The sequence below is a fragment of the Amaranthus tricolor genome, chromosome 6 (genome assembly GCF_026212465.1).
Source record: "Amaranthus tricolor cultivar Red isolate AtriRed21 chromosome 6, ASM2621246v1, whole genome shotgun sequence".
Classification (NCBI taxonomy): Eukaryota; Viridiplantae; Streptophyta; class Magnoliopsida; order Caryophyllales; family Amaranthaceae; genus Amaranthus; species Amaranthus tricolor.
This window is the reverse complement of record NC_080052.1, coordinates 26,823,604-26,951,904: the sequence shown is the minus strand read 5'-3', so window position 1 is coordinate 26,951,904 and position 128,301 is coordinate 26,823,604. Positions and strand designations below refer to the sequence as shown.

Below are 128,301 nucleotides of genomic sequence, written 5' to 3'. Positions count from 1 at the left end.
CAAGTGAACAGGAAACAAGTAATATTAAAATAGGTCTTGCAAATTTGGAAGATGAAGATGAAGGAATCAAAGTGCAAGATCAAGGAACAGCAAGTGAACAGTCGATACAAGAAGAGGCAGAAGAAACTGATCAATTCCAGGAACTGCCAGTACAACAGCATCAGCAGACTGTTCCCAATCCAGCTGTTCCCACAGATGAGCAAAATGATCCAGTAGCTGAACAGAATGTCAATCAAGTTGCTGAACAAGAACATGCTACTGTTCCTTCAAGAGAATTTGTGCCTAAACCTTGGAAGTATCAAAGATATCATCCTCTTGATTCAATTGTAAGTGATATAAATAAGGGGACACAAACTAGATCTCAATTGAGAAACTTTTGTGCACACTTTGCGTTCCTATCATCACTTGAACCTAAAAATCACGAGGAAGCTTTAAAGGATTCCGATTGGATAGTTGCCATGCAAGATGAATTAAATGAGTTTGAAAGAAATAAAGTGTGGCACTTGGAACCCAAACCGAAAAACAAGAAAGTTATTGGTTTGAAATGGGTATTTCGGAACAAGCTTGATGAGCATGGAATAATTGTTAGAAATAAAGCTAGACTCGTGGTTAAAGGTTACAATCAACAAGAAGGTATTGATTATACCGAGACATTTGCTCCGGTAGCAAGGTTAGAGGCCATTAGAATTTTAATTTCTTTTGCTGCATTTATGAATTTTAAACTATATCAAATGGATGTGAAATGTGCTTTTTTGAATGGTTATCTTGATGAAGAAGTTTTTGTGGAACAACCCCCAGGTTTTGAAAATACCTCTTGTCCTAATCATGTCTACAAGCTTGACAAAGCCCTATATGGCTTGAAGCAAGCTCCTAGACAATGGTACGAAAGACTTTCAAAGTTTTTGATTCAAAATAACTTTGTAAGAGGAAAAATCGACAAAACCTTGTTCTTTAAGAGTAAAGGTTCTAATATCTTGGTTGTTCAAATTTATGTTGATGATATTATTTTTGGTGCTACTAATGACTTGTTATGTAAAGAATTTGCTAACCTTATGGGTACAGAATTTGAAATGAGCATGATGGGAGAATTAAATTTCTTTCTTGGTTTGCAAATTAAACAAACTGAAAATGGTATTTTTATTCATCAACAAAAATATATCAAAGAACTTCTTAAGAAATATGGACTAAATAATGCTAAAACCAACCATACACCTATGGCTACCAATGTTAGACTAGATGAAGATCTAAATGGGACCAACGTAGATCAAACCATGTATAGAGGCATGATAGGTTCTTTATTGTATCTAACTGCAAGTAGACCTGATATTTCTTTTAGTGTTGGTTTATGTGCTAGATTTCAATCAAGTCCTAAAGAATCACATCTCACGGCAGTAAAGAGAATTTTGAGATATTTGAAGGGAACAGACGACTTGTCCCTATTTTATCCTAAAAGTGATGTTTATGATTTAAAAGGTTTAGTGATGCAGATTATGCAGGTGATCTTGTTAATAGAAAAAGTACATCAGGTATGGTACAATATCTTGGCTCATGTTTAGTTTCATGGAGTTCCAAGAAACAAAACACAGTTGCATTATCCACTGCAGAAGCTGAATACGTAGCAGCAGCAGCCTGCTGTTCCCAAATGCTTTGGATAAAACAGCAACTTAGAGATTTTGGTATTAAAGTTGAATGCATCCCTATTTATTGTGATAATACTAGTGCCATATGTATATCTAAAGATCCAGTGCATCATTCACGTGCTAAACATATACACATTAGACATCATTTTCTAAAGGATAACGTAGAACACAAAAATATTGTATTGAAGTATGTTAACACAAATGAACAAGTTGCTGATATTCTGACCAAACCACTTCCTAGGGAACAATATGAAAAGATGAGATTGGAACTTGGTATGATCAAGCTCCACTAAAGTTAGTTGCATATATTTCCCATTGAAGCATCATGAAAATGAAGAGGTCAGGAATCAATCTCAAAATCTTGATTGAAAATCAATTATTGCATGGATCAGATAAACACGTAATAAAGTTTGTACTATGAATGTTTTTACGTTTGCATGTTGTTAATTCAAACAGATCAAAGCAATATGTTCATTATTTTCTTCATAATATTTTATAATATCATAATTTTTTTTTTTTTATATTTTATTAAATTTGATATTTCATAATTTATTCATATTTCACATTTTTATACGGCCAACTTAAATTGAGAGTTTTTGGGAAAACGGTTCTTCTTCACTCAAGTAATGCTAAGGCAATAAAGAGATGGGACTTGGAGGAGTAACCGTCACTTCAATCATTTAAAAACCCTGCTTCACGTCATTACCCATTACCTGCCCAAACCTTCTCTCAATCCCTCAAGAAACCGTCCTTCCTTCTTCCTCAATCCTTCAAAACGCAAAAATGAAAACTCCAAAATCAAGATCAGGAAAGAAAGCACCCACATCCCACCAAACCATCCAGCCTACACCCTTAAACATTGTTCATCCATCCCCATTGCTAAAAGATGCACCATTACCATCACCACCACAAGAAACCTCTGACAACATTCGACCAAAACGCAAATCATTCACACGAAAAAGTGAATCATCATCCCAAACTGCCAAACGTTTGAAGCAAGTTGACCCTAACTGTGCCGAGGAGGTTGCTAAGGAGATGTCTGTTGGATTTGGGGTCGACAAATTCTGGTATGACTCTACTTACTTTCCACAACTTCATAACATTTTGAAATTTCAAGAATGGGAGGTTTTAATGACTGAATATAGTTGTAATTCCATCTTCCCAAACATCATGAGAGAGTTTATTTCAAACTTTTCAAATGACTGTGGTATGTGTTCCAGTGTGGTTAGGAACATTAAAATAGAGTTTAACAGCGCTTTGTTGGCAGAATGGTTTAAAATTTCGAATGTAGGGTTTGATACATACAGTATTGGTGCTAAGATAGTTTTCTCTGGGATAAATGAAAAAACAATCTTTAAGTTTTTAGGGGTTGAACAGAAAAGGGGTAAAATCAGTCACAATGTGTTGTCCCCATTGCATAAATTACTTTATAATGTAGCACGAAGATTCATCTTGCCCCGAAACTCCAAGAGGAGTGAGGTGAGTCTGCGTGATGCAACTCTGATTTACTGCATGGACAATCAAATCAAAATCAATTTTCCATCTTTAATGATATCACATTTATCCGACTGTATAGAGAAAAAGAATGTTGTGGGGTATGGGGGGCTGTTAACTTGGATTTTTCGAAAATTTGAGGTTCCATTGGATGGGCTTGAGTTCCCAATGGGACCAAATATGAAGATTGGTGCACGTTGTTTGAAAAATTTGCATTTGAAAGTAACTGATGAGGGGGTATTAATAAACGAATTAGAAGAAGTAGTTTTTGTTGGTTCTGATGATGAGGAAGTAGAAGAAGAAGAAGTGGTAGAAGAAGAGATTGAAAAAGAAGTAAAAATAAAGAAAGAAAAAGGAATTGAAAAAGAGAAAGAAAAAGAAAAGGAAGAAGAAGAAAAAGAAGAAGAAAAACAAGGGCATGTTCCCAATAAAACAGAAAATAAGGGGGAACAGGAAGAGGAGACAAAAATTGAGGGGGAACAAGGAGAAGCTTTAGGAGATTCTAGTGATGAGGAGATCGTAATTGCAAAGCTGAGGAAGGGTAAAGTCACTCAGAGGAAGAGTAGGAGGCTTGCTTCAAAAGGTAAGGCAGTAAAGGTTGATGATGTTACTTCAGAAACCATTCCTGAGCCTACATCATATGAACCTCCCTCTCCCAAGCCAACCACTTCACCACCAACTCAAACCTTATCACCACCTCCATCACCTATTCATTTCACACCAACACCATTTCCATCCTCTCCTGGTATTGGTTGTGCTGACCCTACTCCTGCAGCATCTTCAGACTCCATTCTTTCCAAGCTCCTTGATCTACAGTCTCAATTCATTGCATTTCAGGATGAAACTCGTGTCTCGCTTGCTTCTATTGTGGATCAGCTAAACCAAATGGAACAACGCCTTGGTGCCAAGCTGGACACAGTGGAGGTGCAGACTGAGTACATTGATGAAGAGACTGACCCTTGATCCCCCTGCTCAAAAATTTAATGATTTGTTGGCTGTATTACTTAACAAACAATTTCTCTTTTTGCCTTGTATCATCTGGGGTACATGGTTGTTGTAACTTTGAACAATTGCTACTTTTCTTTGTTTTTATTTTCATGGTCTGAAACAATTAACTCTATGCAGGTTTAATCATTGTTCATAGCACTTGCTTTTATTATTGTTGTTTGTTGTTTTCATCACTAACAAATCTATATGGTTTGTGCTGAGATTTGATAACTTCCAATTCTTTTTGATTGATGACAAAAGGGGGAAGATTATGCACAAACTTAAGAGGAGAAATGAATACACAGTTACATATCTTGGTTGATTTATATTGATTCTTATGAATGATATTATGCTGTTGTGTTTATGCTAGTTTAGTTAGTGATCATCTGTGTTGCTAAGCTTTTTGATATTTGTATGCTTTTTGATATTTGTATTTGTCTTTGTGAATTTGTTCATGGAGTAAATTGTTTTATTGTGAATGCTTGGTAAATTATATTTTAACAAGTTGATTTGCTAAGTTATTTAGAGTTGCTTTAATCTCTAGTATGCTCTAAGAATTTTGTTTTACTCTATTTTACTTAAGTTTGTTTATAAAGTTTGCCATCATCAAAAAGGGGGAATTTGTTGGCCTCTTAAGGTTTTGATGATGACTTTACTGTTAAATAAACAAACATATTTTAGAGATTGTTTTGTAGGTATATATCCGATTTAATGTGAATCGTTGATGAAGCCTATGACTTGATTCGTGAAAGAAGTACATGTCTCAAATATCCAAGAAGTTGGGAAATTGCTCTTGAAGACAGTTTACTGTTCCTAGAGTTAAAGTTCTGACGAATGTTGTAGATGGAGACAGTACGCTGTTCCTCACGATGCAGGTCTGGAGAATAACATCGACTGGAAAATTGCGAATACTTTATTTTCTGTTTTTAAGTTGATGTAATGGTTTAAAATTAATTTAATTGCTTAAATTAATTAGTAAGTTAATTGGCAAATCTATTTTTAGGTTTTCTAAAAATAGCCCAAGACTTTTTCTTAATTAGATTTAGATCTCCTATTTTTTAGGATCTTATGTTTTAAACTCCTATGCTATTTTTAGCATTAAGGAAACTGATTTTTCCTTGAGCAAATAACAGCCGTACACTTTCATAATTCCACCACCTTTTGTTTTGAGAACGTGGGGGTAGTGGAGGTATGTGTGAGATAGTGGACGTTATGCTTATGGTAACTGCTGGCTGTTCCCTCTATAAATAGAAGGGACTTTGCTCGAATCAAAAATCAATCCTTTTAGGATTCAAGAGTGTTCATTAAAGGGAGATCATCTTAAGAAAAATATTTTCAGTTTTCCAATGCCAATTAATTTATTATATTTTTCTTAAGTAATTATTTTAATTCTTATCCTCTTGAGAAATGGCCTTGTAAAGGGTAATTGAGTGTTTTGTTGTAATTAGACTTATGGGAAGTCTAAGGGAATAGAGAATAGAAACGTGAGAAGAGAAGAGAAGAGAAGAGAAGAGAAGTAGGCCTAAGTAGAGAAGCTTTGAGTAAAGCGTTTAGAGAATTGAGAAGCTTCAAGTGAAGCAAAACATTGTTATGTATAATTGTAATTGATTGCCTTAACATAGTGAGAATTTTGAAATCCCGGGGGGTCATGGTTTTTTCCTTCTTATTAGGCCGAGAAGGTTTCCACGTAAAAATCCTTGTCTTCTTTTATTATTCTTTTCGTTTTTAAGTTTAAGTTTTGTCCTTTACTTAATATAATTCCGCAAAAATTAGAGGCAAAAATCTTAAACCTACTACACAACAATTCACCCCCCCCCCCCCCCCCCCCTCTTGTTGCATTCGATCATCCATTAGTATTTCTACAGGTGTAGGAGCAATGATTGTTGGAATGTTGCCTAAGGTCATGTCATTGGCTAGAGCCTCCTCATCAACACCCACATCGTCCTCAGAAGGAGCTTCAACAAATTCATTACTCTCACTATTAACATCATCCCAAGGCTCATTTGTATCTTCTAAGTTAAAAGTATCATCATTTGAGACATGAATTTAAAGTTGATTGGGTTCATTAGAAAGAGAAGAGGAAGATGGCATAATGGAATTTCAGATTTCTTGGGTAGGGAAGGGCGTAGGAGAAGGAGCAGAAGAAGCTACATTCAGGAATGCATTTGTTTCTACAACGTTGACATCTTGATTCCCTAGGGGTACCTCTTCTACATATAAATCTAAAGAAGGAACAGAGTTAGACTTGGAATACTCCCACATTGCATCTATAGCCTCCTCATCCTCAACCGGAAGAGCTAACAATTCTCCACTCATATTGTATTTAAAACTTACATTAACAGTACTTTTTGTAGTGTCAATGCCAATCTTAGAGCATATAAGATGTTTAAATTCATTCAAGTCCATGTTTGAGTTGCATGCAAACAGTTTACGTCTTCCCCCAACATACTTAATATTGCTACTACTTGATCGAATTGAACCATTCCAAAAACATACGACAGTCACACGAAATGAAGCCATTTCTACAACAATACGTACAAAATCAACATCACCATCAAGTTCATAAGAAAGCAAGTACATTGTTCAAAATTAGGGTTTGCATTCAAACATTCTCTACATTAAATTCAAACATTCTCTACATTAAATTCAAACATTTTCCACATTAAATTCATGAACAAACAACCACGTTATGAAAATCATGGAAAATAACAAGTACATTTGACATATTTATAGAGTTTAAGTATAAATGACCACTTTAAATGACTTACTTTTTAAAAACAAAAAGAACTAAAAAAAATTTATAATAAAAAGGTACCTTAATAAGCTGTAGATCACCAAGGAGTAGTAATTTGTAAGTTTATGAACCTGCATTTAATTGAAACTTCATGAAGAAATATAAATCCTAAATTTTCGAAAAAAAAACAAAAAAATTATTACCTGAAGTGAATGTAGTAAGATGACAGAACTAATTAGTAGTACAAACTTGGAATTTGATGAGACTAATTGAAGGATTGAAGTTGATTTTAATGGTGGAAAGAAGAGGGAGATTTTCGTGGGTTATTAGGGCTCTCAAACAAAGTAAAGTGAAATGAGGAAGAAGGAGAAGTGCAGAAATTTAGCACGCATAAAGTCGCTGTTACTAACAGCGACATTATGGTTTGACCAATCAACCATTAAGTCGCCATTAGTAACAGCGACTTCACCCTTGACTAGTTTTTTGACCATTTGTTTTAAGTCGCTGTTAGTAAGAACGAGTATACACCAAGCCTAGCTTTGGAGCCAAAGACGCTTATTTTGGGAAAAAAGTTTGAACAAAGCTTGTTTTTTGAATAAAGTTATTAAACCGTCTTATTTTTTTCAAAAGTTATGTAGATTGTAAATGGTCTATTTTCAAAACCTTTGAACAGAAACATTATTATTCTATCTATACCTCATCACACTTACCACTCGTTTGGTTATTAGTATTGATTAGTTAATAGTAATAAGAATAAATTTTAATTTAATTAGCTAGATAAATTATTTGACAAAAATGAAAGGTTTATAGTTATGCTTGTTTTATTATACTCTTTCTTTTATTCCAAAATTTATTCTTATTTACTATTACTTATTAAACTAGTATTTTGTGGTAATAAAAAATTATAAAGAATCATAATTATTTGAGGATAAAACCTTTATTACTAATTACTATGAGAGCGACAAAACATTTTATATAAATATTACACTCAAAATTCATTTCAATTACCACAAATTTAATATCAATAACCAAAGACATTATCACCTATTTTCTAAATACCATTTATCTCAACATTATCTCTCAGCTATGCCCTTGGACTCTGACTTTGAACGGGACATTGCGCTGATGAGTGATGACCATGCTCAGCTATACAACTACTTCAAGTGGGTTTGCCTGTATTACACCTATGTCATTAAACCTTTCCTCAAACCCTCGCTATGCAAGAACGCTAGATTGCCCACTTTGTGCACTGAGTTGCCCTTTACGACGAGCTTGAGGTGGAGGATTCAAAAAACGAAACCCTTCGTCTCTTATTTGCGTACATAATCGTGGGAAAATACTCCTCAGCAGCAGAAATCTTGTCCATTGCAGAGTACAAAGCTTTTTGAATCATTTCAACACCAATTATGTCTTCATGACTGCAGGTAGTGAGAATAAGAGTATTCTTCATCCTACCTTGTAAAGTACAAATTTCTGCATTTGTTATGGTAAGTTTTAGACCCTTCAAAGTATGTCTGATTTCTGACATTAATTCAGGCTTGTAAACACAACAAATAGATGCTTTGAATGCAATACAGTTATTTAATATGTTGTTATTGTATGGTTCAACTGTTATTTCATCAGCATCTGTTGGGATGAGTAGTCCTTTTGTAGCTTCTGTTGCTTCCTTCTTTAGCAATTTTAGATGGGCTATTGCTTCTGCTAATAAGGTTGCTTTGTCCATCTACAAGGGTATAAAATTATACTGTTAAAAAACTAATTCAACCGAAAGTTTAAAATTGATCGTTGGGATTCTAGCATATGTTATATACTTTACAAGAACCCTTCGAAATAGTAAGTGAGAATGTAGCCCAAGTCTTATTCAAACTTGACGTTAATATATCATGCGACTTCAAAAGAGGAGTTGATAAAAAAGTAGATAGAGTACATACTACCTTCGTTCCATAATACTTGCACCATTTCGACTTGACACAAGTATTAAGAAAATGATTGGTAGATAGCAAAATTTTATATGTTAAACAGTGAAAAAAATATGTGGATGAAATAAAAAAGCAAATTAGAAATCATCAACATTAATTTTTTACCCAGGGTATGATGCTCTTAGAAAACTATACAGGGTTTGGGGAAGGAAGGAAAGCAGCAACTTATATCATAAAAGAGAATGCGGTTAAAGAGTCTATCGACTCGAAAAAGATCCACAAATAAATCCTCCGAAATATCTTCAGTATCAAATTAACTATAGAGATAAAAATTATTGAACAAATATAGATCGTAACCAAAATAAAAATAAAAAACATTTTGTTATTAGTACCTACTTAAAAAAGTGAGATACATTTAATATAATTATTTTTAAGAGAATCATAGCAGTCAGCAACACTAAAACTTGCGTCTTCAAGTTTCTACAAATTACATCATGCCTGACATCATGCAGCAAGTATAATAATAATATTAACACCCAATCGAAAGTCCAACTGAATACACAAATAAAATTAAATTACCATAATGATGCTTACATAAAGATCTAATATAAACATATAGGATTAAATAATATTAGTTGACATTATATAAGATCTGTTTCATTTGCTATGTCTTACATCATCAATAATTATTCAAACCCCACATCTATAATGCACAATTTCAAATTAAGTCTTGATCGATTATGATAACAATTGTAGAATCTGCTAGAAAACATAGCCGATAAACCAACAATTTAAATTTTTGGTTAAATTAATTTTTTAAGATAATATCAGAAGTCAACATAACGGATAAAGTTAATTAAACTAATGGGTAAAGGCTTATATATACTCTATATATAAGAATAAGAATAAGAAAAAGAATCCTCTTTTATGATTAATGTGAATACTTTTATACTATCTTGACGCTTTCATTAAACTCTTAGGGTTGATCTAGAATTAGAGATTTCAATTTTGATAGTTCAATCTCTAAGTGTTATACTAATGGGTAAATTTGTAATTAATAAAAACTAACAATATTTGTTATCCTATAAATTTGCGATTCATACTGACATACTATTGTTTTTCACTTTTTTTTTTAATAATTGTTACACTTTTGTTTTTCACGTTATTCAATGCACGATTTTAATCTTTAATATTTTTAATTTAATTTGATAAAAAAGTTCTAAAAAGTTACTATTATAAAAATACGCATTAAAACGAATCAAATAAGATTCCACTCGACTATGTTTTACATTATACATGGAGAAATACACACCAAATAAAATTTATTGATGAACAGTAGTTACTATAGAAACTGTAACTAACTAATAAAATTCATATATTACATTTGGTTTGAAGTGGGGACCACAAAAAACGTCAAGAAACGAAGCCGCCCATAGACAATTTAAAAGTAGGAGTATTTGTTAATCTATTTGGATACTGGTACAGTGGTACAGCACACATAACCAACTGCGTTACACTTCTAAAATGGAAGGATTACATAACTTGTATTATTGTAATACGATTTAGAAGTATTTGGAGCGTTGCAGGGAAGCATCATAGAATCTTCCTACAAAGTGGAGGCAGCTCTATAAAATTTTGGACCGGGATTGATAAAGAGTCAAATTCTCAAACTCTAAATCAAAAACTTTTAGTTCAATAACTTTTGAAAAATATTAATCGGAATTTTAATTTTATAAACCTTTGAAAAATACATCTCTATATGACACAAACATACTCGTGAAGAACCAGGAAGCATCTTTTAATTGTACCAATTTATTATGTATTTATTTTGTTTCATTATATTAACTGTATTTGATTTTTTTTCGTAATTCAATGTTTTATTTTAATTACTCCTATTTATATTCTGAGTTACACATAACTAAAAATTATAAAGAAATTAATATCATAAAAGCATGCGATTAGACGAATCAAATAAATTTCACTTGATTATATTTTTCATACACATTAGTCATAATACATAAAATAAGCTTAAAAATAAATAGTTTTTATAAATGTAACGTAACGAGCACATCATAACGGAGATAGTACCTAAAACATTTTGATTGAGTATACTAAAAAAAAACTTTTTAAAAGTGAATCAATGCTCAATGTTCTTTAGTTCTGCTTATTTCTAAAGATAAAAACATCTTAGGTAATTATGTGAACATTAATTCAGAGTATTTTCTAAAATATTATATTGATCTATTTTAAAGATATTTTCTATTAAATTCAAAATGATTACTAGATTTATTGTATGAATTCATGCACTAGCCAGATAAATTAAAAAAACTGTTAAAAAATTGAAAAAAGATGAAATATAATTACATTATTAAGATTTTTAGGAACTAGTCCCCTCTATAGGAATTTCCAGCACAATAATAGGCAAAGATTGAAGCAAATAATTTGAAACTTTTTTATTTCAAGAAGAATCACAAGTTAATTTTATCTTAAACAGAAACATAATAAAAATAAAAAACAATAAAAAGGTATGATTACCTTAACATTATGAGAGGAAGGCAGAAAAGTACGAAGATGAGCAAGATGTCCATTGATTCTCTCTCGTCGGCGGCGTTCCGCCTCGCAATGGCTTCTCAGAGCAGCAGAATTCTTGGTCTGTGCCTTATGCTTTTCTTTCTTTTGCTTGTCTTCTTCCATTTCCCAGTACGATTCAACATTATCATTCGCCATAAACGAATCAAAACCAATAATTCCCTCATTTTCGACTTGGATTAATCTTGATTCCATTAAACCCTAAAATGGAAGTTGATGTTGAAATTTTGTTTAATTTGTTGGGAAGGTAAATAAATTAAGATTCAAGGAATATTCAGCTGGAAAAAAATAAAGATTCTGAATAGTGATGTTTCAGAGGGGTGAGATTAGTGGATTCTAGACCTTGTTCAAATGTTGAAAATTGATGTTTTTTTAGTGTTAATTTGTTGAGATTCAATGGTTTAAGCTTGAAAGAAAGAAAGCTAACCTTTAGATAACTAAAATATAAGCTCAATTTGTACTTAAAATAATTAAAGTTTGTTTATTATTGTTAGAACTTAGAAGCAGTCTTTAGCAAAACTGTAGGGTAAGTATTTTCATTCTTATGGTGGGACCTTTTTCTGGCCAACAATTTACTCCCTAATGATGAGACTTTTTTTTCTCGGACAAGCGAGTAAAATATAATGGTTTTTTTTTATAATTATTGTAGTTGGAGTTGGTATGGATATAGTTTTTATGGTAGTAGATGGTATGAGTATGAAAAGTTCTATTTGTCATGGGCAGTGGATATGAGGTGTTATCCGTTCCATATCCATCTATCCCACTTCATAGTAGTCCACCATATATTTACAATGTAGTAATTTATATCAATTATATACTCCTATTATTATAAAAAGAACTATTGACAAAAATTAAGGAATATTACTTTTATTTATTACAATGAATGATTAAAACAAATTAGATTTACAATTAAATTTGTATAGATTTATGAAGTATATAACGTGAAATTAAAGTGGATGTGAAGCGGATATAAGATGAATATCATGAGTATACCTAGTTAGCCATAGTAGGTATCTGAGTGGAGATGTATTTGTACACATACCCATGTGGATAGGCATGAGTATGAAAATTTTACCCATTATGGATGATGAATGGTGAGTATAAATATGAGAAAAGATAGACCGTATACCGCATCCACCTGCTAATTTTGTCTTCCTTACCTATTGCTATGCTAAAATGCCTTATACACCAGCTGTATTTTTTACGGCTTATTATTTCAGGTAAATAAGCGAGGCTTAGTAAAAGAAGTATGGAGTACTAAAAAGAAATGATAAGAGAAATAAATTTTTAGGTTTTGTCTGCTGTAAACCAGAAATTAATAAAGTAAAAACAGAGGACGACGTTATTTTACATTGTTGATTTTGACTCAGTACCAACTACATGTATCTGACTTCATGGGTCTCCAATAGATATTCAACAAATAACAATTACTGTTGTTACCATAAGCAAGTATGTCATAGCCCTTAAGACGAGACTAGTCCCTGCAATATTGTGGGAGAGAGCTCGACATAATTGTACGCTAAAACACCCAAAATGATTAATTTGAAAACTAATTACAAATGAAATTCAATATGACCCGAGTTAAAAGTGTCTGTAAATTTTTTACTTTATACTTAGAAATTTATTTTCCTAATTCTTATTCGTTGCCACCCTTTTTATTTTTTCGCCACCCCCTTCGAATGAAATTACGAATTTACCCCTGGAATTTAAAAAATTACAACTTTGCCATTGGACTTAAAATTTCTTATTTTTATACTAATAATAATAATAATAATAATAATAATAACATTTAAAAATATAAATTAAATATAATAATTAAAACAAAAATAATAATTTAATAATAATAATAATAACAACCACAATAATAATAATAATAATAATAATAATAATAATAATAATAATAATAATAATGATAACAATAATAATAATAATAACAAAAAAAAATTTTAAAAAAAAAATACCAGTCGCACAAAACGTGCGACTGGTATTTTTTTTTTTTTTGAATTTCGACTTATATACTAATAATAATAATAATAATAATAATAATAACCGTAAAAATAATAATAATAAATAAAATTAATAATAATAACCGTAATAATAATAACCGTAATAATAATAATAATAATAATAATAATAATATTAATAATATTAATAATAATAATAATAATAATAATAACAATAATAATAATAATAATAATAATAACAAAAATAAATAAATAAATATCAGTCGCACAAAACATGCGACTGTCAGTCGCACGTTTTGTGCGACTGGTTTTTTTTTTTTTTTTTTGAATTTCGACTTATAAAATTTCTTTTGTTTAATTAATTTATTTTTTAAGTTACTTTTATTTAAATAATAATAATAATAATATTTAAAAATATAAATTAAATATAATAATTAAAACAAAAATAAAAATAATAATAAAAATAATAATAACTCCAGTGCCAAATTTGTAAATTTTTAAAGTTTAGGGACAAATTCGTAATTTCATTAGGAGTGGGGTGGTGAAAAAATAAAAAGCGTGGCGACAAATAGTAATGCCCATTTATTTTTGTTTTTAAAAAAAGGATCAAGTCACATGCAAGAAGATACTTGAGGCAACAAGGCATTCATTTAACTACTAGTCTCTTAATAGACCGTTTCTTTAAGAGAATGTATCTCAAGTTTAACCCATTAAAAATTAATACCTACTTACCGTATTTTTTATGTCTACTTATATTATCCTTAATGCTTACTTACCATATCCTTAATGCCTATTTTCAATATCTTAAATATTTTATTTAAATCATTCTTAATGCCTACTTATAATATTTTAAAAAATATATTATGAGTCGACTTATTTAGAGATGGTCTCTTAAAGAGACCGTCTTTCGCGAGAATTTGTGTTCATTTAAAGATTGTAAATGTGGTTGGCTATGCATTTACTAGAATTTCTTATTAGCATAGTGATTGAAGATTTTTCTATTTACCTCTACCATCTTCAAGAAGGATAATTTCTTCTGATATTAGATGTAGAAATTCTCCAATCTACCCTAAATAAAAAAAACAAAGTGAATGTACTTTTTGTAACAAAAAACCTGGCCAATGACACTGAATTCAACATAAAGGGCATAAGGGCCTAAAGTATAGCCCAATAAATTTGATAGTACATGTAGGCCAATTACATTGCTAAATAGTACATATAAATACCAGAGCATTATACAAAGCTGCATTTTCCTGGATGGATCTTCTCAAACTCAGAGAACAACTATGATTTTACTGGGATGCAATAAGACCAAGAAAATCCATCATTCAACCAACCTACCGGTAATGGCCTGATAATTGGTAATCAATCTGAAGGTTTTCTCTTCTTCCCAAGAACAGAAGGAACTTCAAATCGAGAGCCTCCGATTCTCCATTTCTTGAAGGCTGCCATTGAGGACTGTGCTGCCTCACACACTGCACAAGCATAAAGAAACAACTAAGTAAACATTTAGGGAGAGCAACTAGTATTCTGGGATGACGAATAGAAGCTCACAGTGAGTTTCTTCTTTGGTTAACAAAGTCAGGGGCTTCGTAGCAGTGATGAAAGTTGCTGTATGGGCCTTGCTGAGCACTTCCTTATACCTGTTCTTAAGTGCATACAAGAGGAAGGACCCTATTGTTTTATCACCAACCCTATTCATGGAAGATAACATATAGTGAGAGTTCACCCAAGACATGCATCTGAACTGAAGAAAGCTATATGAACAGCAAACTTGAATTGTGACAACATAATGGACATACAAATAACATGGGTTAAGCTAATAAAGGAAATCCACTCCATATGGGTAATGGGCTAATGGCAAGAAAAATGTAAAATACATCTATCATAAGTATTGGCAAAGAATTTGCCCTGTTGAGTTTAAAATAAGGGAGCAGGTCAGGAAAATGGTGATCTTAGATATAAACACAGCTGCAATAAACGGTCTCAATACAGATTGACACAGAACCACTCACTCCAAGAGAAGGCTCTAAATATGCCTTAGATACCGCTCATTATGTCTAAACTAGGGCTAACAGATTAGCATGAATAAGCTACATGCTCTCGAAAATGAGGAAACACTAGGATGATTAGGCATTCATTCTTTGGGATACCTCCCTAAACATAGCTGTACAGCATTCCCATTTGCAATAATTGTTGACCAAAGATGACTTCCAAATGAGGGCATGCAGATGGATATATATTGTGAGCTTTGTCATCAGACTAATGAGACCTGCAGACATCTGTTCTTTTTCAGTCCTATTTCTATAATGTCAAGTGACTTAAAGGAAGTTTCTCCTCTGTATGCAGATTAGCATGCTAGGAACTAGGGAGAGGGGCTTGTAGGTAAGTTGTGTTAAACAAGCTTCTTGTGCTTCAATATACCTGATTTGGAGAGAAGAAAAGACAACCAAAGGATAGCAGGCTCTACAGCAAGGCAGATTCAGTTTGGTCATGTAATGAAATAATCCCTCTGTCCCCATGAGATTGATACAATAGGAAATAGCACAAAGATAAAAAAAAAAAAAAAAAAAAAAAAAAAAAGAGGAGAAGTGGGAACATTAAAATTGTGTGGGTAGAATTAAAAGGGAAAAAAGTTCAGAGATGTTTAGTAAGAGTTAAAAAAAAGTGGTGGAGATATTACCCCAAACAAATTTTGCAATGTAAAAGGGAAGGCCCAAAATAGAAATTTTGGCAAACTCATGGGGACAGTGAGAGTATTATGTTTCCCATTTTGCAAGTCAGCAGGTTACATATTTTTTTTACTTTCCTAATAATTAGCCTAGTACAGTAAATATTTGGAGGTATTTTACTATGGCTCTTTTGATTGTTGTGCAACTTCATCCCCCTCCATAACCTCCAGCAGTATTGTGCCAGCTCAAATAAGCCTGGTTTCAGTAGCTTTATTTTCTAAGAGTTTTTACTAAGCAAAACCAATGGAACTAATTTCATTTCCTCCCCCCCCCCCTTCCGAGAAATCATTGATCCTCTAATAACTGTGCTGCTACTCATTCATTAAATACACAAAACACAAAAACAATAGCAGATCTACAAAGGTAGCTGTATGGAAAAAGTTGAACTAAATATGACGTCGTGAATTTATTATCCTGCAACACATTATGTCAATTCTTGATACATATGCTTCATTGTGACTTGTGTGCTTCTCTAATGATCATGATATTTGGCAAGAGGACATCTAACTGATACTCATGCGGAACCTATTGGAACAATCCTGATTCACTATTATAGGCAAACAAAGCAGCTCCATGTTCCTTTACATACGTTCATATTCTATCAAAATTTTGATAAGAAACAAGCGAGGCAATCCTCAGAGCTTTGAAGTATACTGAGGCAGTTTAGAATAAATATGATATTTTGGATATCTCCTTAAAAGAGGCGTGCCAAGGAAATTTCATGTCTTTTGTTTAGAGAGCAGTTGACATTACATAGTACATGCTGACAAATGTATACGCTTTTACTAAGGCAGAAGGTAGAAAAATGGCATCCTTTAAAGCAAGAAACAATGATCAACAAAATTGCAAGCACTACTGAAAAATAAACAAAAAATACAATGTGGAGAAAGAAAACTAGAAAGACAAGGGATGCAAACCCAAAGATGGAAAACTTACAAAGGTGTTATCTTGCATCCTAATTCATAAAAGTATTGACATCGGCCACGAAGATCGACAGATGCAGGATCAGCCAGGATTTCCTTTCTTGTCCTGGGTAAGAAAGAAAAAAGTTAGGAAGATTTCAAAAGGCATTGAATCACATGAACGAGAAGTCCACATGTATCCATGCCAGATTTTAACAACAAAGCACTATTTTACTCGATGATATAATTTCATAAACTGTATATTACCAAGAAACAATGCACCTCTTATCAGGTCAAAAATGCAATGTAAAAAAAAAAAAACATTTACATTTGATTAAAACAGGGTGGAATATTCATAACCACTGCTTGTCTTGTATGCAGCTCATGTGCAAGCCAGAAAGGCAACTCCACTTTTGCTCCCTGCTCAATCTGAAGGAACATCCACAGAAATCAGTCAGAGAGGATGTCAAATCTTCTGTAGAAATTTCATTCCTTGACAAAGCTTACATTGTTAGTTTCAGAACTGGGGTCAAGAAGTCCTACTCCAGTTGCTGCCTTCTGAAACACCACAGGAATGAGCTTCAAGAAATCAAAAGAAAAGAAAATTAGTTTTGTGTACTTGCACAACTGGGAAAATCCAAGCAATTATAGGGTTCATATTTACCTCCTCCTCAGCAAGAATATCATCAATGCCATAGTAATTTGCCATCAATAAGTTCTTCTCAGGTTTAGCTACTTTGTAAAAATGTGTAACTGACAATGCAGTGTATTTGATCACAATTTCAATATCCCGGCAGAATTCTGTAAGAGCATGTTATGCAAACCATTGAATGGAGGGAAAGGATAATCAATTTAACGTATGAGAACCAAACAACATTGCAATGTGCACTTTGTTAATGAGTATTCTAAACATAAATCAGCGACTTGGCTATTTTCATTAAATTGGTGATCAATGCAACAAAGCAATCATTCTTGACATGAACTGCCAGATATGTTGACTGTTGCAGGTCATACAAACCAAGACAGATGTGTGTACTGTGTACAAAATTCCTTTATTTCACCTTTGTATACAGGCATAAGCTAAAATTCATTTATGTAACTTATTACTCTATCTGCACAGTTTCAGTTCAATAATTAGGAATGTTTTATCAACAAGTTCGTTAACTTCTTTAATACTGGAAAATCATTACGACTAAGTGTAGAAGTAATCATGAAAATAGAATAGGAAAAGACAACTGTAGAATTTACATATATGTAGCATCCATTTTTCACAAAAAGCATCATTACTACTGGAGTCAGAAAACAAATATCATGTAAAGTAAATCAACACAAATTGTTTAGCAGATTATGATAAAAGAACTTGTGCTGATATAAAAAACAACAATGCCAAAGTCTAATTCCCAACTATATGGGGTCAGTTGCACAAACCAAAACAAATCGATGTGAGAGATTGTTACTAACAAAGAGTATTCGGCTCTAATCTTAAATATATTCCCCCCGTTCCTCAAAAATTGTTCTCATTTGACATTTTGGGTTATTTCATTTGTTGTTCCCATAAAATACTTTTCTACTTATATCCCATAAAGGATCTTTTTATTATTGAAGATCGATTATACTCGTATCTCCTTATTTAGATGTTGATCAATAAAAATCAATCCTCAACCCCCACTCTCTCATTATTAGGTAATTCTATCTTTTTAGTTTAAGGAGTTTATTTCAAGATGGGTTTGTCTTAAGATAGAAGTTTTCTATTAGGTTGTATGAGATAGGTTTCTTCATACATGGTAGTTTATAAATTTTAAAGATAGCTTGTTCAGTTCTCTGTTTGAGAGCCTCAAGATTGACATGAAGTATTTGGTTATTATTGGTTTTATTTTTTATATTAAACTACTTTGTCTTAATCATGAGAATTGAGAAGAGGTTATTAAAATAATCTTAAATTAAATAACCAAACCCTCATGCCCCAACGTTTTCAAAATAATTTTGTAAGGATAAATACAATGTAGATGTTTTCATGATTTTGAACTTTGGATTATTTCGGTGACCAGAAAGATCAAAATGTTCAATGGTAATTGGCTGTCACATTAAAGACTTGGGTTTTTCGAATTAGTATTCTGATATTGGTGTCTTTATAAACCTATTTGTGGTTTGGTATTTTGATTATCTTCCGATAGTTCTTGCTTCTTTGGTACTTTCCTCCTTGGTAATGGTGTATAGAAAATTACAAATACTTAAAAGTGATTCAATAAGGCCTTGCATATCCTCTACTACTCCCCCAATGTTGCATACTTGCACTCTAAAAAATGGCTTGATGGTTTTGAAACTGATTGGAATAGTTGTTCCCATCCTTGACTTCTTTTCTTTTTTTATAAAAAATTGTTTTTTAGTTTTAACCTGGGTTTTTCTGTCTCTTTCCCTTACATGACAGGTTTTAAGAATATGTACCTAATAAAAACGATAGAAACTAGCTGCTCTGACAGCCGCTCTAAGGTAAAGCGTGTAGAGAAACAGCTGATACATCAATGCAAGAAATGTCAAATTGTTGCCTCACAAGAGAACATGAGCAAGGAATGGATGGATAAAGTCGGGGGCTGATTCTAATCCAGCACCAGAATGCACAGCCATACTTGTCAAGCCTATGAAGTGGATGGGTTAGAGAGTCAGAGAGTATTTACTATTTACACTATGTCTGGATAAGAATTTAGGAAGGAAAGGAAAAGAAGGGTAAGTAATGGTAGGGAAGGGAATGATAGTGAACGTTTCTCTTGTTTGTTTAAGAGGGAAAGGAATGGAGAGGAAGAAGGAAATCATTTTCCTTCTAAATTTTTTCAGTTTTGGAGATACTAGCAGCAGTACTCATCGACAGGCTACAGCGGTGCAGCATTACTCAGTCGACAAACCGCAACGGCACAGCCCCTAACCTCCACCAGCAGTACTCCACCGAAGCAAATAAATCATCTATTTCAATATGTTTATCGTTAATCTTCATGTGTATGAGTTTATCTATTTGTTTAAAATTTAGGGCTTTTATTTGTTTATCTATTTAGATAAATTAGGGCTTTTTAGTTTTCTTATTGGTTCTTGGGTAAATTAAAGCTTAAATAAAATATAACACAAAAACAATATAAACCAATAACTTAAATCAAATTGGAACATCATAACTGTTGAAACTTGATTCTCCAGCACAATTAATCTAAATCTAGAAGAATAAGCAATAAGTTTAATTGTTAATCAAACTGAAATCAATACAAACCAAACTACTTACCTTGTAATTCTAAGCTTTCTCCTTGTCAGCATTATGGAAGAAAAATTGGTTGAATCAAAAAACCTGACCACTGCAAAAATGTGTACCCATTTTCCCATTAAGCTCAGCAAAAAGTCACAAACATACACAACAATTACAAAACCCTCAATTCAAACAATAATCCATCAATTAACATACAAAACACCCCAAAATTCTAACTCCAAACACTAAGCACATCATCAATCAAAACCAAAACCGAAATTGACACGAATCAGGTCAGCAAAAGTCAGAACCGCCAAATCAAATCTAAAAACAAACAACCAAACAAATTTACCTGATTTTGTTGAATTAATTGGCAAAACCTGAGCGAGAGATGGCGTGAAATTAGAAAGGCAGAAGGTGGTCAATATCTCTAAAAATAGAACCAGAAATTCAAACCCAAATCCCGAATTTAGGGTTGTTCCGAGAAATGCCGTGAAATCAGCAAGCGAGTGAGAACAGAGAGGAGTAGTGAAATGGCGAGAAGCAAAGGCAGCAAAGGAAGAAACAAGGGGCAGCAAAATCAGAAAGGGAGAATCGAGAAGCAAGGAAGATATGGAGAGATGGAAAATCAAGAAATGGGGAGCTGATATAACAATCTCAACAGAACAATTTATTCGAACCTACAAGATAATGAGAGAGAAAATGAGAAAGTGGCGAAACTAAGAAAGAAACAGGTGGAAGAACGAAGAGAATTTTTCAGATGGAAAACGAAAAAATAACGGAGATTCTAGTAAAACTATGATTCTGATTCTTGAAGCAAGAGGAACAATGATAATGAGAATTTTGAATCTTAAAGCTTGAAAATGGCGGATAAAACTCAAAAGTTTGAAAAAAGGAGAAAGTATTGAAGAAGGAGAGGGAAGATGAACTGAATTAAGGGCAGGGGAAAATTCAAGCGGAAAGATTTTTGTTTTTGTTTTCTGATTTTTTTTTTTTCTTTAGGAAAATTATCGATGAATTTTCTGAATTTTGTCAATTTATCAAAGTTACTCCTAAGTTTTTTTTATTATTAATGTACCTTTATATTATTGAAAAGTTAAAAAAAGGTTATAGTTGTAAGACGTTTAATAATACGAGAGAATTATAGATAATAAAAAAATTTAGGCATATCATTGGTAAAGTCTCAAAACTCAGGGATAACATGGATAATTTTTCTATATTTTATTTTTGTTCCATTGTTTTAACCAGAAAGAATAAAATAAAAATGTGAGTTTTACTTAATATTCGTTTTCATTACAATTTTTATAAACATCAAAAAATGTAAGAAAATTACTGATATTTTAAAAGACCTAGTTATTGATATGTAAATTTTGTGTAAAAAATAACAATGAAGACCATAGAAAAGAAAATTACTTTCAAAGTGTGTTGGCTGTTCGGTATGTGGGAAAGAAAATTTAGATGAAAAGGTGTAATTAGGATTATAAAATAATTGTTGAAAATTAACAAAATATATGAAAAATTATTATAAACTACCTAGAAAAAGTTTACTATTGTCAAAAACTACCTAAAATATTTTTTTGTCAAAAACAACCTAAAAAATTTGTTTACCTTTTGTCAAATACTACATATTAAGATTAACGAAACTGTTAGTGAATCAAGTTATAAACATAAAAAAAAAATAAAAAAAAACTAACAATATTTTACCTTTCTAAAATTCACGTGCAATTTCTTATTTTCCTAAACTCAATATTTCTTATTTCCCCTTCCATTCAAATTAGGTTTTTGAAAAATTCTATCATTCCAATCCACTCTACATCTACAAATGGTTTCTCTTCGTGATTCTGTAATTCCTTCATTAGGTATGTAGATGAACAATTTTCAAGCATAGTTAGAGGACATTGCTTGAGCACATGATTTTAATAGGGAAGAAGGAAGAAAATAAAGAAGAATTATTTTTTTTTAAATTAGGGTTTTATTTGCTTTCCAATTGAAAACTGAAATGGGATTACAAAAAGTCAAGTGATTTTCTCATGGGATAAGAAAACATAAATTGTATGAAAAATATTAATAGGTAGTCTTGGACAAAAAAAAATTATAAGTAATTTTTGACAAAAAATACTATAGATAGTTTTTAATAAAAATAAGTTTTTTCTTAGTAGTTCCAACAAGTCATAATTTTCTATGTCAATCCAATGTTTGGAATAATAGTGGGAATGATTAAAAAAATATTACATCTCATGTTTAGAAGGAGCCTTCAAAATTAAGAATAAATATGATAATTTTACTATTTTGACCTACTCATATACAATGAATACAAATACTCATTAATTAAATATTTTATAGATATAAAGAGGTAAAATTATAATTTTCTTTAAAATGTCTAATTCTCTATTTCATTTACCACCCTCTTAGAATAATTTCATGTAAATTAATCGTGATTTTATCTTATTGTCAAGCTTTAGTTTTAATTACAAATTCACGAATCAATATGAAATATCCACATTTAAAATTTTTTAATCCCATTCCCATCTTGTAATCTCTTTTACCAAAAACACACTTAATGGCCTGTTCATGTGAAACCTAGGCTTAGCACTTAGCAGACCCCCTTGTTGCCATCAAACAGCCACACCCAACCAAACCCACCTCGCCTGGCCGCCGCCGGCCACCCCTGCAAAGCCCAGCAGCTGTTTCTAGTCCCCTGCTGCCACCCATGTCTCACTAGCCCAGCACGTAAGTCGCCGCAATTCAAGTCACCCATCATCTTCTTCTCCTCTTCCAGTTTAAAGGTATACAACCCATTAAAATGCTGTTTAAGTTCTTGAATTTATCAAGCTCAAAAAAAAGTCTTGAATTTATGGAAAATTCATATGAATATTCTTGGCAATTTATGGATAATTTCTTAGTTTTTGAATGAATTTGATTTTGATATATGTTTTGTGTATTGAAATTGAAATTGGTTGAATGGAATGTTATTGTATTTGTAATTCTTTGAGATTGAAATGAATTATGGGGTAGTTTTCATTGAAATATTTAGGTGAAATTAGTTAGTGGTGTGGTGGTTGTTTAGTAATGGTTGAAGGAGGTGTTAGATGAAGCCCGGTGGTGCTGGTGGTGGATTATTGATGGTGGTTCTTGTGGGGAGGGAAATGCGTTTGTGCTGGCTAGCTGTAGACTTCTAGGCTTGCAGTGGTGATTTGGGTGGCCACAAGAAGTGATGTTAATTGATATGTGGTGTGTTACTGCTTTAATATTTAAGTCTTGAAAATTATGAGTATACATTACTTTAAAGCTACTCATGTATGAGACCGTCTGAGACAGTTCCATATAGGAATCCATATTCAAAAGATCAAGCGTTTTAATATCCAAAATGTCAATTTTAACATCAAATAATTGTTGAATATTAAACAATTAAAAGTGAATATATTAAGCACAAAAGTGTATGTTATAATTAATTTCGTTGGACTATTTAGCTCAATTTAAAACTATCAATCAGACCATCTAAATGAGAATTTGTGTTTCTTTACTTATTATGGAATTGTGGGTTGACATTTAAAGTAAAGAAGGTTGATTGATATTGTGAATTTATAGGCTTTGAGCTAGTTTTATTCCAAATCGAAGATTGATTGAAAGAACATTTTGGCAAACTAGTGAATATGAGAAATTAAGATTGATTGTGTTCATAGAGGTGAACAAATATGAATTGTTGTAGTTTTGATATGGTTGAGCTTTTAAATTATATATGAGTATTATTAGGAAATAATAAATTCATGGACTAATATTATGAGATGTGAAGTTGTAAGTGAATGTTTATTGTTTTGGGATATATGAATTGGTTGGTAGCCAAAAGGAAAATTGAATATTATGGAGATTCTTTAAAAAAGAAGGCCAAGCTTTTAATCCAAATAGGTGCATTATGTATATGGAGGAGGTAGAGGATGTTGATCACCTTTTCATGCACTGCGATTTCCCACGAGACTTATGAGCTAGGCCTTTTAAATTTAGATGGGAATCATGGATCGCTCCGAAAAAAATAAATGACTTTCTTAATACCTTCAATTGTGATCTAGGGTATAAGGGAGACCTTAAATCTTTATAAAGATGAGGAAGTTTTGCGATCTTATGGTCGATTTGGCTTGAAAGAAATAGAAGAACTTTTTGCGATTAATTTCTACCTTTGGATATCATTTGGAACAAGGTGAAATTCCTAGCCACTTTATGGGTTAAGGCTAATGGCCTTTTTGAACTTTATTCTTATAATGATTTATGCATAAGTGATTGGCATGTCTTGTAGTAGCTTGTGTTTGGTTTTTCTTTGGGATCTCTCATCCTTATTGTTGTACATTTTTTGCTCCTTTAGCATAATTTTTCTTATCCCAAAAAATGAATTGGATTTCATTTGGTTCGAAAATTTGAAGATTAATACAGTACATTTGAAATATTGAATTTTGTTTTGCTTAATGATTGTGAGTTGATTATGTGAAAGTTTTATTTTCTTTGACATTTACACCAATAATTTGGATATTCTGAGGGAAATTTTGAGCTTCAAATTGTTTGACATCAAAAAAAATTGAATTTCTACTATATCTATATTTATTTTTGGGCATATTGTCTTCAAATTGTCCAGCATTATCATAAGTTAATTTGCCCAACATTGTTATTATCCTAAGTCAATGTTTGAGTTTATTTCAAAGAAGAAATTGTTTGCTTCTCAAAGTGAAGAGCTACTTTCTTGGTATATATTGCTATGTCTTTATGCTTTTTTTCAGTAGCCTTTTGTTCTAGAATGCATATTATCCCGTTGAAAAGTGTATGTTTTTGTATGATTTTCTATATATTTAGGAACCAACATAATTATATCTTTTTTATTTTGAGGAAAGCAAATTAATGAGGATTCTGTCATGAACTATGTAAACAGTATTACTTACCTCTTTATTAGGAGTCTGATATTCATTTTTTCTCATTCATACATAGTGTTCATGCATTGTTAGTCTAATTTGTGCTAATTGCTTTACAGGTTAAAGAGTTTCCCTTTTTAGTTGCTGATGGTCTAAGGGGAATTCTACATATGCTGCAATAATTCTCTCTTTCGTGCATGCCATATCCCTTTTCACCATTTTGTTCAAAAGGGAAGTTTAAATTGCAGATAGATGCTTGCATCCCTAGAAAATGGAAACAAGATATCACGCATATTCATGTGCAGCAAAATCAGGTCTTGAAAGATGATATTCTAGGAAGTGCACCAAAAACATTTGAAACTGGGGGAAAATTGATGTTTCATCTATTACTTACATCCCTGAAGGAATATATTATCCAAGGTGATCTTAGAAAAGCGTTCAGAGCCTTCATTTCAATCCAGCTACATGTCTCTTCTTTTGGTTCTTATGATCAATACCTGAAGCCAGTATATTCATTGCTAATAGCTTGTTCCAAACACAAGTTGATTCGACCAGGTAAACAGATCCATAGTCAGATCTTAATATTGGGTTTAGATCGACATAGTTTGTTAGTTCCAAAGCTTGTCACTTTATATTCAACTTTTGATCTGCTCCCTGAAGCACATTTGATAGCTGAAAAATCTGGTATTCTACATCCCTTGCAATGGAATGTGCTTATATCTGCTTATATAAGAAACGGGCTTTCAAATGAAGCTTTGTTTTCTTACAAACAAATGTTGAAGTTTGGGATCAGACCAGATGAATATACATACCCATCTGTGCTGAAGGCATGTGGTGAACAGTTGAATCTCTGTTTCGGTAGAGAAGTGCACAACTCAATTTTGGTCAGCGAATACGGAGGGTGTCAGTATGTTCAAAATGCATTGATATCCATGTATGGGAAATGTGGAGAAATTGAGGCTGCTCGTCTCCTGTTTGACAAGTTGTCAAATAAGGATGCATTTTCATGGAACTCTATGATCTCTGGATATGCCTCCAAGGGAATGTGGGAAGAAGCATTTGTATTGTTTGATCAAATGAGGCATGAGGGTGTTGAAATGAATATGATAACATGGAACACTATAATTGGTGGGTGTTTACGACTTGGACATTATAGTAGAGCACTTAGTTTGCTTTCTCAATTGAGAGCATGTGGTTTTCATTTGGATGATGTTTCGGTGGCCAGTGGTTTAAGTGCCTGCTCTCATATTGGAGCTATTAAATTAGGCAAAGAGATACATGCTTCTACTTTCCGTGGGGGTTATGCTAAATTTAAGAATGTTCAGAATGCATTGATTACCATGTATGCTTGCTCTGAAGACCATAGACATGCACATATTGTTTTTCAACTTATGGAAGAAAAGGATATAATTTCTTGGAATTCAATAATCTCAGGTTTTGCACATTTTGGTAAATTTGAAGAAGCTTCCTTCCTCTTTAATGAGATGTTGCTTTGTGGCTTTAAACCTAATCATGTTACTATAGCAAGCATTCTTCCCCTATGTGCTAGAATAGGTAATCTACGACTAGGCAAAGAATTCCATTGCTACATCCTCAAACATCAAAGGTTAAGGGAGCATTTAGTACTGTGGAACTCACTGGTGGAGATGTATGCAAGAGCAGCAAAACTTTCAGAGGCAAAGACTATTTTTAAGTCATTGACTTCGAAGGATGTCGTCACATATACTTCTTTAATTAATAGTTATGGAGTTTTAGGAGAAGGAGAAATTGCATTAAAACTATTTGAGGAGATGCAGAGCTCTGGTATCAAGCCTGATCATATAACTTTCGTTGCAGTTCTAACAGCTTGTAGCCACTCTGGTCTTGTGATCAAGGGTCAATTCTTTTTCGAAAAAATGTGGAGTGTGTATGGTATACACCCTCATTTGGAGCATTACGCATGCATGGTAGACCTTTATGGTAGGGCCGGGTTACTCAAGAAAGCCATAGAGATTATAAGAAGGATGCCTTATGATCCAAGTGCTGATATGTGGGCTACTCTAATTGGGGCATGCCAAATCCATCGAAATACAGATATAGGAGAGTGGGCAGCTGAGAAATTGTTAGCATTGAGGCCCAGAAATCCCGGCTATTATGTATTGATTGCTAATATGTATGCTGCAGCTGGTTGTTGGGAGAGGTTAGCAAGAGTTCGTACATTAATGAGGGACTTAGGATTGGTTAAGCCCCCAGGTTGTGCTTGGGTTGATATAGGAAGTGGTTTTGAACCTTTTTTGGTGGGGGATTCATCCATTGAAGTATCAAGTGAGATATATCTTTTACTTGAAGGATTGATTGAACATTTGAAAAATGCTGGACACATTGCTGAATTGGTTACAGATCTCGACGGTTTTGAGGAGTGAATAGAAGTGTAGCTAGCATCAAGGATATGGTCATATGGCCAATTGTGTATACTGGAGCTGTTTGCTGCTCATGCTTATAAAATTATATGTGATCGATCATCTATTTGTGCTAATTGCTCTTGATGATTTCTCCAGGTTAGACATAGTTGTCACTATACATCTCATCCACTTTTTTCTTTGATTTTTTGATAGATACCGAAGGAGTGTAACTTGAGTTTGACTATTTTGATCATGGTGTTACATGACACGTGTTTTTAGAATTTAGAACCCTCAAAAGTTGGTGAAACAATTTTTAAGCCAAACCTTAGGCAGGTGTTTTGATTGGTAAAGAATCACCCATGACTTGGGTTGTACATCTAGCAGCAAACGTTTTGATGTATATCTGTGCATAGCTCTACGAAAGCTCATCACCCAACTATGCCTATAAATAATTAATTGCATTCCCTTGTTGTATTCTGAGCCAAGCCAAGAGGTTGAGATCCCATATCCCTTTCACAATATTATGTAATTTTCTACTTTCCATTACGTAGTACTTCACACACTTAAATAGCTCCAAGATGTAATTCATTCATGTTTTTTTATTGAGCTTTCAAGCTCTTCCATTCTTTAAACACATTAATGAAATATACTAGCCTAGAATGGAGGTTGTAGCCAAGATGTAATCCATTCGTGTTTGTTCTATAGATGTGTTAACCATATGCGTCGTTGACTTAGAGGCTTCATTTGATGACTTGATATCATATGCTATACGCCAATGAAAAGAATGAGAAATGTAGCACTTACTGATGGGGTGACTGGTGAGCGTGATCTGGAGTCCCAAAATGTCCCTGCCTGCTTTATAAAAGCCAATTCAACTCTGACAACTTGATATGAATCTGGGATTTCGGATCCACTGGTATTTTCTTCCACATCAAACAGAATGTGATTTGCCTTATAATTTGGCACAGGAAAGACATGTCTGTTGCTGGAGTCTGGATGAGCTCTGTTCTATGTGATGTTCTTATTATTGCAGTGTCATGTCATCAACATTCTTTTGTGTTGTTCACCGAGTGGTTGCTAAATTGCTAGGCACTGTGCTGAAAATAGTTGCTAAATTGCAGTAGCCTTTCTTTTATTACTTGTCATTGTGCTTTGTTCAGATTATTGTCATTTTGTTATTCACCAAAAGCTCCTTTTTATAATTTGCCTTTTGCGCTTAGCATTTACTAAACTCCACGATCCAACGATTGTACCGACTACATTTCTTTTGGTTTGTCTGGACATGAACTTCTCTAATTTATGGATGATGAGGGTTATATATTGAGAAAATTATTTTATTAGCTGCTGGCTGAATGTTTTATATCTTTTCTTTCCTCCATTTCAACCATATTGATTGATCTGTATTTCCTTTGCCAGCCTCCTCAACAATCTTTGGAAGGTTACAAGCATGTTATAGATGTTGAGTATTGTCCTCCAGTGTTGTCTAAGGGTACTCACTTTGCTCCGGAAGTTGGCAAAGCTAAGGAGGCTGTGCAGACTAAACCGATGAACAAGGGGGAGACAAAGATGATCAGAGAACGGAAATGAGTTAGAAGATGACTGTTGCAAACATGGAAGAGGGAGGAAGGCTTATTAGGCCTCGATCAAAATGGAGTTTGTGCTTATCCCCAGAAAAGTACATTGAGAGAGTTATAAAGCGATTTCAAATGACTAATGCAAAGTCCGTCTCAAATCATTTGGCATTACAAATGAAGTTATTTAGGATGGATGCCCTAGCTCTAAGGAGGATAATGATTACATGTCATCGGTTCCATATACTAATGCAGTGGGGAGCATCATGTATGCAATGGTGTGTACTTAACCCGATATTGCTCAAGCGGTCTGTAATGTGAGTACATATATGCCAAATCCGAGCTTGCGGTCATGTGGAACCTTAGGTGTTTTAGGTGTACATCAAGTATATGTATAAAGTAGGGAAGGAACAATGATAGGCTTCTATGGTTTTGTAGATTCCAATTATGGTGGAGATCTTGATGAAAGGAAGTCAACTTCGGAATATGTGTTTTGTTTTGAAAGGTCCGCTATAAGCCTATAAGTTAGAAGTCTACATTGCAAGGGGTTATGGCTGAATCTACAACAGAAGTCAAGTACATGGAAATAATGGAGGGCTTTAAAGAAGCTCAATGGCTAAGTGGTTTTGTGGGTAAAAAAAGGTCGAAAAGATGTGTGCCTATTGTTTTTTCGTGATAGCCAAACAACCAATAATTTGGCTATGAATCAAAATTCTTACTATATGAGGACAAAGCACATTAAGATGAAGTTTCATTACATAAGAGACACAATTGCTAATGGTAATGAAATCTTGAAGAAGGTTCATACCTAGGATAATCCGATAGATATGTTAAGTAAACCTTTGGCCACTTTGAAGTTTGAGCATTGCTCAAACATAATCAATTGTTATTGATTCATGTGAGCTTATCTCTCTTGAAGGAGATGCACCTCTTTGAGGTAGTTTTCTTCTTAATTGGATGAGTATTTATGGGATGTATCCTATTGGATGTATATCTTTTCTTGTGAAGTTGATTGGTTGTGTTTTTGGTTATGTTATATGGTGAGATGTATATCCCCTTCCCTCTCCCTCATCTTGTTGTTCTTTCCATGGTTCTTGCTATCAAGAACATTAACAGTAGGTAACACAAACCACTGTTACATCTTCCCATCATTTGTATTTGTAATCAAACCCTTACACATTAATAACATTCACTTTCGACTGTAATCAAACCCTTAAACATTGATAATCTCTCAATTGCTAATTTGATCCAGCATGGCTAAATTTTGATGTTTTATACTACATATGTATAACATAAAAGATTCAAAAGTGTATCTAAGTAACCTACAATGAAACTCTAAATTGTCAAATTCCAAAGAATCAATCAAGATTTATATGTTATAGATTCTAATGACCCCTTCTTTGATGATCCTTCATTTGAAGATTTCTTGAATGATTTTTTCTTCGGTTTAAAGTTGTTCGAGTTGGAGGATCCCTTTCTAGCTTGCTGTTTTGCTGCTTTTTCTCCTTCTGCACATAAATATTTCTAACAGCCTGATCATTTATCAAAAAATAAGAGTGACTGTAAAATGTTCAGAACAGTGGCCAATTCAACCAAATTAGCATTAATCACATCATCATTCTCGTAATATACCTTGTCGACATCAAGTGTCTCGAGAGAATGCTTGGACATGAGCTTGTTTAGAACCTTTTCTGTTTGTTCTCGCTCTTGTGAACCCATACGTTTACCTTGTATAACAGGTAAGAGGTACAAAAAACCATTAACTTTAAGGGCAATGAACAAAATGACTGAAATAATTCTTATCTGCAATTTAATTGTTACTGAAGCACATTGACAGCCACTGAGAAAAATAATAATTAACAAGACATAAATCTAAGACACTTAGGATTGCAATATTTTTACCATCAGTTGGCTTAGCATCGATGATGGGCACATCATCTTCATCATTTGCACGATCATAACCATAGGTGCACTTCCAAGTACCACTCTTTTCATCGTATGCAACTTTGTCTTTCTTGCGTTTATTTATGCCTGAAAAATCGTTCCAAATCAGGGTAAATAAACCGGTGAATTCTCATAATAGAATCCCAAAGGTTTTCAATATAAGATGAATGGGTTTGCCCTTCTTCTGTGCAAATAATTCCCATTTTGTAGGAGGCTTTGGTTTTGGCAGCTGTACATGATGGTATATGAATTGATCAGACAATCTTACTCAGACTTCAGTAGATGCTAATCATGGAAAAACATGTTCAAAAAAAGGTAGTATTTACATGTTTCTGTCTAGTAAGTCTAGTAGTAGTTGCAGACAAAGTTACAATGGGACCATCTACATCTTCAGTTGCAGACAAATTGAAGAGTATATTAGTTATTGCTTGTGCCAATTCTGTTACCTTCTCCAAGCATTCCTTAAACAAATTTAGTTGAAGAGTATTTTTCCTTTTACTCATAAATTCACCTATACCAAATTTAACTTATGAAGTGCAATAACACTTTTCAAGAAGACCCACAACTAATTTTACAAAAACTCATGAAAATAAACTGATTTCAACAATAACCCACAATGGGAAATTTGATAACATTTGAATATGAACACACCAAAGAATTAAAAATTGCTAAAAGAAGAAAAATTTTATACTAACCTTACTAACTTTTTTACAAAGCTTTGGAGCATAAACAGCTGCAAATATGAAAGTAAACTGATTATAATATTAACCCACAATGGCAATTCTTATAAATTTTGAATATGGCCTTAGAAAAAACTTTTAAACAAAAAAAAAAAAACAAACTTTTACCTGGAAGATGGAATAGAGGGGAAATGGTGATTAGGGTTGTAACCCAATAGATTTCCCAAATCAATTTCAAAACCCTTTTGAGTATCCATCTCTCCCATCTCCTTCTCTTCCCAAATTCAAAAATGGTGATTAGCGTTGTAACCCATAAGATTTCCCAAATCAATTTCAAAACCCTTATGAGTATCCACCTCTCCCATCTCCTTCTCTCCCCAAATTCAAAAATGGTTATTTCAGTTGGTTGTTTTTCCGAAGTACAGACTTGAAGTTGCAAGTAGAAAGTAAAAACCCTAAAAACGAAAAGGGATAAATAATTAAGACGGTAGCGTTTTTCTAATGTTTGAGCTTAAAACGCGTCGTATTTACGACCAAAGTAAAACATTCCCATAAATACAAACTAGATCCTTTTTCTTAAACCCTTTTCAGCTCGATTGGGAAAAACCCTAGCCCCTTTTTGTTTCTCTCTCCACTTTCATTCGTCATTCTCCAGCAGCCATGGTACTTTGTCTTTCCTCCCCTCCTTTTTATTCCATGAAAGAAAAAGATTTGAACTTTTAGGTTTTCATTGTTTGGACTGTTATTTATTTTTAGTATATTTAAAAGGTGATTTATGAATTAAATGTTTTTTTTTTTGGAATATTGGGGATGCAGACAGGGGAAGCAGTGAACCCTAAAGCATACCCATTGGCGGACGCCCAGTTAACAATAACAATTATGGACCTTGTTCAGCAAGCTGCCAACTACAAACAGCTAAAAAAGGGTGCTAATGAAGGTTTTACCTTTTCATTTGCTTTTCGGATTTAAATTTAGGGTTTTTAAGACAACTTTGCTGTTGGGTTTTTGTGTCTTTTTTTTTTCCGATTTTTGGGTTTAAATTTTTGGGTTTTTGAGATTGTATTGTTGTTGGGTTTTTGAGGTTGTTAAATTTCTGGGAATTGCAGCTACAAAAACGTTGAATAGAGGTATTGCTGAGTTTGTGGTGATGGCTGCTGATACTGAGCCCTTGGAGATTCTCCTTCACCTTCCTTTGTTGGCTGAAGACAAGGTATACTTGAACTACTAAATATTATTGACAAGACATAAAACATACTGCATTTCAATAGTTTTTGTGTGTTTTCCTTCAGTTTATGAAATGGTTTTGTTGGGGGTTATCAAATCAGAGTTACTGTCATCCTTTTTGATTCTTTGAATTAGGTTTATTTTCTGTTGTAATTTAAATATTGTTATTTGAGTGAGCTTTAGGGTTATGCTTAAGATCCTGTTAGAGGCTTATTTTGAAGGTTGAAATGCTAGCTTATTTAAATTGGGTGAAACCATGAAACTGATCGGTTAGTTGTTTTGTTTGGTTGATAATAATTAAAAGCTCAATGAGTTAGCAGTGATATTGTGGCGGATGTTGGAAAGTCATGTCATCTGTCTTATATATATATATATATATATATATAAACTCTTCCTTCCGGAGTTTTTTTGCGACTTTCTTGTGAATTGTCTCAGTTTTACCGTCTTTCTAGTATAGATTGGATGTTGGGCATAATTTGCTAGTTAATTCGCTGTTTGAATTCGTAATTCGCTCAAAATGACCCTAAAATAGCCCAAAAATGACCATAATTCACTTATTTTGATTCGTGATTTGCAAGGAAATTAGTGAATCATGTCAATGTTTAGGACTGATGAGATTGTATAACCAAGTATGTTGTTTTGTTTAAGAGGATTATATCCTCATGAAGATTTGCTCTTAGATCAAAAGGTTTAGATAAAAGCTTTGTGTTAAATGAGTTTGATATGCTTTTATTATGCACATTTATGTTCTCTTCAAGTCATTTCCATTTGTCATGTATAATCTCTAATAACGAAGTTATTAAAATTCTTATGCTAATACTAACCCCTAGGATTGTGGTGTGTATGTTTGATGATCTTTGCCAATGTTCTTACCTTAGTTACTACATAATGTAACTTGCATCTTCAATACTAAATCAACAATTTTAGGGTGAGACTTTTCTCTTTCGAGCATAGTCTTTTTCTTATTGCCCTCCAGTAGCATGTCCATGTTAAATATAAACAATCTATATGAGTTATGAAACTGCTATTCTGAAGTACCCCTGATGACGGCCAAGTTACGATGGCAATTTTGTAATGGCCATAGCCATATTATTGTGGTCTCAATCAGAGGATCTTTCTCAAGTCGAGGATCTTTGGGTATGGGTTATCACCTTTCTTCCCTCCCCAGACCCTGATCATAGTTCCTGTGAGCGGGATACACTGGGCATGATGATGATGATGTTGCTGACTGCTATTGGCTTCTTTACTTAGTTGGATTATCCTCTTTATGTGAGGCTAGCATTGTCCATTTCCACTTTGCATCATGATGTATTTTCCTTTTCCAATAATTCAATAATCTTTGTTGTCAGAATGTTCCTTACGTATTCGTGCCCTCTAAACAAGCCCTTGGTCGAGCATGTGGAGTTACAAGACCAGTAATTGCCTGTTCAGTGACCTCCAATGAAGGAAGCCAATTGAAATCACAAATTCAACAGCTCAAGGTGACTTAATCAATTAATATCTGACATCCATTTGTTATTTTGTCCTTGATTGCTTCACCAAATTCGAGTCTACGACCTGATTTCTATTTTGTGCATTACGAAATGCAGGATGCAATCGAGAAGCTGTTGATTTGAGGAAGAGTCGTTGGATGCCTGTTCGGAGTGATAGGCCTCTTGGATTGTAAAAGTCCTACTCCTTGGAGGCTTTGACTGATGAAGTTGTTGTGCCACTAGGGACGAGGATGTCTCGACTTTTCTTTTCTTTTTTTTTTTTCTCCCCTTTTTTCGATATTGGTAATGGTCATGGATCTGTGTTTTTTGAAATGGAGACTCTTGAAAAATTTAAACTATGATGTGAGATTAATTTAGTTTAGTTCATTGTTGGTGGTATCTGGATATCTATAGAAACCTGGTGATTTGTTTTTGGTTTCCCGTTTGTTTGCATCCCATTTTTGTTAATTTGTTCTTTAGTCTATAATCTTAAGCTCCATCCAGACTAGAGATATGCTTTAGCCGAATTTCAATAAAAACAAGAGTATATTATTTGTTTTTTTTTTTAATAGCTACACTTGTATCTTACTATCTTTAATGTTAAAGCCTTTTGGGAGACGTTCAACTATCAAAAAGAAGCGGAAGGAAATTCATACATTTCTTTTTAGTTTCAACTCTAAAATTGGTTTTAAAAGTCTCAACCGCAAGCAGCTCATCCACGTCTTGAGCCTTAAATATGAAGTAGTTTCTCAGAATTATACAACATCATCTCACCTCAAAAAAACTTCATAAAACATTATATAACCTAAGAAATTCATAAAATTATACAAGCAAAGAACCCAACAACGGCAAAAGCTTTGCAAACATTAAACTCAGTTTTTAATCCTTGCACATATGCGAACGCACGAATACCTCTTATGAGTTCATCAACTAGCTTGACAACAAAAAGACTCTGATGTGGGAAAACTTGCTTGCTGCATACGCCCGGATTTACTCATCAAGGTAGAGGCGAAAGGACTGCAAACTTGTTCATTCTATGGGAAAATTCGATGACAATTTCTTCTGGGGCAAGGCAAATGAAGGATGGCTAAAAATGCAGTAGCCGCATGGGTGGCAGAGAAGCCATGGTACAATTACAGCAACTCTTGCAGACAGCGACGATGAAAAGCAGTGTGGACAATATTTTACCCAGGTTGTTTGGAAGAATACCAAGTTGGTTGGCTATAGAGAGAAGTGCCATACTAGAAGTTCAGTATCCCCTCTTCATGCTAGTAACGTTTATGTCTTCATCAGTATTTAGTAGGAGTATTCAGCATTCTCTTTCAGCATGTACTATTTTCAATAAGGATTATAATTATATATTTTTTTTGAAATAAAATAAATACATAGAAAATATACTAAACTCACACATAATAAGCATATTTATATTCACTCCCACTGCAGCGTCTTGTGACATCCAGTTCAAGAAGAATGCAGAAAGAAGCATGTATCCTTTGTTTGCATCAAAATTGTCACTGTACCAATACACATAATAAGCACCATCCATCTTTGAAAATTGAAATTAAAAGCAGAAATAATGCAAGTCGATATTTGGAAAACATGCATTAATTCATTCCGGTCGACTACACAACCACATACAAAAGGAGACTAATCCTTTCTTTTATTACAAGTCAGGCAGAGGAAAGTGGATGGCTAAGTGAGAATTGAACCCAAGACTTTTCTTAGAAAAAGTGATAACTGCTCCGACTGAGACAAGACCTGATTATCAAAAAATACTAACCCTTAACATTGATTTTGCTAACTTTTTAGGCTCTACATTTCCGATGAATAGGTAATGAGCAAGACCTCAAAATATTTTGCCCATTTATTGTTCCCTAAGTCATTCTAGGAACTAGATAGATGGTAGGAATATCTTCAAGTTGCAATAGAGTCGTCACAATACAAATCATACGCTAATAGATGGTAGGAATATTACTAACCAACTTTTAGAAGCTACTCAATTTTCGGTATTAAAAATAGAAGAGATTAGCAATTTATGTTTCAGATTCATTGGTTCAAGTAAATTCCAACATAAAGCTTGAAATTGATTACAAGTACAACATACACCACCTAGTGTAATACTGACCTTGGAAAGGCAAAACACATTAATAGAATTCAACATTTTCTGAATTCCAGAAATTACTGAGGTCAAAATGGATAGAAACAACCATAATCAAACTAAATGAATAATCTTAAGGCTACAATTATAAATTACGATATCCTTCAGCCGGTTAAGAATGAAAAAGGGATACTCACCAGCTATCAGGGTTTTGTTTGGGTTTTTCTTTGAGATCAAACAGCAATAGAATGTTTCCATCTCTATGATTTGCAAGTATAATGGGTATTGCATGCTTTCCTACAATATTCATCTGCTTTAACAAAATCTCCTCAAACCTGTTTACAATACAAAGATCGGTATCACAACAAAGCTTATGATTTTGCACACTTGTCCTAAAAAAATGTAATCAAAATTCTAGAGACTTTTTTAGTAGGATCGCACAGTTACCTTACAAACAAGGCAAGAGCCACTTAAGGATGATAATAAAGTTGATGTTGCGATGAGTGATGTGAACAAAGAAACCAACAAAATCAGATTCAGACATCTCTTTAGTTCTGACTCTTGGTGAAGAAAATATGAATATCTTGTTCTACCCTGTTAAGTGGTAAACTAGCGGTTTCAGTGACTCCCCCCTCCCTCCAACAACCCACACTATCTGTAATTCAAACAAATGTACAAAAACTGCAAGTTGACCAAAGGAACATCTGACTGATATGAGCAGTGTAACATAATTCATTAGCTAATTTGTTTTTTAAATTCATGATTCGCCCAAGTTTGCCCAAAACTGACCTTAATTAGCTTATTCTGATTCGCGATTCATGAGGAGATTAGCGAATTATGTGACATTGGATATGAACAAGGCATAACACAAAATTCAGTAAACTACGGTAAAACAATGTTATTTTGATGATGAAAAAGTACAAAAATTGAATGAAACAGTAAGTTTCCAGAAAGCAAACCTGGAATAACAAACATGAATGTAAAACACTGAAATATAGTTTCTTATATAAATACAGTAATACAGCCGAAAGTTCACCTTGGACCATAGAAAATTTTCAGGTTGCTAAACACTTTTTCTCAAAAATAGTATCCCCCAAGCATGACTAAGTGCCTCAATGAATCTATATACAATCCTTTCAGATGAGATCAGATTTAAAGACATACAAGCCTAATAGAGCCTTGTAATAGCCCTTCTCAATTTCCTCCCCTTCTACCCCATGCAATAAGAGTGTCTCAATAATAAAATCTTCCCAGTCAATACCATTATGGTTTTTCTTCCTCTTTTTACAACTATTAATATCATGATTTTTCTTCCTCTTCTTACACCTACCAACATTCTCAGTAATGCTTATATTGTCATTGTTACATGCTTGAGCATTCAAAGCATTATGCACAATAGCATCACTGTGAATGTGAGTTGGGGGATTCATAATGTTATTGATGCGTATCTTAGCTGCTCGTATCTTTTCTCGCCTCCTTTCAACAGCAACACAACCACGAATGTAGGATGGTGGAAGTGCATTCAATCCAACATCTTTCTCCAACAACTGCTCCATGAAAAGTTTTTCGCATAATTCTGATCGGCCAATCCACCACTCATCAAAAACTAGAGCATCTAACCCATCAAGGCCAACACCATAGTCAACTGATCCATTACATTCTAGTAGTCTACGATTTGAAAACTCGGCCTTAAACTTTGAGTAAATTTCAGCTAATTCTACATGAGAAATCTGAAGATTCTCCATCTCTTGTGTTCCATCAATGCACCTCAAACTATTTTCAGCTACACTATCACCACTATCAATACCTTCACTTCCAACTTCCTTACTCAAACACTCCTGAACAATCCCATCAAAATCGTACCCACCACTCTTATCAACAAAATTCTTTTTCTCAAAATTCCAATCCTCCATTGACTTCATTTCCATATACTTGAACACAAAATGAGCATTCTTCACAACATTCTTAACATTAACATCATTCCCCCATGGTAGTCGTCTAGCCACCTCCACCATAGCCTCCAAAAGCTCCTTATACCTAATTTTACATGTCCTAACTGCCACATTCATCTCTTTAGCAACATCCTCAATACAAACCCTAATCTCATTCACCAACCCGATAAAAGCTAACACCGCCACAACAATTGGCCCTGGCCTCCGCCCAGTCGTCAAAAACCACTTAATAGCACATTGTATAACAAAATTCCCTTGCTTTACCATTAAATCAATCTTATCCTTATCAATCTCTTTGAACCCAGAAAACCCTCGAATCGTTCTCTCCAAAAGACTAACCAAATCAAATTCCTTCAACTCCAACCCTAAATGCCCAACAACCCTACTCAACATTTTCCCCATCTCATACAATTCACATCCCACAACGGCAACAACCTCAGATAATGGCAATGGTTTATTAATTTGACGCATTACAATATAACAACAAGCACCAACAAGAACAGAAAACCAATCACCTAACCCAAACTCGCCATCAGTGACTTTATCAATCATTGTTCTGACTTCCCGAATTCGAATATCACTGAAGCTTAAACGAAAAGTGATATCCTCAATTATTTGATTGGATTCGTAAAGTTTTCGTTCTTTGTAAGAGTAATTGGTACCTGCACCGGTAGTACCCATCCGAACAAATGTGCCTTCAGGGCCTGAAACGCCACCAAAAGTGTGCTGGTAATTGTTAAAATCTTGGACGACTCCACAAGATGAGCAGACAGTATCACCAGTAACATCATCGGTGACTAATGCTGGGGATTTACAGCTTTTGCAGACTGCCATGGTGAATAATTTGCTGGTGGATCCAGGAAAAACAAGTGTGTCAATAATTTATATTAAAAAAATGAATTTAACAACATTTGAATTAAAAGTGCCACATGATGTCATATTTGATAAATGTTGAAACATATTACTTCTAAGTTAACACATTCAAATAAGTTACAACTCAAAATAAGTATACTTTAATCTACTAATAAATCATCAAACATTCAAAATTAATCTAAATTAACTATTATTCCACAAATACCTATTCATTTTTCTAGTTTAATCAAATCAAAAATGAAAAAAACATACCCAGTGTTTTAAATTGATGGTGCAATTTTTAATTTACCCAGGGTTTTAAATTAATTCAATCAAAAACAAATCAAATCAATGTTCTCTTATTTTCTTTCAAAAACCATGACTCACTAAAAATACTACTCCATGTTTTCTAATTAAGTGAAGACTGGAGAGTAATCATACCCATTGTTTCAAATTGCAAGTCAAGAGTACTTATATACCCATATAATTCATTTACAGTTGAATCAAAATAAAAGAATATAAGAAATGATATACATATATACAATACCCAATTGAATGAAAAAATTTTGAAACAAATTTAATCAAAAAGAAATTTGCCATCAAGAAAACAAATTGAAACAAATTCAATCAAACAAATTACCTAAATCAATTGTAGAATTAAATTACTAATCAATTGAAACTCTAATAAATTCCAACAAATGAAATATGAAAACCCTAAATTTTGTAAATTTAGCACTAAAACCAAAATCCCTAAATTGATAAACAAATGTAGTTTGGGGTATCGTATTATCATCAATTTTGAATGAACAAACAATGTTTAACAATTAACATTCAAAGAAATGAAAAATCGATAACAACTGCACAAATTTAAAACTTATATGGAAAGAAAGAAAAAGAAAAAAAAAAGTATAACCTTTGGTGGCTGGCGGTGGCAGCGTCTAGGCGGTAGGTTAGGAGGGCTCTGGGGCGTGGGCTTCAGGCCGTCGATGACCGGGCTCAGTGGCTGGCGTCTGAGCTTGGCGTCTGCAGCAAGACGTACGAGTTTCGAAAGATGAAGGTTTAGGTTAGAAAAATGGAGAGAAGTATGAGGATGAAGGATCAAGGCCGTGAGTTACAACGCCAGTAAAATAACGCCATTGAAGCTGCGACCGCTAATAAAGTACTCCCTCCGGCTTCCGTTCTGAAATACTAATTGTTACCTTAGTTTATTAGCATTTTTTATTACTTTTATTTAATTCATATATTGCGGTTAATATGTGAGAAAAAATATAATTAAGTGTATTTTTATTTGTATTATTTAATTGAATACTTTTATAATATTATTTTTTTAATTTTAATTATGCAAAATTTAATATATATATATATATATATATATATATATATATATATATATATATATATATATATATACACACACACACACACGATCTAAAAAAATTAATAAATTGCAAATTAAGACAAATATAACGAGTACAATGAAAGGGGAGTTAGTATATACTATTATCTCTATAGTCTATACTTCCTCCGTTCTAAAATACTTGCTACATTTCGATTTTTGGCACTATTTATCGTTTAAGCTTATTTTATATATTGCGACTAATGTAAGTAAAAGTATAGTCAAATGAAATCTAAAACAATTTTGATTGAGTCTTCAGAAAACGACAAACTCATTTCATTTTCAAGCTGTTACCATTTTAGTTTTAGCCAAAATACATTATACCAAATTCTAGACTTTGATGATTTTGAAGTATGAATCTTAATGTCAAAGTTAACTACAAATAAGGTTCCACGACATTAATTGATCTATCAATCTTGATGTCAAGGTTAGCATAAATGAACCACCTTCAAATTGGAATTAACCACAAGATTTGTCACAAAATTGGCATGCTTACATAGCTTTTGTTTTGGACATCTCATATTCACATATTTAGTATTATGCTCATACTCTCATACTCATACAAAATATCTTTATATCATGCTATCCATAATTTATTCAATACTTTGTGCATTCCATCAAAATAACTAATATTATGAACATTGTTTCGTAATATTTATCTACCTCGTCTTTACTAATCTAACACACGAACTCACGTTTTTATTATTTTATTTAGTCATAAATTTTTCACCCACTTATTTTCTCCTTTTATTTTTACATTTACTCTAACAAAATTATTTAAAATACTAGTACTACACAATTAAAATATTTGGCAAACAAATGATAGCTGATTGTTGGACTCGCTGCTATGAGCATTTTGTTCAAAAATAATATATTCATAACAATAAGTTGTTTCAACCAACTCATTTACGAAATATTAACATAAGCTGGTTTGACCACACAACCCTCTAGAAGTCCAATTGTATCAAAATAAGCTAAAGTTGTCCAATAAGCTATTCTGACAACAGCTAGTCTCTTGAAAGATCGTCTTTTTAAGAGATGTATCTCAAGCCCAACCATTAAACATTAATATCTACTTACCATATTCTTAATGTCTACTTAAATTATTCTTAATGCTTACTTACCGTATCCTTAATGCCTAAGTTCAATATCTTAAATGTCTACTTAAACCATTCTTGATGCCTACTTATAATATTTAAAAAAATATATAATAGGTCAACCCGATTAGAGATGGTCTTTCAAAGAGACCGTATCTAACAAGAATTTGTGTTTAGCCAAATACCAAAATGGGATGTTTGTTTCTTAGCTTTTTGATTGACTTTTGGCTTTTAGCTTGATGGTTGATCAAATAGTAAAAAAAAGTATTTGGTAAATGACTTTCAAAGCAGCTGAAAAGCTGACTTTTGAGCTAAAATGAAAAGAATGTTTCAGCTAGCTTTTTTGGTTGACTATTGGCTTGCTGACCCACATTTTCTCTAATAAACATCCAACAACCAATACTTAAATTTACCAAATATCTTCACAAACAGTTAGTTTTTTCAGCTAACTTTCCAACAAAAACAACTAACATTTTTAGTTGATCAAACAAGTCAACTAAAAAAACCAACAGCCAACGATCAATAACCAGTTAACAACACTCTAATATTTATTGCAAAAACTCAGGATAATAGTACTTCTATTGATCATTTAATAACAATATATAGTTGAATCAAAGGCCATTAAAAAATTTAAGTGGATTCCCCTGACCCATGAAATATGGCAAAATGACCCAGCTCATAATTGCAGAAAAAAGATGAAGTTCAATTGAGTAATACTTTTCAGCATTGTCTGTACTGTAAATGACCCCACTTCACATTAGTAATAGCCAAAATGTCAGTTGCTGTAAATTGTGAACAGTAATGGAGCCTCCAAAAACACAAAAAACACAACAAAAAAAGAAAAATTAACTATCAAGGAATACCTTGTAGAGTTGGCAATAACAACCATTAATACTCTCAATTCACAGCTCTTTATCCTTTTTCATTTTCTATAATTCCTAAATCCAACAAACCCATCTTTCAATTTCAGTTCAACTGCTCCTTTCTCACTACCTAATCTCAGTACTTTCTTCTCTTTCCTCATCCAATTTAATGTCTACTTACACTATTTATGTTAACACTAACTTACCATTTTGTACAGTAATAATCATTTCTTTCTGTTTTTTAAATCATTTAATTTTTGCCCATTAATTTATAGAAGTACATGCTATCTGGGTACTTCTTAATTCTTCTCCAAACATCTTAAAGTTTCAATCTTGTTATTTTTCTGGGGATTTGTGGGAGAAAAGGAAGATGCCTTTGGTGAGATTTACAGTGAAAAATGAGTATGGATTGGGAGTTGAAGAGTTGTATAAAGATGGGGTTCAATCTGAAGATCCTAAAGCTGTTCTTGATGGTGTTGCTGTTGCTGGTCTTGTTGGTGTTCTTCGTCAGTTAGGTGATCTTGCCCAGTATGTTTTCTTCCTCATTTCTTCCAATAATTTGCTCCTTTTTTTCCTGTTTTTCTTCCCTATTTTGGGGGTTTTTTCCTGGATTTTAGAGCTAGTCAATGGACCCAGTTAATATTTATTTGTACTTTGTAGTTGTAGATTTGTTTTTACTGGAGTAAATATGGAATTTGTCATGTTGTAGAATGCAATACTTGATTTTCATTGTAATTGTTGGTTTCTGATTGAAATTGCCTATAAATGAGGTAGTTTTGACCGTTGAAGACTAGATTTTGTTGCTAGTGTAGACCTTTAAAAAATTCAAATCCTGAGTTTGGTTTTTAAAGTGGAAATATTGATTCCACTGAGTAAGATTTAAAGCTTCTAATGGAGAAATAAAAAAGGTGTCATCTCTACAGCTTCTAATTTGCTTGGGGTTTTAGTTGTAGTTTTTATGGTTATATATATTTGAGTTTTTTTTTCTTCTTAACATTGATTGAAGTTATGAACAATGGTTTTTCCCAATTGCATGCAGTTGTTAGAGGATGGTGGTCCTGTAAATTATTGTTGTTTTTATGGAAAATCTTATCTTTTTGATTCACAGAAGTTATGGGAAGGAGGGTTTTTAACAAGCAATACTGAAGAGTATCCAGTCATGGGCAATTGTCTAGATTTTAGAAAATTTTTGTTGCTCAAGGCAGTATTTGTTTTAGATGTTGAATTGACTGTTCAACCTTGCAAAATATTATCTTTTTGTTGTGTGTAAGAAATCCTATTTATGTGTCTCCTGTTTTAAAATCTCGCAACATAACGACAATATAATTTTCTTTTTGCCAAATTTTGACTATAGTGCAAAGGAAAGTCTTAGCACACCGGTTAAGGTGCACTGGGTGATTGAAAGGTCACGGGTTTGAGTCTTGGAAAGCTTATTGCATAAATGCAGAGAACTGTTTGCCTCTATTACACCTCTATGATGTGGCCCTTTTCAGGACCCTCGTGTTGTGGAAACGATTTGTGCACCTGGTTGCCCCCTTTAATAGCAATAGTGCCTTTACCTTGATAGAGTGAGCATTTGAATAGAACCTCTTCAAAAAGAACGGAGACCAAGCTAGAGAAAGGGTCTCTAATGTCAAATTGCAACAACTTAAATCTAGCATAACTTTCATGGTCTTCCCCCCTAATTGAGATCTTGGGAAGAAGATGTTCAAAAGTTTGCAATATTACCAAAAGCTCAATTCTTTCTTTCTTGGAAGTCAAAATTGTTTATAGTTATTCCTTTAGTCAAGTTTCTTTCGTGCATCTATTCTTCAAATGGCTGATTCTTATTGGCATTTTGACTCTTTGCTTCTTTTCAAGTGCCCATTTCGGATCCTTGTTGCTCCAACTTGGTTATGGACACTCAGCAGTGCATTTTGGTACCAAGACATGGAACAATTTCATAGATAACTGACTTTGATGTCAGGACACATGTCGCATGCCTGTGTTTGAAATTAGATATTAAGCATGAGAACCATTGGTTAAGCTTATTACTTGACCATTTAAAACTTCATTAGCTTTCTCTTATCTCAATTGAAATGCGGACGAGGGAAAGCTTAAATGAATTTTACAGCTTTTTCTAAGAGGTAGAAATATCATGCATTTAGCAAGTTTTCCCAAAAGAGAGATGTATTCCTTGTTCACAATATGCAAAACAACATTTCTTTACCCCACTCCTGCTAGGCGAGGTTTGAGTGGGTTGCATGTACACAACCTTGCCCTAGTAAACACAGAGGTTGTTTCCAAATTGACTCGATGTAAAATATTGAATGTTCACCTGATTTTCTGCTTAAAGTGTACTAAGTAATGACTTTTGTCACTCCATTTGTTGTGGATATACAGATTTGCAGCTGAGATTTTCCATGGTCTACAAGAGCAGGTTGCTTCTACCTCGTCTAGAAGTCGTAAACTGGTTAATCGTGTTCAACGGATTGAAGCTTCACTGCCTTCTCTTGAGAAGGCTATACTATCACAAACGGACCACTTACGTTTTGCCTATACACCTGGTACGTTTCACTTCTGCAATTGTTCTGCTTTGAGGCAAATCACATGTCTTTGTGTATATAATTTGTTCCCAACTATCATTTTTGTCCTTCAGCTACCGAGGAATAGACTATCCAACTTTTTTGACGTAAAATATTTGGACTTTTACATCAAATGTTATCTAAATCTCTTTCTGTGAAACTTTATACAGTTACTTTGCTTACGTTGATGTTTTTGCATTCGCAAATTGTTGTATGAGACAGTCTTACTGAGAGACGCGCCTCATACTTGGGTTAAATAACCCATCTAATATATATTATGAGAATATGAGCTTCTTGTTTGAGGTCGTCTCACCAAGAGACAGTCTCTCACAAGAATAGCTCTTTTGAATTTGATGTCTATGTTTGAAGTAGGATTGTCAAAGCCCAAAACATGCTTCTCAAAGGAAAATTCCTTTTATTTGTTTTGGGTGGGTAGGGGAAATTTATTATCGCTAGCTGTCTATTGGCTTGTTTGGAAATACTAGTTGATAATCTTCCTTATGAGTGTCCAACAAGATATGTACTTATGTAAGAGGGCTTTCCCTTGAACTTATTTGCACTCTCTTATGCTCTATTTTTCTACCTCAATGTTTCTTATGTTTTTTACTTGTAAAACCAACCCACAAGGGCCTAAAGTTTCAAACTTTATTCCTAGAAAACACCCAAGACAAATGGCAAGGGTGTTCAATGCAAGTAAACAACAATCTTCAATAATAAACAATGAGAAACAATAAGAAAGAAAGCAAAACAAAAGACACAAGATTTATGAGGTTCACCCCAATGTGGGCTACGTCCTCGGTGGTGGTTAGCTTGCTTGATTATGTGAATAACAATGGAGTTCTCAAGAACTCTTACAATGGAGTATTACACTTGGAGAAGATAAAGGAGATGTGTTTGTGTTTGGCTAGGGTTAAGAATCTCCTTAGAAATGAGTGTATGAGGCTCCTATTTATAGTAGTAGCCATGTACCAATAATTGGGTAAAGACCCACACTAAAACATTCCCGTAAAACTTATAGCGCAAGAAAACAGAGTGCTTTCTGGACTCCCGCTCGACTGGTCGAGCGAGATACGGCTTGTTTTTCAGTCAAGCGACAGATCAAAATAGCTACCGACTTGGTCGAGTCAACTGGCTTGGGTCGAGCATGCTTCAGGTGGGTTGAGCGGCTCATCAGAAACCCCAAAATGACTCCCATATCATCATACACACACATACACACATCCACACAACGCCAAACTCATCATACACCATTGGTCTACTCAAAGTCACACCAAAACTCCAACAATCTCCACCTTGACTTGAGTTCACCAAGATCACACACTTCCTCCAAGACACTCCAACACCACACTACAAACAATCAAACAAGTAACACACCACATAAATGCCCCATAGGGGCTTCACATCAAGCAAGCTTCTAAACCAATCAAGTTCACACATAGAGTGAACTTGTCGGTCGGCAACGGCTTCGTCATCATGTCGGCCGGATTATCATTGGTGCTTATTTTTGCTAAGCGTACTCTCTTGTGCTCAACTTCATCTCGGATGAAGTTATATTTGATGTCGATGTGCTTGGTTCTTCGATGAAAAGTGTTTTGATTCCTTGCCAAATGAATGGCACTTGCACTATCACAATGAACACGCACCAAGCTCATCTCAGGGCACATCTCACCAACCAACCCTTTAAGCCATTTTGCCTCTTTGAATGACTCGGCAATAGCTATATATTCCGCTTCGGTGGTGGACATGGTGACAACACTTTGGAGCGACGATTGCCAATTCACCGCCATTCCACCTAATGTAAAAACATTTCCCGAGGTAGACTTTCTAGTATCCAAGTCACCCGCATAGTCCGAATCACAATAACCAACTAACCCACTTGAACTTTTCCCAAACTTGAGACAAACATTTGAGTTTCCCTTCAAGTACCTCAACAACCACTTTAGCGCTTCCCAATGACCCTTACCCGGATTTGACATATATCGGTTCACCATGCTAACTGCTTGAGCAATATCGGGTCTAGAGAAAACCATTGCGTACATAACGCTACCAACTGCGCAAGTGTAAGGAATTTCATCCATTCGTTTTTCTTCCTTTGTTTGAGGACATAGCTTCTTGGATAGCTTGAAATGAGAAGCTAGAGATGAGACACACTCTTTGCATCGCCCATGGAGAATCTTCTTAATACCTTCTCAATGTACCTCCTTTGACTAAGATACAAGTTGCCTTTTGCCTTATCCCTCAATATCTCCATTCCAAGTATCTTCTTGGCTTCGCCAAGATCTTTCATGTCGAATTCACTTGAAATTAACACCTTCAAGTTCTCCACCTCAAACAAATCTCTACATGCTACAAGCATGTCATCAACATAAAGAATCAAATATATAGTAGACCCACTATCAAGCTTCTTAAGATAGACGCAACTATCATAAGAGCTCCTTGTAAAATCATGTGAAAGCATAAATGAATCAAATTTCTTGTACCATTGCTTAGGCGATTGTTTTAGCCCATACAATGACTTCTTCAAACGGCACACATGACTTTCTTTACCTTTAACTTCAAAACCCTCCGGTTGCTTCATAAAGATCTCTTCCTCCAACTCTCCATGTAAGAAAGCGGTCTTCACATCCAATTGACTCAAGACCTTCCATAGTCACAATCGCCAACAAGGTTCTAATGGAAGAATGCTTCACAACCGGTGAGAAAACCTCATGAAAATCAATTCCTTCATCTTGAGTGAATCCCTTTGCCACAACTCTTGCCTTGTATACCAGAGCGCTTGTGCTAGTTGATTCCTCTTCTTAAATACCCATTTACTCCCCACAACTTTCTTGTTTCTAGGTGCTTCAACGATTTCCCAAGTCTTGTTCTTTGCAAGAGACTCCATCTCTTGCTTCATAGCTATTAGCCACTTACTTGAGCCGTTTGAGGCCATAGCCTCCTTGTAAGAATTTGGATCATTCACACTCTCCACCTCACTAGCAAGAGTGAGTGCATAAGCCACATAGTCACACTCCTCTATGTATCTTCTTTGAGGTATAATTCTCCTCTTTTCTCTTTGAGCGGGCAAAACGGTTTCTTTTTCATGTCGAGCATCATCATTTGTTTCATCAATATTTGGAGGCTCCACCTCCACTAGTATGTCATCGGATGTACCTGCAGTGTTAGTAAGAGTATTCTCCACAATAGGAGCAACCAATGCATTTTCATCAAAAACTACATCCCTAGAAGTAATGACCCTTTTAGACTTCTCACACCACACCCTATAACCCTTTACACCCAAACCATAGCGCATGAAAATACATTTCCTAGCTCTAGGTTCAAGCTTTCCCTCACTCACATGAATATAGGCCGGACAACCAAATACTCTAAGATTAGAATAATCAATCGGCGAATTATACCATACCTCCTGTGGGGACTTGAAGTTCAATGCGGTGTGTGGAGAACGGTTCACCAAGTAGCATGTCGTATTGACGGCTTCGGCCCAAAACCTTTTGCTCAACTTTGCTTGTGCAATCATATTCCTAGCCCTTTCCAACAATGTCTTGTTCATTCTTTCGGCTACACCATTTTGTTGAGGCCTTCCAACATATGTTCTATGCCTCACTATACCCTCCTTGGTGCAATATTGAAGAAACTTCTTATCAACAATCTCAAGACCATTATTTGTTCTCAATGCCTTGATGCTCTTCCCGGTTTTCTTCTCAATCATGGTCTTCCAATTTACGAAGACATCAAATACTTCATCTTTGTGCTTGATGAAGTAGCACCAAACCTTCCTTGAAAAATCATCGATAAGAGTAAGCAAGTACTTGCACCCACCAAGTGAAGTCTTCCTAGAAGGCCCCTAAAGATCGAAATGAATATAATCAAGGATTCCCTTGGTGTTCTAGATTGTCGGTTTGAAGCTCACTCTCTTATGCTTCCAATACACGCAATGTTCACAAAAACCAAGATTCTCGAGCTTCTTTCCTCCAAACAAGCCTTGCTTGCTTAACTCACGCATACCACTCTCACTCATATGACCTAACCTCAAGTGCCACAATTTGGTCTCTTCATCAGACATGATACTTGTGGAGACATTCACGGAGCCGAAGATCGTAGAACCCTCTAGAGTATACAAACTCCCGTACATTTTCCCCTTTATCACAACTAGTGACCTTCTTATGACCTTCAACACTCCACCTTGACAAGCAATCCTACAACCATTCTTGTCTAAAGTACTCAATGAAATCAAGTTCTTCTTTAACCCGGGGACATGCCTAACATCGGACAAAGTTCTCACCATACCATCAAACATTTTAATTTGAATACTCCCAACACCGACAATCTTGCAAGTTGCATTATTTCCCATAGTGACATTCCCTCCATCTACCCTTTCATAGGTAGTGAATAGTCCCTTGTTGGGTGTCATATGGAAAGAACACCCGGAGTCGAGTATCCACTCATTCTCACCCTTATACTCATGGGTGGCAACCAAAACTCCACCATCATCGCTATCATTCGCATAGTTGGACCTCCCCTCATCATTGGAATGCTTCTTTTTCCACTTCCAACAGTCTTTCTTGATGTGACCCTTGAGCTTGCAATAGTTGCAAGTTTTGTTCTTTGTTTGAACTCCTAGACTTTGACCTACTTTTACCCTTGCTATCACTACCATAAGTAGAACCCTATCATTGGTTCTACCCCTCACATACAAACCATCATTTGAAGTACTAGATGACTTACTTGACAATTGTGTATCTATCAAGTCCCTTTGGGTCAAGGCATTCTGAACATCATCACTACTCAACGATAAAGTAAGGTCTCCCTAAAGTGCTTGTAAGAAGGTGGTAATGAACACAACAAGTAAATGGCCAAATCCTCATCATCAAGTTTAACATCAATATTTTGCAAGTCCATGACAATGGAATAAAATTCATCAAGATGGGGTTTAAGTGGTTTACCTTCCTCCAATCAGAGATCGTAGAGTCTACTTTTCAAGAGTAGCCGGTTGGTCACGCTCTTTGCCATATAAAGAGACTCCAACTTTTCCCATATCCCTTTGGAGGTAGTCTCCTTCACAACCTCTCTCAAAACTTCATTTGAGAGACATAGTTGGATAGCCGATAGTGCCTTAGCATCCATTTCTACCCATTTTGCATCACTTACTCCAATGGGTTTCTTGTCTTCACCTTCAAGAGCCTTGTGCACCCATTTTGTATCAAGATTGCTTTCATCTTGACTTGCCACAAGCCAAAGTTTACACTCCTATCAAACTTCTCAATGTCCAGCTTCATTGAAGACATGTTTCCACAAGTTTTGCACTCTTAAACACTCCCAAACACTAACAAAAGCCTTAAGCTCTGATACCAATTGATAAAACCAACACACAAGGGCCTAAAGTTTCAAACTTTATCCCCAGAAAACACCTAAGACTAATAGCAAGGGTGTTCAATGCAAGTAAACAACAATCTTTAATAATAAATAATGAGAAACAATAAGAAAGAAAGAAAAACAAAAGACACAAGATTTACGAGGTTCACCCCAATGTGGGCTACGTCCTCGGTGGTGGTTAGCTTGCTTGATTATGTGAATAACAATGGAGTTCTCAAGAACTCTTACAATGGAGTATTACACTTAAAGATAAAGGAGATGGGTTTGTGTTTGGCTAGGGTTAAGAATCTCCTTAGAAATGAGTGTATGAGGCTCCTATTTATAGTAGTAGCCGTGTACTAATGATTGGATAAAGGTCCACACTAAAACATTCCCGTAAAACTTATCGCGCAAGAAAACAGAGTGCTTTCTGGACTCCCGATCGACCGGTCGAGCGAAATGGCCTTGGTCAAGCGGCTTGTTTTTCAATCGAGTGACAGATCAGAATAGCTACTGACTTGGTCGAGCCAACTGGCTCGGGTCGAGCATGCTTCAGGTGGGTCGAGCGGCTCATTAGAGACCCCAAAATGACTCCCACATCATCATACACACACATATACACACATCCACACAACACCAAACTCATCATACACCATTGGTGTACTCAAAGTCACACCAAAACTCCAACAGTACTTGCTAAAAATTTTCCTTTACCTAAAAGAAATGTGAATATACTTTTTGAAAATGTCTATTAGTATAAGATTACCAGTAACATGTAAACTTAGCCACCACTCTATTCAACCCTGTTTGCTTTTGATCTTCCAGAAATCATATCTGTTTGATCATGAGGCTAGATGTGTCATGCTCCTTACATGAGACCCGTTAGAGTTAGAAGTGTAAATGTAGCTAAGGATGTCAAAAATGGACAGACGGGTGCGGGTACCCACCTCCTCCACCATTTTCACTGACTATTCAATTGGGTATATTTATCACAACCATACCCACCATGTACATGTCTTCTTTCGCCCGAACTCTACCTCATATGCGCTTTATACCAACCTTTTCCTCACCCCGTACCTACCCTCTTACTCTTTAAATTCCAATCCTTTTCGGAAATTTTGACAACTTTAAAATATATAATGTATATTAAAGCGTATTGTATTATGGGTACAAGGGTGGGACAAATACATATGGGGCGTGAAGTCCTCATATTTAATATTTTCCTGCATGGAGAATATGACTTTTTATACCCATGTTCATCCACTATGTATCCACCAAGTTTATACCCATATCCGCACGACGGTTTGAAGCTCGTAACTCTACTGCAACACTAGCCTTCCTCATATTACATTTAACACTAAATATTCCATTTGAAAGGAGATGTGAATGAGATTTCAACCACATTGACTTTTGATATTAAGCCCAAATCCATATCAGCCAAATGTTTAAGTTGATGATTGAGGCCTCAATAGTGGTTTTATACTTTTTCACACTCCTTCACTCTAGAGAACACTGGGTTAAAAGTGTGTATGAGGCCCCTCATACTAAGCCTAAATATTCCACTTGAAAGGTGGAGTGCATGAGATTCAAATTCGTGACAATCTATCACATTGGTTTTTGAAAGCTCGTCAATAAACTATCTCAACCAAAAACACTTTCCCTTTCTTGATCCCCCTAGTTACCCTTTGAATGTGTAACCCAATTTTTCACTATAACCATTTATAGTAGTGTTAGAAACCATAGTGCAAAAAATTGCCCGATGTATATAGACTATAGATTGTATTGTAAAGGTTCGGAAGTTTAGTGCGACTGACTGAAGTATGGGCCGAGACAATTGCAAAACCAATGACATTAACCGCAAAATCCATCTTGCTACCTTTACCACGACCATGACCAAAACCTTATGTTTGTATATCTTGAAACGAGTCATATTTTTCACATATGCGCTGTATTTTTTCTTTTCTTCTCTCGTCTATTCCTTTTCCTTTTCCTTTTTCTATAAATTTATTGGCAAGGAGGCAAACCATAAGAAAGGAAGTGTAAAAGATAATATCCATGGAATAAACAGAAGAGAAGACCTTTTCTTGATTGATTGCCTGTGTTTTTTCAAAATTTTGTAATTCTTAACTTCTTCCTCGTGAGTATGATCCTTCCGAAATTCTGTCTTAAGTTTTGGAGTTTTGCAGGCACTGAATGGCATGCTTGTATTCGAGATGAGCGAAACCATTTTATCTTTGATGACTTGCCACATTTTATCATGGACTCATACGAAGAGTGCAAAGAACCTCCACGTCTGCAGTTACTCGACAGGTGTAATTTGCAGTTGAATCGACTCGGTTTGTATCTATTGATCTTGTGTTTCTTACTCATAGTTTGCTATTTTCAGATTTGACTCAGGTGGTCCCGGATCCTGTTTAAAGAGATACTCTGATCCAACCTTCTTCAGAAGGGCATCATCCAATTCTGAAGAATCTAACGGTGAAAAATCTCAACGAGAAAGGAAGGGTCGGAAAATAAAGGTGTGGTATTATTTTAATTTGAAGATTGAATCACGCAAGCTAAAATGTTATAATATTTTTCATATCTTAGTCTTTGGTCAAGTTTCAAATAAATGGATCTCGTTTCATTGATAATTAGTCTCTCTGTCCCTAACATTTTGCAACAATTGGGCACTGAACATCAATCGGTCTTAATTTGTATTTTATTCTTAATCTATTAGTTAAAACATAGTCGAGTGAGATATTTGTGGATTATCTGTAAGTTAAACCATAGTCGAGTGAGATATTCGTGGATTCGTCTCATTGCTAGAATTATTAATATTAACTTTTTATAACTTTTATTATGTATAATTAGAGATATTAACGATTGATCATCAATATTCTTCAGAAGAGAAGATCAGGGCAACAAAGTGGACAGTTTGCCAAGTCTGCACCAATTCCAAATGGCAGTGGCAGGTAGCTATTCAGAAGTATTTACTTTTGTGTTTACGAGTAGATTTATCATTGAATGGCCTTAGGTTATATAATGGGACAATGGATATATTCTTTCTTTGAGCTAAAGTTCATGGTTGATGGTTTTCAGGATGCAATTTTCTTCTACTGGCCAAGGGCAGTCATCACGGTCACAAATGGGTTCTACTTTTGACATGACCTTCAAATCAGATCTGGGGGATCAGTCAGACTCACACTGTTCAAAGGACGGTACAGACTTTATCGAATGTGAATCTCGTCCAAGCATATCTGCACAACCTGATGTGACAAAGAATAGGGGGTTATCTTCTTCAGTAATGGAAGAAGTAAACACGAACGGATCAATATACGTTGATGAGCACACTGCCGTAACTAGTGGTGATGAAATATCAAGTCATGCCGTGGAGCCTCCTATTCCACTTTCTTCTAGTGCCTCCTGGGAGGAAAAACTGGACCTGGAACCTACTATCCCGTTTTCTTCTAGTGCCACCTGGGATGAAAAACTGGAAATAGTCGAACGGAATATGGACGCTAATCATAACATTGAGGACATCCAACAAGTGCCTGTGACAAACTTTTCCGTTCATAACCAGGAGATAAAGCAAGACAATGAGATAAGTTCTAATCAAGTAAATGACTTTTCTGAACATGAAATTAGCTCCGAGTCAAAAACGGATGAGTGGCGCTTGAGCACATCTATAAGTGGGAAATTCATGGAGCCGAATGGACTCCATTGTGGTAGTTATGAAAGAGATTTTAAGACAAAGGTTCAAGTCCAACCACAATATCTGGAACCCATCCGTTTAATTGCCCGCTCACAAGTGTGGAACTTGTCTGAAGGTGGAAAAGCTCCGGATCATATGAATGTCTACTTAATAAATAATCCTGCGTTCAAGATCCCGGAAGCAAAGGAGGCTCAAAATTCCATTAAAGCTGATATTGAAGTTGCTGACAAAGAATGGGAAGCAATCGATTCAGTTGATGTCAAAGCAATTGAATGGAACCAGAAAGAATCAGAAATAGTTGCTGATGATCATGTTAGTCAAGAGGATGCCAATGCTATTGAATGGAGCAGACATGATTTGGAGATGGTTAATCAAGATGCTGAAGGGGACGCCTTTTTGGAAGGTAGAAGCAATGTGACGGTTATTGAGTGGAACCAGCTAGAATCGGAAGGAATTAATGCAGGACATGTTAATTATGAAGATATCTTTTCTGAAGGCCAAAACAGTGTGAAACTAATTAAATGGAACCAGCAAGAACTGGAATCACAAGATCCTGAAGATAGAAACAATGTGCAAGTAATTGAGTGGAACCAGCTTGATGAAATCGATAGCGGAACGGAAAACTTTGTTGATGCTCTAAATACCATTGAGTCAGAATCTGAAAGTGATTTTGAGACTGAAATGAAGAAGGAAGTACAAGCAATAGCTTATAGGGATGAAACGGGAGAAAATGATGTGAATGACTTACCGAGAATAACAAGTAACTTGGAACCTGAGCATCAACATCTCTTTACATCCGCTGACGGCAAAAAAGGAGGATTAGAAGGTTTGGAGAGCTCAATTGCTTCTAAATCATTAGCCCATATTACGTCTCGTGATCATAGTTATTCATCCGACGATGGATCTGATTCAGCAAGAGGTCAGAAGCTAGATGTTTCAACTTGCGCTTCCGATGAACAGTCCGTGCATACCAGCCAAAGTGCTGTGCCGTCCAATATTAGGTCTCTTGACCATAGTTATTCGTCCAACGATAGATCTGATTCAGAGAGAGATCAGAAGCTAGATGTTTCAACATGCTGGTGTGATGAACAGTCTATGCATAGCAGCCAAACTGCTATACCGTCCAATGTTACCGAGGCTTCTGATTTAGTTGCTAATGAGCCTGAAGAAGTACAAGCTGCAGTTTATGAGATGAGGCCTACTGCTTCTGCATCTTCAGAGAATATGGGGTATCCTGACCGTACTCAGTCATCCTACGACAAGTCTAAATCAGCTGAAGGCCAGACTCTTGATGTTTCGACTGGTCTGTTTGATGAACAGTCGGTGCTAACCAGCCAAACGGAACCTCCTGATGTTCCTCAGGGTATTGAATTTTGTCTAATTGTTCCTGGAATAAGACTAGAACCTGGTGAAGTTGCAAAATCTGGTTCCGAGACTCATGGTGATGAGAGAGCTAAATCTTCACCTTACTCGTCACAGGAAATTTCAGCTGGGTCATCCACCAGTTACCCACATGCATTTTGGACTAATGGGATTCTTTTCGGTCTACAGCCTTCAAAACCTACAGTGTTAAGCGTGCCTAATGTCGTGGATTCTGCTCCTACAAGTAAGATCGATAAGGTTGGTCAATGCAGTGTTGATGTCATTCACAAGCTTGATGATCCTGCAAGAATGCTGGTGTCATCCGTCAATGAATCTAAGCATGGTAATAAAATAGACAACAACGATGACGATGTAGGCTCCTCGGAGAATGTGTCGCATCAAAGATTCCAGAAAACACTTGATGATCCCTATGTGCGGAGTGCTGGTATTGCCGTTCCTTTTGAAAGTAAAGTTCCCGTAGGTACTAATATGAAAAATGCATCGTCTGAAGCTACTAGTGCAAGTGAAGAGCGATCTTCTTTGTTATCATTGCTCAGTCGGGGTTTACTAAAAAATAATCTCCGTAGAAGTGGGTCACTGGGTTATGATGAATGCCACGATAGTAATAGCAAAACTAATGGGTTTGATAATAGACGCCAAAATGATGTCACACATTCATTGCCGGAGGCTAACGTGAAAGGAAGGTTGAGCTCTCCTGTAGATTCTCCACCACCTTCACCACCTCTTGAGCATATGAAGATATCTTTCCAGCCTGTTAATGGGTTTGATACTTCTAGACTAAAGCTCAAATATCCGGAGGGGGTTGATCACTATGAAAATACCTTAGATGCATTTCCGTCATTTCAGTTAGTTCCAGAATCCGCTACATCGCAGCATGATATTGGTTCAGAATCTGATAATGATACCTTTTGTCAATCACATGCCTATAAGTCAGATGAGTCCGACAGTCATCTGTCTGACTCAGATTCTGAGCAGTGGGAGTCTGGTGATTCCACTGAAAGTAACGACCACACCATTTATAATGGTTTGGGCCGAATCTCGTCAGCAGAATCTGCGTCAATCTCTCCGCACCATGAATTAGATCACGGAAATATGCGTTCTGTGGCGTCTGTCACTGATGCACATTCATCTTGTGATCCTTCATCTCGTTTTCCTATTCTGGATGCTAAAAACCCAGTTTCTTATCAAGAAATGAAACTGCGTCTGACATCAGGAGCAGATTCTTCGCACCTGCAGGAGCCGACACATGAACCACCACCTCTTCCACCTCTGCAGTGGCGGGTTTCAAGGCCTCAGTTTGATGAAGTAGGAGGCAACGAGGGTTGGAGATCTGATACTCTGAGTCAGCCTTCTGTTTCAAATCATCTTTCAGATTCTGCCGTCGCTTACCAAACTAAATTGGACTCAGCTAAGCAAATAAATGAAGTTCGGGAATCAGCTACAGTTGTTAATCTGAAAGAGGTAATGCGTCTAGGAACCAATATTATAGAAGTATGTATGTGCCATCGCATACCTTTGTTTGCTTTACACGATTTATTCCCTTGATTTATGATTTATGAATGTCATCGTGTAAATGGAATGTATTGCGGATTGTTTGGACTTTTATATGTGGTAACGATGATCTTCGTATTGAATTGGGCAGGCGGAGGAACCAAAGTTTGGCCAGGAACGAACATATCATGCTGAAAATGAGAGAAAAGTAGATGATGGGGGCAATTTTCTTCAGCAAATTAGAACAAAGGTAAGTATTTGATACTGAATTTGATATCTACACTTTTATTAAATGGTCCTTATGTTATTAATAAATGAGGGTTTTTAACAAATGACTTTTCCCTGGCTTTTTTTTTGGTTTTTGGCTTTCGACTTTTTCGTTGGTCAAACAGTGAGAAAAGGTGTTGGTAAACGGATTTTAAGCTAGTTGAAAATCTGTCTTTTAGCTACAATTTGTTAAAATTGAGAGATGGTGTGAATTCAGTGCGTAAAGCAATTAGTTTGGTGATGATGGTAGTCATAGGTATGGAGGGAAAATTTACTAACACATTCCTTTCTTCAAAACTTCAGTCCTTCAACCTTAAACGCACAGAACCGATGCGACCAACTTACGCGCCTATCCCTGCCACCAGTAATAAATTTACAGCTATCCTGCAAAAGGCCAGTGCAATCCGCCAGGTATTTCTATTCTCGTCTGCTTAAATACTAAATACTGCTACATGACCAATACCAAATAGTCGCATGCTAGAACATGAGTGTAATTGCTTGTGTGATAAAATGCTCATAAAATTTACATACGTATGCTCGCATTTAAATATTTATAGTATGCATATTCTAAAAAGCAACACAAATTTGTAATAATAATCGATTAGTATGATGATGCGATTAAAAGGACCATCCAAGGTAACTTTGAATAGACTCTATCATTCTGCGAGTTGTCTCGATGCAACAATCACTAGCTCCGTGACTCAGATTACATTAAGAACTATGCTTCGTTGTTACGGAATTAAGCATGGAACAAGTACAATAAAATTGAATAGTTGGGTCCTCGATATAACGCTTTTATAGACTTTACTTTCTAGAGGGAATGTTACTTGTCCACCACCGTCATAACTCATAATCAAAATATTCTCGTGGGCACCAAATGCTTAAAAATGGGATCTTGCTTAGATTCAATGGCACTTATATTGGACCATCATATCCGCCATTTTTAAGAGACAGTGGATCCATGAAAAAAGCCCCCGTTGAAGAAAATCACTTTCTTATGTGGATTCGTATATCCTTCTGTCAATCAAGTATAAGCATACATCTATACATTATGAGAAATAGACATGTGATTCGGCTTTTGTCTTCTAAGGCTTTGTTAGAGTATATAGCATATCATGGGGCCTCAACCATCAGACTCTAACAGGCTTGTTTCCCTAGCTTAGATCAAGTTCACTGGATATTTTTTTGGCATCCTCGTGCACTTTCACTTTCACATTCCAATCTATGAAGCTTAGTTCATTTCGATTCTAAAAAGCCGAATACACCTTGCCCTTTAATGTTGGAAAAGCTTTATGAGCAACAACTCTAAATCTTCAATGTAATCATGAACATTGTTTCTAAATCACATATTAAGATGATTTCTTCGACGATGTATGATGCAGGCTGTTGGAAGTGATGATGGAGAGGATGATAGCTGGAGTGATACCTGATCTCTCGGGTGCAATTTTGCAGTTAGTTCTAAGAATAATCATGATTTGGTCAATGCTTAGTTAGATTAATTAGATTTTTTGCGCTTAATGATCGTAATTGTGAATAGTAAGTAGTTCTTTATGTAATTAGATTATAAGCCTAAGTTTGTAGGTTCCTAAAGTCCTGTGAATCAACGTAAAGTCTTTCTAAGGAGGTGCTTGGCTCTTATATCAATATACTCTTATAGCTCGTTAAATTATATTTTAGTCATCTCTCTTAAATCGTACTAATAAAATACTCCATGAGAAATAAAATTATATGCTATATTGCTATTTTAAATTTTCAAAATTACTCATCTCTATAAAATATTCTTCTAATAGATAATAGGTAATATAAAATATTCTTTGAATAATGGGGTACGGGTTTGTTATCTTTCCTCATTCAGATCCTATCTTTAAGTGGGATATTAGATAGATGATGATAATTTGCTTTATACCTTCAATTATTTTATTAAAGAATCAAACATGTACCAAAGTGTTTATCCAATACTAATTAATGGAATCATAAAACAAAAGGCAATCACAATTTTGTACACCACGCAATTAAAAACAATACTAAACTTATTTGATAATTACCATAAACTTGTTTGACAAATGACTATCGATTAAAATTATTGGTTAAAGTTGTTGACTGGTTTGATAAATTAGTTATTTTAGCTAGTTGTTTATAAGTCAACGGTGATGGAAATATTTTGGTAAAAATTAATTATTGGCTATTGGATATGTATTGGAGAAAAAATATCGGGAGTTTTTTAAAAACCTAAAGGTGGTAATATTATTTCAAGGAAAGGGAATCACACCTTAGCATTTACTCATTTTTGCCCAACTTAAAAATTATTTATTCAATAGGCTATGAAGCAAGTAGACCTTTAAATATTATTAATGATCTTTTACTTTGACTTATCAAATTTTCATAATTATCAATAATAAACCCATACATATTTTTTATTATAACTTTCATAGAAGATAATGTGAAATATATAAATATAAGTTGTGTAGTTTAATTTTCAAGCGCTTTTATGATAAGAAATCCAAAGAATAAGCATTAATTGGCTCAAAAAGGGAAGAATAAAAGAAAAGAGGAAAGCAAAAAACAATAATGAAAGTAGCTTTGTAAAGACACTTAATTTTCTAATAAAGAACTTATGCATTGGCCATACATTAAGGTCTAACCATGTGCGACCTACTAATAACTTCAAAATTAATCGTCCATATTATTAATATATATATATATATATATATATATATATATATATATATATATATATATATATATATATATAAACCCAAATCTTATTCGTTAATTGAAAAGGTGATCAAAACAAATAGCCATGTTCAAATATTATTAAAATCCCTCTTGCTCGTACCATTTGATATAAGAATGAACAACTGTGAAATTCTTTACGATGACACCAACCCATATAATTAATTTATTTTTCTAAGTGATTGATAACTTTAAATGTTAAGTGATCATTTTAATAATCTCAATTTATATGGGTCAATCCAATAGAAATTATCTCACTATGACCGTCTCATTTAAGAAATTATGAAGGATAAAAAGTGGAAAAATCGAGAAAAAAAGATAAAAATAGATTAGAGTATAACTTATGAAAAATGGAAGAATTTGTAGATGGGATGAAAAGATAAATTAATTATATGTTGTGAATTAAAAAGAAAAGAGAGTAGGCCATAATTAGAATTAGAAGTATGATGAATACTATATGACAAATTAAAATAAAAAATATAGCAAAAACTGCATCACCAAATAAATTTTTATTTCTTTCAACTCTGTTTGTCTTAAAATTTCCCACAACGACTTTTTAGCTTCCTCTCACCTCTTAATTACATACATTTTTCAATTATTACGTAATTGTTTAGACATTCTATATTTCTACTAGTATACTTTTATGGATGTCTTTAATGTTTTAAAGTCCAACTATGTTGAATTTTTTTAAAAAAATTCTTATACCCAACATATAGCATCATTAAAAACAAAAAATAATTAGAATATTATTATATCACTTATTTAGTATTTACTCGTACGACATTACTAATTTAATATTTTAATAGATCTTTTTATTTATAATAATAAGCTCCTTACTAAATAAAATTTCTAATCAGTAAGCATGAGTTCTGTACGACGGCCCCTTTGGCCTACTCTTAGGATTGGTCTTATTGATCATATATTTATACAACGTAACGCAACAAATGAAATTAATTTAGTAGTAATTACATTTTGTTATCAAAAAAAAAATAGAATTTTGTCATAATTATAACTATACTGTCTTATCAAATATCATATAAGGTCATAAAATTAAATTTCACCTAATTCTCTCATTTTTCCTATCTACCATAAAATTCAAAAAAATAATCAAACAATTTGGACTCACAACTTTGAAAATGGATGAAATCCAACAAACAACCGTTTAAAACCTCTATAATTGCGATTCGTACAACATGAGTTAGACATAAAAAGCCCCAAAACCATCAAACAAGAAAAACAATCACCAAATTCCTTAATTAAAGCACACTTTTGTATGAATGATCAAACTAAGCTTTATCTCTTCAAAACCACTCCCCACATTTCCTTCACTTTTCCCTCAAACTTTGGTTACTTAATAAGGTACCTGGTTATGGGACCCACATTTATATTTTCTTATTTCACCAAACAGATCAGAATCAGAACAGAAAATAAGAGAGAGAAAGACTGATAATGATTATCAACTAAAATAAAAATATAATAACATTAAAAACTTTTATCATAACTGAAAATAAAAGAGGGAAAGACCGATCCTATGACACTTCAAGATACTAAAATAGTTAAAACATTACTTAAAATAAAAATATAACGAGCATTAAGAAGTCAACTTAATTAAAAATTTAAAATCTCCTCATATCTAATATTAAATATTCTATTTTTTTTTAAAAGATGATAAAATTTGAACCTATAACATTTTATTAGGTTGACTTTTAATAGCATATTTATAACCACTTCAACCAAAAATATTTGTGGAGAACATAAAATATGTTATAAACTTTAGAAACAACAATATTAGAATCAAAAAGTGTTATAATCTCATGAATACAAAAGAATTAGTGATGCTCCACGTGGAGTACTGATGGGACAAAAAGCTCACCATCAGCTTTTTTCTACGGAGCAATATTAGGTTAATAATTATTATTTGTCAACTTGACAAATTATATTTTTATAGTGAGATTTAATAGTATGATATTTTAAAAATTATGAATCTTTTTATGTTTTGATTATTTTATTAGTATATTTTTTATCTTTTATAATAATTTACAAATTATAAGATTTTCTACTACCCAATTAACTTTTTTTTTTTTTTTTTTTTTTTTTGGCTTTTTCTTCCCTTCATATCCGCTCTTCTTTCCTCCGAGTTGGCGGCTCTCACCATCACATGCATTCACCTTTATTTTCTTTTTTACGCATCTCTTAAGATTGTCAAATTTATGGCTAGAGATTCTCTTTTGATTTTATCCACTGCATTAATTACCAAACGTAGATTAAATGTCACATATAAAGTTGTATCTAATTAGCGATTTAATTAAAAGTATAAATTAATGAAAATTAAATGTAATTCCTTTGTTCTCTAAAATTCTTCCCATTTAAAATATTCATTTTAAAAAAAGAGAAATTTGAATAAGGTTTTTGAAACATATATAAAATTTAGAATATATTCATATGAAATCTCATTAGATTCGTCTTGATGTATGTTTTTTATTATATATTTTTTATAATTTTTTATGATGGATATTAAGAGATATTTATACCACACATTTGTTTTGAAAATTATACAAAAAATAAATGAAAAAAACAAAAGAAAACAGAAGAAGGGATTAAATTTATAACAACCCACATTTCCAAATACTTTCTAGTCACAATTTATAGTCAAACCTTTTATTTCACTTTATTCAAAAAATAATACTTTTTATGTAGTTCAATGGACTAATCAAATAATTAATGTCTTTTATGTATAATAAAAATTATAAAAAATTAATATTAATAATTTTTATATTGAAATGAATCAATTAAGATTCTAATTGACTATATTTTAACTTATATATTAACAATTATTAAAGTGATAAATAAATAATGTTATATCTACATGTTGTAAGAAATTTGAAACAAAGGAAGTATTTATTTTTCCTATATATTTCCTCCGTTTCATATTACTTGCACCAAATAAACTTTTGCGCAATTCAATGCGTTTGTCGGATCGTGTATATATAGAATTATATATAACTAAAAATTATAAAAATTTGATATTATGAAAATATGCAACGAGACGAATAAAATAAGATCCCACATGACTATGTTTTTTCTCTTATAATAGTCAAAATATATAAATTACCATAAAATAATAAATAGTGCAAAAATTAATTTGGTGCAAGTAATATACAAAGGAACAAGTACTACATATAGTATATTATATATATACAAACCTCTCTCCTTTCTCTCCATAAACCCAAAAAAAATTTAGAAATCCAAATTTTCAAATCTAGCTTTCTCTCTCCTTTTTCTATCTCTTAAAATGGGTGAGATCAAGCTATTTGGCCAAACAATAGTATTGAAAGTTAAGCAAGAAGAAGAACAACCATACAACAATGATAATGATGATCAATCAAGTGATCATGATCATGATCAATCAAGTGAAGATAAAAACAAGATGAGACCAGATAAGATAATCCCATGTCCTAGGTGCAAAAGCATGGAGACTAAATTTTGCTACTTCAACAACTACAATGTTAATCAACCTAGGCACTTTTGCAAGGGCTGTCAACGTTATTGGACCGCCGGCGGAGCGCTCCGTAACGTTCCTATCGGTGCTGGTCGAAGGAAAAATAAGCTGCCGGGAAGAAACGGCGGCTTGTTTTCCGATAATGGATGCTTGATTGAAGGGTTGATGAATGATATTGATGAATGGCAAGTTGCTGCTGCTATGGCTGCCGGTGGTACTTTTAGTCATGGCTTTCAGGTTAAGAGGAGGAGGAGTGAGTCAACTAGTCAAACTTGTTGATTATTTTTTTTAGGGTTGTTTTTAAATCTGTTTTTTAAATTTTTATAATTAATTAGGTAATTTTTACTTTGTTTAATTATTTGAAGATCAATAATTAATAATTTGGAAGGGTAAAAAAAGAGGGGCATTAGAAGAGATTATTGTTCATGAATTTTTGGTGTATATATAATTAGGCATTAATTATATTACTCATTAGCTTGATTAATTTGTGTCTTTTTTGAGGAAAAAAAAAAAGAAAAAAAAAGCTCTTGGATTAAGTCTCCTTTGTGTTATATAATTCAAAGCATAAGGATTATGTGAGTAAATTGTTGAGTTTGATTTACATAAAATAATGGGAAATTTGCCTTTTTTTTATTATTATTATAGTATAGGTAAAGGAAAGGGTAAGATTAAATGAAAATCAATCCTAAAACCTTAAAAAAGAGGTTTTTGTTCTCTAACTGATCCAAGATTAATGATCTGTTATTTTATTAATTTCTTATGTAATTTGTTTTATGGAGATTTATATAAAAAATTTGATAAAATACTATGAGTTTTATTTACAACTCATTCAGGTGTGCACGTAGAGAATGAAATTATATATGAGAGATAAATTTATCAAAATAAATTAATTCAAAATAACCAAATCTCTTGCTTTTATTTATTGATGATTATGTTTGTTATAATGGTTGAGAGTTTTTCTTTTCGCCAGTTATTATAAGTTGATTTAGTGATTGAGAGTTTTTCTTTTTATGTGTTTTTTTTTAATATTTTATGAGTCCTAGGCAAATATTTACCTTATCAATGATCCGAAACGGGCTCTCTGCTATTTGTGTTAGGACATAAACCATAATGGAGAAAGTATTTAGATTAGATGCTATTATTAGATGATTTTGAGTAGAGATTTTGAAAAGATATGATGATATATATGAATAGTTGACCAGCTGGTTATAAGTTACAAGTGGATTATGAAGAATATATGCCAGATAAGAGAGGCCTAATAATAATCTTATAGTATAAGATATAATAAGTATATTATTACATTGATTCCTTTAGATTAGAAGTACATGCTTACTGCTTTGGGGAGTGAGTAATGGCCAGTGATTCTTCTTTTTATTTTCTTTTATGCTGTCTTTCTTTTCCTAGCACTTGCGCAAGGGAAACTTTACATTTACATTATACCAACTCTAAACTAAAGGTCAAATTGTGATCAATATTAAATATACATAATTAATAATTTAAGTTATTTTTGAAAAACACAGTTTCTGGTGAAATTACCTTAAATAAAAAACTTATATTTTCATAATATGTATAAGATGGGTTATATAGCTTATATATGAGACGCATCTCTGATGAGACATAATATAATTAATTAACTAATTTTGGATTACTAATAGGAAAGAGAATGAATTTCTTGTTATTATTATTTGACTTAAAAATTAAGCTTTTACATATTCGAATTAAATGAATTTTTTTTTTTCCAAGATAGAGTATTATCAACATGGTATATTGGAATACGGAATTTATTAAATATATATAACTCGATCTCTATACAAGAAACATTGTATATCTTAATATATTATAGTATTTGTTTTTGAATTTTTCTTAGTTATTTTTTTTAAAAAAATGTTTTTTACTGGCCTCAGCAGTCAACACAAATAAAAAATCTGCAAATTGTTTAGCTTTTTTCAAACATGACTGATCCAACACCAAAGTTGAAGATTAACCAATGAAAAATACTTGTGTTATTCTATATAATCTCTGAAATGGTTCGTACATGAATTTGTCAAGTAAGAACTCTTACTGATCCACTTATATCTTATGGATAGAGTATATATATAACGTATTCTAGTGTTTAAACTGTAACACCCTAGTCTTTCGGATCGTTGGTAACTATTTATGGAGACTGTAGACTGACCATATAAACCAATACAAGTTTTTCCAACGCACTTTGGTCTCACTCGTGCGAATCTAGGAAAACTTTCCAGAAGGTCGCCCATCCTAAGATTGCTCCCCATCAAGCACGATTAACTGTGGAGTTCTTAGCAAATGGACTCCCATGAAAAAAAATACACCTTGTTGATATGAGTAGTCTATCCATCATTTTTATAGCTAAATCCAAGGTATCACATAAACCATCATTTCTAATTTTTGATTGAGTTGGTATCTTGACAAAGTATACTAATTCAAATGGAATATTTAACGTCATGTATGCAGAGGACATGTGTCATATTCACACTTCTAATTATAAACCTATTGTGCAAATGAACGTACGATAGAGTATATATATATATATATATATATATATATATATATATATATATATATATATATATATATATATATATATATATTCTAAGACTTTAACCATCATCTTAAAAAAATATATATATATGCATGTAATTAGGCATAGTCGTATAGACAAGTATATATATGCAATAAATTTCAATAATACATAATACTAAATCTGATAAAATTTAGCCATTTCCAATAGTATTGATTAGAGTATTTTGGATTAAAAATGTAGTAGGAGAAATGTTCAATGAATTGAGAACACAAGAAATTCTTAGAAGAGTAGAAAGTAAAGCAAGAAACCTTTTGTGATCAAGGAAAAAAAAATACATGAAAAAATGACTGGCTTTCTTGTACGTTTGGCTTTAGCTTTATATATATGCTTTTTTTTTGTCATAAAGTAAATGTTCTGAGTCATACCGATTAATACTTAGCTTAAGGATAACACAATTTCTTCAAAATAATATTTTAAATGAGGCGGCCTCACAATAAGTTTATTTTTATTGAATTCGTTTTAAGTACACTTACTGCTTTTAAGTAATTACTTATAATCTTAAAGTTATTATTTATAGTTTTAAAGTGATTACTTATAATATTTAAGTGATTAATTAGAGAAATAAAATAATTAAATAAGTCCTACTCACAATAAAACTGTCTCATATAAAATATACTACAATTTCTTTTATATTATATTGGCGTTGACTTACATGGGAAGTTGATTTTTTAGATGGCAAATGATTCAAAATATTAATATAAGATGAATCAAATACTCTCATTTTAGTATGTTATTGAATTAATTTGTCTGATTTTTTTTATATAATATGTTACACAAGTTGATTAATATTATTATGGAGTAAATTTTAATACCCAAATCATAAGCTAGAATGTTTCGAATTTATATATTTCCCCGGTCAATTAAGTAAATTTGTCCATGCGATAAATTCTCCAAACTAGCTCCTGTTCATCATTGGTTGTTAATGTCGTAGAATTGCAAAATCATGGGTTGGTTAATTTGACTTCCAATAGTTTGAGGACAATAACGTTAAACTTAAAACAAAAATTTAAGTAACGTACTCCTTTAATTTGTTGCAATGAATTTGTAATAAATAAATTAGTTACTCTCTTGTGAGACGGTCTTAGCCGTACAACTAGTCCAAGTCTAATAATTTTTGTAAAATATTCTGAAATACTAATTTTAAGACTTAAAATGATAATTTTAAAACTTAAAAATCAAATTTTAAGAGTTAAAACGTTAATTTCAAAATTTATAATATCAACTTTAATGTTTGAGTCATCCTATTTTAAAGTTGAAATGAGAATTTAATGTCCTGCAATTTAAGTCTTAAAATTGGTTTTTCAAGTATTGAAATTGACCTTTTAAGTCTTAAAACTGTCAAGTTCTATGACTTAAAATGTCAATTTCAAATACTTTGAAATTGGTTTTTTAACTCTTGAAATTAACACTTTAATTTGTGAAATTGATAAAAAAATATATAATTGAGCCGGCCCAATAAGATGCTTCACACTAGTAAGATGGTCTCAACCAAGTTTTTGTGTAAATATTAATGTTTACACTTCATTAATTATGTTTAGTTTTAACTTTTAAGTACATACGATATAAATAATAAAAATCAGCAAATGAAGTAACATAGAGATTAAATGTATTGTTGATGAGAATTAATATATTAAGATCTGGGGTCATTTCAAAAACATAAAAGAGTGTTAATTAATTTAGACTTTTGAAAATTTAATTGTATTTTCAAATTTTAAAAATACGTTTCATTAAAAGAAGAAAGTGAAGCGAACTTAAATATTAATGTGTAAAAAAGCAAAAATTTTATTAAAGAAGCTAAAAAATATATGAAAATTTCAAAATTTAATATATAATATTTGATCCAAAATAAACTGGAGATCCAAATTCTAGATATCTGGTTTTTTCGATTGGGAATAAAATCATTATTTTCACTCTCCAAAAAATCAAATATTAGAATTTTTTGATCTATATTGATTTAAAATGTTGTCTTGAACACCTTTAGTCAAGAGACTAAGTCAAACAAGAACCAAAGCTAATAATGTAGGGTCTATTATATATTGTATATAATTTGGCCGTACCAGTAACGCTAAATTTGTTGTACATATAACAAGTACTCGGAGAAAAAGGAATTAATCCTCCTGTAGATGTTTGAAATCAAACCCATATAAACAAAAGATAAAAATAGCTAATAATTACTAGGCTAATTTAAAATTCTAACGCGAATTGTGAAGTTAAACAAACAATCAAATGGCAAGCAATAATTTGGAATAAAAAAAGGTATTATGAAATTTTAAAAGCCCAATAAGTTAACCAAATTGTAAACTTCCAAGCCCATTTCCTTTCAGAAATAGATGACTGGGCTTTCATTTTATAAGGGGGCAAAAATAACAACCAAAGCATTTTAAATATTTTGAGCAATTTTTATATGAGATAATAATACAGTGTGATATTTTAAGTTTGCAAGGAGTTCAAAATAAATTTAGAGACTTTTCAAACAATTAAAGTGAATATTTTAATATTTAATGAGTTGATTTTAACTTTCAAAATAATGGATAAAAAAATTAACTTTAAGTGAGTATTTTAATTATGAAAGTAGATGTGATAATAAATTTAATTGAGTTTTTAACTTAATTTTAAACAATTTTTATGAGAAACCGTCTATCTAAAAGAAATCTTGTATAATTTATGAACAAAGACAAAGACCGAGACACCAGATTGGCAATGGCAATGGCAACGAAGGCAACATAAATCAAAAAATTGAGAGATTACCCACACCACAACTAACAGTACAACTTAATGAACCTGAGTAGAATATATTATTGGATGCATAAATGGGTCAATTACAACTACTATCTCAGTACTTTCCAAACAGACATCACAAAATATACTTCAATCAGAATTGGATACATAAATACGGTCGAATATGATAAACATACTCAGAACCTCTTATGGATCCACTCTTTAAGCTTGGATATACAGAACTGAGTCCCTAGGATACATGAGTATACACCTACACAATGGGTAGAACCATGCATGACACGACCGCCAACTGGTACATTGAGCCATTGGCGGGCCACCTTTTATAACTACTTCTATTGTGTCAGTGGCAACGTACAACCTGTGTGCTCATATTGCGTTATAACTAATAAGTTATTGTTTGAGGATGACCAGCACAACATGGATGAATTCGTTACTGTTTACAGCCTGCTAAAACACGAATTACCAAACATGTGGCCTATTTTGACGCGACCCACAACAATATAACACAAATTTTATGTCTTATGAATATGAAATGTCATGTTGGAAATATATATATGATTTCAAATATATTATTATATAAACCTGCGCAATTATGAACATATATCCTCTATTAGTACTGGACAGATCATAATATTAAATTTTTATAAAATGGGTATAATTTTGAAAGAGGAGGTATCTCCATCCACCTATTCACAAAAAATAAGTGAAAAAATCCCCTAAAATACACTTGGAACACTCATACAAGATATCATGGGTTTACAAGGGTAAAAAGCTTAGCTTTTAAACCAAAAGACCCCTTCCAAATTTTCAATACAATTTGCTCAAAGTTAACAACGCACGTCTTATATAATCATTGAGTTCAACAAGGTAATACATGTCTTTTTCATCATAGTCCTTTCAATAATTCCTCCCAATCACCCATTACATATATATCCACATACACACCCCCCATTTTCCTGTCTCTTTCTTGAATATCAAAAAATCTCAATTATATTCTCAAAAAAAAAATCTAATTATATAAAACTATATAATTCTCAAAACATAAATTTTTGATGTCAATCTATGAAGAAGTTTCGACATCATCAACATCAACATCAACATCCACATCGACACGAAAATGTAGCAAAATGAAAGTTCAGCTTGTATCGAAATCAAAGAGTGAAAGACTTCTTGAGAAGTATTTTGACTCTTTCGAGTTCGATTTTGATTATGAGCAAAGCGGCATTCGGTCTCCACCAGTGTTGCGTAGAGCCTATGTTGGATCAGGATCACATGGAAGAACCGAACAAGAAAGGATGGATAATCTTAGAGGTGTTTTAGAGTCTAGAATTGGTAGTTGTTCTACAAAAAACTCTCTTTGTTTTCATGTTTGGGGATGTATTTCTTGTTTGTTTACTTATTTTCAGAAAAGGGTTAGGAGAAAAAGAGAAATTACATTTGGTATATGAGTTTTTATGATGATCATCGTCGTATCCAGTGTATTCCGTCTATAAGAATAATCATGGACTGAGAAGAGAAGAAAGGTGGCAATCCATATTCATAAAGAAGTCCTGGTTCGAAAAAGATCTCCAAAAGGAGAAATTCCTAAAATGAAAACGATTGTGTACCTATTTTGAAGTTCATAAATTCATTTTAGGAAGAATTGATTGTTCAAGATGTAGTTATCATTATAAATATGTGTAGATAATGGAATGTCATTTTCATTAGAATTTCATTCAAAATTAGAAATCATATGTTTGGTTGGAATTGAATGTTTGAATGGTAAATGTTGAAATCTTGGTATGCCTAAAAACAACTATTGCCCATGTGAAATGTTAAAGTTAAATGTCAAAATAATTGAATAACCATGTCAATTGAAAGTTTAATTCAATGATTATGGTGTAGTTGGCATAGATGTTTTAAGTAGCAATTAGTACATACTTAACGAGGCTAAAACACAATTTTATAAAAGATATTATTGTTTGGTAAAGTAACATTATAAGTAGCACTTAATTGTGCAAGTAGCTTTTTTCAAAAATGTTACAAACGTGTAACGTTGCATAATTAAAAATAAAGCTTTAAGATATTATCTATATTTTTCTTAACAAATTATATTCCAACAGCTAGTTTTATCGAATAATATTAATTTACACAAACACATAGCTAATTAGACAATTAAATATCTTAGTGCTATGAGAATCTAGTTTTGTTTCAGTTAGAGAGCAAGTACTATCACTTATCAAGAAAGGACTTTGATTCGATTCTCATTAGCTCACCCCCTTCCCTCGGTCTAACTTGTATACAAAAACTACTAAAAATTAAAATTTTAGACCTTTCATTTGTATAGCTAAAACTATAACTACTCACAGTCAACAAGTTTTTTTACACTATTTTACACCAAACATACCTTATTTCATCACTTCTCTAACTAATCGATAACTTAAATATTTCAATTAAAATAAAAGCGAATATATTCAAATCCGTAGACCGTATATTTCGTCCCATTAGTATAACTTCCAAAATTATATAAAGCAATCATATATTAATCAAAAAAATTGAGGTGATGACCAGGAAGATATACTTCTATATTCAATGATAGAAATGGGAATAGTACACAGTAGGTAAAACTTAAAGTGAGGCCTGAATCTGTAGTAAAAGTACAATAACATATAGAAAAAAATTACTATTGTCATATGATAAATAAGACTATTATTGAATGCCAATGGTTTTTTGAATATGATCTTTTGTCTCTTTTGAGTGTTTTTGTAAAAATGATATTTTTTTTGTTATAATATATTAATTTTTGTAGCAAATTGAATGAGACCATTTATATGGGACTCATCAAATATATATTAGAGTCTTAAAATGATTGTTTATAAACTTAAAGTGATTATTTATAATTTTAAAGTAGTTACTTTTAAAAGTCTTAAAATAATCACGTTAAAATTTAAAGTAACTGTTTACAATTTTAAAATAATTAACGAAAAAATAAAGTAATTATATAAATGTTTCTTATAATTTTATGATATTACTAATTTTAGTGTACCATTCTATCATGTTACTTTACTTTTCCCTTGGTGGTGTTCAGTACTACGCTTGATTTTTAGCCATAAAGGCCTTTAGTAGCATTATGTCAATATGTGTACAGGAATTTACAAGTAATTTTGGTTTTTTTTATAAAAATCCAAAGAAACAAACAAATTAGAAGAAGATATTTTTATGTAATGTCCTTTTTTTAAATTAAATGACGCTTATTTATTTATGCATTTTAACTTTGAGAACATCATGTTAAAATGTTTATTCTACGATTAAAAATTAGAATAATGAGTTAGAATGATAGTGAATGCAATTGTTTTGCACTTAATTGCGGTGACTAACCAAGTATATTATTTACTCATTTGTCTTCCGAGTTTGCTAGTTAGGGATTTACACATTAACTAACAAATGACTATTTTAATAGACTATGTATATTGGATTATTGTTAGCTTCAATTATCAGTTTAAGATTTTGGATGAGTTGGTTTGCTGATATGATATTAAAATTCAATATAACAAGAGGTCACAGATTCGAATCTCAATCACCCCTTATTTAAATGTTGGAATATCTTTAATAGAGTAATCACAAGTTTTATTTCAAGAGAGAAGTGATTGTAGGTTTTAATACGGTATTGCATGTAAAATCATGTCTAAATTAAATAATGTAGCAAAGGATGTACAACACTTAAAAAAATACTCACTTTGTTTTTTTAAATGTCCTATTCGCTTTTTGTATGTTTGTTAATGTACTAATTTAATCTTTAATATCTCTAATTGTACATAATTACAAATTATAAAAAATAGATATTATTATACCTTATGTTAAGATAAATCTAACAAGATTTCATATGACTATATTTTAATTTATAGACTAAGAATAATTTACAATTGAAAATAGTTATAAATACTACTCCAATAGCAAAAAGATGGTTTGAAATGGGAGGTAATATGAAGCAAAACCATTGGCTCAAAGAGAGTATATATACATAATATTCTATTAATATATAGCCATTTCAGAAAATAATGATGGTCAAGCCTGATGATATGGACTACATAATATTTTAAGGCTCTATTCTAAATGATATACTTCTCTAGTGTATTTAACGAATCATGTATATTTTACTTTTTTATTTTAATTTTTATATATAACTAATGATATCATCAATTTTTTGAAGGGAAAGTTTTTAATAAGAAGTGAGATGTGTGCAATTTTGTTGTAAATAATGTTCATAATGTTTTGTTTTAGTGTTAAAAACTATTTATAGTTAGCTGTTTGTGATTTTCATATTCTTCCATTAATTTTAATTTAATAATTTTTTTAATGTTTACATTTTTACAATTTCTTCATCAACATTGTTATTCAACAAATTATATCTCAATTATCTAATTTATATGCTATTACTCACATCTAAAAGATTTTACTTTATTTAAAATCTACATGAATATTCTTATAGAAATATCATTTTAAAACGAAGGGAGTAATATAATTGCATATGACTTTAAGAATTTATTTAAGTAAATTGAGAATTTACGTACTAAAATATAAGCTACGGTTAGAATGAGTAAACAATTGTGATGAAGATGATTACCCAGATGAAGAACAACAGAAAACGAAAAACAGGAAGAAGAAAGAAGAATTTTATTATAGATCAAAATCTGAAAAAAAGGAAAATTACAAAAATTGAAAAATAAGAAAAGGGAAAGATATATGTACAAGAAAAGGAAGAAAAACAGAGAAGGCAAAAGAAGAGAAATGACATTACTACCCTCCTGCTTAGCTGGCAGGAGGAGTATGTTCAATACCCCCCTTCAAGCTGGGGTTGGGTGTGGTAACCAATCCCAGATTGGATAGCAGTTTGTTGAAATGAGGGGAAGGCAAGGCTTTGGTAAACAGATCAGCAAGTTGAGACTTGGTAGGAAGGTACGTCAGTTGAATTAAACCTTCCATCACTTTGTCCCTGGTGAAATGGCAATCTACTTCAATATGCTTAGTTCTCTCATGGAAGACAGGATTCTTGGCTATGTAGATGGCGGATTGATTGTCACAATGTAAGGTAATAGGTGTAAGATTTTGAATGCCCAATTCCTCAAGTAAACGAACTAACCAAGTAATTTCACTAGCTGCAGAAGCCATAGCCCTATATTCAGATTCACATGAAGACCTGGAAACAACAGATTGCTTCTTGCTTTTACAGGAAATGGGAGATTGTCCTAGCAGAACTAAATAACCTGTGACAGATCTTCTTGTGGTGGGGCATGCTGCCCAATCAGCATCAGAGAAGGCTTGTAAAACCAATTTAGGAGTACCATTGAGGAGAATGCCTTGAGTTAGAGTACCAGAAACATATTGTAAAACATGTTGTAGAGCAGCTAGGTGTGGTTCTCTAGGAGTGTGCATGAATTGGCTGAGAGTTTGAACAGCAAAACTTAAACCTGGTCTAGTATTGGTGAGGAAATTGAGTTTGCCAATAATAGACCTATAATGGGAAGGGTTTGGTATGAGATTGCCTTGGTCAGTATGCAATTTGAGGTTGATAGGCAGAGGTGTAGGAGATGTTTTCAGAAGCTCAAGCCCACTGAATTTAATGAGATCTTGGGCAAACTTTGTTTGGGATAAAATGAAACCTTGATTAGCTTTAGTAACTGTCATACCAAGGAAGTAATGTATGGGACCTAAGTCCTTGATGCTGAACAGAGAGTGAAGGTGTGTTTTAAGAGCTGTAATGGTGTTAGAATCAGTACCTGTAAGGAGAATGTCATCAACGTATACTGCAACAATAGTAAGCTGACCATTGTATTTTTTGAGGAATAGAGAGTAATCTGATTTGGATGGAGTAAAGCCTTGGGATTGCAGAGCTGTTACAAGTTTTGCATACCATTGTCGAGATGCTTGTTTTAAACCATAAAGGGACTTCTTTAATTTGCAAACTTTATTATCAGTGTTGGCTATACCTTTAGGCATATGCATATAAACTTCCTCAATCAAATCCCCATGTAGAAAAGCATTGTTGATATCCAATTGAGAGACTATCCAATTGTTATGTGTAGCCAAAGCTAAAATACATCTTAAGGTAGGCATCTTGATTACAGGAGAAAATGTTTCATCATAGTCTATCCCAGGTTTTTGAGTATACCCCTTTGCTACTAATCTTGCTTTGTACCTCTCTATTTCTCCATTGGATCTTAGTTTGATCTTGTAAACCCATTTGCAACGGATGGCCTTTTTTCCTTGTAGGAAGAGGGACTTCCTCCCAAGTGTAATTATCCTTCAGAGCTTGTATTTCTGTATTCATAGCAGTGATCCATTTGGAATCTAAAACAGCCTGTTCATAAGTCTCAGGTTCTTTGATAACATTTGTATCATGAAAGTCAGAAACCAAGTTACACCAATGTGGCATGCTCATGTTGCAATGATAGTCATTTAAATAAGAAGGTGGTTTCTTAGTTCTGGTGGAATGCCTTATTTGATTTTCTTGTGGAATGATTTGTGGAGAATAAGAGATATCAAAAGTAGTAGATGGATCAGAAGATGAAGTTTCTTGAGGAAGTATATTAGTATCTAGAAAAACATCAGGAATGTCAAAGTGAGACATATGTGTGAATGGAGTAGAGGAAGGAAGATATAGATGAGAAGAAAAAGAAGTAGAAGGAACAAACTATAAATGAAAAGGAAAGTGCAATTCATAGAAAATCACATCTCTGGAGACATATATCTTATGGGTCTGTAAATCTAAAACTTTATACCCTTTTTGACCAATAGCATATCCTAAAAAAACACATGGAATGACTCGTGGATCAAATTTAGTTCTATTTTGTTTGTGTGTTGTCATATAACATAAACAGCCAAAAGATTTGAGAATGGAAAAATCTGGTGTGTGTTGAAATAGAAGCTGATAAGGAGTTTGAAAATGTATAGGTTTCAAAGGCATACGATTTATGAGATATGTGGCACAAAGCAGAGATTCACCCCAATATTGAATGGGTAGTTTAGCCTGAAAAAATAGAGCCCTTGCTGTGTCAAGGAGGTGTTTGTGTTTTCTCTCAACAACACCATTTTGTTGAGGAGTATTCACACAACTAGTTTCATGTAAAATTCCCTTTTTGATTAATAAGGCTTTCATTTGTCCTTCACAGAGCTCAGGAGCATTGTCAGACCTAATTTTTTGCACTTTTGTTTGAAATTGAGTTTCCACAAGTAAGAAGAATTGATGCATAACAGTTACTATATCAGATTTGTAATTGATTAAGTGTGTCCAAGTATACCTGGAGTAATCATCAACTATAGTAAGAAACTGATTACAATTGTTGTGAGTTTTAGCCCTATAGGGACCCCATAAGTCTATATGTAACAACTGAAAGGGTTTAGTAGATTTTATTGAGCTAGTGGGAAAAGAAAGTCTAGTTTGCTTGGCAGCAGGACAAATTTGACATAGACTATTGTTAATACAGTCAGTTACAAAACAATCAGGAATAACATGTTTAATTTGGGAGAAAGGAATATGGCCTAATCTTAAATGCCATAGCTGGGCTTTATTGATACGAGAAGCAGCAGTATTAGTTGAAGTGTGGGCAGTATGAGCACTGTGAGAGAACTGAGAAGCCAGAGAGTTCTTGACCTTATATAGCCCATCAGCAAGATTACCAAGAAGAGTTGGAGGCTCTTTCAAGGAGTGCCCCTGAATGAAACAAGAGTTATGAGTAAAGTATATTGTAGAAGAAAGATCTGAACAGAGCTTAGTGACAGAGAGAAGATTGAAATGAAAATCAGGAACGTGTAGAACATTGTGCAAAGTAATATTGGAGTCGAGAATGATAGTGCCAATGTGGTGTATGTGAATCCTATTTCCATTAGGAATGATGATGGAACCAGAAAAAGTTTTGAAATCACTAAAAAAATGTAAATTATTGCAAATGTGATCTGTAGCCCCACTATCAATTATCCACTAAGAGTTAGAACAAGAGAACATGCTTACAATACCTGCGAGATTAGCTTGATAATTTGTTTCAAGATCTGTAGTGCCACTTGTATTTGAAGAATCAGGTGCTTGTTTTTGTAGAACTTCCATTAGGTAGTTATATTGATCAACACTGATATTTGGAGTAAAAGAAGATTCATTAAGAGGAGTCTGAGAGCTCTGAGAAGATTGAAAAGAGGCTGCAAATTTTTTGTCTTTAAACCCCTTAAATCCTACTGGATAACCATAAATTTTAAAACATCTTTCATAGCTGTGACCTAGTACTTTGCAATGAGTACAGAAGTAAGATGATGGTGGTCTTTTGGTGCTGGTAGTGAATTTTGGAGTGGTATTTTGTCTATCAGTATGTGTTAAAGAATGAGACTTGTAATTTTGAGGTTTGTAAGGAGCAGAGTTGTATGGTTTGTTATGAGTAATGGTAAAACCCAAAGGTTCATTCACTGTAGTATGCTGAACAATTTCTTTGTGAGTTTCTTCTTGTGCAAACAGCCTATAAGCTTCTGATAGGTGTGGTAGATCCTTCATCATTAGCACATTGCTTCTAATGCCTGAAAATTGTTCGTTTAGTTTCATCATGAATCTGATAAGCTTTCTGTTCTGTTGTTGTTTAAGAAATTTGCCAGTTAAATTGCAGGTACAATTATTACAAGTACAGGTAGGTAAAGGATCTATAGAATTAAGGTCATCCCAAAGAACTTTGAATTTGGTGTAAAAGTCAAGAACACTAAGATTCCCTTGGTCGACATCAGCTAATTGTTTCTCAAGATTATAGATCTTAGTATGAGAACTATAAGCAAATCTTTCCTCAAGATCTTGCCAAATATCAGAGGCAGTGCTAAAGGACATAACGCTTTCTGCAATTCTTGGATCAAGATTAAAGATAATCCATGACATTATCATGTCATTACATCTAATCCAGGAAGAATAGGTAGAATGTGTTATGTCGGGTTTAGGAAGAGAGGCATGAAGGAAATCAAGCTTGTTTCTGGCAGAAAAAGCCATTAAAATACATTTTTTCCAATTGTGAAAACCGGTGCCATTAAATTTAGAAGAAACAAGAAGTTGGGGTGTGTAATCGGAAGGATGAATATAGTACACACTAGAGGGATCATTGTTTGGGAGAATACGAGCAAAATTGGCAGATTGAGTAGATTGATGTGATTCTGTGGACATTTTTGTTTGAATAACACAAGAGGGGTAAAAGCAAACAGGGAAGAACAGAGAAAGAAAGGAAAAAAAAAAAAAAGAACACAGAAAACCTAATTTCAGCAAATGTAGAGAAGAGGAAGAAAAAAAAAACGGGAACTTATCTCAGATTCAGGAAAGATCATGCAAAAGAAAAAAAATAAGGATTGATAAACCTCGCTCTTGATACCATGATGAAGATGATTACCCAGATGAAGAACAACAGAAAACGAAAAACAGGAAGAAAAAAGAAGAATTTTATTATAGATCAAAATCTGAAAAAAAGGAAAATTACAAAAATTGAAAAATAAGAAAAGGGAAAGATATATGTACAAGAAAAGGAAGAAAAACAGAGAAGGCAAAAGAAGAGAAATGACATTACTACCCTCCTGCTTAGCTGGCAGGAGGAGTATGTTCAATAAATTGCATATCATCATCATCATCCTATCCGGTGTATCCCGCTCATAGAAAAACTATGAACAGGGTCTAAGAAAAAAAGGATGGTGACAACTTATACCCATAAAGGAGAGCGCTAAACAATTGCATATATGACTACATAAAAGGCCCTAAACAATTTACTAAGTTAGGGTATACATAATTAGTATATATATATATATATAGATTGTTTGATGATCACTTTGATGCATAGGAGGTTCTAAGCATATTCAACATGTTCGACTGCACAAGGTTCCAAAAAATTTGAGACCTTATTATTAGATTACGTAGTATATGTTAAATGTTTAATAAGATATAAAATTATTAGAAAAATATCATATTTTTTGAAATTACACAGGGCCTTAATGTAGTGTTTGGGAACAAGTATTTCATTTCAAATATGGATTTCAATTATGAAATCATAAATGAAGAATTTGAGAATGACAAGGTTTGGGTAGTTATTCTCAAATCCTCAACTTTAACTACTTTAAAAATAATGGTAGAATTTGATCCAAATCCAAATTTAAATTTTTTTATTTGCCAAACAATAGATTTAAGCCAATTCCAAATGAAATTATTGTTTCCAAACATAGCATTAAATTTTTCAATTGATTACCAAATAAGTAAAAAAAATTTCACAAGAACGATACACTAGTATTATTGTAGGGACTTAATTTTATCTTACATCTCTTCTATAAAAATTCAATATCAATTAATAATTGATCATCTTTTTGGAGGCTTACTAATACTACCCTACTTCACTGAAAATGTCTAAATAACAATTAACAATTAACTTACTGTACATAATGAAATATTATAAAAAGTGAATATGAATAGTCTTTGCATTGAGATGAATCAAACAAGATTTCACTTAACTATATTTTAATTTATAGATTAAGAATAAAATACAAATCAAGAGTAATATGTAAATAGTGTCAAAAAATAAATGAGACATCTTCAGTGAAATGGTGGAAGAATGTACTTGAGTGTTAGATATTATAAATAGTAATTTGAATATCCAATTTAAATTCATATGATTTCTTTATACATACGTTGAGTATATAAATGTATGTAGAGTATATATATGATGTTGCAGGTGATGATAGGATTTGTTGTACCATGAATGGAGAGGATTTATTCTTAGCTTTATGATATATATCAAGTTGATTTGAACGAAGTTTATCTCAGATTAATATTCTAGGGTTGTATTTACGATGCGTAGAATTAGAGTTTTTGAAGGCTTATTAATATTTAGGAAGATTGAAAATGCCTTGGCTGATGTTAGAGTATATAATATATCTTGAGGTCTTAACTGTCAGAATAAGCTTTGATTGAGTTAGTTCATAGATATGTTATCAGAAGCCAGTGTGACAAGAGGTCACGGGTTTAAATCTCAACCACCCTATGAGGGGCCGGCCGGCCGGGGGCCTATGCTGCATTCACAATTCTAACCCAAAGAACTCTCGTGTAAGAGGGCGTGTTAAAGTATATATATAACATATAATGATGCCTCAATCATTAGTTTAAGCTTTTGATTGAGTGGATTAGTTGACAAGCTGAATAACATAAGTAAAAAAAAAATACAAATTTAGACAACTTCACAAAGAGATCACATATTCAATAGTGACATTTAGGAATAATACGAGCAATCACTAGTAATATCCACGTAAACACATTTTTTATATGATTATATATTGAGTAAAAATAGTGAACTGCGGGTTACATCTTAAATTTGTCATTTGTAACCACTTCAGCCACTATAAAACATCCAAATTTAGTAACCACTTTCACAAACAAATCATAGATGCTCATCACTCAAGATAAGTGATTCAGAACATACTAATTATAGAAATGACCTATTTTAGCTTGACATTCTAATTTTCTCATAAAAATATGAGAGAAAATTAGAGAAGCTAAAAGATAAATAAAATTAGATCAAATTGCATTATGCTTATAAAAATAAGAAATTATGTATTTCTTCGTGTTTATAATTTATTAGCGTACTTTGAAGTTCTTGCCAACGTAAGTTTGACCAAATTGCCAACTAGAGGGAGCCACGTTCAATGTTGTGGAGGTGCGATGATCACTTGTGGTAACTCGAAAGGAGAGGGCTTGCCCGACCAAAACCACATTTGATTGCCAATTTTGGCCCCAATTACGACTCATACTTAGCCAGTCTGTGTTTGTGCCTTTAACTCTTACGCGTATAATGTCTCCGGCTCCAGCCACATTGGTGATTAATACCAAGTTAAAGTAGCGTGACCCGTTCATTGTAAATCTAATTCCTCCGGTCTTTCTGCATGGCACCCTGCACAACCACACATGCACATAATAATGTTAAATGCCATAATTCCTCAAAAATATTTATGGAGCTACATTAACATTAGTTGTGATCTGTTCGTATGTGTGTTCACTCTCATTTATTAAGGTGGGGCATAAGACGATAGAAGCCCATTCCCATAAACGAGGAGAGATCCATGATCGAAAATGCTGCATGTGCTCATTCGGATTCTCCGCTAATCATAATAACTCAGCCGCCTTCCTCTCTCAGATCATTAAGCACTTACGTGTATCTCGTGCATTCCCCCGTCTCATACGACCGTAATTTTTTATTCTCATTTTTCTTGTTCTTTTATAAATGTCATAATAATAATAATAATAATAATAATAATAATAATAATAATAATAATAATAATAATAATAATAATTAATTAGCTAGAATAATTTAACATTTTTATAATTTTCCTACATTAATTTCATTTATTGAATAACTATGAATAATTTTAACTTTTAGGGGTATTACCTAGAGTAAACTTGAGTAATCCAATGACCTGTTATAATAGGTAATTCACTAAAAAGATAAACTAAAAATTAATTTAAAATTAGAGAAAGATTTTGAAAATTTACATAAAAAAATTCTAAATAATAAAAAAAAAATCATAAATTTTTTTTGAACATTTTTTTAAATTTTTTTTTAAACATTTTAATTTAATTTATTTTCTTTTTTAAAAAATAAAACTTGCTATAACAAGTTATCCGGTCACCGGGTTTACTCTAGGACAATACCCCTCAAAGTTAGAATTATTTCATGGTTAATCAATTGGTGGGATTATAATAGGAAAATCACAAATAAAATTATTCTAGGTAATTTTTTCTAATAATCATAATAATAAAGAATTGTATATAGGGAGTTGAACAAAAATTAGTAATTCAAATTAATGGTATTCTGAGGTTATTAATGGTGAAAAGTATCGATCAACCAACTCGATCAAAAATTTGAATTAATAAGAATAGTCTATAATATGTTATAAACTTTACCACGTCTTCTTATACAAGAGCTCTTTAAACTACAAATGTAATCGATTTGAACATGTGATTTTTTTGTTACGATGACGTTTTATATAATACTACTAATCAAGAAGCAATTTAACAAAACTTACGAAGCCAATAGTACTTATATTTTACTCCCTCGGCTTTTTTTAATTGTCTAATTTGCTTTTTACACGTTTGTCAATATACTAATTCAATCTTTAATATTTCTGATTATTCATGATTAAAATTATAAAAAATAAATATTAATACACATTATGTTGAGATGAATCAAATAAAATCTCTTTTAACTATATTTTAATTTATAAATTAATAACAATAAATTACGTGCAAATTAAAAGTAGTTAATAAATAGCACTAAAAATCAAATGTAACATTTAGCTAAAAATCAAATATAACGTTAATCTAAAAGTAATTGAAAATAAAACAAAAGAGTATGCTTTATGGCTTATTCATTTGAGTGATGTGTAGAACTGTGTTTCTTTAAATTTACTATATTATAGTCTATAGATTTTAAATTTATCTAATTAAGCATTTATGTAGTACATTTAAAGAGACGAAAATATGCGTATAGTAGTAAGTTTTGAAGGAAGAGAAGAGAAGGACGACTGACCGGCGGTAATTGACAGGAATGATTCCAGCCCGAAACTGAGCAAGTTTGGAGAAGATAGGCATGGAGAGGTCGAAATGTTCGCGGGGAGGATTGCACCAGCCGCCATTATCATTGGGAAGAGCATAATTAGGAGGGCAAAAATTGGTAGCAGTAATAATGATGGATGGGTTACCCGGATTGCACCACTCCGGGTCCTTATCACATTTTAACTCAAAACAGGCACCACATGTTAAACCCTTGTTAAACAATTGTGTGCTTAACGCTGCTGTGCTTGTTCCGTACCCAGCGCTGTACAAGTTTCCATACCCACATGCTCCTCCTGCAATTTTTATTTCTTTTAACTAGTTGTATTTCATTCTATCAAAAAACCAACTCAACTAAAAGCCTAAACTCATGAATAAGGCTGTAAGATATGTTATAACACGCCCCCTAATAAGAGCCTTTTGAGAATCTTCATTTCTGAACTTGTGACCTTTAATTTGTTATGATGGCTTTTGATACCATGTTAAGGAACAACTCAACCAAAAATTTAAGTTGATGGTTGAAATACTAGGATGTGTTATATGCTCTAACACATTGTACGTCTTTTATTTATTCATATATTCTATTCTTTAATTTATTAATTTATATGATTATTATTATAATTTTCTAAGAGATAATTTCTAGACAAGAACAATGCGGTATGCCAGATTATTGGAAATAACAAATTAGTAGAAGTTATAAGCATGTTTAATATATTCAATCGTACAGGGCTCTAAAAAGTTGGAGGCCTAAATATTAATTTACGTTATATGTTAAGTGTTTGATGATAGAAAGTTGTCAGAAACATATAGTAAGTTTTGAAAAATTGCACATTGCTTTTTAAAGAATTTATCAATTTTTATTCCGCCCCTAAATAAAATGTACGTAATGTTGGCCGGGAAGAAAAACATTAAAAATGACATACATAAAAGCAAGAAGAAAAAAAAAAGGAAGAGCAAAAAGATGATATGTAAGTATATACCCATGGTTCCAGAAGCATCTTCATTGCCATAGAAAGTAGCATGAGCAGACTGCCAAGGGCCACCTTGATAAGTACCTGGGATTCTTCCATAGACGGAGGATAATGTTATTGATACTAAACTCAACCACACCACATTAAGCAACGCCTGCCCCATCTTATTAATTTCTAGCTAATAATTAATTAATATTAATTGGTTATTTATGTTTTTGTTTAAATGAATATTTAGAGAGAGATAGAGAATTGAAGACAAAGAGGGATGGATTGGGATTTGGGGGGAGGAGTGGTAGTGATTTGAGGATTTTGGAAATGCTGAAGATGTGGCTATTTATGGACTGTGTTCTCACCACTGCCTACAACTACAACCCATAGGAAACTTACGTACCTCATCATTTTCATTATTTTAATATTCTCTTCATTATTGCTACTTGCATTGCTTGCCTTTTCTTTCTTTTTTATTTGTACTTCTACATTCTACTTCATTTTTATTTTATTTTATTTCTTTCATGTATGGGTGATTCGGATAGATACGTGTAGGGTGTCCGATTGCATACTCATAACCCTAGCTAAAATTTAAAGGGCTTTGAATAATAGTTTTGTTTTATTTAAATACTCGTGTTTAGGCCCTAAAGTTACGAAAAAATATAAAATAGACAGAACATAAAAAGTTATTGTGTATTTATCCTCAGTCTTTGCTTCAATGTGGAAATTATGTAATTTTTCTTTGGGATTTCACTAATTATAATTGTAAGTCATCTTTATATAAGTAATTTGTAAATTATTGGATGAGACGATTTCACTGTAAGATGTATTTGTCTTATACATGGATTAAATAACACAATTAAGTGAAATTAGAAGAATATTGGCGCCTAATTTTTGGGTCTTCTTATTGAGAGACGGTCTTTCATAAACAATTATGTTTGAATTAGGCCAAGTAGTGTTATGATGAGAATTGTTGTATAAAATATGTAGAATACACAGTTTTGTTTTTCACGTTATTTAGTGCACAATTCTGATCTTGAATTTTTTTTTTCAATTACATATAATTAAAAACAAAAAAAATACATTAAGAAGAATCAAACAAGATTACATTTGACTATATTAATTAATTTACTTCATACATAACTGTTAGAGTATATATAACATTAACTGAGACCTTCTTGAGTTGAATGATATTAGGATGTAACGTATAAGTTCAATTAATTGATAATAACAATAATTAGAAATGAGAGGTGTATAGTATATTTATGATAAGTGGTTTCAACCAATTGAATAAGAGAACAAAGAGCATTATCAATAACAACAAAACCTGAAAGTGTTCTAATAAATGGAAAGACATGGGTTAAGAGCTACTCCTAGCTATGTAATTAGGTACTTCTATGATAACTTGTGAAGTAAGAACAAGGCAACCTGGCATGTGCATCTCACATGGGTTCTAATTAATAGACTATTAAGCTTGTGATCAGCTTCTTTCAAGCTTGTTGAACGTGGACACATGCACACAATGAATGGTTTTTTTTTTTTTTTGTTTATACTCATGCCTTTTATTTTTTTGTTTATTATATTAATATTAATAGCAACTTTGATATAAAATCGTATCACCATGAGACTGAGCCATACAATTAGTATATTTATCTATTGATTACGTTAAAGTTATAAGTGATTACTTTAAACATATAAAAAGTGACCACTTTAAAAATGTAAGCAATCAATTAAAATTAAATGATTACTTTTAGGTTATAATTTGTTACTTTAACAACAAGTAATCACTTTATTAAGATTAAGATTGATCGATTACTTTAAGACTGTAATTGCATAAATAATCTGACTGTGAATCCGTCTCATTTGAGAATTTGTTTAATACTTCCTCTATTCTGAAATACCTACTTACGACTGTGACATATTGTGTGGGGAAAATGTGACAATCAATAGCAAGTATAATAAAATAGAGTTCGTGTTAAATATTCCTTATTAATAGTTAACTCCTAATCAATTAATTAATCTCATAAATATATTATATATCTTAGTCAACTGTCAAATGGTATGAGTTCACCGCGTCACGCATTAATGATTTAATAATGATTGAATTAGAGATTCAGATTAGTAGGTATCATATTTGATGGAATCAGCCTAATGCTTATGCAAGTGCCATAGAGTGCGCTATTTGGTAATAATGTTGATTATTATTTATTAATGATCCACCAATTCTAATTAATGCTCTTTGCACTAAATGTTAATAGTATTACAATATCGATAAAAATAACTCTAATAAAATCTAATTAGAGAAAAGAAACAAAAATTGTATAAATGGATGCCAAAGGATTGTGCAAGATTATCTTCGTTGCTCGATCTACACACATCCCAAGGCAAACATCATATAGACCTGTGCAATAAGCAAACTAAGGTCCTGAGTAAGGCACAAATGGTCGGGTCTTCTCAGCCCGCTCCAATCGGGCCAATTGTTTATATTTTATTCTTTTGAATTTTCATCGAAATAATTAGTATGTCAGTTTGAGTAACATATTATATAATGGCGGACACGGACACGGACACGGACACGACACGGGTACGGGAAAACGCCAACTTAAAAATGGCGGACACGGGGACACGAAAATGGTAATATAATAAATATATCAAATTAAAGATAATTTTACAATCTTTCATTTGATATATGTAAATAAACACTTTAAAAACATAAAACTCACATAAAATGCAAATAAGTATCAAATAAACAACATGAGTATTTAGGGTTAGAGTGAAAGAGAGTTGAGAGGAGTGAGAGCAAGAGAGGGAATTGAGAGGGAAGGGAATTCGAGTGACGAGTGCTTCTGCTTCAGAATTCTGCTTATGAATTATGATTTCAATTTTTTTTTTATTTTTTTTTAAAAAACGTGTCCTTGACTGCTTGCTGTGTCCCTTGCCGTGTCCCTTCCGTGTCCTTGCCGTGTCCGCGTGTCCGGAAAAATATTAAAATATTGGACACTTCATTTGGCGTGTCGGACACGGATTTTCGTGTGTCAGTCGCGTGTCCTTGTCCAACACGTGTCCGACACGGGATACGCCAGTTCAGAGACGTGTCCGTGTATTCCAGATGTTCTATACCTTTACTTATGTAAATAGATCTATTTAAAGTCAGTTCATTTAATTCGATCTATTTACATATTTAAGAGTTGGATTCAAGCCCATTGCACAATCCTTATCACAAGTTCTGAGGTGGTTGTATGCTTTCCATGTTGCCCGTTTGCACGCATACCAAGGCAAGTGTTTGTTGTAATTTTTTCCTTGTAACTTTTTTACCTAAAGTGAAACTTTAGCGTAATTGACTAGCCAAATAAATAAATATTAAATTAGTTTAATAGAGATAATTTTATTATAAGACTATCTTATTTAAAAATTTATCACAATAAGGAAGGGTATGGTTTTGATATTGGTCCCAAGTCCCAACGTTGGTATTGACTATTGAGAGAGGAGTAAGGCGATAGAAAAAACGTACATTCGGTGGTTACACCGTACCTCTGCTTCTTAGACCCTAGTTTATTGAAGTATTACGGTAGATACATGACTTAATAGCATAATTAAGCATGTTGACTTGCAAGGACTAAGCTGTACATCATGGGCGAAGCCACATGGGGATGGGGAAGTTCGGCCCTCTTTTCGAAAATGCGATTATTTATATTTTTGGCTTTGATCCTCTTTACTAATATAATATATTTTTTAAAGCGTGCAAAAATATAACAAGAATTACTATAGCTTAATGGTTGGAGTAACACATTGGTAAATTAAGGTTAAGAGACCAAATTGTAACTTAAACTATTAGTTTTTTTAAATATATGGAGCCCATCCAAAATATAAAAAACGACGCTTTAATAGTTATACAAATTCACAAATGAGACGGTCTTATGGTGTAACTATCTCCATTGGGCTGACTCAATGTACACTTATTGACTTAAATTATCACTTATAATTTTAAAGTGATCACTTACAGTATTTAAGTGATCGTTCATAACCTTAAAATAAGTGATCAATTAGAGAAATGAATTAATATTTAGGGGCCCATATTTAATGTTTTGTCTCGGTCATTCCAAATCTCGAGGTCGGCCCTGAGAATTAAAAGCACTTAGTTTTTATTAAAAGAGGTAATTATGGAGAAGTGTAAACTCCATTTATTAATTACTATAATTTTTGCTATGATTTAAATTCATTTTAATCTATATAATTTTAAAATTTTCATAATCTAACTAATTTTTATATATTAATAATTTGACAATATATCAACATTTTGGCCCCTTCATACTAGCTTCGCCTTTGCTGGACTTTAAATGTTAAGTTAAAGATCATAAAAAGGTATTGGAGCTTTTAGCGGAAGCAAGACTAGAAGAGAACATGGGTTGAATACTTGATCTACCCTAGCCTTTGACCACAACAACATTTTTAATACTCTCACTATTTTTTGATTTTGGAACATAATCATAGTCATAGCTTCAACTTGGTATCCTATATAAGTTAGAATTCAAAAAAAAAAAAATAGGGGATATATTACGGTCGTATCCCCTCCAAGGAATAAAAAGATAAAGACGAATGTGTGCACTTAAATAATTCTCCATAAGAATAAAGAGTGACATAAAATACATACCATATAACGTTAAATATGTAACAATTTTTTTAGTCAGATATAATTTGACTTGGCTCACAAGGCGAGGTTAGAATTTAGAAATGAGGTCCTTGTTTAAGGTATTTATTTTGAGGGTGTTTTAATGGAACAATAAATGAAAAGTAACCATCATTTCCACTTGCATGCTTTACCAATTTGATCAATTTAATTAATAATTCAAAAATGATAGTTGGATTTGTATATTTAGGAATTTAAAAATGCTAAACAAATTATATTAATAGATGTAATATTTGATAATAATTTTTAAAATGTCATTTTAATTAAGTGGAATAATATATTTAATGTTTTTACATAGTTTTTAAAACATCCTATATAGTAAACCTTATTCATTCACTAGTGGAAAAAATTTTATTTGTTGCATCATATATGCTACGACTTTTAGATGACGCAGCATAAAATACGATGAAAAAAAAAATACATTATATGCTACAGTTTTCCCTGAACTGCAGCATATAATGTATTTTTAATTTTTTTTAAAAAAGCGCGCCCCTCATATACAGTTTCATCAGTATTTTCATTCCCACGACTGTTTCATTCGCAATTGTTGCTTCCTTCTTCTTCTTCTTCTTCTTCTTCAACATTTGAAACCACGAAATTGAAACCCATACGACTGCTACTATTTCATTCTCATACGACTGTTGCTTCCTTCAAAAACCCACGAAGCCCACGACTATCTTGTTCTTCTTCTTTTTCTTCGTGCTACTATTTAAAACCCACGAAATTTCTTAAAAACCCACCCACAAAATTGTTTGAAATTGCTTCTTCCTACTGTCCTTCATCCAAATTTGCTTCCAATCCCACAAAACTATTAAGGTGATGTCTATTTTATGGTGGTTTTGATCTTTTTTTACTTTTTTTTTTGAAAAAATGGTTGTACTTAATAATTTTGTTTTTGTTATGTAATTGTAGGTCACATTGTAACTATTCTTTATCTAGATACACAAGGTAATTCTTTTGATACCAATTTTTTATTGTTTTTCAAATTTTTAGGGTTAAATGATGTTGTTTTATTTATGAAAGTGATTTTAAATATGATTTTATTTTTGGATCTAGTTGTTAGTATTACATTTGTCCATGTTTATATTATTTGGTTGTTAATTATTTTGATTAATATGTATTTTTTGTTATTAGAATAAAAATAATTTGAACAGTTTAAAGAATATGAAGGTTAATTAAGGTTCAATGAATGTTGTATTATTATTAGGGTTAACTAGGGTTAAATCAATGTTGTGTTGAAATGGTTAGAATTGAAAACAATAGTCATATGCTTGAAATTACATGCTAAGTTGCGTTTTAAGTTTTTTTTTAAGCGTTTTTGGCACTTTTTCACATAAAGTAGTTCAAACTTGGTTTGTTGGGCATGAAACTTGGCACACAACACTATTTGGTATATATTATTGTGTTGAAATGGTTAGAATTGAAAACAATAGTCATATGCTTGAAATTACGTGCTAAGTTGCATTTTTTTTAAGCGTTTTTTACACTTTCTCGCATAAAGTAATTCAAACTTGGTTTGTTGGGCATGAAACTTGACACAGAACACTATTTGGTATATATTATTGTGTTGAAATGGTTAGAATTGAAAACAAAGTCATATGCTTGAAATTTCGTGCTAAGTTGCGTTTTAAAGGTTTTTTTAAGAGTTTTTGGCACTTTCTCGCACAAAGTAGTTCAAACTTGGTTTGTTTGGCATAAAATTTGGCACACAACACTATTTGGTATATAATATTGTGTTGAAATGGTTAGAATTGAAATTAATAGTCATATGCTTGAAATTACGTGCTTAGTTACGTTTTTAAGGTTTTTTAAGCGTTTTTGGCACTAACATCTATTATCTCTTAGTGCTTTCGACAAGATAATGGTATTGATTGCGGCTACTACACTCTCAAATTTATGGATGATCTCTTACAAGCCGTGAAAAATGTTGGAGTCGAAAATATTGATACAGTATGTATATATATGTTACGTTCTTAAATTATAATATTATATATTTAATATTATGTAAAATCTAATGTAGTATTATATAAACTTTTTTAATTATTTCATAAAATATTTAGGTTTTATACGACACTTCAAGGGAAACACGCACTTTGAAAGTCAAGGAAATGCGCGAATTGAAGAACAAGGTAGCCTTGTATCTTTCTAATTTATGTGTTTGGTAGTGTAATTAGTTTAGATTTTGGACTTTTGTTATATATATATATATATATATATGTATATATATATATATATGTATATATATATATATATGTATATATATATATATATATGTATATATATATATATATGTATATATATATATATATATATGTATATATATATATATATATATATATATATGTATATATATATATATATATATATATATATATATATATATATATATGTATATATATATATGTATATATACTTTTGTCATTGTATATATATGTATTATTTATGATATATATATTATATTTTTTTTTTACTATAATGATCGAGTGTATATTAATGATGAATTTATGGTGATTGCAATTGTGTATATTAGAAATGAATATATGCATTGGATTATTAATTAAACGAAAAAAAAAAAACATTACTATATGCTGCGGCTCCCATAGAATCGCAACATATAATGTATTTTTGAGCTGCATTTTATTTAAAATAAGCCTTCTGCTGCTATCACTAATGCTGGGGTCGCAGCATATAGTGGCTAAAAAACCGCAGCATTTAAGATTTTTTCTACTAGTGATTATTGATTGAATTAAAGATTATAAAAATAATTAATATTATATTAATTAAGTGGAGTATCATTTAAGATTCTTTATATATATATATATATATATATATATATATATATATATATATATATATATATATATATATATATATATATATATATATATATTCTTGAACATAGTGATTTTTTATCTATAGTTATTATTGTAAATAAAAAAAGAGAATAATTATTAGAATCATCTAAAATAAAATTGGTTAAATAAAGTAACTAATTGTTGAACAATTTACATTTAATTTCAATGTATTTTGCATTATGGGCTTTGTTTTATCTTTGGCCCAATTATTTGATTGATCATGTATATATATATATACTCTTGATGGTTTTATGAAATAAAAAGAAAGAGAAAAGGGAAAATACCCAAATCTTGTCATGGTATCAGATTTGCTTTATGACATTTCTCATTTTCTTTCTCTTGCTTTCTCCTCTCTTTCCCTGCGGTCCTTCTCCTTTCCATTGATTTTCACTGCTTGCTTTTCTTCATCCTGCGTTTTCTTTCGAATCAATTGAACGGTAATCCTTCCGATTAATCCTTCTTGCTTGTCATTAGTTTCTTCCTTCCGATTACTCCTTCTGGTTTCTTCGATTGCTCTCTCGATTGATTTTCTGCATTTTCGATTGGTTTCTGCGTTTTTCGATTGGTTTCTTCGATTGCTTTGGACTCAGCGATTGCTTTGGTTTCTTCTTTTGATTTTCTTCTGGTTTCATCTTTGATTTGCATTTGATTTTGGTTTGATTTGCCTTTGATTGCCGCTACTGGTTTCTGGTTTGTTTTGAGATTAATTGGTTTCTTTTGGTTTGTTGCTGGTTTCTTCATCTATTGACTTGTTGCGTCTCTTCAATTGCTTGTTTGTTGCTGGTTTCTGGTTTCTTATATTGCGCTTCTGGTTTCTTTTGATCTGTGTTTGATCAACGCTTGTTTTTACGTCATGACGGGTGAACCAAAGTCCACTGATTTACAAGTGATTGATATTACTTCTCCATTCTATCTTGGCTCCGGTGATCAACCGGGTAATTTCATTTCTCATATCATTCTCAAAGGTGATAATTATCTTTCTTGGTCTCGTGCTATTACTTTATCTTTAAAATCTCGTCGTAAATTTGGCTTTGTTGATGGTTCCATTGTTAAACCGACTGCTGCTCATGATATTCTTGATTGGGAAACTGTTAATTCTATGATTGTATCTTGGATTAATCGTACTCTTGACCCTAAAATTGTTTCTTCAATACCCTTTCATGATACGGCTCGGGCTTTATGGTTGTATCTTGAAAAACGATACTGTATTGCTAATGGCCCGCGTATTCAACAACTACGAGCGCAAATTACGGATTGTCGTCAATTGAAATCTATGACTATTGAGGACTATTATACTAAACTCATGGGGCTCTATGATGAACTTGAACGTTTGAAACCTATTCCTCATTGTAGTTGTGGTCTGTGTACTTGTGGTGTTGTGAATAAATTTCGCCAAGATCGGGATGAAGAAATATTACATCAGTTTTATATTGGAATTGATGATGATAATTATGGTACGGTTCGCACTAATCTCTTGTCTCAAATGCCTTCCCCGGACATTGATCGTGCTTATCAAACCTTTCTTCAAGAGGAACGATCCCGCTCCATTGCTCGCACAAAGTCTACTGACATCGACACCCATGTGTTTGCTCTCTCGAATGTTCATTCTCGGTCTCGTTCAAGACCTCCTGTGCTTGATAAATCTGCTCTTCTTTGTTCTTATTGTAAGAAGCGTGGTCATGAACGTGGTACTTGTTTCGAATTACATGGTAAGCCTTCTTGGTGGCATGAGCGCTATGGTAATGCTAAGTCTGCTGCTGCTTTGGTGCCTCGGACTCGGGGAGCTCAACCTACTGCTGTCTCTTCTCTTGGAGGTGGGCTACTGTCCCTGCCTCACTCTTCTCCATCGAAAGAGCCTGATGTTTCTGCTCTTGGTGCTGCTCAGGTGCACTCTATTTTACATGCTCCTACTCCTAAGCACTCGGATGATCGTATGATTGGTAAGCATTCTTGCTTTGACTGGATTATTGATAGTGGGGCTTCCCACCACGTCACCGGAATCTACTCTTGTTTAGATAATGTCGAACGCATTCCCGAATGGTCAGTTAGACTACCTGATGGTAGGCGTGTGTCTGCTACTCTTAGTGGCAGTGTTAGGCTTTCATCGTCTATTACTCTCTCTAATGTACTCTATGTTCCGGGTCTACATTGTAACTTGCTGTCTGTTTCCTGCCTTCTTCATGATTGTGAATGTTTTGTTCGTTTCACTAAAACAGTATGTGCTATACAGGACCCATGCTCGGGGACGCTGATTGGAGCAGGTGAGCAACATGATGGCCTTTATTTCTTCCGTGATGTTCCTGCGGTGTGTGTGGTTACTGTTGCGGGGGTTTGCGAATTTGAACTCTGGCATCGTCGTATGGGTCATCCCTCTGATAAGATTCTTCAGTTAATTCCTGCTATTAGTTCCAGTTCTCATAAAAAAACTTTGAATAAAGCATGTGTTGTTTGTCCACAAGCGAAACAAACTCGTGAACCTTTCCCTGTTAGTCTTTTTCATGCTACTAGAGCCTTTGAATTGATTCATTGTGATCTTTGGGGTCCTTACTCTACCCCTTCTTCGTGTAATGCAGTTTATTTTTTGACTATTGTTGATGATTACTCTCGTGGTGTTTGGGTTTATTTGTTACAAAATAAAACTGAAGTTTTTTCTTCAATTCATTCTTTTTTTGCTATGGTCACTTGTCAATTTGAAGTGCATGTGAAATATGTTCGAAGTGATAACGGAACAGAATTTAATTGTATGGTGCCTTATTTTGATTCTCATGGCATTATTTTTCAAACTTCGTGTGTTAGCACCCCACAACAAAATGGTCGAGTTGAGAGAAAACACCAACACATTCTTAATGTGGGTAGGGCTTTGCGATTTCAGGCTAATTTACCAATTTCATTTTGGGGGGAGTGTATATTGGCTGCCGTTTATATTATTAATCGAACTCCTACGCCTTTGTTGGGTAATAAGACTCCTTTTCAAATGTTGTATAACACACCTCCTAATTTCAATACACTACGAGTTTTTGGTTGTCTTTGCTTTGCTCATAATAAAAAGACACGAGGTGATAAATTTGCTTCTCGTAGTCGTAAGTGTATTTTTGTGGGGTATCCGGCTACTAAGAAGGGTTGGAAGGTCTATGACATGGAAACTGGTGAAATTTTTGTTTCGCGGGATGTAAAATTTTATGAAAATGAATTTCCCTTTACCACTAATGTTGATACCTCCTTATGTAATGAGCTTCAAGAACATAATAATAACAATGCTCTAATTCTTGATGATATTGGTCCACTGTCTACTAATCCTATTCCTCCAATACAACATGAGACTCTCACCAATATCGGCCCGCTCACTAACCAATCATCTCCTGCTACCCCGCCGTACAGTCCACAAACATCTAGGCCCAGCAGTTCATCCAGCACCCATGAATCTGATGATGTTGCCTCCTTTGATAATGAGAATTTGGGTCGTGGCTTTCGTGACAAGCGCCCATCTGTTCTTCTGCGTGATTTTGTTGTTAATAATATTACCACACACACTTCTACGGATAAAGGCTCTTCTTCTGTTGCTTCCTGTTCTACTAGTCTCTCCGGTACTCCCTATCCTATAGCGCATTATGTTAATTGTGATAACTTTTCTATGCCACATCGTTCGTTTCTTGCAGCACTTCTCTCTGGCTCTGAGCCTCGCTCTTTTCGCGAGGCTATGCAGGATAATGGATGGAAAGAAGCGATGAAAACGGAAATTACTGCTTTAGAGGATAATAACACATGGGAACTAACTGCTCTGCCTCCAGGTAAGAAGGCTCTTGGCAGTCGTTGGGTGTACAAAGTCAAATATAATGCTGATGGTTCGATTGAGCGTCTAAAGGCTCGCTTAGTTGTCTTTGGTAACCATCAGGTTGAAGGGATTGATTATCATGAGACTTTTGCTCCTGTTGCGAAAATGGTGACCGTGCGTGCTTTTCTAGCTGTTGCAGCCGCTAAAAACTGGGAGTTGCATCAGATGGATGTTCATAATGCTTTTCTACATGGTGATTTGACAGAGGAGGTGTACATGAAACCCCCTCCTGGCTTTTCTTCACACGGTAAGGTGTGCCGCTTATTAAAATCTTTGTATGGTCTGAAACAGGCTCCGAGATGTTGGTATGCTAAACTGTCTGCTTCCTTAAAACACTATGGCTTCTGTCAATCGTACTCTGATTATTCCTTGTTTACTTACCGGAGCAGTTCTATTCAACTTAATGTTCTCATTTATGTCGATGATTTGATCATTTCTGGCAATGAATCCTCTGCTCTTTCTGCATTCAAACAATATTTGTGTACGTGCTTTCACATGAAAGATCTTGGGCGGTTGAAGTATTTTCTTGGGGTTGAGGTGGCTCGTAATGATGAGGGTATTTTCTTATGTCAACGTAAATATGCTCTTGATATCATTTCCGAGGCCGGTTTGTTGGGTGCAAAGCCGTCTCCTTTTCCAATTGAACAAAATCACTCTTTGGCTCTTGCATGTGGAAATTTGTTAGAGGTTCCAGAACGCTATCGTCGACTAGTTGGTCGTCTTATATATCTTTCTTTCACTCGGCCTGATTTGGCCTACGCAGTTCATATTCTTGCTCAATTTATGCAGGCGCCTCGTGTGGAGCATTGGGATGCGGCATTACGTGTTGTCCGCTATCTCAAAGGTTCTCCTGGTCAAGGTATACTTCTTCCCTCTAGCTGTGACTTACATCTTGTTGGATGGTGCGACTCTGACTGGGCTAGTTGCCCTCTTACTCGTCGCTCATTGACTGGATGGATTGTGTTTCTTGGTGGTTCTCCAATTTCTTGGAAAACCAAGAAACAACATACGGTTTCTCGTTCGTCGGCTGAGGCTGAATATCGTTCAATGGCTTCTATCACTTGTGAACTCAAATGGCTAAAGGGTCTGCTTTCTAGTTTGGGTGTTGATCATTCTGCTCCTATGATGTTGTACTGTGATAGTAAGTCTGCTTTGCATATCGCCCAGAATCCTGTTTTTCATGAGCGGACGAAACATATCGAGGTTGATTGCCATTACATACGGGATGCGATTCAAGAGGGTCTTCTTTCTACTTCTCATGTTTCCACGCATGAGCAGTTGGGTGATATCTTTACTAAAGCTTTGGGTCAACGACAGTTTACATTCCTCCTACGCAAGTTGGGCATTTGTGATCCGTCTGCTCCAACTTGAGGGGGGGTGTTGAACAATTTACATTTAATTTCAATGTATTTTGCATTATGGGCTTTGTTTTATCTTTGGCCCAATTATTTGATTGATCATGTATATATATATATACTCTTGATGGTTTTATGAAATAAAAAGAAAGAGAAAAGGGAAAATACCCAAATCTTGTCACTAATGTTGCTTAATTATCTTATACCCTTGTGATATAGGTTCAATATGAGAAATGTGACAATGAAGGGAAATATAACAATAGTTTATCGTTCATCGTTGCTAACAAGTAACAAGGAAATTCTAATATAGTTTTTAAAAATATTTTTCACCTTCTTTTAAATAAATTATTAAAGAGTCATTTGTTTTTATAATTAATTTCAATAGATGCTTGTGTTTTAAAAATTTTAATTTTATTTTGAATTGGATTCTTCTTCAAAAGTTTCCCTAAAACTCGCAAGTTTAGCACGTGAATAACCCAACTGGATGACCCGTTTACAAAGAATTGCTCTTGTAAGAGACTGTCTTTTGGTGAGACGACCTCAAAACAAGGAGTTTCATGTACTAATAATTGGGCTATTTAACCTATGTATGGTGAACGTCTCACGAAGAGACGACTCTCAAAGCCTAATACAATTTATTTTAAAAAACACCTACTAAGCACACACATTTTACAAAATATCTACTATAACTTTTAGTAGGTATTTTGTATACTGAAGTAGAAATACAGATACATATAGCACATAACATAAGCTGTTACACCAAATAACCTAAACACCTACAACATATAACATAAACTCTTACAACACGTAACATAAATACATACAACAAATAACCTAAACACTTACAACACATAATTAAAATACCTACAGCACATAACAAAACATTTACAGCAAATAACCTAAAAACCTACAACACATAACTTAAAACCTTATAACAAATAATCTAAACACCTACAGCACATAACACGTACTTGACAACTTAAACATGTTTAAATGACATATGGTAAACCCCTACTTGACGTATACTAAATTCCTACTTGAGGTATCCTAAATTCCTACCGAGTAAGCATGTGGTTACACTATATTTTCTATTTTTGTTGTTTTTAAAAAATCTAATGGGCTGCCCAGCAATAATTAGTGTTGTGCGTTTGCATTTTCGGCACAGCTCCACAACCACCGTCTGGGCATGTATTTCCTTGGCCCAACTTCAAAACCCAACACCAAAAACTTGCCATACAGCGCTGGACTTAGTTGCTCTTAGCGGCTTAGCCCATCTGAATTTATTCTCTTGTCCATTTAATGTTCCTCCATATACAAATTATTGTATGAACCAGGTAGTTTCACTGTAAGATTTTCTTCATACATAAATTAAATAGTACAATTATAAGCTTCTTTTTTAGGTTAGTTCATCGAAAAATATCTTTCACAAAAAGTAGTTGTATTCCATTGGAAGGTATGGGTCGTTGAAGAAGTAAAATATCCAAAATGAGCATCTAAATATATATAATAAAAAGGGCCCATAGTTCGGATAAAGTATTTTGACTTAGACTAGCACGTGTTTTGAATCCATAATGTACATTAACGTTTAGATTTCTAACGCTAAAATTTAAATCGAGTCTAATCAGATTCATATGGGCTCTAGAACCCATGTCAATTTCCAAATGGCACAACATGGTAAACTATTGAGTTTTAAAATGTTCAAGTAAAATAACTATTGTTATTAGTTATTTATATGTAAAATTCCTACCAACAATTGCTATTTTAGGAATACATAACTACTTAGGATAATAGTGATTTATGAATAAAACTTCATTGTAAGTAATTTTATTTTCTCATGTTAAGGAATATTCAAAACAAACTTGACATATTTTAAAAATTTCACAAACTAAAGTTTGATCACTAAAATTTGAAACAATCAACAATTTTGATTTGTTAAAATTAATATAGTAATTTCACCTATTATAACAAAACTAAAAAATGCAAATATATATATATATATATATATATATATATATATATATATATATATATATATATATATATATATATATATTACAAATTAAGAGTGAGATGAATAGTTTGCTATATTTTTATCATGTATCTAATTTTTCTTTTCATTTCAACTATATATTTTAATATTTTATCTTATCTATTTAAAGTCAAGTTAAATTCGAATAACATAACGATTATTGTATTGTTACAAACTTTTGTATTTGTTACAAACTTAAAAGAACGGAAAATTGTTCAGGAAGAGTACAAAAACATACTCATCCGTATGTTTGAATTTAATACATAATGCAAGTCAATATAAAACTTTTTAAAGTATTATTTAGTTGATTTGAAAGGACGGAGGATAAGATAGTATAAAACATTCTCATTAGAGGCATTCAAAATAAACTCAATGTTTCGACATTGACCAGCTTTATAATCGAATCCGATTCGACACGATATAAAAAATGGATTAATTGTTTTATGAGAAAGAACATAAATATTCTCTCCGTTCTTTTTTGTTTGTCCACTTTACCATTTACACGCATTTTTTTAGCAAATTTTAATCCTTAATATCTCTAAGTACGAATCATATAAAATTATAAAAATTATATATTAAAAAACTCTACATCAAGACATATCTAACAAGACCTTATATGAATATATTTTATCTTCAACATATACTTCAAAAATCTAATTTAAATTTCTCTCTTTTAAAGTGGACAAATTTAAAGTGGACAAATAAAAAAGATTTGAAAAGTACAAAATCTAGTTTTAAAGCGACCTAAATATCTGACCTAAAATCAATCAATTGACTCGAACAAACACCTTTAAGTCTCACAGTTTTCTACCTAATCAAATCAAAATCAAAAAGTAAAGGGGGTGTTTGGCAAACAGCTGATAGCTGATTAGGGCAGCTGATTTGACTAGCTGATTTTATTAACTGATTAGCTGGTTTAAATAGCTAATTATTTAAGAGTGTTTGGTAAAATTTAGTTGATGGCTGAAAGCTGATTAATGTAAAAAGACATATAAGGGCATGATAAATTTATTGTTAAGTAAGTAATTTGTTTAAAAGTACTTTTTAGTAAATAATTGACAAATATTAATTATAAATTATAAATTATATTTCTTAGTTAAAATTATGTTATAGTTACATATCTAAATATAGATTGCATAAAAATATCTCTAATTATATTCAAACGAGTAAAATTAAAAATTAATTTAAAGTACATAATTGTTCATATTCAAACAAGTAAAATTAAAAATAAATTTAAAGTACAAAATTGTTTAAGAATAGTTATACATCTAAAATTAAATAAAAAAAATAAGTGTTAAGAACCACAATGTTGTCTTCTAGCTGTCATTAAACTTGCAGTAATGTCATTACCAACCTTTGTCATTTCATTAGTACCCGCAAATTAACATCTTGATTGAAAATACATTCCTCATTTGAAAATGCTTCTGGAGGAATGAAATTAGGATTTCCATCAATGACCCTAAATGCCGGGTCAATGATATTACTTAATCAATCACCCACTTCTTCTTAAGCTTACTCTTGTTATATGCTAAGTTGATCTTTTTTTAAATTTCTCTTCAATTATGCTATAACAAAAAATAAACTAAAAACAATTTTTAAAGAAATAGCTAAAAAGATGATTATTATTCATGACAAAAAGAAAAATTTTAAAAAAATACTAACCTGTTTGTTGGTGCCGCACACCAGAAAGCAGAGAAGATGAGGATGGAGATATGGGAAGTGAACAAAATAGAAATATGAGATTAGGTTATAAGAGGATGGTAAAAAGAAGAAAAATAAAAGGATAAATTCGGAAAAGTTTTACAATTATCTAATTTAATATTTTTAATATTACATTTTAACTGATTTGTAACAATCAGCACTCCTAACAAACTCTTTTAACCAATACTACTTTTTGGTTATTTGACTACTAACCCCACTCAAAATACCATAACGAACTAATTTATCAAACCCCCAAGCGGAAATCGAGAAAAAAAAAATATTTCTTCAACAAAATAAAGTTGTAACGCGGGTTATCTTCCCATCAATAAAAATAATTAATTTATTCACACACACCATTTTTCTCTTTCTTACTTTCTTCACAATTTCAAATTTCTGCTTTATTTTTCATCAGACAAAGAGAAAAAATAAGGGGGCAATTCCAATTCAAACTTCCAAATTCTTCTTCTTTTTCTCCAAAAATGTCTGGTTACAGAGCAGAAGATGATTATGATTACCTCTTTAAAGTTGTTTTGATTGGAGATTCTGGTGTTGGGAAATCCAATTTACTTTCTAGGTTTACTAGAAATGAGTTTAGCCTTGAGTCTAAATCCACCATTGGTGTTGAATTCGCTACTCGTAGTTTAAATGTTGATGGAAAGGTTATTAAAGCTCAGATTTGGGATACTGCTGGTCAAGAAAGGTGTGATCACTTTTCCTTCTTTTTTAATTACTAAAATTTAAGCTTTTCGTCTCTTTACTTGTTTATGTCATTGTTATTGTTACATGTGTTTGTTAATGTAGATAATTTGATGTTGTTTTTCTTGGGATAAATTAGGTTGTGGTGTGATATTTTTGGATTTTGTATTGTTGCAAGGGTTTTATGTATTGGGGTTTATTACTATGGAATTGCTAGATCTGGTTTGATCTGGGTTGTGTTGGATGTTATTTAATGATTCTTAGTTGTTTTTAGTGGAGATCTGAGCTTTGTGATGAAATTTGTATTAACGTCTAACATTTTGAACGCTTTTTCCTGTGGGCTATCTATTAGTATGCGGAGTTTTATTTTATTTTCTCGAGGGTTTGTAATCGTTGTTTCTTTAGGTATTTTCGGATAAGGTAGGTAGCTAAGTTTGTGTGAGATCGATTTCATTTGTATTTTACTATTTTTGACTTTGATTTGTTTTAATTCATCTAGCTGATCTCATATTATTGGAACTTAGGTTTTTGCATTTTGTTTAGCCTATTTACCAAGCTTTAACGGTTTGAATTTAAGGATAAGGTTTGGTTCAATTATGTTACCTAGATTCGATTAGTAATGAAGGGTGGGCTATAGTTGGCGATTAATGTGTTATGACTCACTCATTCTACAAAAAATTTGATTGTTTTTGGTTTGAGAAGGAGGTGTCTATTGCTTGTCTTCGTATTAAGAGTGTCGAGTATGGGCACAATATTGGGGATATATGAATTAACAAATTAACAATATAACATAGGTGTTCTTGTCACCTTCAGCAAAGTCCTTTTTTGTTTTTGTTGAAGTTTGATTAAACAAGTACAGATAGTTGTAGAATTTTAGTTCATATTAGCTTTATAACATATTCTTACTAGTTAAAAAAAGTTCAAAAAACATCATAATGAGGTGGTAAATTGGAGAAGGGAATGAAATTTTATAAAATAAAGTCTTTACCCCAAAAGTCCCTAAGATAACAAGCAAGGGATGAGACTTTTTTTAGCTGCAAAGTCTCATCTCAAGTCTTTATTAAAAGTCTAATTATTTTCATTCCCATTTGCCGAACCCCCCTAAGTTTAGATGATAGTAAGGCTAGTTAAATTTATACATCTCTGATGTAGAGAAAGAGGCCTAAATGTTGCTTTGTATGTCTTACGATTTGAAGGTTGTTTATGTTGGTCATAATATAAATTTTTAGAAAGAAGTTTTAATTTTTTACCTGGCTCTATGTTGTAGAGCGTCCTTTCACGACCTTTTGAAATAGTTGAAGTATGAATTTTGTAGTGCTTCAGGGTCATACAAGATTTGGGTGTCATACTTTTGATTGTGAAGAGATTTAGTGATGCAGATCCTGCTAAGATGTTCAAGGTTTAGTATGACTAACTACAGAAAGTAGTTGCTTTCACATTATCCATATGACTTCTGTAGTATAAATGTATAAGTCATTGGAATAGGAAATTGCAGGTTGCTAAATTATGCAGTGCTCTATGTATCCTGCTGGCTTTTTGATAGTGGCAATAATAAATAATGGATCCTCGCTGACTGTGAATACCACGACATGGTGTTGTTTCTGACCTTATTGGGGCACTTCATTTTAATGCTGTCGAAATCGATTTTTGTTTTTTTGAGTTGTCCAACTTCATTCACAAGACTTATATGTACTCATTGGTAAGAGAATATATTATCAATATGTAGGGAGAGTAGTTAGATGAATTTTGTTCATTTAAAGATGCAGTCAAAATTAAGTGAAGAGAGCATGTTGGAGTAAAGAAAGCTGGAAACCTATGTGAATGAAAACTATAGGACCTCACCAATGGAAAAAAAGAAGAAACAAAATTGAGAAAAATAGAGCACAAAACAATGGAGCAATGACAAACACAAGCAAGAACACAAAAGTTGTATTAATGGTGTCTTGGACACCTCACTCTCAAAATAGATTGTTTTTCATTCATGTCTCATCAATACAATAATGAAATAACATTCACAAATGCTTGAACACACACTCAAGTTTTTACCTTTAATAGAAATCATTCATTTAATCTAATACAAGAAGATACTCAAATGCTCCCAAACCCTATTTTCTCCCTTTGTATTTTATAAATTTGTTGTTGGGCTATCAATATTAGCCTCCACACCTCTTCTAATGCTGATTTAGAGTCTTTATATGCCCACAAAATCATGAGAATAACCTGAACAAAAGTACAAAACGTGCCTACCAAGCATTGAGCCAAAACAGAAATCACAAAAAAGCTCCCGTACTGGCTGCTTGAACGAGCAGGCTTTGCACTTGAACGACTGCCTGCAGGATGCACCCTATTGATGCCTTCTGCCTTGTTCGAGGCAGCCATCGAGCACCCCTTCTTGCTCCTCTTTTCTTGCTTCATGCAGTGATCCAACTGTCAAGCTCCCATGCCCCATTGCACACCCATCATCCTCCTGTAGTGTGCAAGCCATGGAATGTGTAATTAGGTGATCACACTAGGTGATTTGGTACTTGGCATAACACTATGTACATTTGTTGGGTCTTTCCCTTACGCAAGAGTTGGGAGTAATTTTGATATTATGACATTGATTTGAATAATTAGTTTCAGTTTTAGAATTCTAATTCTGAAATTCTAAAGGGTTTTACATGAGTAGAGAGAATAACCATTCTCAGAATCATAAAATGGACGCTTTCACTAGAACTTTTATTCATCCAATTATGGTCGTTGCTGTCAGTTGCAATTGTAGATGCACTGGCTATTTTGTCCTGCTCTTTTCACAGATTAGGAATTTGACATTGTGTTTCCACTCTTTATCTTTTATTTTCTTTTCTTTTTGACTTTAAAATCTTAGATAGGATTATAGGAGAGATGAGCTTCATGCTACATTACGATATTATTGGTTGGTTAGCTGAATCACCTTTTATGTGAGACATAATTTCCTTTGCAATCCTGTTTCTCCAATATATTTGATTTTTTAATCAATTTTTGACTTTGTTCTTTGGTTCAACTTAGTGTCTGACATCATGACCTTAGCTTCACATTGTCATTCAATAACAACCATACCAAAGCCTTAATCCCAAAATATTAGGGTCCGCTACATGACCATTAGATATGTTTTGATAATCGCCCACATGATCAATTTGTTGTTTATTTATGGAACGAACTTGCTAAACATTGCAATACTTTTGTTCTATCAATCAAAAGATACATACATAGTATGGGCGTAATTATCACAATATTAAGAAAACAGCTAGCACTACATGGAGGAGTATGCTTTTTTTTTTACTATGATATTATAGATCAAAAATAGAGACCTTATCAATTAAATCACACAGCCTCGAAAAGTCGCAAAAATAGTACAATTCGTCTCACCGTTCAACTAATGTAATCAAATTCTTCGAGTGTGGGTCCTGTATCACACAATTTCTTACTATAAGATAAATCATTTTAATCGAAACATAGAAAACCTTTTAAAAGACTATCGGAGTTAAGATAGACATCTTGATTTGTATAGAGTTTGTTTGACGTAAGGAAGTTAAATAGGGCCCTCATTGGCTTCAAGACTTTTATGCAACAATTGAAAGTTTTTTATGACATGATAAGCAAGGAACACTTGAATCAATAAGCCAACAAGAGGAAAAATTTCCAACTGTCTGCCACTGTTCACTGTTGAACCCAGCAACATGCTGTCTGGATGAACCTTTTCTTGGCGGTTCATGTAGATGAGTTTTGCTGAATTGCTGCTACACTCGCTGTCCAGTCTGGAATGAACTTGCAACCTACTTGCTTCACCTGTATTTTGGGCAGAGTGATTTCTCCTGACGCACTGCATTACGGCTTCCGCCACATGGTGTTCGATGAATCCACCATTAGGGATATATATTAACGTAGCAAATTTACAAATATAGAGTATATCGTTTTATCTTGCATGGATTCACAATCTATAGTCATATAGTAATGTGTGAGAGTAGGCAAGTAACACATCAAATATTTAGTACACATTGTGGGTTGGTCTTGCTGTAGGCTTCTTACAGAATGCTTCTCTTATCTGTTAACAGTGATTGCTATATAATTTGAGGGTGTTTGATATGTTCCCTTGATTACACTCATCATAGTTAATTCTTTTACAGGTATAGGGCAATTACCAGTGCTTATTACAGAGGAGCTGTTGGTGCACTTCTTGTGTACGACGTTACTAGGCATGCTACTTTCGAAAGCGTGGAGAGATGGCTAAAGGAGCTAAGGGATCACACAGATCCCAACATCGTGGTTATGCTTATCGGGAACAAATCAGACCTTCGCCACCTAGTAGCCGTCTCAATGGAGGATGGGAAAACATTTGCTGAAACAGAGTCGCTTTATTTCATGGAGACTTCTGCACTTGAAGCAACGAATGTGGAGAACGCTTTCACGGAAGTTGTTACTCAGATTTATCGGATTGTCAGCAAGAAAGCTATGGAAGCCGGTGAGGATGCTAATGGTTCAGCTGTTCCAGCCGGTGAGAAAATAGATATTGGCAAAGAAGTGTCTGCTGTGAAGAAAGGTGGTTGCTGCTCCAGTTGAGTAAGGTATTTCCGAAAATTAGATTTTTATTAGATTGGTTTAAGAGCAATTTTTTAATTGGGTTGTTGATGCTTCACAGTTTTTCTATACACCTAATATGTAGTATAATTTTATGAGATATTCCCATCTTAGAAAGTAGTGGATTATATGGTTTACTTCATTTTCAAAAGAGTGTTCTTGATATATATATCACTTATCTCTGAAACACTCGGGAAATTTATTCTGCTAATAGATGTCCACAGTTTAGATGGAGCTAAAGATACAGATCTATTATTCTTAGTTTTAGATTACAACGAAAAATGGCTCATTAAAGTTTTTGCACGTCTTAATTAAGCTTATGTTTGGATCGAGGGAAGGGAAAAGGAGAGGGATTCAGAGGGATGCATTTTTAGTTATTTGAATAACAATTTCGGAGGATAATGAACAAGAAGAAAGAGATTTGAAGGTGCAAAGATGTTTGCAATCAAAAGTCAATTGAAAATAATATTTTTGTTATTACAAGGATAAGATTGTGTATATTTAGTTCTTATACACTGTATCTAAATGTTAGCTACTTGGTATTGGACTAATGATATGTATTAACAAAAACCTAATTTATGTTGCGTTTGCTCATTTGATTTTTTTCAAGTTGACCTGTTTGGCATAAGTAAACACCTTGAACGAATTTGTTTACAACTTTGACTTGGTCTTGGGTCTATCTAATTTCAATTCTTTTAATCCGTTTAGAGTTTTTGTTTGCATTTTTGGGCATATAACATCGGCCACACATTATTTTAGGCCTCAGTTTTAAACTTTTAGTTTATAAGTTTATTTTGTATATACTATGAAAAATTTTAAAATATTAAATGAATTGATTTTAGGTTGTAATGATCAACTTTACTCGAAATTAATTTGTTTAATTAAATGTGTTATGTTTGTTTCAGATTTAAAATTTTAATATTAAATGTAATCCATTCAAGAAATAGATTTGGATTGGATCAAAAAATCTCAATTTTGGTCTCAGTTAAGATGAATTAGTAGGTCGGTTTAGTGTGAGGAAGGAAGAATTAACCCTGAGGTTCTTGGGACTTTTAAATACTTCTATGGAGTAAATTTTAAAGTGCGATTTTGTAATGTACTACCTTGTTTTTGTTATCCCACTTGGCAATTATATTGGATCTCATTTACGGTCGATATTTTCCTACAAGTATTTTTATAAGGAAAAGTTGATAAAACAAAAGATGAAAAATAAAAATATCTCCACAACATATTCCAAGCCTTTGGACAATTGATAATTTCCGGAAGTCTTCTCTTATTTATTTAGTCATTTACTGTCTAAGAGTGCTTGGGTCACAATATTTACAATTACAATAATTACACAAGTTAAAGCTTCTTGTCTACTTCATTGATCAAACTTTTTTTTTTTTTTTTTATTAGAATCACTATTACTCTTAAGGTCCCATTCTGATATATTAATTGTCATTTTGGTCTGTTTGTCTCATTTTATTAATCTCATTCACACATTTTAATTATCTTTTAATTTTATTAAGATAATTATTTTCTCTCTTCATTTATTATCAATATTCACTTTTTTTCTTATAAATATCACATTTTCTCTTTGCTCCAAATCCATCCGAAATGATGGTGTACATAGCATGTATGTATGTGTACTACACATTTCTATTTTAGATTGCAAATGTACTCCATGTAAAGTTAAATTTGGAAATCACATCTTATTTTGGATGGAAAACTCGTGTGTAAATTTGGTGTGTAAAACTGTTGTATAAACTTAAGAGGTAGGTTGAATTTAGGTCGGACTTGTTTAGGGCATGACCAGAATATTAGATGATGTGACACATAACACAAAAACTAGTAGGACACTAGTATAGAGGTAAGTATTAACCTATGTTATACCAATATTTTAAATTCTCCCTGATTGCAAGCTCTATATATGCAACAATGGGATGCAAATGTACTCCCAACTCTCATCTCTAATCATATATACCATGTTGAAAATAAGGGTAAAATCAACTCATAATTCAAAAGTAGCTTTCAATAAAAATGTCTGATTTGATGAACATGTTAAGCAAACACCAATTCTTTTATCAACTAAAGCAATGGCGATTACGCATAAGAAAATCTAATAATCAAATAATTAACTCAATTTAAAGCATATGTTAATGATTGAGTTTCAGGATATTATATATACTCAAATAAGCTCTCTTATATAATAGCTATTTTGAACTAGAAGTATGGATGCAATATAAATTCTTTCATATCTTAAACCTAGTTAACTAGCTTTATTATTCCACTTGTAATGAGAGGTGGGTAAGACTTGAACATGTAACATTTTATTACATGTTACATTTCGTCACATGTGATCCCACATCGAACAATTAGAGGGAGCTTGACTAACATAAAAGCTTGATGGGTACTCATCTTATGATCAATTGATTTTAAGATGAAACCTCATCAGTTTATGTGCAACCAACTCTTTTCTCATGGAAGTCTTGTTATGTACAAGCCTATTAACAAACTTATCATGATATCACAATTCACAGCTTCCTATTAACACTTTAAGTTAATGATTAACTTCATAATATATTATATACTCCTACGTTAAGTATACAATAAAGTATTAACATAGTTACTTAATTAAACATTGAATTATGCATAGAAATTATAATGCTAAATGATAATGGAGCGAAGAAATACATGACATATAAGAGTATGGCGGTGCTGAATAATTTGCATGGTAGGTAAATTTCTGGTGGTTGATTATGACACCTTAAATTAAATTTTATAATTTGCAATAATCAAAGTCAAATACTTATTAAATCTGTATTGTCTAAGTTTTTTCTATCTAGTTGAAAATATTATATATATATTTTACACGAATTATTTGGGCAAGAATCTTATTCTTTGATTAATATCATTTTTAAGCAAACTCAATTTTAAGTAAAAATAATCATACATATTTATAAAAATGCTGGAAAATGACAAATGTGATCCTTTATAAGCCTTGACAAATGGATTTATTTTAGTGGATGATAATTGATTACATGATAATATTTACCTAATTTAAAATTTAATTATTTTTAAAATTAGAGTCAAATTAGGTAAAGAATTTATATAATCTATTATAGCTATTTTATATATTTAACCAAGAATTTGATATATTTAATTGAATTAAAAATTGATATATTCCATAAATATACATACTAATAAAATTATACATACTAATTAAAAATATTGAAAAATAACAAATGTCATCTTTTGGGAGTCTTAACAAATAGAATTATTTTAGTAGATATAGATGATTACATGACAATATTTACTTAATTAGAATTTGATTATTTTTATAATTAGAGCTAAATTAGGTAAAATGTTTATATAATTTATTATAGCAATTTTATACAACTAACCTAGAATTTGATATATTTAATTAAATAAAAAAGTGATCTATTCGATAAATAATTTAAAAAAAATGATTATTTAATCTTTTCTTTTAAAAACATGTACTTGCATTATTCTTTGGATTATATTTTTATATTTTATACTAAAAAATTCATGCATTGCACGAATTTCTATAATAATAAAACGACACAAAAAAAGTTGATGAATTTGATTATTTCTTACTTTTTTAGCGTAAATGTACTTCACATCTATGCTCTTTGGAAAAGAAAAATCGTTTGATTGTTGGTATTAAATGGTGTTAATAAAAATTATTTTAAGTGTAAATTCTTAAGAGATACAACACATTATTTCCATGGTAAAAAAAATTTGATCAGAATAATTTCTCATTATCACTTTATTCTACATTTCGAAATGATAATACGTTAAAATAAGTTTTGTAAAAAAAAAATGAGATAACTAAAATTGAACAAATACGATCATTAAAAAGTACTCCTTAGTGAATTTTTTTCACCAAAGTTTCACTAAATTTTCATCTATCATTCATATCTATGTATTTAAACTGGTCGTTAGAAGTTTTTCACTGTCAAAGAATTTCATATATTTAAATTAAGGTGCATAAAATTGTAAGATAGTTCAATTTAATGTTCGCTCCTTAAAGATCTTTTGTTTGATAATGAGTGAAAAACTCAAATTTAGTCCTTTCACCTTAATTTTTTGATACTCCTATTTACTAAATAGTTAGAAGAATATTTATAATGATATTAAGTATAATAATTTATTAGTAAATTCAAATTACAAGCTAGAAAATCATTGAAAAGTTTGAGTTAGACCAATTATATGATTGCAATTTTTAATTTAAGACAAATTTATCGTGAGATAATTTTAAATTAAAATAATAATTTAATTAAATTAATTAAAACATTCATTTTATACTTAGACTATTGACTTTAAGTTTTTAATTGTTTACTTATGTTAAGATTGACAGTTTGAATATCAAAATACTTGTCATTTTTTTTGAACTTGTCTAACCGTAAGAAGGTCTTATACAAAAATTACTCAAGCATTATATTAAAAATTAAATTATTATATTTATATATACAGGGACGTGTTAGAGTATAAAATATATCCTAGAGGTTTCAACTATCGATTAAAGTTTAGATTGAGTTGATTATAAGATTTGTTTTAATGTCAGTAGCGTATAACAAGTAATGAAACAATTGTTACTAATACTAGCTTTATATAAATATTATATTTTCTTATACGATGAATACTGTTAGAAGCACTCTAAAAAGAGTCAATGACTCTGTTGACCACGATTATTGTGACATTTTGTTACAAGTCCATAGTCAATAAACCAAAGGATCTTGCTCAATCATAAATGTCTCGAACGTTGGTTAATGAGATATAAATCAGTTTTAAATATTAATTTAGAAAATATTATAAATTAAAACTATATAAACATTAATTATATTACTTGTAATATATTAAATTTGAAAGTCACAATCAAATTACGTGTATAATTATTTTCATTTTCGAGGGTTGATTAGCTTTGGCCTAAACCAAAACACTTATTAATTGTTAGATTTTCTGAACCTTGAAGAATTATTATATACAAACTGTTCACCATGTATCAAAGAATCAACTTAATCAAAATTTATAAACTAATGATTGAAATCTCAAACATGAATCAGTTGGCTAGAATAAGTTGATGAAGCATATACATTCCTCGTACATACACATAACGTTTAAGTTTCCACTTACAACGACTCTGATACCAAATAGTTATGTTTAGTCATGAAGAACAAATTAAAATAATACTTTAAAATATAATATCTTTTGCTATTTTGATGATCATAAAAAGAAGACATAATTGGTAAATTAACAAGATCAAATATTCAAAATAAATTAAAAAAAGGAAAAAAAAACTGTACTTTGTTTTCCCTCAAACGTAAATGAAAATCAATCAAAGAAAATAATCATAATATAAGAACGTAAGCAAAGTGTGAACATACGATTATCTTATGCCGTAAGGTATGTAAGCCCCCTTTGATTTGTCAACTTTCCATGCTAATTAACAATAATTAACCATTAATTATATTAATCATACCCGCCAGCACACTAATGAAGACAAACGGGTGGGTTATTATACCCTAATTAACTAACCAACCAACCTCAACCCGTGGTCCCACACCATGTTTCTCCAGCCACCACATTCGCCGCCTTCCGAAACACCACCGAACATTCTGGAAGCTCACCCAGATCAGCAAATAGTGATTCATCTTCTTCCCTCATTGGAAATATCTTTGCCATGTAATCAACATCTGTGAAACTGCTGAAGAATGAATTGTTTTCTAGAATATGATTATCAGATGATAACCATGCCAGATCATGATCAGTTGGCGGAATCATTGCATCATGATGATCAGATTGTTGGAATAATATGGATTGATCTGATGAACATTGGGTGTTTTGATGATCTGGTTTTGGGTGATCATCATTTGTGGGACCCACAACTGCGGAAGGGTTGTCGTAGGCGGCGGGAGTGGAGGAGGAAGTGCGGGTGGTAGGAATGGTGGTGGTGGTGGTGGTGGTGTGGCGGTTATGGTGGTTGTTTCTAGAAATAGGCCAAGCATGGTTGTGTTCATAAGAGTAGGTTACTACTAATGTATTTGGATCTGTACGGCTTCTTTCTACTTGTTTTCTTGCGGGACAACCCTTTGAACTGCTACATCTGTAATAACCCCTGTCAATTTTTAATGCAAATTAAATCATTAATTACTGCATAATCAACAAACTTAAATACTCTTAAACATGACTAATTGTTAGATTATTGTATGAAACCCCTCAATTTTAGTAATTTTGTACTATGTAAGTCATAAAAGTCTCATGATAGAGTAAACACGGTGGGAGGATCTAGCATGATGTTATTGAGGTCAGTTGATATCAATTAAATTCAAAATAAAATTAAACATTACATTTAAATATACCTTAAATGTGACCAAAGATCAAAACTCAGTAGGCACAATTTATTTAAATTGACATTTTTTTTCTGGATTTACCACTGTATATAATACATTCTGAGATTATAATCATAAGCTTAAATTTTGAGTTGAATTAATTCTTAGATTTGGTATCATAAGCTAAGGTGACCGAAAAATACTAACTTCAATTCTCATCTACATACCCCTTAATTTTAAGTGGAATTGTAGTATATAACATCATATACATGGATGGCATGTATTATTGTATCTACACTTCTTGCTTAAAGAATCCTATATATGAGATCGTAATTGACTGTATAAAATATCCTAAAGCTACAACAATAAGCTCAAACTTTTAGTTCCTATAATTTACACTATGTACAAATTTGACTAGATTGATTATAGTTGATTAAAGTTCAAATCTATTACAAGGGTGCATATATATTTAACTCGACTTCAAAATGATTTAAAATTATGTAAATATTAATGTGAAAACTACCAGATTTTTAAATTAACGATACGAAATCAACCCAATAAATTAATCATGAACACCTCTCAAATCTACAACATAATGAACACCATGTTCATACATTTTATAACTCTCAAGACATATTAAGTATTATATATAAGATCCAAATACTAATATAATTTTCTCAAGAAATAATAAAATTACATGGTATAAATTAAAGTAGATGAATTTTTTATGTAATTTGAACAAAAAATTAAAGATAGAGATTGAAAAAAACCTGGGATAAGGAGAACCTTTGATGGGTTTCTGGCCATACTTTCTCCAAGCCCATGAATCTGAAGGAGGAGTACAGTCTCCCTTAAATCTAGATCCTTCCATTTCTTTCAGTGGAAATGTTACAACCTTCTTCTGTATAGCTCGCCTACTATGATAATATATATATATATATATATATATATATATATATATATATATATATATATATATATATAGATATAATTAATCTCATATATTATTCAATTAGTGGCGAAACTAGAAAATAATAATAAATAATCTGGAATAATTTTATAGTGGTTGGCTGTATAAATTACTAACCTTCTCTTAGGAGAGGAAATGGAAGCATTGAAAGTAGTGGAAGAAGGAGAATTATCTCCACTATTATCTGAAGAAATATGATCTGTTTCTTCTAATTGGTATTTACTCATATTTGAGTATAACTCATTTAAGCTCACTTCCATGCTTAATACTCACTTTGTTACCAGTCTTTTTTCCAATTTTTGATCAGATAATGCTTGATCTTTTAAATATTAGGTTGCTTGTTCAAGGTGATCTTTAATATTGCTTTAGTCTTTCTGAAAATTGTAGTTTTGTAGAGAGAGAAAGAGAGAGGGTAATGAATGAGAGAAGAAGAAGAATGAAGACAAGAATGTCCTTTTAAAATGAAAAGGATGTCATGCTGATGGGTGGTGACATTAGGATATGATGTCTAAAATGGACACTATTCACTCAAATTGAGAATGAGTCGACTCGATTTGAAATAATATATGTATAAAATTATATTAAATTATCAAGATATTTATGTGCATATATATTTTTGAAGTAAACTCGATTCTATTTAAAACTTGTTTGATTACACCCAAATAATGGTGGACCTACCAAAAGGTTTGAGGATCAACATAAAAAAAATGTTAAAATTATTAAGGATAATGATTGAAAAAGTAAAACAAAAAAATAACATTACCAAAAAAAACTAAAGTTGTACACTATAAAAAATAAAATTAATTAAAAAAAATTATCTTTAATAGTTTCAACTATTGTCCATCTGCTATAAATTATCCCTATTATTGATTATTTCTAAATATTTTTAACCTTTGTATATATTTTTGCCGATAGCATTCTTTGTCATATTTTAAACGACTACTATAAGTACCTACCACCAAATATGAGTAGGGGTAGACTAACAAAAAAACATATTAAGTTGGAAGAAGAATTAAATGTTACGCCTATTAGATACCTACATATTTCAAAGTAATAAAAAGTAGATTATTTAGAAATAATTAATAATAAAAAATTTTCACAATAAATAAACAATACATGAAATTTTTCACAAATAATTTTTCCTAAAATACCAAATATCAATCTATATTTAAAACAACTATAATAACTTGAAGGGTTGCCCTTAAGCAATAAGGGCTTTTAGAGTAGTTGATTTGTTCAAATACTACTTGCAATTGTATTGATATCGTTATTATTATTCATTAATTAAAAAATTTGGTCATGATTAATTAATAATACTACTACATGGTTATTAATTATTATTTATTAGTATAATACTTGGTGTATTATTGAATTGGGTGGCCTTTTTAAATTGTACGGCCAATTGTTTAATTCTAGTGGATAGGGCCAATGGGAGGATAGGCTTAAGCTAATAAAAAGGGACGTGCAAACAAATGTGAGACATTTTATTCTCTACCCTTTGGAATATATTACTACAACTAAAATTGACACCTTTTTTTGGATCTCTAGAAATCTAAGCACTTTTGGATTTATTATCATTTTACCTAATGCACTTTTGTTCATCATTATAATGATATGATCTTAATCCTACTTTGCACATTGAGGGATTACAAATTTATATAGATATGTATTTGTACGTATGTTATCCGTTGTTTACCGCTACTTTTTGTTATTTTGTACATAGATTTTGTATATAGAATGTACTTGTTGTAATTACATTCAAAGTTTCATGTTAAAACTTAAAATCTATTACAACAAAGAGTTCAAACACCCAATTAAAGAGCTCTTTTAAGCCAAGACCATCAACATAATCGGATAAGGCGAAAGAGTCATGCTCGGATGAGCAAGTATATATGGCTCGGTGATCACATTAAGTCTTTAATGCTTGTGCGAGTGAATATACATGAACAAAGCAAAATAATGATTAGCAGGCTAGCTAGGTGGTCGGATGCGTAGCTGGTCTAGGTGATGTGCTGCTCAATCGAATAAATAGTTTTCAGCTTGGGTGAATTGACAAAATCGTTATGGGCTTGGCTGGAGAATTCTATGATCGCCGGCAGGCTCATGTGGACAAACTCATATAAGATGAGAGTTGACTATTTCTTAAATCACCGATGTAATATTATATGTGGTCTTTTCTCAACACGAGCAGTTTTAAGGATTTTGAAGGTCATTGGTTTTTTAATATAGGAATATTCGTATTGAGATATCTGGAGGTGTCGATTTAATCAAAGATTGTAATTAATTTATAGTGAGAGAATAAAACAAAAAATTGATATAATTAATTCAAAGACGAGATAATGAGAGAATTCCCAAAACGATACAAAAAAATTGTAGCTAATATACAACTCGAAATAAAAATATTACATAAGATTTAAAATACATGATAACATCTAATTAATATCTACTACTTAAAAACCATTATCTCATATGACATCATATGATTACAAATTAATAGCTAATTTATCATCTATATGATAATTATTATTATTCTCTTATTTTTCTATGTTGGATCGCAAACGACTATTTTCTTCATGTATAAATGAAAGCATCAGTTTTTTAATTGGAAAATTCTTAATAGGTTTTTATTATTAATACTCCATATAGTAGGATACTAGCTAGCTAGGATGACTTTAAAAAACGGTCTAGTAACTTTGAAATAACTTAAAAGTAGATCTTACAAGATGCATAAACAATAATTATTGGTTGATTAAATTATATTTGATTGAGGGTAAGTTAGTATACATACATCCTTTTTGTAAATGATGAGAATTAAAACCGTATTATATAGCTGATAAGAAAAGTTTTCAATTATTAGACTAATCATAATTTTTAGCTAATTACATTGTTAAACATTAGTTTAGAATGTTATCACATGTTATTATCAAAAGGTTACCAATGACCAATTAAATCTGAACTATTAGTCTATATTTTTTCTTTTTTTATTTTTACATATCTAGTTGCTAGGCTGAGGGAATAAGCTAGGGATATATTAAAAGAGAATGAAACCTAAAATATTTACCTAAAAATAATATTTTCTCTCTAACTGAGATAAAACCCGATTTTCGATGAACCTATTAATCTATATGAGCTATAGTCAATAGTTAAGTTTCTCCTATCTTGTACAATAAGGCAAAGTTTAAACAATAAGATATTAGTCTTGATTTCTAGCTTCAAGAGATGGTAAAGATGAGAACTGAAATATTATCCAATCCACTTAAACAAACAAATCTTTGAAGCAACTATATTTGTTTATTAGTAATTATATTATCTCATTAGCCTTATTTAATGTTCTCTGCCCATTTTTTAAAATATTGTAGGATATATTAATTTAAACTGACACTTAAAAAAATAGTATGATCACATTCACATACACTCAAAGTCAGATTGCATGACGTTCTTTCACACATATAAGACAACCAGAGCAATGTTTATAATATTACATATATACTCTCGCGTAAGTGTGGTTTTATAAATTTATCAACCTTTTGTGATAATTATTCCTTTGCTTTTACATTCGGAAAAAATCATTATAATTTTATTGTAATAATAAAAAAATAATAAAATACAAAAAGTAAACGTTGGTCGTATTAATTAGTATATGATATTGCTGTTAAATTAGGCTGAACTTATTGTGAATGCCAGCATATTAACGGGGGGAAACAAGTGCACACACTTCATAAGCCAAGGAGCATCCCAAAACCATATGGCAATGGGAAGAAGGTCTCTAATAGCTTATAAAGTGTGCACACCATTTTCAATTTATCGATGTGGGATAACTCATCCCAACAATTGCCCATTACAAATTTATTTTTAAACTTAATTTCAAAAGGTATTATACTAATTGAAATTGGATTATTTATATATTAATCAACTCTTTCTTATATTTTTTATGTGAAATTTAACATCTATACCTTTTTTTCGATAAACTTGAGATCTATACATATTTACCTATTAACAATTTCTCCCTTAATTATGTCCGCTTCTCTAATACGATATAGTTTGTCTCTTTGTGTCATGGATTCACCATGGGGTTCTCTCCTTGACGGCCAACAAGTCAATAAGACTCGATACAAGTCATTAAGACAATATATTTCCTATAGGGATCGGAGGTCACACTGAGAACCCGCCGCCTAGTGTGTTTATAAGCTCTAGCAATATATATATCAACGTGTCTCTCATAATATTAATCCATTGCAAATGTATTTTTCCTGACGAGCCTTTTATTGATACCAATTCAATACTCAACTTTCAAATTCTAATACAGTTGAATTAAATAAAAATAAAACACTAAATTGAGTCCAATATAAATATATAAAATGGCTTCGGACCAACGATCCTTAATTATCTAAGTTGTTCTAAACGACCAAGAAAGATATTATCTATGCATGCATGTATGATCTAGTTTTAACCTTTTATTTGTACGGAACCGCAGTTTAGTTCAAGAGGTACATACTATTAATTAATTAATTAATTAATTAAAGTGAATGCAAAACATTGTTCATTAAATTTTTATTACTTCAAAAGCATGATGAATATTCTATTGCATCATTGCATTTAGTGGTGTAATTAGGGATAACTTAAAATTAACCATCCAGGCGTTGTTAATTATTATTATTATTATTATTATTATTATTATTATTATTATTATTATTATAGATAAGATATCGATAATTGAACATCTCTTACAATTTTAGACTCAAACTAATCTCAACTGAACTTCTAAATTACATGTATGTATGTATATAATGTTGAAAATGGGAAACTTGAACTATTATTAGTATAATAAATATAGTAAATGTATATTTACCATTTAAAATTTATAGGATAAGAGAAATTATAAAACATTATATTTAACCTCAAGATAACTATAAAAGTGTACTTTTGTAATGCAATTATAGGATAATCAGAAAAGAATACAAGTTTTTAAATAAGTGTACGCACATTTTTATATTATACTTTTAATATTCTTTCTCCTCTTACTTTGTGCATATCATATTTCTTACATATAGGAATTAACAAATTTCCTATTATTTTCTACATATAATACCAAATTGAATTAACATGTTAATAAATACACATAAAACACGAAAAATACTCCATCCTTTAGATCGACTTGATTTTCAAATTAGATTTTGATAAATCAAATTGAATTAAATGGTTAGTAAGTAAGAATAAAACACAAAAAAATATGAGAGTGTCTCATCAAGATGGACACATACAATCAATTTTTTGTTAGTGATCACTTCAATGTTATAATTGTCTAGGTCAAGCGATTATTTTTAACGCTATAAGTAACTATTTTAAGACTGTAATTGTATATTGGCTAGCCTAATAGAAATAATCTCATCGTTAAACCGTCCCATTTGAAAATTTGTGAAAAAAAATATTAGACCCAAACCAAGTTATCTAACTATCAAAATTGAAAGAATGTGCATCCATATAATCATTTTTAGCATTTTTTTTTTGTTAGGATGGAAGGAGAAAGATCAAAGAGGAAGGCAACAAGAGTCAAATTCAGATTTCTTCCGAAAAAAGTGATAAATATTTCAACCTAGTTCTGAGATTTGAAATGTTCGATGCGAAACATTAATTATTAACCCCTTTTACTAAATACACTATTATAAGTCCATTGCTATTATTAGAGTGTCGTTTTTCTAATTTTTTTGATGGGTCCGAGGTACAGACCCACTTATCCCTCATAGGGTCGATCCTAATTTCAAATGAGACAAAACCCGATTCTAATTAAATCATTTTTAGCATTCTAGAAGCCAAGACATGGAGACAAACCATATCACAACATATCATCCATCATATTATCACATAAATGTGGCAATTATAAATTCGAAGAGAGAGCAAGATCCATGCCACTACTGGATATTCTTTTGGCCACATGCATTTGCGAGATTACTGCACACTGAATTTAAACTACTTACAATTTGAAAAAGAACAACAGCACATGATCATTGAAGAAGCCAAGGCCAAGAATTATACGAATATATATAATCCATAATTTAACACCTACACACCCTATTTATTATTTAATTTACACAACCACATTTAATACTTATGCGTCTTTTATGGGATTTAGCCAATTAAATATCAACACCAATAGGATTTCAACCATTAGTTTAAGATTTTAATTGTGTTAGTTGATTTTAATGTGTATCAAAATCGACATAAAAAGTGTTCTGAAATTCGAATCTGATTTACTACTCAATTCAAGTAATATATATAAAGTCAAGTATAAAAGGGATTATACTCCATCCATACTTTTAGCTAAATTAAAGAACTCTTGTTTAAAAGGTGTATATCCCATTTGGTAGTCCAGGTTAAATGGGCATCCTTGCATTGTTCTCCTTAGGTTGGAATATCTCTTGACGAGCCTAATGGTCATGATTAAAATTCATTCTAACACATTATCATTTGAAAAATATGGTATTAGCTGATAATGAAAAATTTTTTTTAAAAAAACTTCTTCTAAATCAAAATTTCATTCCCATGAAAATAACATGGTACATATCATGATAATTTACGGAACAAATTATTCTCATTACTGCAATTTAATACCAATAATCATACGGGCCGTTGGAGTATATAACATGCCCTAGGCCTTTAGAGCCAAAAGTATATAACATAATATGTAACTTCAATTATTTGTATTATTATATAAGGATTATTATTATTATTATTATTATTATTATTATTATTATTATTATTTGATTTAAATCAGTTGCTCATCAAGCTAAGCCATGATATAATCAATCAATCCGACTGATCAAATCCATAGGCTTGTTTGGATCTGTGACGAATTGATTGACTATTTCTGATCTGTAGAAGCGCTGAATAAGTGTTTTCAAATATTATAATTTTGACTAAGCAAATATATATAAATATATATTCCAAAGTCTTGATCAGCCTTATTATTCAGCCTAGTTCTTATATAGTATTAAAAAATTTAATTCTATGGGCAATCCATTCAAAGTTGCGTGAAGCAAATATATATACTTCCTACCGACATATTCGTATCCAATTATAATATATTATATGTAAAAATATCACTAGAAGTAGCAAATATAATAAAACAGAGGTAGTATTACACTAATTTTATAAAGAAAATAAAATAATTGAAACAAAATAAGCATATAACTATATTAAATTAGTCAAAAGATTTTACTACCAAAAATTATTACACTAACTTTTCATTAACCATTTTCATTATTTAATATCAATAACTAAATAAACTGTAATAATAGACTAAATAGGTAAACTGATATTTGCTCTCAAACTAAAACAAAACTTAGATTTTGAAAACATAAGATGCATATTAGAATGTAAACACAGTACAAACTATTATAAATAACATAAAAGGGAATTAATTAACCTTGATTGTCAGTATATACTCCATAATAAAAAAAATAAATAAATAAAACCCTTATCTATAAATATTACTAATGGAAGGTTCCTCATGGTTTCGCACTAACTTCCATCTTGAAATCAGTTCTCTACTAAAAATATTACTATTCTTTTATTTTGTACTAATCTCATCTGATTCTACTCTTTAAATAGAAAGTTGCATAACATTTTAATTTAATTAGACATTGTGTAACGAATTTCAGGTAAGACAGCTGGGAAATTAAACTCAAATACTTAGTTTTGGGCCTTGGGATTGATATATTTGCAAATGGATTTTTCTTATCTCAGATTAAACTCAAATAATTCTTGGGCCTAGAGATTGATTAACCACCTAGATGACTATATTATGTTTGATGCCCAACCCTTAGAGAATTTTTGTATTAGAGAGTCTCATCATGAGACGTATTTCATAATTGAGTTAAATAGCCTGATAACATAAATTTTTAGTATAATTGACTTTTTATATACACTTGTCTCATTGAAGACAGTCTGATATAAGAGGGGTCGTAGAGAATTAGACTTGCTAATAAATAACCATTTTAAAGCCTACCTCAAAAGGGGACTAGTAACCACCACGCCAAAATACATATTAGCTCATCTTGTATGAAACTGTCTCACTATGAAACAAGTTCCTATAAAAGCCTATTGGTAAAAAAAATATTAAAAAATAAATAAAATTGAATTCTCACTTGTACATAAAGTGGTTTTTTTAAATAGTTTAGGCCGACCCAATTGAAGTCGTTTTACGATGAGACGGCCTCAATAGAGAATTAGTGTTCACGTATTCATGTATAAGACAACCTAAGAGATTGTGAAACGCGTGCTTTATATATGGGTTAGATAGTCCAACTTATATAAATTATTGACATATCACAAATTCTCTTTTAAGACTGTTTTATCATGAGATGATATGTATCTCCTTAATTTATAAAATGTATCTTGTGTTTTCCCGACTATATATTGGCATCGGTAATAAGGCCAAGTAACAGAAAGAAGACATGTAAAGCAAAGTTCATTGCTGCTTGCTAGACTGATCTGATTTATGTTAGTTGGAGACTAGTAAATCAAGCTTTCTCCTAGAACAAATTTTGTACAACCTCTTTAGAGGATTTCATGTCTCTGCTGATGATATACATATACATTTTTATAATTAACCAAAAAAATGAGTGTTTGATCATTAACTGTGAATGAATCAAATTAACCAAAAGTTTAAAGTGATATTTTAGTTCCTATTATATGTTATATACTCTAACATATATCCTTACATGTGAGTCAATTGAGCTAGAATTGTGGATGCAGACTCTCCTGTACTCGGTGCTAAATATTCTACTTTAAGTGAGGAGTAGTTGAATTTTAAATTTGCGACTTTTTGTTACATTAATTTTTAATACCATGTCAAGGAAATAACCCAACAAAAAAACTTAAGTTAATAGTAAAGACCCTATATTATGTTATATTCTCTAACAAATATCTTATATACTCTAACAGTAACAAAATAAAAAAAAATATAGGAATAGAATTTAATGGGAGATTGAGTATATAATTCAAACTGCAAAAAAATCAGAATGTTGAATCATGAAGCTTTTCAAGATTCCAATCAAAACATGGCCTTAAACTAAAGTACAAAAACCAACATAATTACATATAAAGTTCATGCAAAAGGCGAGTACACTTCATTAATTTCTCAGGTCAACAGTTGAAAGACATTCTTGCTACTACCTATTTTACTCTATATTGTCTCAATAGCTTTAAGAATGGCATTAGTTAAGACGCTAGAATCCATAGCTTCATTTGCATTATTAACTTCAACTATAGCTTCCATACCAAACTCACTAACACATGAAACTTTTGCACTTATAACAACAATCCCCATCTTCTCAAATGCTTCTAAAACATTAACTAGATTATCTTTTCCTTTCTCACTTCTCACATTTATTCGAAATCGATTTTCGCCATGTTTCTCTACTTTCACTTCCTGCAAAAAAATTAATTCTGTTATTAGTATCTAAAAGATTTTAAGAATAAAATATAATCGAGAAAAAACTATTTTTATATTGATTGCATATATAACATATCGTGAAATTGCAATAATCAGCTATAAAACGAAAGATAACAGGTAAAAACATGTATAATTTTATAGTATACGTAACATATATAGCTCTGATACCAATAATTGATTATAACTTCTGTATACAGTATATATTCTATCATAGCTAATGATTTATATACACTGTTACGTTTGCAAATAAATAAAAACAAAATATAATAAATTAGAATGATATATATAGTAGGAGAATGTAACCAATAATGGGCATTGATGATCAATATGCTTCACATGGTTAACCATACTTTGCCTCTTAAGTGCTTGTAGTTTTAGTTCTAAGGCAGATATGAAAAGGAAAGCATCCATGATAATTGAGCTCGTTTTATCCTGCATTAAAATGAATAAAAAAATCAATAAATAAGAAAAAAAAAAAAGATAAAGGAAAAAATCGTGCCAAAGGATGAATTTTCAATGAATAAAGGGAGCTTCGAGCTTGCAAAACTAAAATACTCCATTATATTCACTTTATTATTTTATTTACTTTTTACAATTTATTCAATATACCATTTTAATTTTAAATTTCTCTAAATTAATAATATTAAAATTTGTATTGAGACGAATAAAATAAAATATTATTTATATAACTTATTAAATTAATAATACTAAAGTGCTACAATTTTGTGTGAGTGTGTCAAATAGCTAGCACCAACATGAAGTATTTTATACTAACACTAAACAAAAATATAGGAAAAAAGGCGGAATTTTGAATTTGAAAATTATATAGATATGGAGGATTAATAATAATAATAATAATAATAATAATAATAATATTAATAACAATAATATACCGAGTTGGAGTAGATGAGGTCTCGAAGAATGTGGAGGCTTCTGCGGAATGCCTTACTGTTTTGCGCCTTAATTCTGCGATGGCAAACCATTTCTTTGCCTTTAACTCGTTTACAAGAATACAAGTGTTAGTTTGAACTGAGGAGAGTGCTTGAGTTTCCTTATATACTGCTTTTCAACTTCGTTTTTTAGTTCATACTTTTAGTCATCCATCACGTGACTTTCAAAACTACTATCTTTATTGGATAAGTTAAAAATTTTGTTTGGTGAATAATTTTTAAGTTAAAAGGAAAAACTAATTTTTAAGTCAAAATAAAAAATTAATTTGATTTACTTTTTTCATTGGCTTATGGATTGTTGGTCTACTTTTTCTTCAATTGTCAATATATAATTATATCAAACATCTTTTGTATCACTTGGCTTATCTAGCTGAATTATAAGCCAATAAGAAGCCAACATTTTCAGTTAGTTAAGCATGTTGACCAAAACGGCTAACGATTGTTTGTTAAAATCCCGGCCCTATCAGTTTATGTCAAAAGCAACATAATTTTTTTTGGTTATGCTAAAAAATCCTACAAATAAAGAAGTAGGGAAAGTAATCTTTTTATGTAAGTAGTGAGAATTGAACTCTTATCGCCTTTAACCATTAAGATAACCTAGAGTTCCTTGTAGTAACATTGTCTTTATGCTATTCAATGTTGCTACATAATGTGGAATTGTTTGTTTTTTTTTAAATTAAATAAAATAAATTATGATAATAAGAATAAGTTTTAGTGTTATTACATGAAAAGTGTAATGGCTTTTTCATTTTAATGAAGTTGTTATTGTTAAATGTCTTTCTTCATATTTTCATTACTACTTCATTCATAATACCTTTAATTAAGTGGTAATTGATGAAAATACGTTTTATAAAGAAAATATAGTAATTAAAAAATAAAAATAATTATAAACACTGTCAAATAACTTGTGTAGCTAGCTAAATTTACTATTTCATATTTTTACTACCATTTTCACCACAAAAAACTTTACTAATTGAAAAATTGTAAAAGAAATAACATTAGCCGGTCGACTTATTGTACATTATTAATTTTTACAGAGTCAAAGTTAAAGTTAGCAATCCATAATCTAGCACAATTAAGATTTCAAGGGAAAAAAAAAAATCAAACAAATTATATTTATGCCTCCTCCAAAAAATATTTTACAATATTGAATTTTCATACACTACTAAAAACTTTTCGACTGAAAAACTATGGTTTTTTCGACGGTTTTAACCGTCAAAATATATATTTTTGACGCTTGACGAAGCGTCTAAAAAACTGCAGTTACAAATTTTCGACGCTTTTTTTCGATGCTTTTTACAGTGGATGTTATAGCTATTTTCCGACGCTTTTTACTGTGGGAAAAAAGATTTCCTGCCTTAAATCCATACTACAATTTCACGTTTTTAGACGCTTTGAAGCATGGAAAATGCTAAATATTTCGACGCTTTTTTGTGTGAAAAATCTGAAGTTTTTAGACGCTTTTCCATGTGGATAGTGCTTAATATTTTAGAGGCTTTTATACGTCTAAATGAAAATAAACCCTTTAAAGCCCTTGATATCTAGATATATGCTTTAGACATTTACATGCGTTGAAAATTTATTTATTTTCCATATTATATTAAATTTATCAAACATACATAATTACTAACGAATATCATACCAAATCAATCATATCCACAAAAGTATTAGCATTTGATATTCATATGCACACACACATTCGTTTATGTAGCTTTGACCTTAAGTTTTTGTAGCTTGGTCAAAAAAGTCCAAGCAACATAGGTGCCTAATTTGATCAATATTCACATACACATATATATATTCATCGATGTTTAAGAGAGCAAAATTTAAAAGTTAAAAGTTTGACAAAAGATGAAGGCCTGCAGAATTGTTTTCATTATGTTGCAATTTCCACTCTAGTGTCAAGACCTTCGCAAAAGATGATTTGTTGATCATAATATGAACATCAGCTGCAAAAATCTGCAACAAATCAAACAAAATGCACAAACTTCGCAAAAGAGGATTCTGATTTTCTAGAAAGGCAAATGTCGCGCGTTTCATTATAGACGCTTTTCTAGCGTTATTTTCGACACTTTTAACCATCGTAAATAAACTGTCGAAAAACTCCGTGTTTCTTTTAGACACTTGCTTAAGCGTCTAACTATAAGGGTCTAAAAACTCCTTATTTTCTTGTTGTGATAGTTTAAGATTAATCCTTGTAACATGTATGTCACTCATGTTGAATGCTAATAGATGCTATAGTTGGTGTCTTTATCTGCAAAAACTACTTTTCTTTTTCCTTAAAATTAGCTACAACATAAGGGCCGGATATAGGGACTAAGGAGTACTTTACAATATTAATGAAACACGTTTTTGAGTTTTGTTAGAAATTTTGCATTTTGAGTGCTATATCCTATATGTGACGTTTTAGGGGCTGATTATGAGTCTCGTCATTTTCAGCTGGATTTTTAAAGATTGAGTTAATTTTGAATTAGATAATTCAGCTCGTTTTGAACGAGACGGTCTTATAATAAAATCGTCAATTTGGGCCAGTTTATTTTGTGCGTGTAACAATCTGGGTATTTTTTTTACTTTTTGGGCATTTTTCAATTTTAATCTTAAAAGTATTAATTTTAACCTTAATTAATTTTCAAAATTGATACCTTTAAGGGCAAAATTGATAAATACCCAAAAAATTAAAATCTTATTACACGCGCGAATTGGGTTGGCCCAAATCGACGGTCTCATTATGAGACCGTCTCGTCCAAGTTTTTGTGTAGATTATTTTTGTGTAAGGGAGTTTTCGGTTTTGACTGGTTTGGATCGATTCAAAGGTCGTGAGATTTAACAAAAACGCTTTCTAATCAATATACGCTTCAAAAAGAAATTAAAATTATAAACTTAAAACTTTTAAATTAATTGGAAATATAGTGGATCTTAACTAAACAATGATGAAATGAAACTAAAAAATGAAAAAAAAAAGCAGGTAAAAATAGTTAGATTCAGATCGCGATTTGGTTCGAGTTATGCGTCAAAATTTTCAAGTTGTGACCGACTAATTTTCAATGGGATTTGAGCTTAATTTTGGTAACACTTGTATAATACTTCTATCATGGAGAAGACAAATTTAGATTAGAAAAAGAGAAATTATACTTCTATTATGGAGAAGACATGTTAACAAGACCAAACAATGTTTTAGGAGAGTACCAACAAGAGAAATAATTGGAGAATAATTTAGATTCGAAAAAGCATGGAGTACTTGTATAATATAATACTACTATTATGGAGAAGACAAATTTGAAAAGAAAGGATTTGAAAGAGGAATGCATGCGCCTGCTAATGAACTGTACTATTATTAGTATGCAAGCTTTGAGGAGAAATATAGCAGGCATTTTGTTTTTGAATTATAAAGTAGGCGGAGAGAAGTAAAAGCGGGGTCGTCTCATTTATTTTTGAGCCCCAACGCAAAAAATAAAAGGGCCTCTAAAAATTTAAGGCACAACGAATAATATAATACTCATTTTATTTTTCACTTATTTTTTATTGAGACCGTCTCACCATGAGACAGCTAAATTAAATTTAAATTAATACTACTCATATACATAAAATAAGTTTTTTTAGCCCTAAAAAATTTGGGGCCTTGGCCGAGTGGGCGGTAGTCCTCTTTACCCTTGCTAATCGACGACCATGACCAAAAGACTAAGTGAAATTCGATCCTAAGACCTTACTTGAGAAATATAGTACTTACTGGACTAGGTGAGATTCTATTCTAGGTATTTACTTGAGAAAGATAGAACTTGCTCGGTTATGTGAGATTTGATCATAGATTCATAGGACCTTATATGAGAAAAATAATATTTATTCTAACTGAGATAAAAACTGATATTCTAGAGTAGACATTAATGCTTATATTAGAGACAGTTTTGAATTTGTTTGTGTGTTGGATTAGACTGGGAATTGGAATTTTATTTAAGTGTCAGTATGAATGTATTATTGGGAAATTATTCCTTGTTATTTATTTCATGAATTGATGAATATATACAAAATGTAATCTCTAGTTTTAGAATACTAAATAACTACAAAATAATAACTAAATCAAAAGATTTACAAAATATACAAGATATTATTTTGTTCAAAGATATTCTATTCTAATGCACCCTCGCAATCGAATCGAGAGGTTTGCGGACGCTGAGACTGGATCGAAAATCATCAAAAAGAATCTGAGGAAGGCCCTTGGTAAAAATATCGGTAATTTGATATCGAGATGGAACATGAAGTACACAAACATCCCCACATTGCACTTTTTCCCAAACAAAATGTATGTCCATCTCAATATGTTTAGTGCGTTGATGGTGATTTGGGTTGCCCGACAAATAAACAGCACTAATATTATCACAATAAACAAGAGTGGTCGTAGAAATGGGAAAATGAAGCTCAACAAGTGAGTTATGAAGCCAACAAGTCTCAAAAACAACATTAGTCACACCACGATATTCAGCCTCAGCATTGGACTTAGAAACCGTAGGTTGGCGCTTAGCAGACCAAGAGATCAAATTATCACCGAGAAAAACACAGTAGCCTGAAGTAGAATGATGGGTGTCAGGACAACCACCCCAATCAGCATCGGTGTATGATAATAGAAAAGAGATGGAGGACTTATATAGTTGAAGTCCATGATCAAGAGTACCCTTGACATATCGAAGAATGCGATGAAGGGCAGTCATATGTTCAGCTCGAGGATCATGCTTAAAAAGAAAGACTTTGTTGAACAGCATAAGAAATATCCGGTCGGGTGAAAGTGAGATACTGCAAAGCCCCAGCCAAGCTATGATACAAAGTAGGATCATCACAAGGAGAATCAGCATCAGTACAAAGTTTACTAGAAGTAGTAGCAGGGGTAAGAGCAGGTTTGTATTGAGACATGCTTGCTTTATCAAAAATCTCGATAGCATATTTGTGTTGAGAAAGAAATAGACCTGTGGAATTTTGAGAAAAATAACTGAGAGGACCTAAGTCCTTCATAGCAAACTCAGAACTCGATTTAGCCATAATAGATTAACGAAGTAAATCAGATGAAGCAGTAAGAATAATGTCGTCCACATATGGCAACAAATAAAGAGAGAAGAATCAGAAATGCTGTTAACAAAACCAATAGTAGTCACAAAATCAGCAAATCATTGATACCAGGCCCGTGGAGCCTGCTTAAGACCATAAAGTAACTTTCGAAGAAGACAAACATGATCGGAATGAGTAGGATCACGAAAACCCAAAGGCTGATGCATGTAGACAGTTTCAGTCAAGTGACCATGAAGAAACGCATTTTTAACGTCCAATTGATGAATAGACCAAGACTTGGACAAAGCAATACTCAAAACAATGCGAATGGTA

General features: G+C 32.2%; 11 protein-coding genes and 1 long non-coding RNA gene across 17 annotated transcripts; 5 read left to right on the top strand and 7 right to left on the bottom strand.

Annotated features, from left to right (window-relative positions):
• Positions 1-7,766: 7,766 nt before the first annotated feature.
• On the bottom strand, positions 7,767-11,931 carry LOC130814771 (transcription factor AIG1-like). The gene is made up of 2 exons (XM_057680956.1): positions 11,310-11,931; positions 7,767-8,578 (listed from the first exon to the last, which is right to left on the bottom strand). The coding sequence occupies exons 1-2, from the start codon at positions 11,556-11,558 to the stop codon at positions 8,117-8,119; spliced, it is 711 nt and encodes a 236-aa protein (XP_057536939.1). The 5' UTR covers positions 11,559-11,931; the 3' UTR covers positions 7,767-8,116.
• A 2,493-nt stretch (positions 11,932-14,424) lies between these two features.
• On the bottom strand, positions 14,425-21,177 carry LOC130814770 (DNA replication complex GINS protein PSF3-like). The gene is made up of 8 exons (XM_057680955.1): positions 20,540-21,177; positions 20,227-20,296; positions 17,626-17,762; positions 17,469-17,540; positions 17,290-17,390; positions 16,996-17,088; positions 14,882-15,021; positions 14,425-14,802 (listed from the first exon to the last, which is right to left on the bottom strand). Exons 3-8 carry the CDS (start codon positions 17,668-17,670, stop codon positions 14,693-14,695), a joined length of 561 nt encoding a protein of 186 aa, XP_057536938.1. The 5' UTR covers positions 17,671-17,762; positions 20,227-20,296; positions 20,540-21,177; the 3' UTR covers positions 14,425-14,692.
• A 1,494-nt stretch (positions 21,178-22,671) lies between these two features.
• On the top strand, positions 22,672-29,936 carry LOC130814765 (pentatricopeptide repeat-containing protein At1g71490). The gene is made up of 3 exons (XM_057680950.1): positions 22,672-22,973; positions 25,202-27,619; positions 28,880-29,936. Exon 2 carries the CDS (start codon positions 25,280-25,282, stop codon positions 27,482-27,484), a length of 2,205 nt encoding a protein of 734 aa, XP_057536933.1. The 5' UTR covers positions 22,672-22,973; positions 25,202-25,279; the 3' UTR covers positions 27,485-27,619; positions 28,880-29,936.
• A 147-nt stretch (positions 29,937-30,083) lies between these two features.
• On the bottom strand, positions 30,084-32,226 carry LOC130814769 (uncharacterized). Of its 3 annotated transcripts, none has more exons than XR_009042484.1 (5): positions 31,827-32,226; positions 31,674-31,711; positions 30,937-31,065; positions 30,667-30,761; positions 30,084-30,542 (listed from the first exon to the last, which is right to left on the bottom strand). It is a non-coding gene; the product is annotated as an uncharacterized LOC130814769 (long non-coding RNA). The 3 variants fall into 3 exon arrangements; XR_009042485.1 differs by having other exon boundaries at positions 30,084-30,566; positions 31,827-32,126; XR_009042483.1 differs by having other exon boundaries at positions 30,084-30,761; positions 31,827-32,217.
• Positions 32,182-34,795, top strand: LOC130814767 (uncharacterized). The gene is made up of 5 exons (XM_057680954.1): positions 32,182-32,321; positions 32,475-32,595; positions 32,765-32,868; positions 34,232-34,363; positions 34,472-34,795. Exons 1-5 carry the CDS (start codon positions 32,319-32,321, stop codon positions 34,496-34,498), a joined length of 387 nt encoding a protein of 128 aa, XP_057536937.1. The 5' UTR covers positions 32,182-32,318; the 3' UTR covers positions 34,499-34,795.
• LOC130814766 (plant-specific TFIIB-related protein PTF2) lies at positions 34,616-40,449 on the bottom strand. Of its 3 annotated transcripts, none has more exons than XM_057680952.1 (5): positions 40,170-40,449; positions 37,489-39,251; positions 36,650-36,787; positions 35,762-35,868; positions 34,616-35,686 (listed from the first exon to the last, which is right to left on the bottom strand). In XM_057680952.1, the coding sequence occupies exon 2, from the start codon at positions 39,236-39,238 to the stop codon at positions 37,589-37,591; it is 1,650 nt and encodes a 549-aa protein (XP_057536935.1). In that variant the 5' UTR covers positions 39,239-39,251; positions 40,170-40,449; the 3' UTR covers positions 34,616-35,686; positions 35,762-35,868; positions 36,650-36,787; positions 37,489-37,588. The 3 variants fall into 3 exon arrangements, with proteins under 3 accessions (XP_057536935.1, XP_057536934.1, XP_057536936.1); XM_057680951.1 differs by having other exon boundaries at positions 36,900-39,251; positions 40,170-40,442; XM_057680953.1 differs by having other exon boundaries at positions 37,412-39,251; positions 40,170-40,442.
• A 2,070-nt stretch (positions 40,450-42,519) lies between these two features.
• Positions 42,520-59,389, top strand: LOC130814764 (protein SCAR3). The gene is made up of 9 exons (XM_057680949.1): positions 42,520-43,140; positions 44,995-45,158; positions 52,715-52,838; positions 52,915-53,047; positions 53,415-53,482; positions 53,610-57,066; positions 57,248-57,346; positions 57,667-57,774; positions 58,746-59,389. Exons 1-9 carry the CDS (start codon positions 42,983-42,985, stop codon positions 58,791-58,793), a joined length of 4,359 nt encoding a protein of 1,452 aa, XP_057536932.1. The 5' UTR covers positions 42,520-42,982; the 3' UTR covers positions 58,794-59,389.
• Positions 59,390-63,323: 3,934 nt separating this feature from the next.
• LOC130814763 (cyclic dof factor 4-like) lies at positions 63,324-65,043 on the top strand. The gene has a single exon (XM_057680948.1). The coding sequence runs from the start codon at positions 63,389-63,391 to the stop codon at positions 63,872-63,874; it is 486 nt and encodes a 161-aa protein (XP_057536931.1). The 5' UTR covers positions 63,324-63,388; the 3' UTR covers positions 63,875-65,043.
• Positions 65,044-80,210: 15,167 nt separating this feature from the next.
• Positions 80,211-83,782, bottom strand: LOC130814762 (expansin-A4-like). The gene is made up of 3 exons (XM_057680946.1): positions 83,496-83,782; positions 82,493-82,811; positions 80,211-80,857 (listed from the first exon to the last, which is right to left on the bottom strand). Exons 1-3 carry the CDS (start codon positions 83,647-83,649, stop codon positions 80,545-80,547), a joined length of 786 nt encoding a protein of 261 aa, XP_057536929.1. The 5' UTR covers positions 83,650-83,782; the 3' UTR covers positions 80,211-80,544.
• Positions 83,783-100,176: 16,394 nt separating this feature from the next.
• Positions 100,177-105,390, top strand: LOC130814761 (ras-related protein RIC2). Its single transcript, XM_057680945.1, has 2 exons — positions 100,177-100,633; positions 104,775-105,390. Exons 1-2 carry the CDS (start codon positions 100,413-100,415, stop codon positions 105,205-105,207), a joined length of 654 nt encoding a protein of 217 aa, XP_057536928.1. The 5' UTR covers positions 100,177-100,412; the 3' UTR covers positions 105,208-105,390.
• Positions 105,391-110,417: 5,027 nt separating this feature from the next.
• On the bottom strand, positions 110,418-112,960 carry LOC130814760 (probable WRKY transcription factor 65). Of its 2 annotated transcripts, none has more exons than XM_057680943.1 (3): positions 112,648-112,960; positions 112,331-112,477; positions 110,418-111,346 (listed from the first exon to the last, which is right to left on the bottom strand). In XM_057680943.1, the coding sequence occupies exons 1-3, from the start codon at positions 112,788-112,790 to the stop codon at positions 110,776-110,778; spliced, it is 861 nt and encodes a 286-aa protein (XP_057536926.1). In that variant the 5' UTR covers positions 112,791-112,960; the 3' UTR covers positions 110,418-110,775. The 2 variants fall into 2 exon arrangements, with proteins under 2 accessions (XP_057536926.1, XP_057536927.1); XM_057680944.1 differs by having other exon boundaries at positions 112,331-112,474.
• Positions 112,961-121,510: 8,550 nt separating this feature from the next.
• Positions 121,511-122,995, bottom strand: LOC130814758 (uncharacterized). The gene is made up of 3 exons (XM_057680942.1): positions 122,878-122,995; positions 122,288-122,416; positions 121,511-121,960 (listed from the first exon to the last, which is right to left on the bottom strand). Exons 1-3 carry the CDS (start codon positions 122,965-122,967, stop codon positions 121,715-121,717), a joined length of 465 nt encoding a protein of 154 aa, XP_057536925.1. The 5' UTR covers positions 122,968-122,995; the 3' UTR covers positions 121,511-121,714.
• Positions 122,996-128,301: the final 5,306 nt, after the last annotated feature.

Coding starts and splice junctions, on each gene's coding strand:
- LOC130814767 (XM_057680954.1), top strand. Junction 32,596..32,764: donor AAAAAAGGGTGCTAATGAAG/GTTTTACCTTTT, acceptor TGGGAATTGCAG/CTACAAAAACGTTGAATAGA. Junction 34,364..34,471: donor CACAAATTCAACAGCTCAAG/GTGACTTAATCA, acceptor TACGAAATGCAG/GATGCAATCGAGAAGCTGTT.
- LOC130814766 (XM_057680952.1), bottom strand. CDS start 39,238: ATGGCAGTCTGCAAAAGCTGTAAATCCCCAGCATTAGTCACCGATGAT.
- LOC130814762 (XM_057680946.1), bottom strand. CDS start 83,649: ATGGGGCAGGCGTTGCTTAATGTGGTGTGGTTGAGTTTAGTATCAATA. Junction 82,812..83,495: donor AGATGCTTCTGGAACCATGG/GTATATACTTAC, acceptor TAAAAATTGCAG/GAGGAGCATGTGGGTATGGA. Junction 80,858..82,492: donor ATTCCTGTCAATTACCGCCG/GTCAGTCGTCCT, acceptor GTGGTTGTGCAG/GGTGCCATGCAGAAAGACCG.
- LOC130814771 (XM_057680956.1), bottom strand. CDS start 11,558: ATGGAATCAAGATTAATCCAAGTCGAAAATGAGGGAATTATTGGTTTT. Junction 8,579..11,309: donor CTTCCTCTCATAATGTTAAG/GTAATCATACCT, acceptor ATACCCTTGTAG/ATGGACAAAGCAACCTTATT.
- LOC130814765 (XM_057680950.1), top strand. CDS start 25,280: ATGCCATATCCCTTTTCACCATTTTGTTCAAAAGGGAAGTTTAAATTG.
- LOC130814758 (XM_057680942.1), bottom strand. CDS start 122,967: ATGGTTTGCCATCGCAGAATTAAGGCGCAAAACAGTAAGGCATTCCGC. Junction 122,417..122,877: donor ACCTCATCTACTCCAACTCG/GTATATTATTGT, acceptor ATTTTAATGCAG/GATAAAACGAGCTCAATTAT. Junction 121,961..122,287: donor ATCATCAATGCCCATTATTG/GTTACATTCTCC, acceptor ATTTTTTTGCAG/GAAGTGAAAGTAGAGAAACA.
- LOC130814764 (XM_057680949.1), top strand. CDS start 42,983: ATGCCTTTGGTGAGATTTACAGTGAAAAATGAGTATGGATTGGGAGTT. Junction 57,347..57,666: donor TTCAGCAAATTAGAACAAAG/GTAAGTATTTGA, acceptor TCAAAACTTCAG/TCCTTCAACCTTAAACGCAC. Junction 57,775..58,745: donor AGGCCAGTGCAATCCGCCAG/GTATTTCTATTC, acceptor TGTATGATGCAG/GCTGTTGGAAGTGATGATGG.
- LOC130814761 (XM_057680945.1), top strand. CDS start 100,413: ATGTCTGGTTACAGAGCAGAAGATGATTATGATTACCTCTTTAAAGTT. Junction 100,634..104,774: donor GATACTGCTGGTCAAGAAAG/GTGTGATCACTT, acceptor ATTCTTTTACAG/GTATAGGGCAATTACCAGTG.
- LOC130814760 (XM_057680943.1), bottom strand. CDS start 112,790: ATGGAAGTGAGCTTAAATGAGTTATACTCAAATATGAGTAAATACCAA. Junction 112,478..112,647: donor ATTTCCTCTCCTAAGAGAAG/GTTAGTAATTTA, acceptor ATATTATCATAG/TAGGCGAGCTATACAGAAGA. Junction 111,347..112,330: donor AAAGGTTCTCCTTATCCCAG/GTTTTTTTCAAT, acceptor AAAAATTGACAG/GGGTTATTACAGATGTAGCA.
- LOC130814770 (XM_057680955.1), bottom strand. CDS start 17,670: ATGGCAAATTACTATGGCATTGATGATATTCTTGCTGAGGAGGAG. Junction 17,391..17,468: donor CCAGTTCTGAAACTAACAAT/GTAAGCTTTGTC, acceptor ATGTTCCTTCAG/ATTGAGCAGGGAGCAAAAGT. Junction 14,803..14,881: donor AACCAAAGAAGAAACTCACT/GTGAGCTTCTAT, acceptor ATGCTTGTGCAG/TGTGTGAGGCAGCACAGTCC.
- LOC130814763 (XM_057680948.1), top strand. CDS start 63,389: ATGGGTGAGATCAAGCTATTTGGCCAAACAATAGTATTGAAAGTTAAG.